This window comes from Psittacula echo, assembly GCF_963264785.1.
Source record: "Psittacula echo genome assembly, chromosome: 4".
NCBI classification, from domain to species: Eukaryota; Metazoa; Chordata; class Aves; order Psittaciformes; family Psittacidae; genus Psittacula; species Psittacula echo.
Window position 1 is genome coordinate 107,352,806 of NC_137738.1, and position 144,179 is coordinate 107,496,984.

Sequence of the window (144,179 nt, forward strand, 5' to 3'; positions counted from 1 at the left end):
GCGTGCCCTGGCCATAAGCTTAACACTTTCCTCCCTACAAAGTTTAAATCTTCCCACCTTTTGTTCATATACATTTTGTACTTAAAAGCCACTTATCTGTAGTCCCAACGTTACTTGAGCAGGAAAACAAACTGAGATACACCCGATTCTGCAGACAACCAGCGAACACGTTTACAATCTTCATTTCCTCTTCCTTCTTCTCTCCCCACCCCCCTAAAAAGGCTTTTTCTTTTTTTTTTTTTTTTTGTCTCTAACGCGAAAGAACCGGGAAAAAAAGCAGCATATACACGAGTAAGGCTTTTCCAGACCTATCACAAAGACAAAAATGCTCCCCGAATAAGTGCTCTGCAAACATACCAAGAGTCTAAACTAAGCTCAACTGAAAAAAAAAAAAACAAACCACCAGACCAAACAGAGGTTGAGGAACTCGGCTCGCTCTCCCTCGCATGTGTGTGTATTCTGCACCTAAAACCATTCGCCCGTTTTTTGTTTTAACCCCGACCCAGAGCAGAACAGTCCAGGGGCATTCCCCGCCGCTTCCTCCAGCCGGTCCGGCGGTCAGACACACTGTTCTTCCGAAAAAATATCCCAGGCGCGGCTACAAACGAATTTAATCCCCTCCCCATCTCTTCCCAACAAGTACAAAATAAACAAGCGTATGACACCCCACCCAAGCTCTCCCCGCACAATTTAGGAATGACTGCCCTCCTGGTCCTCCTCCTTCCCCACCCGTTCTCACGTTAAACTCTCCGACCTTCGGGTTCACGCGTTTACCCTCCCCAGAAACCCCCTCTCAAAGCCCCAGGAGCTGCAACAGATCTCGCCCTCTTCGTCGCGCCCCAGCCCTGGGAACAGAGGGTTTGGGAACAGCCGGCCCCGGTTTTCCTCACACCCATAGCCACAAAGCACTTGGGCTCCCCTAGAAAGGAGTCTCCGGAGCCCTCGCACACCTCTGACAGCCCCACAGGCCCCCGGCATGGCAGAGCCCCGGTGAGGGGTCTCGATGCCGGCCGCGACTCGTACGGCGCACCGATCTCTAGCCCCGCGGGGTCGGAGCCTTCCTCGGCCTCCCCCGGGCCGGGCCAGGGCACCTCCCAGGTCCCGGAGACAGATAGCGGGCCCCGCTGCCCTCTGCAGCCGCGCTGGGGCTCGCAACAGCCCAGCCCCAAACTCAGCGGCGAACAAAACCGGACCACCACAGAAATACAAAAAGGCACCCACCCAGGCTGAGGGCACTCCGCCACCAGAAGTGCGTGCCCCCCACCGGGGAGAGGAGTGGAAGAAACAAGAACAGATAAATAAAAGGCAGGAAGAACCATGGAGGGCTCTCCTGTAAAGCCCGGAGGCGGCCCTGCCCTCCCGCAGACCCCGCGGCAGCCTCCCAGGGACACCGTCCTCCTCCTCTGCTCCGGGGCCGCTGAGAATAACCCGAGCCCCTCAGAGCTGCGGCTCCAACTCTGCTGGCGAAGCGGCTGCTGGGCTGCCCCTGCCCGCCCCCCGCCGCCCCCCGCCCAGGCTGCCCCCCTCACGCACATCCCACGTTACGAGGAAACCCGCTCTCCACCGCGGCGCGACTCCCCGCAGGCGGCCGCGGCGCCGGCTGAGGGGGGACCCCTGCCCGCCCCCCCTCCCCTCCTTCCTCCAGCCCACCCACCCGCCCGTCCCCTCCCCTCACACCGCCGCTCCCCTCTTCCAGCAACACTCACCTCTGGGTGCCGGCGGCGCCTCCACCTCACCATGTAACGGCAGGAGTGGGGGGGTCCCCCCGCCTGCCCCAGCGTGAGAGGAGATGAACGGGAGCGCAGAGGGGCGAGGACAATAGGGGGGGAGGAAATCCCTCGGCCACCTCGCCCCCCTCCCCAGCCCCCTGAGGACCAGGGACCCCTCCCCGTGCGGCCCGGCTCCTGCCGCTCCCCGCGCCTCGCCCGCTCCCTCGGGTTTGTTTGGGTTTTTTTGGCTCAATCACACCAGACTGACTGTCTTTGTCTGTCTGACAAGCGCCATGTTGATATCAACATCCAAGCTCCCACCTGCTGCCGATGCGAGACCATGGGACTTGTAGTTCCCGCCTCCCCAGGGTGACGGGGAGACCCGTCGCGCGCGGACTACAACTCCCAGCACACCTCGGCGTGGCAGCGCGCCGGCGGAGCGCGGGGCGCCGAGACGGACGGACTACAACTCCCGGCATGCCTCGGGAATGACTTCATCCTGGGTGGGGGGGCGGTGGGACTGCAAATCCCATGATTCGGTGGGGCGCGGGCAGGAAGGGAAGGGAAGGGAAGGGAGGGGGCAGGATTGTCCCGGTAAATAGAGCCGGGGGAAGCATGAAGCTGGTGAGTGCACGAGGAGGGGGTGTTGCGGGAGGCTCGGCCTGCCCCCTGCGTTGGGGCTCCCCGGATCGTCTATGGGCTGCGACAACCTCAGCCCCGGCCGGTGGGAGAGGAAGCTGAGGTTCTGCGAGGGGTGGCCTGGAGGCGCCCGTGAGGGAGGGCCCAGGGTTCCCCTGTCCTCAGCAGCGCGGCGCGCGAGCCGCCGCCGGGGCAGGCCCGCGGAGAGTCGGCGACCGTGGGCGAGGGAAGGGGCACAGGCCGCAGTGGCGTTCTTCCGGTCTTGTGCTGGTGGTGTAGGGACTGCCCGGGCTTGGGGGTTTGGGTTGGATGAGCACAAGTCTTATGAGCGACGGCTGAGGGAACTGGGGATGTTCAGTCTGGAGAAGAGAAGGTTCAGGGGGACCTTACAGGTCTCTACAATTGCCTGACAGGAGGTTTTATCGAGATGGGGTCGGTCTCTTCTCCCAAGGAGCAAGTGATAGGACAAGAGATAACGGCCTCAAGCTGTGCCAGGGGAGGTTTAAATTGAATGTTAGGAATAATTTCTTCACTTAAAGGGTAGTAAGGTATTGGAAGAAGTTTCCCAGGGAAGTGGTGGAATCACCATCCCTGTAAGTGTTCAGAAACCGTGTAGATCCGGCCATCAGTGACATGGGTTAGTGGTGGACCTGGCAGTCCTGGGGTAATGGTTGTACTTGGAGGTCTTTTCCAACCTGATTGATTCTGTGATTCTATGATAAACGTTGGTGAGATTCACAAGGAAGAGGAGTAGATGTTTCTCTGCCCTTTACACAGCACAAGCCTTACCATGGAGCAGAGCAGGAGCTAGCCCACTGCATGTGTGATTTCTACTGGGTTGCTCTAGGAATATTAATAAATACCCGTGGTTCATAATAAAATCGTTTCCATCAGCAGTATGATGTTAATACAGCTAGCTACTAATGAGAAAATCAGCCTGGAATAACTTTGTTAAGGGTGTACTATGCTTCTGACAAGTAATTTGGCTCTGATATAACAATCTTGTAAAGAGAAAGTTGTCAGAAAATACATTACCCATATTACTGGTTTTCTCTTCAAATCTCCCTTTTCAACTCCTTAAGTTCCCCAGAGACCTTTGATTCAGCCACTACCTTATTTTCTGGAAGTTTATTTCTGCTACTTTATTTCCAAGGAGCTATGGCTGCTGCATTCCTGGCAGTGTTCAAGGCCAGGTTGGACGGGGCTTGGAGCAACCTGGTCTAGTGGAAGGTGTCCCTGACCGTGGCAGGGGTTTGGAACTAAATGAGCTTTAAGGTCCCTTCCAACTCAAATCATTCTATGATTAAGAACTTCTGTTTCACCTTACGTACTACAGTTCTTTGGAGGTGACAACCAAAGCAGGCTTCAAGATACCTGAGCATAACTTTGAGTTGTATAATCTGAAGTTACACTGTTGTTAAATATAGAATAGTTAGGGTTGGAAAGGACCTTAAGATCATCAAGTTCCAACCATCCTGCCATGGGCAGGGGCACCTCACACTAAACCATGCCACCCAAGGCCTCATCCAACCTGGCCTTGAACACCGCCAAGGATGGAGCATTCACAACCTCCCTGGGCAACCCATTCCAGTGCCTCACCACCCTCTCAGTAAAGAATTTCTTCCTTATATCCAATCTAAGCTTCCTCTGTTTCAATTTTAACCCGTTACCCCTTGTCCTGTCACTACAGTCCCTGATGAATAGTCCATCCCCAGCATCCTTGTAGGCCCCCTTCAGATACTGGAAGGCTGCTCTGAGGTCTCCACGCAGCCTTCTCTTCTCCAGGCTGAACAGCCCCAACTTTCTCAGCCTGTCTTCATATGGGAGGTGCTTCAGACCCTGATCATCCTCGTGGCCCTCCTCTGGACTTGTTCTAACAGTTCCATGTCCTTTTTATGTTGAGGACACCAGAACTGCACACAATACTCCAAGTGAGGTCTCACGAGAGCAGAGTAGAGAGGCAGGATCACCTCCTTTGACCTGCTGGTCACGCTCCTTTTGATGCAGCCCAGGATACGGTTGGCTTTCTGGGCTGTGAGCACACACTGAAGCCGGCTCATGTTCATTTTCTCATCTACCAACACCCCCAAATCCTTCTCCGCAGGGCTGCTCTGAATCTCTTCTCTGCCCAACCTGTAGCTGTGCCTGGGATTGCTCCGACCCAGGTGTAGGACCTTGCACTTGGCATGGTTAAACTTCATAAGGTTGGCATCAGCCCACCTCACAAGCATGTCGAGGTCCCTCTGGATGGCATCCCTTCCCTCGAGTGTATCAAGCGAACCACACAGCTTGGTGTCATCAGCAAACTTGCTGAGGGTGCACTCAATCCCACTGTCCATGTCACCGACAAAGATGTTGAACAAGACTGGTCCCAACTCTGATCCCCGAGGGACACCACTCGTTACCGGTCTCCAGGCGGACATCGAGCCATTGACCACAACTCTTTGCGTGCGGCCATCCAGCCAGTTCTTTATCCACCGAGTGGTCCACCCATCAAACTGATGTCTCTCCAAATGATTGTGTCTGAGTTTTGAGACTAGCGGTTTGTCTTGAGGAGGCTTCATAGCAGTTAAATTTGATTCTGGATTTGTTTTGAGGCTTCCAGTAAATCACTATCTCCAGTGTAACCATGTAAAATTCATTCAGTAGACAGGTGGCTGAAGAGCTTGATCATAGAATCACAGAATGATTTGGATTGGAATGGACCTTAAACCTCATCCAGTTACAACACCTTCCATTAGACAAGGTTACTCAAAGCCCCATCCAACTGATTGTGTAATCTTACATATGCATTAAGCCTCTGTGCTTGGATACTACCAGTGGGACAAACTGCAAAGCTAAGCACTTCCGGACATGGTTGTAGAGCCTGATATAATGTGGGGTGGGGAAAGCAAACTGAGAAACATTTAAATGAAGACCATAGTGGAAATGCAGGGTTCTTTTAAAATCTGGAGTCTTGCACAGGCGTAGAGAGAGGAAAGGGGTTGGGGAGGATGGGGATGCAAGCTGCCTGAAATCTGTATTGTAATGTTTTTAGACCTGAGTATAAATTTGGAGACGGGATCATACAGATTCTTGATCTGACATTTATCTGGAGATGTGCCTGTATCTCCAGGTTGTGGTGGGAGGAGTTGGATGCTATTTCATCCTCTTTATTTTTTCCATCTATTTGGGTAGAATTTGGAAGAACAAGGGAGAGGTAACAGCCTCCTGACCTGCTTCAGAGTCCAGTGAAAATGTCAGACTCCCACAAATTCAAATGTGCTTTGGTCAAGGCAAATCTCGTTGCTAATTTCGCCTTAGATTTTAAGGTGGCATGTGATATTAACACTGGAAGAATGCACTGCAGTGTTTGTTGGAATTCAAAGCACTGTCTTTAACCTGCAAAATCTTGCATGTTTTGGAGCTGCTAGTGTGAGACATCATCTCTTTTCTGTCACATTGCCATCCATGAGATCATCAGAGACACTCCGAGCTGAGAACCTCCTGCTGTGAGGGCCTCAGTGGCTGGAATGAGCCCGCATTCTGATCTCTGTGCCCTGCTCTGTCAAACTTCCATCCAGTTTACAAAGGCTGCCAAGAAGGTTGTGAGCTGAGCGGAGCTTGGCATGTTTATATCTTCTGTATGTTTTGTGACTTTTTTTCTATTACTGCTTTTTAGTTAGGCACCTAGTGTGTTCACTGCACCAGCCTTTAGCCATAAGGGAATAAAGATGGAAGGAAACAAATCTCAGAGCAGAAAGGATGTGCATTTTAGTTCAGTCAGGAGTATTAGTGACTGGAATCCCTGGATCTGTTTTAAACAGTAGCAAATATGAACCGGGTAAAAATTATCACATTTATAGTGCATATAGAGATGTATATAGTACAAACACTCAGATTTTCAGATTACTAGTCTAAAATTCTAATAGAGGTGCAAGCCCAGAAATGTCACCTGTGCAAATAGCTCTATAAGATATGAACTGCTTTTTTAGTTCTTTTTAGTCACTTCACTTGAATCTCATAGAAAGAACCCATTGCTTCCCTGGAATCCATTTACCACAGCATGACAGCCACAGATATAGATTATTTTAGGTGCTTTTAAAGAAAAAAAAAGATTTTCCAGTTAGCTTGGAGATGTCAGGGTCATGCTCCTCTTCATGATTTTAATAAAAGCAAGAAAGTGTTTTGCTGATAAAAGTGGTAATATTTCATTGCCTTTTTTAATTACCAATACTTCAAAAGCTACAAAAGTAGTTTAGATCATATTTTTTTTTCCTTTGTTTCTTTCTACTTGCTTGGATTTATAGCATCAACTGTCAAAGGTCTGGTCTGGCAAGAACTTAATTTCACATGTGTATTTTACATCTACGAATAAACCAACTGAATTCCTTACCTGTGTACTCCCCTCTTCACCAGCCTGGCTTTTCACAGTTGTTTTGAACTTTGCTAACAGCAGGCAAAATGTAATAACCAAGGCTTTGTGAATTGAAAACAAAAGTCTTTGTGATATTTTTAATTTAATATTGGGGCCTTAGTAGCTTTTTAATATTTAAATATAATTTAAAACAGGTTTCTGATTCATGTATTTAATAGACTCCTTGGGACTTGCTAATCCAGACACTTGCAGTCCTATGTTAACATATAGTGAGCAGAGGTAGGAAGTGAGATTATTAATCTACCTTCTTTCCCCTTCGTCGAATGAAGTATAGAGAGCAAGTATAACTATAGATGACTTAGAAAATGACTGAGTCTGGTTTTAGTGCAGTGCATGGCCAACTAATTGATATTTTTCATCTTAATTGATCAAAACTTTTAATTTAAAAGCTAAAGTTTGACCACCTGAGCTGCCAGATGCCCAGACTTCCAGAGATGCAAAAACTTTTCTTCCAGATGCAAAATCTCTTTTACTTACAATCCTGGAAGGAATTAATCCTTCTCAAAGAAGAGAAACACTCACCTCGAGGCGTCCACGCTCTATTCAGGCATTTACGTTTCAAACCTCGCATTTTAAAGCTGGCATTTTTATTCACTTCTCTTCTTATTCAAAGCTTCAACTGCTCCTGTGCCTTGTTAAGTGTTTGCCACTCTCCATACAAGAGGTGACTGCATCTCAATGATGCTGAAGTGCCCTGGTACATAACCTGCTCACTGGCTCATTAAGCTTGCAAAGCAGTTGGGATTTCTCAGTACACAAACCCTTCCATTCAGGTGTGGTTGTCCATTCCCTCGTGTTTCCTGTTTGCTTTTAGCAAGACAAAAAGCAGGTGAGAGCATGCCCCAGAACTGCTTTGGTGCACACTACAGCTTCCCCTGCTGATCTGTGCCAAGCAGCCGCAGCCCCTGCTGCACCTTGTTTGGTTGTCAGGTTTCTTAAGGAAATGAAACTTGTGTTTCTGCAGGGATTCTCTCCCTCTCTTTCCACCCCAAGTAGTTTTCACATTTGCTGGCCAAGTTCAGTCGGGTTTTGCCAGTAGGACCGAGTCTTGAAGAAACTAATGTTCTGGGATTTTTGTGAGAATAGGCGATTGTTAGGGGAAAAAAAAGAGATTCTTCATGTGTCCTAAATTGGAAAAGGAGATATGCCATCCTCTGAACCCTTGTCTGAAGAAAATCCACCCCATAACACCCCATAATACCTGGGGAAATCTCAATGAACACACATAGGTGTGAGACACATTTATAGGAAATCAGGTTTTATTCTGGTGTGTATGAAACTGCATGTTTAAAAATAAGGGGAAAAAAAGGCAATTTTCGGTGGGAGGGGAGGTCACTGTTAGTAAAGGTCATGAGTAACATCCTGATCATATTCTTGCAGTACTGCCTGTCAGGACACCCAACCTTACCCTGCAATGTACTCAAGTTCAAATCCACCACCATCATGTTGGATTGTGGACTGGATATGACGTCTACCCTCAATTTCCTCCCATTGCCATTGGTTCAGAGGTATGTTCTGCGGCCTATATGCATTTCTCCTGTGTCTTCTTGGGTTGCAGTTGGAGTGCTCTGCGTGAAATGGTGTGTTGGAAGGAGGGAGGGGATGAGTACAAATGAACAGCATCATCCAATATCATAAATAGACTCTGTTCACTTAAAAATTCTCTTTATCAAAATAACGTCCTTTGGCTCAGTAGACGGAAGACATTTTATAGATTTATTGATTGGTTTTTCTAGATAATTTATTCTAAGCTTCAGTAAAGTATTGCTGCAACTGCTCAGCACAAGTGAGGTCACATATCTGTCATCTTTCTGGCTTCTTCATGCAAGATGAGATAAATGGATAACTGAGATGGAGTGAGTGGAGCCCAGCAAGTACTGTTTAACCACCATCTTCTCAGGCTTTTCTTCAGAGCACAGACTAATGCAAAGAAAAATAGCACTTAACAGTCTCGTTAATTGACTTGATGGCATAATTGTTCCCTTTTAAAAATTAAATAAACAAAAGGTCTGTACAGCTGAGCATGAGAATGGAACGGCAATGAAACAAAAGTAGGATCTAAAAGAGAATCTTGAGGTCAAGGCGCTCCCTTCTATGCCCAAACTAGAAAGTAATCTTTTCCCTGGTTTTTAGGTGAATTTGGTTATTCAGTTAGGGTGATTTATGTAATGCATAAATGGAATAAATTACGAAAATAAGTGGTTGGAAAGGTGGAAATGGGTAAACTCTTGGTGATGGGAAGCAACAGGAGTTTTCACAAAAGCCATTTAGTAATTTTGATCAACAAAGAAACAAGTGAGGAACGTTCTGGGTTCAGGGGAGGCTTGATTGAGAAAGGGAGAATATGACTGGGAAAGGGAGTTTCCTAAGTGACCTAATGAGGTTAAATCAGTTTGTCCAGCACTTCCTATGATTTGTTATTTTTTGACAGGAAAAGAATAGACAATGTATGCATTGTTCCGCAAGAACATGGAGTTCAAGATCTGCTGTAGAGTAGGCAACAGATGCCTTAAGACAGATCAGTGTGGTAGTAATTTTTTATCCCATTCCATAATTGCTAACTACAGCGTTTAGGAGCAGCAGTAGATTTGTAAGAGATCCAGAAAATTTGGGAAATGGAGAATTGCCTTGCATTTGCTTTCTCCTGAGACAAGGAGGCACAAAATCACAAAATGAAATATAAACCTTTGTAAATAAGTAGAATCAGTTTTAAGTAACGTTAAGTTTGATGCTTTGTAACAGGAGCAATGGAAAATAACTGGGGTGCATGATTCACAATAAAAAAAAAAAAAAGTAGAGCGCGGCTAGAGAACATACTGAGGATTCTTGTATAAGATAAACCGTTGTAGTTGGCGTAGTTTTAGGTCCTTATGACCTTAGTACAAAATAAGTGTAAGAAAAACAGGATAGAAAACCAGGACGTTGCAATGGGGAGTATCTGGGACTAGCAGATGTCCAGGATGGGCTGCAGCTAAACTAACTGATAAGTAGAAGGACAGGATGATTGCTATGTCTGTAGTGTTAATGAACCAATTAAGCTGGTGTAAACATCTACTTCATGCTTCAAAGGCTGCCAGAAGTGATGAAGTTTGTTGGAAGAAATAAAGGACCCTCAGAGACCACCACCACATTTTTTGTACACATGCTGGGAAACTTTCCGGAAAATTATGTAATTCATACTTAGCCTCATGAATATGCATGTATGCCCTGTGACTATACAAGGATGGCTTGTGTAGCCATACAGGGACACGCACTAGGTGAAGCTATCCCCCGTGTCTCCTGGTGCCGCAATAAAGAATACCTGCTTGTCAACTTAAACTTTGATGGCGAGTTTGTTCCTGGAGTTTTCTCCGAATCACTCCCACCTCCCAAAGAAAAAGGAAACAGAGAAGAATAAGTAGCAAATTTAGGTGATTGAACAAAGGCTTTAGAGGTTCTTTAGAACTGCAGGCATCAGCGCTCCCCTAGGATATGCCAGCTTCGTCTGCTAATAGCAAACCCTGGGAATGAACAGCCAAATTACAGGTCACAACCTGAAATTCCCCAAGTACCTCCAGAATGTCTGCACTGAAATGACTCAAACTCAATAAGAAAGGATGTCAGATGTGACCCCTGATGGCTCACTGGAATCCGGAGCAAACAGTTGGATTTAAATCCAATCAATCTTGCCGGTAAGATGATTGAACACCCCTTACAGCAAGGATTGTCCTGAGCATATGGACTTGGGCAAGTAATTGATCTCTTCGTTACTCTACAAAACAGATGTCCTGCAGGCAGTTGTGGAAATGAGTTAGAAACTTGAGGAGGAATGTGGCTGTCACTAAAAAGTCCAGATGAAGACTTGTTCATAGTGGCACCATTACCGTGATGTCTCAATACCCCTGAAATTCAAAATGTGTATTGCCAAAACAGCAGTGTGACAAAGAGCTGATATTATCATCAGTTTCCAGGTGAGGGACTACAAGAAGGACTGACTGCCCGAGCATGAGGCACGTAGTGTCACAAGAATTTGAACAGAGAGCTGTCAGATCTGAGGTTATTACCAGCTGTGTGTCCTCCCAGAACCAGATGTGCTGATATAGACCCATGTGCAATAGCTGTGCTTCTCTCTGGTGTCTTTAAACCAGAGGTCTCCGGACTATGATCCACGAACCACTTGGGTTCTGCAAGTCTCAGTATGTGGTCTGCAAAGTGCCCTGGTTTTTACCTCTGTGGAGTTTAAAGGTATGATATTACAAAGGATCTTTGCTATGCAGCTAAATCCTGTGTTGTACCTGGCATGGGGCCCTCCTTGAGCAAACATTTTGAGAGACTCTGCTTTAATCTGTGAGAGGAAAGTTCTGTAGTGTTTGTGTCATTAAAGGGACTGGACATTTTTTAGAATTCTTTGCTCTTCAAAAAAAAGCCTGAAACAGGCTGCCACAACAACCTGTTAAAAGGTATTTAGATTCTACCTTGTCCTGGATATGGCAGTCCTTGTTCTCATTAGCCCACGGAGCATGTGCACCACTTTATGCCCCATCATGTACTTTAAAGGAGGTTTGTCAACTGGAATTTTCTCCCCTGTACCAAAGTCAAATGCAAAACGGTAAAATGAACATGTGGGAAGCTCTTAACCTTTCCTGTCTAGCCATGACACGCTTGCTCACATTATTTATGGGACGGTTCTAGCTATTTTGTATTAATCAATCACTCTATTACAATGTCAAAACTATGTCAGCAGGAACTGTGTTACTTCTTGGCTCCAAGGTAGAGTCCTTTCTGTCCTGTGTTGCTTATTCCAGTTTCATCCACACACAAGACTTATCTGCTAGTTTTACCTCTCCTGACAAGACTGTATACTCTCCCGTGGATGCCAGGTTTAGTACAAGTCAATAGTACTCTTTCATCATGAATAAAGCAAAATGCATGCTAGGCTAAATTAGGGGAAGCAGGGCAAGCATATCAGGGAGAGCTTATTCTGTTCTGCTGCGTGCTGGTGAAACCGCAAATGGATCCAGGTTTGGATTTCCAGTCAAAGAGGGATGCTAAGAAACTGAAGAAGGAGTTCATGGGGGCTTCAAAATGGTCAGGGTCTGGAGCCAATGACTATGCGAAGAGGTTGAGGGAGCTGGCAGAGAGTTGAGTCTGGCAGAAAGGAGGTGAGGTGGGGAGCTAACAGTCACCTGCAGCTGACTGAAAGAAAGTTACAAAGGCAACAGAGACAGTAGCATTCAGTATAAAGGGATAATGGCCACATACTGTGTCTTGGGAGGCTCAGGTAGCAATTTCACCCATCCCCAGAAAGGCTCTAGAATCTCATGCTCCAGGGATTTGCAAGACACAGCTGAGCAAAGCTGTGTCTGACCTGATCCATTGCTGGCTTTGACACAGTGGACAAGAGACCTCTAGGTGTCCTTTCAAACCAAGGCTTCTGTCTTCTCCCTTGTCTGTCAAAGTTATTTCACGTCAGAATGGTTTATTCTTACTTTTTCCCTGGGGTTTTTTTTTTTTTTTTCATAGCTCTTTTATTCTCATTGCACCAATTCTACTCAGCCTCCTCAGTCTCCAAAATGCTGCTCTTAAGTTGTGCTATTGAATGTGGCAATGGGGAGTACGTTTACCCACCTCATCTTTCCTATAATCACACTTCTTGAGACTTACTCCTTATCATCAAAAGGGCGTTACACTTCTCTGGTACAGCTTCTCAATGACATATCCTTCTGCTCTCACCTATTACCTTCTGTCTTCAAGCCTTGAGTCTTAGGTTTGCCCCTTTTACTTCCTTGCAACTTTCTGGAGTGCCAGTTAGGATTTGTACTTTTATATTGATGTTAGTCTGAGCACAGCATTCCTCTGAGCCCTAGCATCACTTCCTATTTTCAAGTTCTTAAATTTGAAAGCCCTGATAGAATATAAGCATGCCTGTCTGTAGAGCTTGTGCACAATGCTTGACAGATTTCATTGCAAGTGAGATCTCGAGTCTCCAAATCTGAGGCTCTCACAGATCTTGGTTCCAGGTGGCTTCAATTCCTTTGTGTCCTCAGCTTTTTCATTTTTGGATTTCTGTAGATATGCTTCAACACAGTGAGTTTAGAGCTAAGTTATAGGCTCATACAAAAATCAGATGTCAATGTGAGGTATGAATAAGTCAGTTGTAGTAGCAAGAAATGCTGTAGCAATTACTACTGTAAACTCAGGATTGCAACATCCGCCTTGAAATTTCTTTATTAATATTTAAAACCATTAAAAAAGGGGCCCTGCCATTGCTGGCTGGTACCAGACCTGCCAGCTTAAAACATGCAGTTTATAGCAAAACCTCCTTCCTCATTTGTCCTTCCAACACAGGTAAATGCACTGTACAGCTGTTGATGTGGGTCTTTGGGGTGTGACTGCAGCATGAAACAATGGTTTGTGTGGATATAAAATCACAACCTTTGTGTCTCTAAATGACCTAGTCCAGAGCATCCGTCTTTCCCTGCCATTGCTAATGGGAAAATTTTCCCAGAGAATTTTTAAGGTGTTTTTGTATTGTTTCAGGCATAGGGTTTGTTGCTACCCTAACTTCTGTTTCTGCACCCAGCTTCACCACCGGGCAGTATAAGCAGTGCTGGGCCTTTTTGAAACTTTCACTGTAAATTACCAAAATCAAACTCCCTGCATATGTCCTCTTTTTACTCTTTTTACTTGTGTCATAATCATGATTTGTAAAAGTCATTTTAGTGAACATTTAAACACAGTGAAACTGTCTATCTGTTTTATTGAGATTGCTAGTTCCCTGAGACAGAAAGGGTGTTCTTTTCCTGTATGACACCAAATAGGAGGTCTATGCTCAGCGACTGATAATGGTATAATTAATATTGCAATAATGCTTTTTCTCTCTTTCTGCAGCCCCAGGCTGTCCAAACTTCCTGGTTGGGTTTTGAAAGATGGAAGCACATTTCTGGACAAGGTACTATAGTGATGGTTAGAATTTTCTTGCTTAAAAAAAGCTCCCTGACAGGTTAGGAGCTTGCACTGCATGAACAATACTTCCATGCTGACTCATCGCAAAGGTTTCTATGTGTACCTTTATCAGCCACGATGTCCTTGTAGAGCAGAACATTTTGAAACAAAATGCTAATAGCAACATGGAGGCTTTCAGTCTTCAGAGGTAGCCTAGATTTATAAAAAGTCCTCTTAAAATTCAGAAATCATCAGTATGAATATTTTCTTATTTCATGGACCTCCATAAATAATAGTGCTTTGCCTTCTTAAAGTGCCTTTTATTCAACAGTCTCACTTTTCTGACACTAAGGCTTCATAGTATGCTTATAAATGAGATTGGTATCATACTCTTTTTTAGGCAGGAGAACTGTGAGAAAGTGAATGGTTTTCCCCTCATGGGAGGTCTCTTGCAGAGGAAAAGCATGTCTTTGGCCTCTGAAATCAACATGTGTTCTGCTGCTGGACATAGCAGGGAGGATATTATTTCCAGCCCCCTAATTCTAAGACACAGGACTTACCCAGCTGCATGAGAGACACAGATTTTTTTTCCTTTTCCTCTCTTTTCATTACATTAGTTTTGTAGGCAGAATTTAGCTGGGGCTTCAACCGAAACTAGGCACTGCAGTGTCCAGCTTGATCTGTCATAGGGGAACAATGAACACAAAAATATGTCAGATGTTGGTAAAATAAGCCAGATACATTTCAAATGTGTGCAGCAATAGGTATCAGTAGAAAAAAATACAGTTTTAATAGACCGTTCTCTGACTACGTGAACATTAAAGGGAAACAGTAATAATAGTTGCTTTTGTAGGGGACTTTGAGGTGGACAGAACGAATTGATCTGATTTTTACAGACAAGGGGAAGATCATAGATAAAAGACCTGATTTTTCTTCTCATTGGAGACAAAAGAAACTGTACAGGCAGCATTTCTGTTAGTAAAATAGTAATAGCTCTATTCAGAGCACATGCTAACTGGCAGTCACACAGCTACAGAGGCTCAGAGAAGGAATGGAATTGCTCAGCTTGAATTCCCTGGAATTTGTTTCTCCTGAACCCCAGCCTTGGTCTCAGAGCTTTGGGCTCCTTTCTGTCCAGCAAATGGGTAGGCTGTCAGTATCTTTCTACATGTGATGTATTTACATTTCTGTGGTGCTGCTGCAGTATGTGCTTGGGAGAAATCTTCAAACTCGCTCAGCATCAGTGGAAATCGTGTTAAAAATTTAAAGGCAGCATCTCTTACCTTCACCTTGACCATTGTAACTGCTTGTAATGGTAAATTCTTTGACCCATGCTGGAAAAAGGCAAGAGAAGGAGTCAAAGGGGGATGTTTTATCATGTTGGGTGGACATTCCTGTTACAGCACTCTCTGGATGACAGTTATAAAACTTAAGTCCTGGAGAGGCATTGAAATTTGCTGCGATCTAGTTTTAATCATTTTGAACACCCTTGAGATGAGGTTAGGAGACTTCTGCCACTAGATGTAATTGCTCATTCGTTATTAGTTGGCAGGTGCACTGTAATTATTAAGAATTGGATTCAATCTTTAATTCTGTCAGTCTGAAGCTGGCTGAGACCACTCGCTTTGGGACAAGCAAAAGAAGCATCTACAAGAGAAGGCAGAGCAGGTGATAAGTAGCCTGTGAGGTGTGTTAGGACTAAAGTTGGGAATGTTTTTGTTCCATACATTATCCTGAAGAATGTGACTTTTCATGTGACAAAGATTTCTGATGTCAGCCTTGAAAAAGAACGAAGAAAATAGAGGACTAAAGATCCAGTAGAGATAAGTCTAATAAAAAGTGCCACGTGGAGCTTAGATCCATGGAAGATGTTTCATCAAATGTTCTGACACAGGGGCTAAAAACTGTATTCTGCTCCTAATAAGACAGAAAAGGTTTGATGTTATTGGGAACCAAAGCTAAATTCCAAACTTGTAAGACAGGCAGGGCAGTGTAAAGGTGCTGTGCACACCTTTACAAGAGCAGCAGTTCCAAGAAGAGTGGTCTTCATGACCCAGTTTTCAGTTCATACTTTACTTCTGGTTGACAAAGTTGGTTTGCATTGTTACACATTTCACAGCCAATACATCTGCAGTTGGAAGAGCAGGGACAATGCAGCTTCACAGGACAGCACCTCCTCCATGGCCATGGCAAAACCAGCCAGAAAGAGCCACGGTATCTTTCCTTACCTACCGGAGCGCTGTCTCTGTTCTTCCAAATGAGGATCTGATATCTTGAAGCCTGCTTACAGCAAATTTTATCTAGAAAAGGGATAAACATTATGTAGGAGTGGGCTGAAAGTTACCTGGGATAAAGAAAAGGTTTTGAAAGAGCAAAATCTGCTGCACTGGAGTAACATTACATTGTAATTTTGTGTCTTTTCTATTGATGTGCTTTTCTTACAGGAACTAAAGGAGTGCTCTGGCCATGTGTTTGTAGACTCTGTGCCAGAGTTCTGTTTACCAGAGGTGAGTTTGTTCAAAGTCATGCTGAAAAATCTGATTCCATTCTATCACGTGGGAGAAACTTGCTGAATTATTAAATTTATCAGCACTAGGTAAATAATGCTACTAAACCCTCTGTGTTGTTAAGGTGCCTTTAGTATCTATGACGCTGGGAAAAGGGTGGAAACAGGCCTTTTCAACAATGGTTTGGGGCAAACTGGAAGGTCTACTTGAGCAGATCAATATCTCACAGAAGAATAAGACTTCACTGTCTCTTTTTATGGGCCTTCCAAAGACAATATGACTGAGCTGGACTTGAGTATGACAGGATACATGTGCTGATCTAGATAAGAGCAGTGAATGAAGACAAGGAAAACTACTTGTCTCTAACCACAGATGCATGACCTGCCTAGTGGAGCTCCCCTGGGGAGCTGACTGTGTGGTTAAGCCACTGTTTGATTCTTCTGCGCTGCACTCAGATGTGCTGTTCTGCTGGCAGCAAATTGAGGTTAAAAAGTTTTGCTGCCTTCTCAGCTTTTCATCACTGCCTCTTTGAGAGAATGGCTTTACCTTCATATCCACTGACATAACTGCAAGTGGCTGCTTCCCAGGCTGGGGTTTTTTTTCCAAGAATACCTGGGTTAAAAAGAAAAAAAAAAAAACAAAAGGAAAGATAGACTATTGAAAATGTTAAATTAACTGTGATTACCTGACTGATCAATTAAGGGTGTATATAGGGGAGCTGGAGAAGTAAAAAGCTGAGCAAAGAGTGGTGGGGGTAAATGATGGGGAGTAGTCTGGGAATAGTATCCTCTTTCCTCAGCTGTGTTCAGACTGTGATAACATCAGTTCTTTCATTTCATGTTGTGATGTTTTCTCTGTCTTTCAAATACAGAGACAATTCCTTTTGGGCAGTGATTTTTTTTTTGTCCTTTCTGCCTGACCTTGATGACAGGAAGTACAAAACACTCCTGGAGGGTTGTTGTCAGCTTTGCTGGGGTGCTGGCAATAGCATTTCTGTCTTTTCGTTCCATTCAACTCACCTCTTGCTGCTTCTGATTCTTGTCATCTTGGCACTGGTTTTGGCAAGTGGTTTCAACAGATCTGTGTGTAATTGCTCGTTTTCCCCAACTGGAGTGGATATAATTGAATCACACACACAAAAAAACAACAAAAAAAAACTTAATAATTTGAGGTTCTTGTGAGCATTCTGATTACTGTCCTGTGCAAAGGAGGAGTGTAGAAAGCATCTTTATATCTGGAAATTATGGCCCACATCTTGGGAAGAACAGAGTTTATGTTCTGGATTTCCTTCAGCGGTATTACAGTCATGATAATCTGCTGGGGTTTAGGGTGCTTCAGCTAGGCTTTCTGGTTACTTTGTTGGGCTGGAAAATACCCACATGTGTAGCTTTAAATATGCCTGATGGGGAGCTGTTGCTTCCTTGTATCAGTGTTAGCACTGAATGTAACTCTCTTACAACTAGGAGATCCGAACTAGCTGCATGTCACCGTTCTGGAGACTTCACAAATGGCCTCTCAAACGCTTGTTCCCAAAGTTCCCAGGAGGTGCCAGGTCTTCTCCACAAGCCCTAGAAACAGATCTGCTAGTTGTACACAGCTCTCATCTCTAGCTTCATAGGCTCCCCTGTCTGAGGGAGGGTTCAGATGTCATGGCCAGTGGAATGCATCAGCAGAGTAGAAATGTTGCTGGTGTTTGGCAGAACAGTCTTAAGAAGGAGCTTGTGTGAAAGAGCCTCTGCCTTTTTCTTTGTCTCCTTCCATGCCACTTCTTTTGAAGGAACTTGTATGCAAAAGCAGTTAGTTTGAGAATCACAGTATCACTTCCAGGAACACCATTGCCAAAGAAAGCCAAGTTTTGAATGTAATCTAGAAGCCACAAGGTGATAAGAGGCTGTCTCAGCAGCAGAGTACACTTCCACGTGTCAGAGTGCAGGGTGCAGCCCTGTCTTTGCTTGGCAACCCCCTGCTCTTTCTGACTTCACGTTCAAGAAATGTTTTAATCCTCTTCTGTTCGTAGGCACTTTTAGTGAGATTGCCACAAGTCCCAGGGAAGATTTTACTTTGCTTTGGTTTTGACACCCTTTTCATCCTCTTAGTAAGTGCTTCTAGCATGCTGAGATGTGAGATGCTTAAGCTTGGAAAGTGGTAGTCTGTACCCTCCTGATGGCTTGCTAAGAGCTGAGTGACTCCACACTTCATAGAATCATAGAAAGGTTTAATTGGAAGAAACCTTAAAACTCATCCAGTTCCATCCCCCTGCCATGGGCAGGGACACCTTCCACTAGACCCAGGTTGCTCAAAGCCCTGTCCAACCTGGCCTTGAACACTGCCAGGGATGGGGCAGCCACCGCTTCTCTGGGCAACCTGTGACAGGGCCTCAGCACCATCACAGGGAAGAACTTCTGCCTAAGAGCTCATCTCAATCTCCCCTCTGTCAGGTTAAAGCCATTCCCCTTGTCCTGTCCTTACAGGCCCTTCAAAAAGTTTCTCTCCAGCTTTTTTGTCGGCCCCTTTAGGCACTGGAAGTTTCTCTAAGGTCTCCCTGGAGCCTTCTTTTCCTCAGGCTGAACAATCCCAGCTCTCTCAGCCTGTCTCCATAGCAGAGGTGCTCCAGCCCTCAGGGCATCTCTGTGGCCTTCTCTGGACTCGCTCCAACAGCTCTACATCCTTCTTATGTTGGTGGCCGCAGTGCTGGATGCAGGACCAGGATTGCAAGGGGGTCTCACAAGGGCAGAGCAGAGGGACAGAATCTTCTCCCTCAACCTGCTGGTCATGATGCTGGTGATGCAGCCCAAGATGCAGTTGGCTTTCTGAGGTGGGAGTGCGCACTGCTGGGCCATTTGATTATGGTCTGGATGCAACTGAAAAGCAAGGCATGAAGAGCCGCCTTCGTAGGAGCAGGCATCAGCAAACTGATACCATATAGAGAGTATTTCTACCTGACAAGCTTAGTAAAATAAAAGGGTGCCTTGTCACAAATCTGGGGATGGTGTTTCACCTACTGCACTCAGCTTGGAGATCATGCCTCCAATATTAGCTGTGATCACGGATTGAAATCATGAGTGCTTAGCTATGAGTTAAGCAGCTTGTCACCAGAGCACCATGTCAGCCCTCTGAAAAGCTGAGTGACCTACTTTCTTGCCTTTTTCATTCAAATTGCTGGACCAAGCCTTGTAATCTGATAATATGTGCTTGATGAGTGTTGAATTCCATTAGCTGCTCTATAATAACTGAGTTAGAGGTCATATATCTTGTAAATTTCTGACTTGACACCATTTGTGTTATAGCATTACCAGTAAATATTTCTAATTAAAATTCTTTTAACAATGTTTGAAATCTTTACTTCTCTGAACTACTGTCTAAGCTGTCACATCAAAACAAGTTGGACCCACCCATCTGTTTTGTTGCATCCTATGAATGAGCTTAATCTCATGTTGTAGAAAACATGAATGATAAAGATGCCAAGCATTTAGTTTGGGAAAATATGAGAATTATTTTAAGCATAAGAATAATTACAGTCTACATTCATCCCTCTCACTCTCCTGGGGTACAGTACTATGTGCCACAGAAAAAAAATACAAGACACTGTGCTAAATCACTAACTGTGGAAGTTTTGGTGTCTACCCAGTGTTCCTAAGGAAGCTCCTTAAGGAAGTGCACACAGCAGTTCTTTGATAAAAGAGCCTCTTTTAACAGCAGCCATTTCATTACATGAAAGACAGACAAACCCAGGACATGGTTTCCATTTTAAATTTTAGAAGGGAATAATTTTAGGAGGCTTTTTAAATAAATATTGTGAATTTTAAGGAAATGTTATTTCTTTGCCACAGCTGGCACATGTCCCTCCCTGTTTTCTTAAACTGATTAAAAACTGGTTGTATTTGTGCAATATAAAGTTTAAAGAAAAAAAGAACAGGGAGTTTTTCTGCCATTGCTTAAGCTGCATGAAAGGGTTACATATTGCTTATCTCTTTCCTCTGTTTTCAGACTGAGCTGCTTGACCTCTCCACGGTAGATGTAATCTTGATCTCAAACTATCACTGCATGATGGCATTGCCCTATATCACAGAATACACAGGATTCACTGGAACAGTTTATGCCACTGAGCCCACTGTTCAAATTGGCAGGTAAAAAGCCCCTTAATATTCTCTTACTCCTCTTTCATCACTGCTAAGCAAAAAGTGTAAAGGACAATATGGGTAGAGGAGTGGTGTCTAATGTTCCAAAGAGGCTCTTAGGCAGTAGCTGAACACCAGCCAAGTCCTTAGTGCTGCAAATGTGTTAACTCAGTGTTTTCCAACCTCTGGAACCATCTGTCTTCAACATTTACAGCAGCTGCTTTGTGTAGGCAGTAGATGTGGGATGGTAGATCTTGAGTGGACTGAGACACCTTGGGCAGCAATTACCATAAAGCCAACTTCAAACCTTCAAAAACCACAAATCAAAGATCTCTCCTTCTCCTCTCTGCTCCCTTAAGCAAAAGAGGAATCACCAGTCTTTTCAACAGTAAATGACTTTGATTACTGCCTTCTTGTTTTTCAGTGTTTGAAATTTATATTATCACACTTTCCTTCACACTATGGAAGGGAATTTAAGTTGGCTTCATCTCAAATGACAGTTGAGATACATAAGCTCTGAACTCCAAAGAGAAACTCCAAAGAGAGAAAACCAGCAGAAATATGAAATGAAGTAGAAAATACAAGGCCTGACAATGCATTCAAAAACTTAATACTTGGTCATCAAATTTCATAGTCTTTTTTTACAAGTTGTCTGTTGATTGGATAGGTCAGTACCAAAGCCTGCAGTGAAGTCTCACTGGAGTTGTGCTGTGTGCATCTCTCATGCAGAGCAGCTGCCATGTTCAGTAATGTTGTGGTTTAAGCCCAGCCAGCAACCCAGAACCACACAGCCGCTCGCTCACTCCCCCCTCCTTCCTCCCGCAGCTCCCAAAGGGATGGGGGGGAGAGTCAAAAGAATGTAACTCCCACAGGATGAGATACGAACAGTCCAGTAGCTAAGGTGTAACACAAACCACTGCTGCTACCACCAATAATAATAATGATAAGGGAAATAACAAGGGGAGAGAATACAACTTCTCACCGCCCGCTGACCGATACCCAGCCCGACCTGAGCAGCAATCTAGCCCTTCCGGGTAACTGCCCCCGGTTTACATCCTGGGCATGACGTGCTGTGGTAGGGAATACTTCTTTGGCTAGTTTGGGTCAAGTGTCCTGTCTCTGCTTCCTCTCGGCTTCCCCTCTTCCCTGGCAGAGCATGAGACTCACAAAGTCCTTGGTCAGAGTAAACATTACTTAGCAAAAACTAAAAACATCGGTGTTATCAGCGCTGTTCCCAGTTTGAAAGTCAAAACCACAGCACTGCACCAGCTACTAAGGAGAAAAATGACGGCTTCTGCTGAACCCAGGACAAATAATTAGAGACCAGATTAAGCCATGGTAACTGGACCTCTCTGTTAGCACTTCAGGGCAGGAATCTTTGTCTGTTAAAGGTCCTATGCAAACTTTCCATGCCAGAGTAATTCTCCCATTGTGTAAAAGCAAACAGAAACTGAAGGCCTGTGTAGGTGAACGGAATTGTATAAATATGAACTAGTAGTAGGCCTCTGGGATATAACAAGGTAACAAGCGTAGTCTTGTTGGAGAATATATTGGTATGGTTCTCCTTACCCCAAGTAGTTCCAGGTGCCATTCTTCTGCAGTTATATCTGACTTCTGCCTTCAAGGGGAAACATTTATGCAATTACAAATGCTGCTCAGTTTTGGGCAGTGAAATCTGCAATGACAATTTTTAATGCCTGACATTTTTCTGTCTTGGATGCTGTATTGTGCATTTTTAGATGAGGAGAGTTCACTCTGACAATGTTCTTGACTTCTCTAAGTGATAAACAAGCATCAGCTAATGAGTTTTCTTTGTATATTTTGTCTCATTCCATATGAGAAGCAGTCAGTAACAAAGAAATCATCTTGCACAGTAGAAGAGAGATTTGGGAGTTCCTCTTGTCTTTCGACTTTCCAAATAACCCATAACCCAGTGGGCCAGATCCACTGCTATTGCAACCAGCAGATAGAAATGAACTAGCTTGAGTTTGAAACACTCAGTGAATTAACAGGGGTAGGATGCCTCTGGGAAGAACCTCTCTTTAAAACTGCCTAATAGTGTTACAATCTTTGTGGTATTTTTGAAACATTTGGGACAAAGTTCTCTCCTGTGTGAAAGGCTGAAATACTAATTTAGTTAGGATGGATGTCTTTTCAGACTTCTCATGGAAGAACTGGTGAATTCCATTGAACGTGTGCCAAAAGCTCAGTCTGCCTCCATGTGGAAGAACAAGGAGGTACAAAGGTAAGGAGCAAGCCACCAGGAAAGGGTGACTGTCCTAAAACGCTGACCAAAGTCTAGAATTCACTGTAATGATGAATCAGCTGCCACCATTTGAGATTTGCTACCACCACTGAGCAGAAAAAAAAAAGCCTCACAGGTTTACAGCTGTGACTCCTTGGATCAGTTCTTTCTTTCATCAGCCATCGTTGGTCATTCAAACAACTATGCAAGTTTGAACCTTGGAGGAAGACTTGGTAACACAAAAGTTTTCCCTGATCTCTGCTCACATAGTTTAGCTTCATGATGGTAGACAAACCCAGCGAATTTTTGTATTAACTTGTAAGAAGTTGTTGAAATTAGCAAGCAACTTAAACCTATTTATATTGTGTTGGAGTAATTTTAATTTACAATATTTACATTAATGTTTGCTGAAATGGTAAGAAAGTCAAGCTACAGCTGTTGAAGGTCACTGGTGGCCAGCAACAGAGCAGTGCTACCTTACCTCCCAAGGCTTACAGCGTCTTCTACAGTTGAAGAGCAGAGGTGTGGGGGGTTATTTTTTGGCTTTTCAAAACTTAGAAGCAAATTGAAATCTGCATAAAAAAGGTTAGTTGCAAGCTCTCTGTCCGTTATTCCATCTAAACGTAAAAACAAGGTGCTCAAAATTGAGGTCTTCCACATCTGGAATTTTGAAAGCCTATGTAATCTGAAAATTATCCATACAGGTTACTAATTGCAGATAATGCTTTCCTTGGAAAGAAAACAGATTTAGGTGCACAACATGTTCTATGGAGGAGACAGTTTCATTTTTAGCACATTTTAAAGATAGGGACTGTTGATTAGAAAGTTATTTTTAAAAGCTGCTTTGTGCATTTTTAATTGATCTCCCAGTTTTCTACTCCTAATTCTTAACATTGCTTGATTTAAAGCTTTACTAAAAATGAATTATTTCATGCACTATAAAAGTGGTCCTGATATTTTCCAATATCACAAAGCAAAGGAATGAAAAACCCAAATTAACATATTTTTAGCTATGCATTGTACTGCCCTGCTGAGCTTGGGAGCAGTCTTAACTTAGCACTGTAACTCTTACTCTTCTGAAGAAGGCAAATGAAACACACACAGAAACTAAAACCAAAGGCAGTGAACTTGATCAGGATTTTGTGCTGGTTGATGTATACTCTGATCAGAATTTTGTTGGTTTTTAAATTTTGGATCAGCTAGACTGCCCAGAACCACTCCTGAAGCTCACAGTGTTGTGAAGAGGAAGGATTAGAGCCGTTATTCTCATCACACTACTGCATGTGTTTAGTATGCATGGTTTAAAGGAGGATCATATATCTTGGAGTTCACTTTAATGTCACTTTCCTGGTGGTCGTATTTTAGAAAAAGTGCTGTTTATCACTTTGTGTGCTGTTGACTATTCCAGGGGCGAACACAGAGAACTAATCTTTGTTCTGATTTATCTGCTAGAGAAGGCTGAAGTCTTTCTGTTGGAGCAGTATTTAAAATACTTTTCCCTGTCTCACGTTGCTTGGGAAGTACTCTAACGTCAATAATGCCTCCTTGGTACTGTTAAGTAGCTGTTGTAACAGAGTACCAGATGAGGTAGGAGGAAGGTATAAGAACCTACCCCTCTGGGGTAGACAGCATCCTGTCCCACCTACGAGGACATTGTCCACATCCCACTGCCACACATCCACACTGACAAGTCTCACTGCCATAGTATGGTATGTTGGGAACCTCGATTGGATGGCAGGTCCGTCAGCTTCCATGAAATGCACACATTGCTAAGATATGAGACAGAGGCAGAGCAATGAAATGCTGTGCTGGTGGGATAGTCAGACGTAGTACTGCAGCTCTTCAGTAACATAAGTCTGTGTATTGAAAACTCTGCCTTGAGGCTGGTACGAACCAGTGCAGTCTGTAAGCTGGAACAAGGGGATGAATCCGAACTCTTTTTCCAACTGTACCCCACCTGTGCTCTGAGTTTCCACCTTCAGCTCCCTATGCCTCTATAAAATGGAGCTCCTATCCACCGTAGAGGGTATACAGGGACTTAATTAATGTTTGCAAAGAGTTTTGAGATTCATGGTGACAAGTGCCATGCAAGCGTAAATGGAACTGATTATTATAGCATGTGAGCAAACATCTACTGATCCACAAATTAACACCTGGCTAATAGCACATGCAGGGTTGGACTGACATCCGTTATTTAAGAAAATGTGATCCTTGATGAATTTTTTTTTAATAGTTGGCAGTTGCTAGAACAGAATACATATTACTTCTGAGTCTAACTTCAATTTTCCAGGCTGATCAATCACCATTACTGCTTTACAGTTCAGCTGGTTCTACTCTAAATAGTTAGTATAAACCACAAAGTATTATCATCTTCATTAAATAAAGTATTGAAGCATTTTAAATGCAAATACTGTATAAATATAAAAGTACATTATAGTGGCTTAGATTTTTTCATTATCATATCCAGTCTGAACTAATTGCTTAGCCAGTTTTATTACCATTGGTTTTTATTTTAAATGAGCAGTCTCGTGGAAGCTCCGTAGATGCTCACCCAGAATATCTTTCACACAGATTAGGATTCAGGAGGCTAAAAAAGAAATTTGCCCTATGAAAGATGCTTTGTCAACTACCTATTTGATGGTTTCTTCTGTCTTTCTATCAAAGTGTCTGAAATAGGCTATCTCCTGAGACAGAGGACAAGAGAGCCCAGTATTCTGATCTGGTTTGGTACTGCCATCCTCGTCTTCCTTCAAACAAGAACATGTTATGTTACACACACTATGTTATTTGCCTTGAATAGGAGGGACTGTCTCTCTGCAGATGCCCTTTTAAGAATACCAGCCTCTGAGTTTCTTAAGCATAAATTTTATATACTAACCACAGGACCATGCTGCTGTGATACCTTCCTGTATGTGGCTGAAGGCTGGTTGTCCTGGCATCTGCCCGTGTACATCTGGTTGTTGTGAGGTGATCAGTAGTGGGATGTTGCCATAGTGTTAGTAGGTTGACTCCAGACTTTAAAATATCCTCTAGTAACTTCTTGTACAAGTTTTAAAATGGCGGGTGGCAGGTTTAAATGCCAGCAGGCTCACATCTGAGGAATCAGCAGTCCTCATTATCTCTGTGTGCCACCTGACAAAAAATTAAACCACTGGAGAATTGTCCCATTGGTCTCTGTTGGGGATCAGAGTATATTTACCCTGTAGCCACAGAATGAAACTTACTTCAATCACCAAGGACAATTCCCCACTCTTCTCCATTACCTGTAGATATATTCTCCTCTTCCCAGAAGAGAAGCTCCTGAAAGCGTCCAACACTAAATGCTTCTTATGGTAGGTTAAAGGCTTTTACAGGCAATTTGCTTCAGTGCAGTAGTGGACAACTATCCATGTTGTTTGGCTTTTTGTTGCTTACGACTTCCCAAAAAAGATCTTGAAGACTTTGTTTGTTTCCTTAAGCACCGTATGCTTTCAGCCTGCGTGTGCTGGAATTACAGTTCTCGCACTAGACCTGTGCATTGGTCTTGGCAATAGCTGGCCTTAATCCTTTCTTCAGTGTCTTAAATTATGGAAGAGTTCACTGACCTAGTAGATATAACAATAAATTAAATTCCTTTAAACAAATTGATCAAAGAAACTTGACCAATTTCCATAAATCTTTGGAAATTGGTTTGAATTAACCTTTGATTTAGCATTGGTTTAATATACAAAAAAAATCTCCTATTCTTCTTATGCATTTGGCAGCTGTGCTGCTTCCTGCCTCAGAACATGTTGCTAAGGAAGATTTATTTCCCAGAAGTTAGCTATTGCTCTTACAGCCTGTGACATTATGGTTCACTTCTTCCCTTGACAATGCTGCCCAGCTAACTTGCAATGTCTCTGAAGAGCAGAATGGATGGATTTTACTTTGGTGTAAAACATCTTAAATACTTCCGTGTAAGGGATTTCAAAGAGCTCTGCAGTGTCAGCTAGTATATCCTTGCCAGTATCCTGGGAAGGTATGTGGGGTATTGGAGTTGAAGTCAAGGAAGCTGAGGTGTAGAGGCACATGCTCTTCTCAGAGACTGGTGACAGAAATATGAGCAGAGCCAGCCTTTGTTCATGGTCTGGTACCTGTACTTTAATCATGAGATTGTGGCTTACTTTTGTTTTCGAATTCTTAGGAATATACATATCCTTAAGATATGCAAAATAGACCCTGATTCCAGATCCCAGTCATCTCTGTCAATTCTGGTGGTGTATTTCATGTTGACATCTCAGCTCAGCCAGCATCTTCTGTGAAAATACCACAAGAGTTGCTGTTACACCTTCATCGCAGCTACATCTGTGATGAAAGACCTGAGTGGGAACAACTACAAAGAGAGCTGGAGGAGAGCAGTCTTTGGGGTGAGGCAAAAATGGGCAGTGTGGTTGTGCTCCTCAACAGGCAGAAAGTTATGCACCTCACTTTGAAGCACATGTGTATTTAAAAAGATAAAAAGAAGAGAAAAATTGAAGATCTGGAGCCCATAAATGGATATAGAAACTGGTGGTCCATCAGGAAGTCCTGAAAATGCCCACACCCTGTTGATTTTTGCAGATTGCTGCCTGTCCCTCTGAAGGATGCAGTGGAGGTGTCTATGTGGAGAAAGTGCTACACCATGCCAGAAGTGAACGCTGCGCTCAGCAAGATCCAGCTCGTGGGGTATTCTCAGAAAATTGTGAGTACCTGTAGAGCTGTTGGCAGGTCAGCAGTAACAACTTGTTTTCCAGCTTTTCTCTGGAAATGTCCTTCCTTTTCTGGTTTTCCTCTAGATCCTGTGTAAGATCTGGTTACCCTAGCCTAGGAAAGTAAGATAAGATTATATTGAATGTCCTTCATTCTGCCTCCCAGGGAAGGTTCTTGTTGAGTGAAATCAGGGAGTATCTGTTTGTTTCTTCTCTTCCCCAAGAGGACCAATTTTAAGGCAGCGTACCTTCAGATTTGGAGTTGATGGCTGGCCCACTGAGAGCTGGGAGGATGTACCAAACAAATGTATCCTCTCTGTCTGTAAGCCACATCCCCTTCTGAGTTACCATGTATCTCACTTCTGGGAATCTTTTGAGTGCTTTAGCCTCCACTTTCTTTTATACTGCAAATTAGGGATTGTAAACAAAACCTAATGGTTCGATCTGAACTTCAGAAACTCTTTTCCTAGGGTTCCCAGCTAACATTTGTTGTCTGTAAGGCCATTGACTATAACCCAGTGAAGTTTCTAGAATGAACTGAACCAACAGTTCAGTAGGTTCCCTTATGGCTTGCAGGCAGCATGTGGGGCATGACACCTGCTATTGTGGCTCAGGACTGTAAGAAAAAGGTGGGTTAAAGTAAGTTGTGTACCCAAAGCTTTTTCTCTGCTCCCTTTTCTTAAGCAATGGGCCACTCAAGTTTGGAGACTGCTATTTATGCGTAAGACAGTTTGAAAAAGTAACCAGTGCTGTTGTGTACTAAATTTGGTGGATTTGGGTTTGTGTGGTGCTGCTGCGTTAGAGCTGCTGAAAAAAGATCCCCAGCCACCACTAACATGGCTGCTGACATAAATAACAGCTGCAGCTTTGTCTAGCAGCTGGACAGGTTGAGGGTGTTTGGATTCCTCATTATCCCTGTTGCTGTTCATTTTTTACTATCCTCACAGTGTGGATGCATCTTGCCTAATTTTAAATATATGCATCTGAGCCAATCATTCTTTTATAGTTACCGGGAAAAGAGACATATTTTATCTCTTCCCAAAACTAGCTTTTAAAGTAATCAGATTTTCATTAGCCAGTTAAACCAAAACTGGGGGACAGCATCAGGAATAGTTAGCTGTCCATTTTCAATGTCTCCATATCAGCAGAACCCTAAAGCACTCCGAAGGATGGAGACCCTGCCTTGTTTTGCAAGGCATCCAAATACATATTGAGATACCAGAAAAATTATTAGTATGGCATGAATCATGCTTGTTCTATTATTCAGTAACCAGAAAGTAGATCACATTAGTGGGGTATACATGAAGGCTTATTTTCCTTTCGCAAAACAAGTATAACACATTACTGTGTACGGATAAAGCAATCCGCTGTCTAATGACACCTGGAAGGGAGACAACTATCAGGTTGCTTATGCTTAGAGCTGAAACTGAAATTTGGATTGAGTTTGCAGGGTGTTGTTTCTAAATCACTAGTAAGTAGCATTTAAAAAGAAATAACACTTGAAAGTGAGTGATTTTGAGGTTAAGTTTATGTTTTCTACAGCAAAATCTGCAACCCAGATAGAGTTTTATATCAGAACAGAACTACGTGTTCTTCCTTCTCTCCTGCAGGCCACTATCAATAAAATTTGACTAAGGGAATATAGCATCTTCAAAGATTCTCCTACAGTCTTCTTCAATACAGCAAAGGCAGGCAGAGGACCAAGACCCCAGCTGATTCCTCCATTTAGACTTATGGTTGAGCGTGAACTCAGTTATACGCTGTAGAATTCACACAGAAGAGAGATTTTGCGAAGATACTATCTGAGGAAAAGCTTTTCTTGGAAAATTTGTCCTGTTAGACATGGGTAAATAAAACCAGCAGACATAAAGCTCAGGAAACCAGCTTCATAAGGGTTTTGACTAGCAAAACTACTTTTAAAATTCGTACCACTGATGATAAAATGACTTCTGAGATCTCTCAAGGCTCGTTCATGTTAGTGTCTCTTTCTGTGTATTTCAGGAGCTGTTTGGTGCTGTACAAGTCACCCCTCTCAGCTCAGGCTATGCTCTTGGAAGTTCCAATTGGATTATCCAGTCGCACTATGAAAAGGTTTCCTATGTTTCAGGATCTTCTCTACTTACAACACACCCTCAGGTATAGTCCCTGACTTTTGTTAGTCTTCTATAGTGGAAAGTGTCTTTGCTCAAAAATGAAAAATAGCAGGGCTTATTCTTAGCTGGGATCAGGCGTGGTGTAGAAGCTGTACTGAGATAACTGGTAGCAACTGACTAGACTTAACAGGCACTGAGAAGACATACTATCCTGATAAGTTAACAGGTATCAACAGTTACTAGGGAAAGATAACTAAAATTCTTTGCTATGGATGATTTGATGTTAACTTACTCACAAGCTATGAAATTCTCCTTCACCTTAAATAAGAGATTTTCAACAGTTAAACAATAGACCATTAGTGACTTTTTTTACAATCCATATTTCACTGAAGAGCCTTTACAGACAGTTCACAGACTGCTTCTATATCACTTCTGAAACATCCTTCCTTGGGAGAAATGATAGCTAACTGGCTGCCAACTTTTCCACCCTGCTCTGCTAAGGGCAAAGTCTTTATAGTGCTGTAGATGTAATTTCCAGTAAATTAATTCTCTCTAGATCCATAAATTCTTAGTGCAAAGAATGGCTTGAAGTTTGCAGTACTGTGTGCTTCAGAAGTTGTCAAAATAGTTAAAAGCAATATTAGCAGGAGGTATTTAAAAATAATTTAGAAAATGTGTCAGGTTCATGATCAGTAAGTAATTTCCCCCAAGGTGAGTATCTCCTAAAGAGCTTTGCTTCTGAGCATCCTTCACTTAAAAGCTTGATCTCAGGAGCTGAACAACTGCAATAGATAAACCATCCTTAATAGTATGGCTGCATGCAGCCATATGCATGCAGCGTATCAGAGACTTTAAATCCCTTTTTCTCATCAGCCTCATAGTGGCCTTGTGCTTCTTTGTCACTTCTAGTGAAGGAACAGCACCAATATTTGGCAATATATGAATGGAATATTTGTGTGAGGAGAAACTTTGCACTGTAAGAAGTAATTTGGTAACTGAGAATGTTTTCCGCTCACTGACATTCTAACATTGACTTCTGGAGAAGAGAAGGCTCCAGGAAGACATTAGAGCAGATTCCAGTGCCTAAAGGAGCCGGCAAGAAAGCTGGAGAGGAGCTTTTTGAAGGGCATGTAGTGACAGGACAAGGGGGAGTGGCTTTAAACTGACAGAGGGGAGATTTAGATGAGATCTGAGGAAGAAGTTGTTCCCTGTGAGGGTGGTGAGGCCCTGGCACAGGGTGGCCAGAGAAGCTGTGGCTGCCCCATGCCTGGCAGCATTCAAGGCCAGGATGGATGGGGCTTGGAGCAAGCTGGTCTAGTGGAAGGTATCCCTGACTGTGGCAGGGGGTTAGAGCTAGATGGTGTTTAAGGTCCTTCCAACCCAAACCAAAACCATGATTCTATAATTCTATGACATGAAATGATGGTTCAGTTTATCAGGTTAGACTGGCCATGCTTCATCATTTTCCAAAGGTGAACATTTCTCTGGAAATTCTGGTAAAATCCCTGTTTTTAAGGAAATTGCCTCCCCATGGCAGAAAATGGTCTGTGAATGAACTGCCTAGTCACAGCCCGTGAGCAGCAGATCTGCACTCACTTACTGCAACTGCAGAAGTAGTAGCAGTTAGACAAGGCAGTTTCAGCTTTAAGAACTGCAGGGAAAAGTACTGTGAGCATGCCTGAAACCCTAGGGACCTACTCTGTTGGCTAACAAGAGGTGAAACCTTGACTGTTCACTCTGCAGACAGTGTTGCTTGTCCCACGCACTCTCAGAGAGCTTCATTTTTTAGCATACAGTTCATTGCACTTTTCATCATTTTACATTAATGCATAGTTTGAAGGAATAGCTTACTGAATAGTTAAAATTACATCTGATTTGTGCTTTGCTTGCAATTTACCTGTCGTGGTTTAAGCCCAGCTGGCAACCCAGAAACATGCAGCTGCTCTGTCACTCCCCACCTTTCTTCCTCCCCTGACTCCCGAAGGGATAGGGAGGAGAATCAAAAGAATGTAACGCCGACGGGTTGAGATAAGAGCAGTCCAGTAACTAAGGTATAACACAAACCACTCCTGCTACCACCTATAATGATAATGATAAGGGAAATAACAAGGGGAGAGAATACAACTGCTCACCACCCGCTGACCAATACCCAGCCCAACCTGAGCAGTGATCTAGCCCTTCCGGGTAACTGCCTCCAGTTTATATACTGGGCATGACATGCTGTGGTATGGAATACCTCTTTGGCTAGTGTGGGTCAGGTGTCCTGTCTCTGCTTCCTCTCAGCTTCCCCTCCTCCCTTGGCAGAGCGTGAGACTCACAAAGTCCTTGGTCAGAGTAAACATTATTTAGCAAGAACTAAAAACATCGGTGTTATCAGCGCTGTTCCCAGTTTGAAAGTCAAAAACACAGCACTGCACCAGCTACTAAGGAGAAAAATGACTGCTACTGCTGAACCCAGGACAGTATCCACCCCTTATTCCATGCCATTCACGTCATGCTCAGATCCCACATTTTTCAATATACCATCAGTCTTGTCTCATGCATATATATATACATACACACACACACTCACACAAAGAGAAAGGTATCATTCCTTAGTGCATGGACCAATCCCCATAAAGCTGCTGAGTTCATCCGGTCCATGATGTCGGGCTCCATCTCTTGTAACAGTCTTTCAGAGCAGGAGAGACTTTGTGCAGTGTTGGATTATTGTCTGCTGATGACACCGCGGAACTCGTCTGGTCACTACTGAGCTCATCTGATTTCGTCAAGGTTCATTCTTTGTTGGAATGATGGTCAGAGGGAAGTCAGGACCAGTTGCTGGTGACCTGACGACATCTAATTGGTGGGCTATAAAAGTGCTACATAGCAGGCAACAGCATACAGTAGAGTTCATTGGCTGTTTTCCCCTAAAATCAAATCCCCTTGAGGTACACATTGGACTTCCCCATCTTCCCACATTACCCACCAAGTATATCCAGGTCCCTGAGCAAAAGCAATCTCATGAGTGGGTTTGTCTTTACCTGAAGCAGGAATAACCCAGACTGTCTTCCCCAGCAAATTCTTTATCCCATATTTATATATGGGATAAAGGAACTTTATCCCCTTCTACAGTATGTAAAAGTTCTGACTGGGCTGGGCCAGCCCTGTTGGCAGATCCTCTGGTGTTGACCAACCAGGTGGCTTTTGGTAAATGTGTATCCCAATGTTTGAAAGTCCCACCACCCATCGCTCTCAATGTAGTTTTTAACAGCCTATTGTACTGTTGGATTTTCCCAGAGGCTGGTGCGTGGTAGGGGATGTGATATACCCACTCAATGCCATGCTTTATGGCCCAAGTGTCTATAAGGTTGTTCCTGAAATGAGTCCCATTGTCTGCCTCAGTTCTCTCTGGGGTGCTGTGTTGCCACGAAATCTGTTTCTCAAGGCCCAGGATAATGTTCCAGGCAGTGGCGTGGGGCACAGCATATTTTTCCAGCCATCTGGTGGTTGCTTCCACCATGGTAAGCACATGGCGCTTGCCTTGGCGGGTTGGTGGGAGTGTGATATAATCAATCTGCCAGGCCTCCCCATATTTGTACTTCAGCCATTGTCCTCCGTACCAAAGAGGCTTTAACCGCTTGGCTTGCTTAATTGCAGCACACGTTTTATAGTTGCGAATAACCTGGGCAATAGTATCCATTGTTAAGTCCACTCCAGGATCACGAGCCCATCTGTATGTTGCATCTCTGCCTTGATGGCCTGAAGTGTCATGGGCCCACTGGGCCAAAAATAATTCACCCTTATGTTGCCAATCTAAGTCCATCTGAGCCACTTGAATCTTAGCAGCTTTATCCACTTGTTGGTTGTTCTGGTGTTCCTCAGTGGCCCAGCTCTTGGGTACATGGGCGTCTACATGGCGTATCTTCACCACCAGGTTCTGCACCTGGGCAGCGATATCTTGCCACAGTGCAGCAGCCCAGATGGGTTTACCTCTGCATTGTCAGTTGCTCTGCTTCCATTGCTGCAACCACCCTCACAGGGCATTTGCCACCATCCATGAGTGAGTATAGAGATAAAATACTGGCCACTTTTTCTCATTCAGCAATGTCCAAGGCAAGCTGGATGGCTTCCAGTTCAGCAAACTGACTCGATTCACCCTTTCCTTCAGCAATTTCTGCAACTTGTCATCGAGGACTCCATACAGCTGCCTTCCATCTCTAATGCTCCCAAAGCAGTGGAGGGACCCACTGGACGAGATACTCACCCATACCATCCCACACACCCTGCCACTCATGACTGTCCAGCCTCAGTGAAAATATCTTGGTGGTCCTCCTATATTGTCATCTAACCCTAGACAAGACCCAAACCCAACCCTGCTTAGCTTCCTCGATCGGACAAGATCAGGCATTCTCAGGGTGGTCACGCCATAGGCAAAACATAGAGAGCATATGCAGCAACAAGCTGGTTCCCAGCAAGAGGAGCAGGGTGCTTTCAAGGGCATTGGAAGGATATTCAGGATCTTTAACTCTTCCAGAATCTACTCCCAGTGTAAATAGCCTGGTGGGGGAGCAGAAGGTGTGAGGGAGTATCTTATCCATAGGTTGAGCCCACAAGGAAAGGAAAAACAAAGACATATAATTGCTAAATACTTCCATTATATTCCTCCTAAAGTATAGAGGTGATGACCACACTGGGAACACAAGCCAGATCAGTTTCATAATCAATGAGTCTATTGTATTACAAGTCATTACCATAAAGTACAGCGAAACAAGAAACTTAGCCCAAGGCCCCCAGCCGATAAGCACTAAAACAGCAAATACTGGCTGTAACTAAGGTGCGACATGCTGAAACTCTGAGATCAAGAGCAACAACTTTGAAAGCCAATAAATCAGCATTGTGATGAGTGGGTATTAATCTGAAACAATGAATGCTTATCACAAATACGATTTGATACACGCTGGTCAGATCTGTTGTTATCTCAACCCTTCATGCCCCACGCTGAGCACCACAAAGAACTGTCGTGGTTTAAGCCCAGCCAGTAACTCAGAACCACGCAGCTGCTCACTCACTCCCCACTTCTCTTTCTCCCCCGACTCCCGGAGGGATAGGGAGGAGAATCAAAAGAATGTAACGCTGACGGGTTGAGATAAGAACGGTCCAGTAACTAAGGTATAACACAAACCACCACTGCTACCACCAATAATGATAATGATAAGGGAAATAACAAGGGGAGAGAATACAACTGCTCACCACCCGCTGACCAATACCCAGCCCAACTGAGCAGTGATCTAGCCCTTTCGGGTAACTGCCCCCAGTTTATATACTGGGCATGACATGCTGTGGTATGGAATACCTCTTTGGCTAGTGTGGGTCAGGTGTCCTGTCTCTGCTTCCTCTCGGGTTCCCCTCCTCCCTGGCAGAGCACAAGACTCAGAAAAGTCCTTGGTCAGACTAAACATTACTTATCACCAACTAAAAGCATCAGTGTTACCAGCGCTGTTCCCAGTTTGAAAGTCAAAACCACAGCACTGCACCAGCTACTAAGAAAGAGAAATATAACTGCTACGGCTGAACCCAGGACAACCACACCAAATATGTAACTAGATATCCTTTGCATATCAAATATCATCACCATCTTGTATTTGCTCCCAGATAGTTTTTAAGGCAATGGATAGTTTTTGTCCTAGTGTTAATCTCTGTCAACATCAGTACAAGCTCCTACAATATAGCTATTCTGTAATGAGTAGTGGTTTTCGTGAGCTGCCAGCCAACTCTTCATGTGCTTGATGTTTGACAGACAATATGTAATGATAGCAATATCTTGAGTGGCACAGAGTCAAAATTGTGTTCAACAAATGAGCATTTTTTCTTCAGGGACTGAAAAATTGTGTCTGACCTGTTTCTCAATAGAACCATGGTGAACAGTCATCAGGAAATTCCTGTCTTTTAAAAGTGCATGAAAACAGTCACTGCATTTTGTTTTAAAAAGAACATCCAGTTAATCAGTATATGTTTATGTAAAACCATATCCAGAGTATAATAGTAAAACATCAGCACTTTTCCAGTCTTCTGGAATTCCCTCCATAGTTATTACAAGCAAACTTCAATTGACCAGGCTCTCATCAGCCATTTGTTTAGGGTCATAAGACACAGATTATTTGTCAGTACAAGCGAAGAAATGCTTTGCCCTCTTACTTCTTGTCTACTATACAGACAAGCCTGGAAAGCATTTCCTTCTCTCAGGGTGCAAACAGGATAAGATTCATCTCACCTGACCGAAACTGGGCCTCCACCCAATTCTTTCCTCCTTTTCCTTTCTGCCAGTGCTGGGATTTAAGAGCTGACATTGTGGAGATGCCAGCACGGGTAGGAATTAGGAGTCACAGGAAGAGAGTGGAATTGCTTCTTTGGCATAAATTACAGCCTAAAGCTCTCTTGACATTTTATGTTACATCTAGGTTACATCTAAAAAACAGCAGTTTACATCTGCAATCAGTCCATCTCTATTAACAGCTGGTAGAAAGTGAAGCAGTTAGCTTAGCTTAGACATGGCCCAGGATGTGCTGATTAGCTGAAGCTGGGTGCAGTGAATGCTGGCCGTTGGGTTGATACTGGATGCAACAGCAGGAATATCTTGCAAAATCCTCAGCTGGTCTGTAGGAAGAGCAGGTGAAGGGTTCAGTAAGATTGTATTCATAGCTGCTGAAAGTAACTGAACAGCTTGAAAAGGTTTCCTTGAGAGTTCTGGCACTATTAATTGTTCCCTTTACTTCTGTCTTCTGGCAAATGGTTTCTATTGAAAAGTTTGCCTCCCCCTTCACTGAGGCTAGAATTGACACCAGTTGCCACTGAAGTGGAGAACAAGAGTTGACAGCACAGGTTCAGACATGTCACTAAAAGCCTTTTAAGACATATTCTTTACATTAACCCACAAAAATCAATGCAAGCCCTCTCAGTGCAATAGCATCTGAAATTATGCGTATCTAATACGGGATAATCATTATGTACATTATCACAGGCAGATTCGATATTATTTTTTATTGCATTATTGGCATTTCATTTTTGCAGACACACTATGGAGAGTCAAAGATTGCAATAAATCTCACCTAAGAGGTCAGGTCCAACAAGGTGATGCACAGTGTAAACTTCTGTCAAAGTTGATATGAAATTCCCCTGCATGTTTTAACAGAGCAAGGTCTTTCTCAGCTACTTAAGAATGGCACTGAGGAGCTATAAGCAAGGGAATGAATGGTACAGTGGTCTTGTAGAGAAAATCTCTTTGACAGTCTCTTCTGGTTGAAATCTTTCCTGGTTAGTGAGACTACAGTCTATTAAGAATAAATAACCATAAAGTACCACACATCTGGCTGCAGTTACCCACCTTTGCTTGAATAGTAGCTGTGGGAAGTGCATCCTAGCGCAGAGCGAGCCTGAAAGTTCACTTTTCACCATAGGTGTACTGCATCTGCAGAGAGAGAAGTAGATTTTGCCTTTTCAAGACTGGATTATGCTGGTTTGAGTATAATGAATATATATTTAATATCAGGTCAAACTTACGTATTATTTCTGGATATCAATTCTATGTTTGCTAATGGAGAGAAGCGGGTATGCGTCTTCGTTCTGCTTTAATAAGATGCCAATATAAAACACGTTAAATGATTGACCTCACTGAAACAAATCTTTAAGCACAGTTGAGGCAGATGGAACGTTCGCTTTAACATTAGGCTGCCGGCCAGTGGCCAAGGTGCCACACTGTTTCCTTGGACTGTTTAATCATCAGTCCCTCTGCGGCATCTGTGAGTCACAGAATAGATGTGCAGATGGAAACTCTTTTGTCCCTCAGGAAGCAGAAATGGCATGGATAGATGTTTGTGATAGCTACCTCCAGCACTTCAATTGCAAAATCTAGGATTGCGCCTAGGACCAGAGGTCATCAGTAGATTCACTGTAGATACAGCAGATTTGAGATCATAGCACTGTGAAGACATCTATTCCACTTTGACATAGCTTAGCCTGTAGTACAGTCTTCAAAGAAAGGTATTGGAGGAGGGAATAGTGCTAATCTGATTCACTAGGGAGACTGGTAAGCCAAGTTATATTTTCTCTATCGTTTTAGGTCTGGTGTTGCAGATACCAGTTGAAGCTGTGGTTTTTCACCTGTTTTCGGCTACTGACACGGAAATACTTGTCTGTTTGGTCTGATTTTACAGATGTATTAAAAAAAAAAAGAAAGTGTGTGTATTTCTTAGATAAACTTTCCCAATATTGAATTTAAACTGGTTTTTCTACCAGCAGTAGCCATTTAACCATTTCACAAAGACAGACTTCTGAAGAGCCTTGCACAAACAATCTTAGATGATTATTTGAAAGTCATACTTATAACACTGTGGGCAGATGAGCAGACTCCAGTCAAGGGCAGGCCTTGTGCAGCATTCAGATTCATGCACAAAATTGAGAGCTTCTTCCGAAGAGAATCCACTGATTCTCCTTTGAAGAGGTTGAGGAAAATGGTATTGCCTCCTGTAGACAGTGAGCCCTGGAAATCAAAGCTGGCACCGTAGTTTGCAAAAGGAAGTGAGTTGGAATCTAGTGCAGCCAGAGAAGAATTCAAGTGTCAAATCGTTCCTGACCATACTGCCACATTCTCAGCAAGTTATTGCCTTTGCAATGTTCAGCTCCTGAGGCCATGAAATGATTAGTCTATGGAGACCACTTTGAGATGGGTCTGGTTACAGTTCCATTGTTTGTTTTGGGCTGTAGTGTGCAGGTAAACAGTTGTATGTGTTTTTATTAACTCCAGTTGGGTTTCCACAGATGGAGGGCCATGTGTTCTCCTTCTTGGCCACTGTCTATTACACATTGCAGTCTTCTTCGTAGAGAGCAGAGAAACCTGTGTTATGACTCTCATGTTACTCATTTTATTTCACTGTGCTCTGTTTCAGCCCATGGACCAGGCTTCTCTTAAAAACAGTGATGTTCTCATCTTGACGGGTCTTACGCAAATCCCGACTGCCAACCCAGATGGCATGGTAGGAGAATTCTGCAGCAACTTGGGTAGGTCGTTGAAATAAGTTTTCTGCCTATTTTATCATCTTATTCATTGCTCTTGTTGGGAAATATTTCTGAGATTCCTGGAATTGAATAAGTTGTCCAGCTATAGCTTCTGGCATAAAACTAGCTGTTTAGATTTTACGATGTGCTCCTGATGTCATTAATACAGTAAGTGCTTGGAGAGACACAAGTTGTACCTAAAATGTTTTGGAATGGAACAGGTATAATGAGTTTTAATCATCTGCTGCTCTTGGTTTGCTAAGTAAGTCGCTTAGCTGCCAGCAGACTACGTGTTGCCTAGGTTTTGGATATTGTTTCCAGCTGAAATATTACTATTTCCTTCCTGTATATCAGCCAGTGCAAAATCTTTACATGCCTTTTTATGACTTTCAGTTTTGAAAACAAGTACATCTGCTTCCCTCCTTACACCTGATTTTAAATATATCAAAAGCAAACAGCACAATCTCTGTTTAAAAAAAAGTACCAAGATATATTTATAGACCCCAGAAATATAAAACCTAATCAGACGCTTTCACAGCTGGAAAAGCTGATAATTGCAAAGCTGTGGTATCAGTGTGAATGGCAGTATTTTCCAGCCTGTTTGGAAAGTCACATCCAGTGCTGTTCTCCCCTTTTCTCCCCTTCCCCCATCTCAGTTCCTCTGTGCTCTCACCCTTCTTTCATCAAACCACTTCCTTATGTCTGTCCTGCTGTATATTTTCTGTTCTTTTATCAGATATCTTCACTTTATTTTAAACCAAATACTTTGTAAAAAGAAGACTAAAAAGCTTGTGATAGGAGAATTGTTACAAAGGTTACCAAAAGACATTAGAAGTTCTTACTGTAAGAAAGTGTTGTGGTTCCCATCACACACCTGGGAGAAATCTGAGCTGTAGCATTTAGGTGGCTTACCCAAGACTGCAGAATAAGGTTAAGAATAGGACTGAAGTGCAAATTCTTAGTCTTACTTTTTACATATGAATGCACCCTTGGAGAAGTAAGAAAAACCTGCAATACTTTGTTTTTTTCCCCATTTTAAAATCCTTGTGCATATTCACAGATGCTGAATGTCTGTGTACTGTCTTTCAAGCCCAATGTGAGATTACTTTGATAGTGGAAGGCAGATACTTCAAGGAGTGTGATAGACTCCTCCATCACCCACCAACTTTAAATCAGAATCAGATATCCCTACTTAGGACACATCACAGTTCAAACAGGAGTCATAGGTCCTGTTGTGGGATGTACAAAGTAAAATGATGTGGGGTTTGCTTGCATGAAAAGATGAGTTACAGGGCAAGGATGATTCCTTGTCATGTAAATAGCTATTATTAGTGTGTTTTGGCATTTTGTAAGAATGGTAATCATCGGTTATGCCAAAGACCCTCTCTGCCAACGTCCTGGCTCCAACAGGAGTTGTCAGCAGATGCCTAGAGAAGAGCAGAACAGAATGAGGTTATAGGATACTTTCCCCTCTTCATCTCATAGCCTTCAAGTACTTTTCTTTCAGGAATTTCCTGAATCAGACATGGCTTTTGTGTGGTTAGTAATGTTCAGTGGATTTCTCTTCCAGGAACTCGTTTGACCTCCCCTTGGAGCTGTATTCTTAACACCTGTGACTTCCTTTCCTAAGTGATACGTGTGTTTATGTGTGTGTGTGTATTATGGTCTGGGTTTTCATTGTTTTTAAGAATTGTTAATTTTATTACCCTACGAGCTGTCACAGATAAGCTTTGGTGACCTTGTACTAAATCCAGATGTGCTGCCCTTCTCTGTCCATTATGGATCTTTGTGGGGGTTACAGTCCCTTTAACAAATGGTAGCATGGTCTCATCCGATCGTCTTACCATAAACCACCACAGAAGCAAATCTGAGCTGAAATGTTACACTTTGTCCTGGAGAGGCTGAGGAGTGCTAGGTCTTGCTCTGCTGCCAACTCTGTTGCAAATCATAGAGTCACGGAATTATTTGAGTTGGAAGGGCCCTAAAGTTCATCCAGTTCCAACCCCCTGCCATGGGCAGGGACACCTTCCACTTGACCAGGTTGCTCCAAGCTCCATCCAACCTGGCCTTGAACACTGCCAGGGATGGGGCAGTCACAGCTTCTCTGGGCAACCTGTGCCTGTGCTTCACCACCCTCACAGGGAAGAACTTCTGCCTAATATAGCATCTGAATCTCCCCTCTGTCAGTTTAAAACCATTCCCCCTTGTCCTGTACCTACAGGCCCTTGTCAAAAGCCCCTCTCCAGCTTTCTTTTTTGCCCCCTTTAGGCACTGGAAGCTGCTCTAAGGTCTCCCTCTAAGGCCTTCTCTTCTCCAGGCTGAACAAGCCCAGCTGTCTCAGCCTGTCTGCATAGCAGAGGTGCTCCATCCCTTGGAGCGTCTTAGTGGCCTCCTCTGGACTCGCTCCATCAGATCCAAATGTTCTCCAGCAAGTATCTTGGTGGTCAGTCGTGTCTTGAACTGCAACAGCTGTATGCTGAGTAAACAAGAATGAAACTGTTGTTAATTAAAATGCTTTTAAAAATTAAACAAAGAGATGTAGCTTGGGTTAAAGCAAAATCCAAAAGATGAATGCATATAAATAAATATGTTACATATGTAGGTACAGGTGGATGTTCATCTGCACAAGTTGCTCTGGTTTACAGAAACATTCTGAACTATTTTGAGGGTTTTGCAGATGGTCTTCAAGCCAGCTTTTATCTTGAAGGAGACATACTCAAAGAAATTAGAAGATTATTAAAGACTCAAGGAAGATACATGCTTAAAATAATGCCATTGTAAGAATCTGGGATTTGAGTGGTATTTCACAAAACAGCAACCTGAAGAAATTAAATAATTTTACGAATAATGCAGTCATAGGGTTGTCTTTTACATGACACCAGCAGTACTTAGACATATACCCAACATTAGGAGAAGAAAATAGTGAATCAGTTTTCTTTCAAATGTGTAAAAAAGTCCAAAAAGCAATAGGTTACTGGGAAAAGCAAGCTGAGCACAATCATTTTCACGTATTTTTCCCATTTCCAAAATGCTCAGGGCACTTCACAAGAAGCTAAGCATGCACTAGGTGAAAACTCTAAAGCAGACGCTGGGAATTTACCAAAAATGTGTATCATGAGGTACTGGCATGTTTGTGAATAAGTGTCATGGAGCACAGAAATGGAAGTGTGAAAATTTCACCTTGATCTCTGTTTTCATCCCAGCATGTAGAGTTGTAGATGCCAATTCTCATTATTACCAAGTCACACGCATGATTTTGTCAGCATTGTGTGTGCAGCACTGAAGCCATGCTTTGTCACATCTCTGAGTTCCTCTCAGTTTAGCCCAAACCCTGGTTTTCCATGCTAAGCACTGCAGCACCAGCACTCCTGCAGCAATTGTATTTTTACATTGCCTTGGGCATCATCAGCAAATTTGCCAGACTGTCTGTAGGGACAGTTTGTGATATTTTGTGTGCGTGTGCGATCGTGCCTCTGTGTATGTGTGCATGTGTTTATATAAAGCAGAAAAGAGCACAGTTTGCTTTTTAGGTGCCAACTTGACCTTGTGGTGGCAGCTGTTCGAAAAGCAAGTATCTCATTGTGAGCTGTAAATTGAAAAACTTGTTATGGAGCTACTGAAGGAGACTAAATTTGAAATGCCAAGATTATTATGCAACTTTTATCAAGAGAGTGCATCCATCAGTCACAGGGATAAATTGGGCTTAAACAGCTTTCAAATATACGTGTTTTCTTACTGACAGCTACAGAAAGTTGCTGTAGTGGTGCAGAGAGCCAGATTGGACCTACTGTTTGCATGGGAAGCAATATGCTTGTAGAGGTTTTCATCCCTGTTTGGCAGAAGCTCTTATCCCTTTATGGAACCACTTAATAGCACCCTCAAGAAGCAGTGCCCAGCTGTGCTGACCCCAGCATATATGTATAAACTTGTACCAAGGAGCTGAATAGTGTATTCTAAACCAAAAAGTTGTCACACAGAACCTTGTCAGAGGTGGGATAGCCATGCTGCTGTCCTTTCCTGCCCTAGGGAAAAGTATGCACCAGGCCAGTTTCAAAGGTGTCTCATTGTTCCACCAACAACATGAGATTTTCTCCATGACCCCAGGAATCTTGAACTTCTGGGTTTTTTCCCATAGTGAACCAATGGCTGCAGGGAAGGGAGAGCTGTGAATTCAAAGTGTATTGGGATTGCCTGGCGAGGTTTTGGTATTCAGAGGGCTACAGAGGTGGCTTCTGTGAGAAGCTGCCAGGAGCTTCCTCTGTGTGACAACAAAACTAGCAACTTCAGCCAGAGAGAAGAGTGAGAAAATGTGAGAGGAACAGCCCTGCAGACCCCAATGTCAGTGAAAAAGGAGGGGAGGACGTGCTTCAGGTGCCGAAGCAGAGATTTTCCTGCAGCCCATGGTGAGCCAGGCTGTGCCCCTGCAGCCCATGGAGGGCCCCACACTGGAGTAGGGGATGCCTGAAAGAGGCTGTGACCCTGTGGAAAGCCCATGTTAGAGCAGTTTATGCAGTCTGTGGGAAAGACTTCTGGAGCAGTTCATGAAGGACTGTCTCCTGTGGGAGCGACCACATGCTGGAGCAGGGGAAGAGTGTGAGGAGTCCTCCCCTGAGGAGGAAGGAGCGGCAGAGACAACGTATGATGAACTGACCATAACCCCCATTCCCCAGTGCTGCTGGGGGGGAGGAAGCAGAGAGTTTGGTAGTGAAGTTAAGCCTAGGAGAAAGGGAGGGGTGCGGGGAAGGTGTTTTTCAAGGTTTGGTTTCATTTCTCATTATCCTGCTCTGATTTGATTGGTAGTAAATTAAACTAATTTCCTTTCCCTAAGTCGAGTCTGTTTTGCCCATGATGGTAATTGGAAAGTGATCTCTCCCTGTCCTTATCTCAACCCATGAGCCTTGCATTATATTTTCTCCCCCCTTGTCCAGGGGGGGCATGTCTCCTTCATAGGTTGACCACCCGAGGAGGAAAAAAAAGATGTGTAATTGCTAAAAAATTCCATTATATGCCTCCCAAAGTATAGAGGACGATGCTGAGAATGCATGCCAGACTAGTTTCATGATTGATGAGTCTATTGTATTGAAAGTCATTACCATGAAGTACAGAGAAACAATAGGCTTAGCCCAGGCCCCCCCAGCTGATAAACACTAAAACAGCAAATACTGGCTGCAAGTAAGGTACAACATGCTGAAACTCTGTGACTAAGCGCAACAACTCTGAGAGCATATAAATAAACATTGTGACAAGTGACTATTAATCCAAAAATAATAAATGCTTATCACAAATGCGATTAGACACATTCTGGTCAGATCTGTTGTTATCTCAACCCTTCGTGCCCCACGGTTGGGCGCCACAAAGAACTGTCATGGTTTAAGCCCAGCCAGTAACTCAGAACCATGCAGCCACTCAGTCACTCCCACCTTTCTTCCTCCACCAGCTCCTGGAGGGATGGGGAGGAGAATCAAAAGAATGTAACTCCCACAGGTTGAGATAAGAACAGTCCAGTAACTAAGGTATAACACAAACCACTACTGCTACCACCAATAATAATAATGATAAGGGAAATAACAAGGGAAGAGAATATTAAACGAAAAGGGAAAAAAGAAAAGAAAACAATAAACACAAGTGATGCACAATATAATTGCTCACCATTCATTGGCTGATACCCAGCCCAACCCAAGCAGCAATCTGGGCCTTCCAGGTAACTCCCCCCAGTTTATATACTGGGCATGACATGCTGTGGTATGGAATACCCCTTTGGCTAGTTTGGGTCAGGTGTCCTGTCTCTGCTTCCTCCAGCTTCTTGTGCCCCTTCTCACCAGCAGAGCATGAGACTGAAAAAGGAGGGGAGTGATGAAGGGGCTTAGGTGGGGCACCTAGCCTCCAGATAGGGTCTACACACCACAAAGTCTTAGGAATGAAACTCACATTTTTCATGTCCTGGACAAAGTCTTTCACCAGCCCATCATTAGATGAAAGCTGTTCCTCCAGGATCTTCAAAGGGAAGGGTAAGCCATTTGTCTTAACCAGGTGAAGCTAGTTGGTGCCTGAGGAAAGAAGAGGGCACCCATTTCTTGGAGACACACACCTTGGTGTTTCAGCCTGTATCTGTTCAGCGTAGATACAGAGCTGCAGACATAACTCTTGTCATGTTCCACTGACCACTAATGCACCCTGCACTCTGCATCCTGTCTCTGGCCCATGCAGCATTCCTGCTGCTATGGATCTAGGTACTCCTCTTCCCTCTTCTCAGAATTTTTGGATGCATAATAAAGCAATGCAAAGTCTGGTCCTGGAGCCAGAGACTTAACTTTCATCCCCCAGATGGCTTTGAAAGTACTGTTCTTAATCTCATCCCTCTCTTCACATCCTGTTTACAGATGGGACAGTTTAAACTTACTCATGTAAGAGGGATAATGTAACACATTGCTGGGATGTTTGTAACATCTCGGGTTCTAGACAAATTTATAATAGTGCTATTCATATTCACAGATATTTTGGTGATACAGTTTGCATGTGCCCTGGATAAAACCTAGGCAATAATTCACTATAGTGCACTTCTAATATAACTGTGATGCAGAAGGTGTCTTGGACCACCAGTTGTTGTTGAGAACAGCATATAGTAGACACTGACTGCTAAAAGGACTTAAGCACCTAAATGCATGCAAAAAATCCTACGAGAGTCTCTGCATTTCCCCAGACTCTGTAAAACCTTTGAACATTCAGCCATAAAAGTCCTCCTTCAGCATGCAGGTGGGGCAAAAAGACCCTTAATGTGCTAAATCCATACCCCATCATAGCTTGTCAATAAATTGAAGTCAAGGAAGTGATTATGGAGGGTTGTGATATATGCCTTTTCAGGCTCTTTCACAGCTTTTTGTGTAATGCCTTGATGCATAATGTTACTGCTGCTGCACTTCAATTAACATCAGTAGATGGTTTTACCCCAAGACCACAGATGAAATCCTAGTGAGGCAGCAATTGCTCACAGAGCTGGACAAAGGATTTCCAGTTTCCCATAAGGTACAGCATTTTGTCATTTAATCTGCCAAAAGAACAAAATATTTTGCTGTTTGACTCAAATCTGTCTCAATTACAGAGTAAACCTATTTTTCCTTTTCCACATTTTTCTCTAGTCCCATGCTGTCTGCAATTCATAGAGATTTTAAATTGTTCTTGTTATATTGAAATGACAGAAATATTTAGATATTTAAAAAGTAGAAACACTCCACCACCCACTTCTAGCTTCAAGGGCTGTTTGAAATAACCTTATCTTAAGCGTTTCATCTGGACTACTGAAAAACAAGTACAAAACAGTTTACCATGTGTAGAGCTTTCAACTGAGACCTGTGAACTGTTGTCCTTCCCCTCTGGTCCACAGCTAATATAGATGGATCAGGGTTTATTTTGATGATGAGGTGTTTTGTGTCATTCGTTTATCCTCATGTGCCAGTGCAAGACCGCCCTCTCGTGTCAAGAGTTTAGCTTGTGCTCAGTCTGTTGTGTGCCCCCCAGCTAATGGAGTATAATCGTTTTCTCCAGTCTTGCTTCCTGGAGAAGGCAGTAAATAAATGTATTTAATGATCATAAGTGTTCCTCCCAATTCATATGCATAATGTCTTCTGCTAACTCATGTGATAGCTTTTTATGCCTTATGTGATATTTGGATTAAAGTAGTTCTGTGATTCTGTGTGAATTTATTAAAAAGTTTAAATATGAACCCTGTTAATTGATTTTTCTCATTCTCTCTCTCTCTTAGCTATGACTGTCCGGAATGGAGGAAATGTGTTGGTTCCCTGTTATCCCTCTGGGGTAATATATGATCTGCTAGAGTGCCTGTATCAGTATATTGACTCTGCTGGACTCTCCAATGTCCCTTTTTATTTCATCTCACCTGTTGCCAACAGCTCCCTTGAGTTCTCCCAGATCTTTGCTGAATGGTAGGTGTTAAAGGACTGCTTCATCAGCCTTAATTCACATACTCAGTTATGGTAAATAGATGTATACAGGTTATCTTCACTTCACACACTCTAATATATACTTGATTGGAATTGTGAACGTGTTTCTTGAGTCACAAGGGCATGTGTACATGTTGTGGATGTTCTATATTAGGGAAACATCATTTCCTATAGAACAGACAAACTTAGTAGTCTGTGCTTTTTGGTACTTGCACTGATGATTAATTTGTGTATCTGACATGAGTGAATTTTAGCTGTGCCTGTTTGCACACCTTATGCACTGCCCCCAAAACTATACCATAGTATCACTGTATAAGGAAAATAGGTTTTCAGGCTTAATTTTGCTGAGCCAGCAATGTAATGTGTGAGCCAGCATGGCGAAAAAAGGCCGGCAGTATCGTGGGCTGCATTAGGCACAGCACTGCCAGCAGGTCAGGGAAGGGGATGGTTGCACTCAAAGAGTTGTAGTCAACGGCTCAATTTCCTGGTGGACACACCTCTTGTATGGCTTGAGCACCAAACTAGAGCACCTTCTTTATGGAGACAGGCTGAGAGAGCTGGGTTTGTTCAGCCTGGAGAAGAGAAGGCTCTGAGGAGACCTTAGAGCAGCTCCCAGTGCCTAAAGGGGGCAACAAGAAAGCTGGAGAGGGGCTTTTGACAAAGGCCTGTAGGGACATGACAAAGGGGAATGGCTTTAACCTGGCAGAGGGGGAAGTTGTTCCCTGTGAGGGTGGTGAGGCCCTGGCACAGGTTGCCCAGAGAAGCTGCTCTGCCCCATCCCTGGCAGTGTTGAAGGCCAGGTTGGATGGCGCTTGGAGCAACCTGGTATAGTGAAAGGTGTCCCTTTCTATGGCAGGGGCATGGAACTACATGAGCTTTAAGATCCCTTCCAACTCAAACCAATCTATGATTCTAGATTCTGTGATTATCAGGGTGTAGAAATACCTGATGGGAAGAAATGAGGATGAGGAGGCCAGACTCTTCTCGGTAGAGCCTACTGACAGAACAAGAGGCACAAATTAAAACACATGAAAACAAATTCTGTCTGAACAGAAGAAACACACTTTTTTACCGTGAGGGAGTTCAAACCCTGGAGCATGTTGTGCTGCGAGTTTATGGAGTCGCTGTCTTTGGAGGCTCCAAAGCCCAACTGGACACAGTCCTGGGTAACTTGCTGTTGTGCTTGAGCAGGGGCTTGGAGTGGATGATCTCAGGAGGACCCTTCCAACCTCAACAGTTCTGTGATTCAAAGACATCAAAGGGAAAACCCAACCACTTGTAACTGTTTCTGAATTCTTACAAATTGAGACATTCTCTAGATTATTAGAGTAACTTAGCTTTGCCTTCCTTTATTCCTCTCCAGACATTTTAAGTCTGGAGTTCAGGAAAGAAAAGATACATTCTGGAAATCTTAAGTGAATTGATCCCACAGGAGAATTGTAAAGAAGATTAAAATCCAGTGAATTTAATTATGTTGCTTTCAGCAGAAGTAGGAAAATCAAGCCTTGGTGTTGGGGCCAAACTTTGTGTACTCACCAGGTTGCATTGACTCTTGGCAGTTTATGGTTAAACAGTTGTTTGTTTTGTACTTCATTGGTGATTTCATTTCAGTAGCAGGTGAAGTGGTGGTTACTTAGTGTATAGTTCTTCTTGCAATAATGCTGTCAAAGTAGCAGCAGTGTTACCTATGCCACTTAGGTCATTCTGCTTGCTGCATCTAGCTGGCGCAACTCAGGCACCCAAGTGGTCAGACACCCTTTTCTTTTGAGATCTACTTTGCTGCAGTGACTTATATTCAAAAGTCAAACCCAACCGAACATTTATGTGTAAGGTGAACATTTTACTTACATGGAAGTGCAGGCAGAGGTTGATCATCTGCAAACTAGAGGGTTGGAACTGGAGTTGAAATTCAGGACTCCAGCCTTCCAATTCTGCTGCTTAGTCAGCCAAAATAAGTGTCCTGCTCTTGGTATCTCTTAGACTTTATCAAATTTAGTTTGACCTAGGCTTATTGCTGTGTAATAAAGTGAATAAAGTATGAGACAGGTAGTGTTTCCCAGAAAGAGCCACCGGGACAATGTCACTACAGATAACTGCAACATCACACAGACCTCTGACAAGTATCTTTTTTCAACTTCTGTAATAGGATGAGTCTGGCTAGAGCTGATCAACAACCTTCAATATTTATGTTTTAAAAATAAATGATTGATGTAGAATCTCAGGTAACAGTGAGCACTATGCCATGGTGAGAAGCAGTTAAACCAACCTTGTAGCTGCAATACTAAAATGCATAGGGGAATTAGATTATAATAAACAAAAGGACCAAGTCACTGCTGAGAAGTGGGATGAGGTAAGTAGAATTTTTCTGTTGATGAGTGATTTGGCTTTGCAAATGCTGCTGAGCTCTGCACTATGAAATGATGTGGATGTTGAGTTACAAATTTGTATTCAACAGCAAAGGAGTTCTGCTACATTGTGTGTAAAATATTACCCTCAGCTGTCTTGCACCTTCTCTGTTCTGTCTCGCTAAGACTGAATTGTTATGTTCTGTAGGTGTTGGTCCCCTAAACAGAACAACAAAACAAATTGGTGATTTTGCACCTGATGCCACAGGTGTGGAATGGCTTTCTCCTAAAACGTTTAACAGTAGATGGCAGCAGATACTGTGGGATGTGCTTCACCTCTCTAGCCCGGCTGATTTTCCTTTTCTTTTAAAGGTTGTGTCATAATAAACAAACAAAGGTGTATCTTCCAGAACCTCCCTTTCCCCATGCTGAGGTAAGTAAACCAGGGTCTTGCTGTTCGCTAAGATCATAGTGTGACTGGGTTTTTGGAACACAGATTTTTGTGGCTGTTGCTTTTCTGATGAAGACTTCTACAGCTATATAAGTTTTGTGAAATTATCCGTGCAAGTTTGGGTTTTTTTTCCTTTGCTTTCCGTGATTAATTTGGGAGCATGGGGGAGGAATGAATGATGGTGTTCCCTCCGCTCAAAAAGTACCATGATGTTTATTTCAGCATATAACTTACATATGCTTGCCTGCTTTACTTCTTCCCCCGCAGAAGGCTATCTGGTGTACACATGGTTGAATCTCTGCTCTTATCAGACTGCAACCATGAATATTCGCTTTGTCCGAGCAGTTTATTTCAAAGTGTAAAACTAGGAGCTTGTTAACAGAGACAGCTTAGTCATCCCAGCATCTTCCTAGCTGAAATAGGCACCATGTTGTCCACTGCAGGAGAAATGGTATCTTGAAGGAGAGGTCTGATGTAAAAAAGCTTGCAGCACTGAGTGCTGTCTTTGACAATTTTAAATGAAATTACTTGAGCTAGCATCTTAGTGAAGCAAAGAAGAATAAGATTCCTGTCTTTGGGGGGGATCTCCCTGCAACCCATGTTGAGGGGATCTTCTCTGCAACAAAATAATAACTTGAGGGGAAGTTTTAGCCAACTAGGCATTAGATAAATGTGGTATAACTCATGCCTTCGGAGTTATCTCACATATCAAGAAATGTCTCTTAGTTTCCCCCTGTGAACCGGTAGCAGTAAATGAGAGACTGGCTGGGAAAGGAAGAAACAGGACTGAGGAATTTAGCTAAATCTACTCCTGTGAGACACCACTTGGGGCATGCAGTCTCAGAAAACTGCCTCTTTTAGAACTGTTAGATGAGATGCGCAGAGTGGCAATTACAGGTTTAAGAGTCCAAAGATTAAATGCTTTTTCAGGCATTGTTTGGGGTTTGTTTTTTGTTTTTTTTTCTCTGAGATATCTAATCAAGGGACTTGTTTTTGGAAATTGCCATTGTCCATCACATGTATCACCTGTAGGTGCTTCAGAGGCAATGTTGGAAGTAGATCTGACCAGAAGTCCTGACTCTTTCTAGATGGACAGGGGGATAGAGCATTTCCTGTTTGAAGATAGGCTAAGAAAGTTGGGGCTGTTCAGCCTGGAGAAGAGAAGGCTGTGTGGAGACCTTATAGCAGCCTTCCAGTATCTGAAAGATGCCAAAGAGGGACTCTGCATCAGGGACTGTAGAAATAGACGAGAATACAAGTCTCTGTAGCCATGCTGCTGGTTGTGCTTTCTAATTCCCCCTGAATCTCTGCTTTCTGGGATGTCCTCGTTGATCCACAGTGTCATTGGTTTCAGTGACAGCCTATATTCTACCAAAGACATTGCTTCAAATTTTAGTTCACAGTATGCTTTGGAACTGGCAGGTTTAAGTGAAAGCCCTTCCAAAAATAAGCCAAACATGCAGCTATCAAAGACTGGATTAATTGACCCATCTTATATGATGGGTCTTTGTGTTTTTAGAGTGATAACTCTGTCCTCTAATTTTTAGGACATATTATGTTCTCCAGAGGCATTTTGATAATGAGATTTTGCCAAATTATTGTTTAGCTATTGAGACATTCCTCTGTGCTTCATGTTCAGATCAAGGTAATTATCTAGGAAATGACTCACAGCAGTGGATAACAGATCAGTGGATAACAAAATGCAATGCACAGAGGGAGTAACATGCCTGTTACAGGTACAGCCTTTGGTTGACAGGGCCAAATCATGCAGATCATGACCTGCAAAGCCTGGGACATACTATTGTGAGGTGCACAAACAGCTTTATCCAGACCCATGGATATCATTGACAGGAAGACATTCTTAGGCTTCTTACATTTTTTGCCTAAATATTGCCTTAAATGGGCCGAATGACACAACATACTGTGAATGCACATCCTTGTGGCTCCCGAACTATGAAATGCCTCTAGCCTTTAGGCGTTTCACCACTGAGTTGCCATCTGAGGTAAGTATTATACATGTCCCCTCAATTCAACTAAAATTGTGTATTTGAGTGTTCACTTATGCATGCTGCTGTATAAACACTGGGAAGTGGAGTAAACACTGGAAAGTGGGAGTAACTTGTGCTACCCCCATTCCCTGATGAACAAAACGGGTCTCTTCATTGCTAATTCCTGATACATGTTGGCTGTTTCGCAAAACCAGTTTGTATGGTGGGAGGTGGCAGCCCTAGGCATACAGCAAAGCTCTTTCAAAAGCCTGGCTTAGTAGCAAAACCAAAACAAAGTAATACCCAGGCAAAGAAAGTCTGAGGCTGCTATTCCATTTAGTGCTTTTCCTAAGGTCATAAATCACTGAAGTTTAGACGTGTGTGAGAACACCAGATCAGATTGCTCCTTTTTTCTTCTGTAAGAGGCATGGGTTGGTTTAGTTTAGTTTCAAGCAAAGCATACTGAGATTTATATAGATGACTGACATGTGAGACATGATCTCCAGCACAGTGCTAAGACATCCATGTCAGGTACCCTGCATTATATTCCTTGCTGCTGTCCTCTGAGGGACAGCTACTGTCATTCTTTTACTCCTGTAATGCTCAGTCACCTCGGGCTGCATTCCAGTTATAGTGGTACCTACAGCTGGTTGCAGTTTAATGCTGTCATACTGTTTCTAAGGCATAGGAGAGGGGCTGGGTTTCTTTTTCTTCTATGAAATACAGAGTTGGAAAAAACAGTGTAAAAAGAAGAAGGGCAAAACCTTGCAGCCAACACTGTATATGTACCTTATATGTGAAACATCTTACATAACCTCTTTTCAGTACAATCTTTAACAAATGTGGTATTTATTCCCGGGCAGAAATCTTGTGATGCCTGTGCACAGAGTGTCCATGGTAGGCTCAGCTGCCATGATGTTTTGGTGTAATTTCACCAAGCAAAATGGTCTTAATACAGACCTGGCCTGAATAACCTGCTCATGGCCATACCCTCAGTCTAGGAAGGACTTGGACTCAAGGCTTCCAGTTGCTCATTTAGAGCTTTTGTCAGCAGCTAGCCTTTTTGTCTTAGGTGAACACAGTCTTTCTAAATCTGTGAATCCACAACCTCACAATCAGGAGCTCTGCTTACTAGCACTTAAGGGAGTTTTTAATGAGTATCAGAAGCAGACATCAAATGATCATTTCTCATGGCCAGGTTGTTAGCGGAGAATTGCCTTACTTTTTTCAAAGTAATGGTAGGCTTTTGCAATGTAACCTAGATGGAAATTGCCCACCGTGAAAAGATGTGCTTAGCTGCTCTCTTGTTGGAAGAAAATAGGGAATTACTCAGACATGCCTCTTAGTTATGAGCAAGCATTAATAACACCTGGCATGATCCATCAGAAGGGGACAGACTAGGAAATAAGCTTCTAATTATCTACAGAATAAGTCCAGCCCAGCATGCTGTCTGGTCCTGAAACTTGAGGTTCCTGTTTGTTGTATAAATAGCAAGATTTAAAAACAAACAAGGAAAAATAATCCCCCAAATTGTTGAAGTAGTCTCTTGCAACAATGAGTTCCAGTGGTGCCTGATGTGTAGTATAAAAGAGCATTTACTTCCCTTATGATTGCATTTCACTTAATGATCCCTTTGCTATTGTTACAAGAGGATAAATAAAACTATCTTCATCTTCCTTACAATTATTTTTATTTTTATTGTTTTTCTCTGTGCTAAGTTGTTTGAAGCTTTTTCAGTCTCTTTGCATGGAAATTTTCCAGGTTTATTATTTGTTACCTGTTCTGAGCTCATTTCTTGTTCTGCTGCGCTGAATAAAACCAGACTCGCTGTTCATCTCTGCAGAGAACCCAAAACACTTCTACTCCCTCCTTATTACTTCCATTTTAATGTTGTAGTAGGTGTTCATCATTATTTCCTCCTGCATGGTAACTGTGTACAATTTTGTGGGGTGGCATTTTATTTCCTAGCATCTAGTCCAAGTGAGCAGCGAATATATTTCCTCTCTGTTACGAGCAAGGAATGCAGGCTAAAGTGCTTTAGGCTTGTAAGAATGGATTTGGACATCAGTTCCTACTACTGTTAATATGGATGGAGTGTCCGGATTCTTACATAAGCTTTTGAAGTCTTATCTGCAGCCTTTTAGCAGTGCACAAGTTAAAAAAGCTGCTTCTAAAAGGCATTTCTCTCCAATAACTGACGTGAGAGTTGCTGTGACTCTGTTGGAGGGAGTTAGGATCTGGAGCAGGACTGCTGTACATTCCAACCAGTGACTTCCCAGGAGGAAAACTGTGAAAGTGGAGAAGCAGGCAGTTAGGGAAGGGATGGATCACTCTGTGGATGGCTCTCCCCTCAATTTTTCAGCAGCAGTTTCTGTGATGGGAAAGAGAGAAGGAGCTCAATCAATCTGCAGTAACACTGGAAGCTTCTTCAGACTTAAGAACTAGAGTTCCCAACTGGCTGAGGGAGGTGGTGGCTTTCACTTCCAAGGCACTATATCAGTTATACTCTAGGATCAGCTGTCTAAACAGGCTTAGGTTTAAGCTCCACAATGCCTAGCTGAAATGCTGTGAAGCATGAATCAGTAATTTGTTTTGTTTAGAAATGTTATTCTGGTATCCCAGAACCAACTTGTAGTGTTTTACCAAATCCCTTGAGCACATGGAAATGTCCCATCCTAACACAGCCCCAGCTGAGGAATCGGCCATCTCCCCAAGCTTTTTAAAAGGAACCATGGATTGTACACTCTGCACCATCCCTTTTGGGGAGGTAGAGACTTTATAAATGAATAGCTGGAATTGTTCTATCAAGGTGAAATGAGAAGCTTTCTGTCCTTTTACTTTCTGCTCAATCTTTAAATAGATGATTTCAGGCTGTAAGATAAGAGAATCCAGACTCCTCTAAATGTCAGCAACAGAAAAATTTGAGAGGTAATTTATATTGATCATTGTTTGCTAGTGGAGGAAGAATTTGGATTTACTGTCCTCTTGTTAAGGATTCTGTTAACAACATCTAAGAGAAATGGCTCTGAAAAGCCTCTTTTTCTGACTCAAAAAATAGCCAGGGAGGGAACAATATTGATTCTGTAGTGTTAAATATAGCATTTGTTGTCTTTGTCTTTGATTCCCTTCTCCATATACCGGTTTGTGCATAACACATTCAAAGCAATAAATACCTGGAACCATATGATTGTGTAGTATTATGTTTTGTCTTGTAGTATTATATAGAATTAGGCCCCTGTTGGTATTGGTCTTACAAAGGGAGATGAAGTAATAAATGCATCACTCATTCACTGATGAGAAACATATCTGTTCAAAATTCTGGATCCAGAACACACACACCCAAAAACACACACAGAGTAAATAGCAGTGCATTTTGGCTCACTTCAATAAAGCATACACAAAGGCTCTGGAGATTTATCCTGCTTATAGCAACAGTTGCTGACCCTTTAAATCAAGTCTACTCCTTTAAAGGGAATCATAACCATTCGGGATTTAGGAAAAGCGCAGCTCTCCTCAGTCTCGGTTCAGTACTTTACCAACCTCTGTCTTTTAAGCTTTCAGTCAGTAATGGTCATTTCTGCAGAAAGATGCTCTGAATGTTGCTTCTGGTTTCCAGGAATCAGTCCCATTGTGAAAATACTGGTTAGCTAAATGCCAGGCATTGGTTTTAGCCCCATCATAGTACAGATTGAAGATCTGAACATGACACAGTAACAACTGTTGTGTTTATACAACCTGTCTTACATGTAGATGTAAAAGACCTCTACAAATCACTGCAAATTTAGCCTCCTTAATGATTTGTGAAATTTTGTTGGACCTGGTTTGCAAATTCAGCTCCATATATTTTTGATTGGGTAATTAGGAAACATTTTGCCCTAGACACTAAAATCTACTAGCTGCTTTATCACTGGAGTGAGCAGAATGCCTTTAAACTTGTTTCTGTAGCCTTTCACTCCTGCCAAGTCCAGTAGTGAGAGTGAGAGATTGTTAGTATGGAGCTTCAGTAGACTTACAAGAAACAATCTCACAAGATAAGAAGAAAACATGGAAAAAACCCAAACACCAAATTCAGGACATGGTGCTGAGGATTCAGTATGTGTCCCTTTTCCCTCCTGCATTAGCACCCCAGTTAGAAGCACTGCGGCACAGTGATGGGCTAGATGGCTTGTTGCTGGAAATAATAAATTATTTAAAGAAAAATAAAAAGAATGACACAGAGAAAAAACAAGGTCCTGAAAACTGGATTAGAGATCCTTTGTCTCTCTACAAAGTAATAGGAAGGGATTTGAAGCTTCCATAATGCTCTGAAGAGAATACAGCTTTTATGTTTATAAACAATGAACATTTGTATAGCTATAACAGTGAAATAGGCTGTTGAGAGAATGCTTTTGCACAGTGTTGCTGTCACACCTTAGCAAAGGTTTAAATGCTGTGATTATATGCAGATATGTATATAATCCTAAGGAACCTGTGAAACAGGACACTGGAATAACAGTTTGTGATTTTCAGAAGTGTGCTTCATAGAATTATAGGATGGTTTGGGTCAAAAGAGACCTTAAAGCTCATCCAGTTCCAACCCCCTGCCATGGGCAGGGACACCTTCCTCTAGAGCAGGTTGCTCCAAGCCCCGTCCAGCCTGGCCTTGAACACTGCCAGGAATGGGGCAGCCACAGCTTCTCTGGGCAACCTGTGCCAGGGCCTCAGCACCCTCACAGGGAAGAACTTCTGCCTAAGATCTAATCCAAATCTCCCCTCTGTCAGTTTAAAGCCATTCCCCCTTGTCCTGTCCCTACAGGCCCTTGTCAAAACTCCCTCTCCAGCTTCTCTGTAGGCCCACTTAAGGTATTTGAAGGTTGCTATAACGCTGTAAAAATGTATTTCATATATCTATCTGGTGGTCCCTGACAAAGTTTAGCCCTGGAATGTCACATATCTCATTTACTATATGAGGCAGAAATTATCCACTTCTTCCCGTTTACCCAATTGAAACTTCATTTGCAACTTCAGTTTTGAGGCTTTTGGCTTCATGGGACCATTTCCTTCCCATACTTTTAAATGCCAGTATTTTATGGAATCAGATTTGTTTTGCCCGTTGTCTGCTTAACTGCAGTTTTTATTACTGAAGCTAAGTTTAGATTCTAAATATTGCACTCCAGATGTGTTAATCAGAAATCTTTGCCAGTCTTAATTGCAGAAATGTTTTCAAGATTCAGTGCATATTAACTGCCAGAACGGTTACCGGATGTTTTTTCCAAATTTCCCTTTACAGACTAAATAGGATTTTGGTATTACTAGTAAGCTGCAAAAAGTTTGGTCCCGTAGATAATTCCTCCATGATCCAAGGATCCATGTGGAAATAACAGGCTGTGTCCACTTGCAAACCCCAGAAGGAATCACATAGTCCCATGTAGGAAGGGACCTCAAGGATCATCTGGTCCAACCTTTCTAGGCAAAGCATGACCTAGACTAGATGGTACAGCATCCTGTCTAGCTGAATCTTAACAGTGTCCATCACTGGGGATCCCACCACTGGAAAGATACCAATCCAGTTCCATTCTAGCCATTTAGGTGTGGGACAGCAGTTACAAACAGGACGTGTCAGAAGTCAGATGCAGAATTGCAGCAAAATACTTGCTGTTAGGAACTTGAAGGAGACCGAACTCCAGGAAACAAAGGAGAGTGCAGCCAACTTTCTGTTGTTGAAAGGGCATTGATGATAAGTTTGTACATTGTCTGTTCTAGCACCAAAGTGTATTTTTAGGTGATGGCAGCTAGAAGTTGAGTAGGTTTGATGCTTTTGCTCAGTGATGCTAAATTCAATTAAGAACCTAATTGTGTGATAACCTCAAGTTCTGAAGTGCTTTGTGATGCGTAAGTTGCTAAAAGGCTTAAAAGAAGCATTAGACTTCTCAGCTTTCTGTTCATTTCCATGTAGGCACACTATCTTGAGTTAGATCTACCATGGTAAAATGTAACAAATAAAAGAGAATCTAAAAAGATGAATTATAGCTTTGAGAGACTAGAGGAGCTGCTTATCACAATGTTCTTTCTTAGTTCCTCTTTTGAAAATCAAATATGTTACAGTGGAGAGCAATGTCCTGAGTGGCAGGTTTTTCTGCTTGAAAGGCGTGATTCACTCGTCAAGTTACGACACGTAGTGAAGAGCATTCTGTTTGCTAATTAGTCCTGTCATCTGGGGTTCCATGGCACAACAGCCCCAGAAACGTGTTGCTGAGGCCTGCATATGGGAGTTCTATATTCTGAGCCATGTTGCAACTCCTGGCAGGAGACAGCAAAGTATGGTGAGATCTTTGATGAACAGTCCCACCTCCTTTAAAAACCATCTGACGAATTACTGTTCCTCTGTTTCACACCCTTTTACCACTCTTCATGTTTTTAGTTATTCAGTGTGTGATTTCATTATGTTACATTGCATACTCTTTAAGAAAACTTTATTTACTGTTATTTTCAGGCTGGGGAAGTATACATACCTGCCAAGAAAATACTTGCAAAATATTGCATGAGAGTGCTTGGCAGACTAGTCTATTAAACTGTTTTTTAAGTTGAACCTTGCTTTGCAGAGTAGAAAACAGTGGCAGGGGGAATAAAGCAAAATTCTTCCTCAAAAGCACCTTGATAAATAAACTTCACAACCTTAGTAAAGAAATCTGTTCCACCTGCATGGTTGATTACACTGTTTGCCAGCTCTAGTCGCAAGTACTTCTTATTGCTTGGCTCATCGTTAGCAGTAGTTTCAGCAATAGTTAAGGAAAAGCAAGTCAGTCTGTTCTTTCATATGGTTTTTCAGAAGACTTGACTCTGTGTGAACCTGTTACACCAATCAAACTCACAGCAACATACTGCTGAAGGTGAAATTGCCTTGGTGCTACTGTGATGCAAGAAACTCAGGCTAAATATCAGTGCCCAGAGCTCTTTGTAGACATGGCAAATAGGAAAAAGTAGCTTATTTTGAATTTGGCAGCTGAGCATTCTATTCACTCCAGGAAAGTCTAAGCAGGGAGTGTTTGCAGTTCTCTGTAGCTGTACTGCTGTACCAAAGAAGTGAGAGCAAGGACTTGGAGGCACCTGGCCCCGTACTCTCACTTCCTTTTCATAACATATGGGGATAGTCATGACTAAATTTGTTGGAAAATCTGGGGGATATGCAGGAAGGGACTCAGTAATGAGTTAAAAATAAACTGTAGAATATAATCTAATGAAAATAAACACACTGAACTACAAAGCAGAGGCGTGAAAAGTTTGTGACGTCTGAATTTTTGTTTTTCTTCCAGCTCATTCAGACAAACAAATTGAAACATTATCCCAGCATCCATGGAGACTTCAGCAATGACTTCAAGCAGCCATGTGTTGTTTTCACTGGACATCCCTCTCTTAGATTTGGGGATGTGGTTCATTTCATGGAGTTATGGGGGAAATCTAGCTTGAACACTGTTATATTCACAGGTAAGTAAAATGCAGGTATCATTATCGAATTAACAAGAGGTTGTGCACTCCAGTTCAGTGTGGCCACATCCTAAGGGATTTGTTCTGGGGCAGAAGTTTATGAGTTCAGTAGGAGCTCATCTAAATTAAGACCCCAGGATTGACTGTAGGGGGAAACGTTATTGTGCCATTTAATTCATTTTAGCCCTGCAGAGCCAACCTTTGCCATGCAGAGCCCATTCCCGCCATTTCTAAGTAAAATCTCTGTTATGCACAGCAGTAAAATGCCTACAGGAAATTAATTTTTGTACTAAAAGTGGCTGGCTGCAAGTCAAACCCAGGCAAGACCTAATTGGTACTGGTCAGAAAGGAGGAACACTTCTCTATGTTTCATTGGAATCACAAACCTTTCCTCATCCCTCCTCGTGCCCTTTCACTAAAACCTCAGGCAATCAGACAATTTGTTTTATAGCTGTTACCCATCACTCCTGACCTTCAAGGCAGTTTCAAGAGATATGCCCTAATTAAAGTAACTGGTAACATTGCAATATAGATATGCATTGTCTTGGATATAGGGAATTCTGCTCCAGAATGGAGTCCAGCTGGGACTTCAATTAAAACCAGGGTGCACACACCCTTTGCTGGGTTGTATATTTCAGGAATCCCTAGGAAATAGGTGGCATTAATCATCAGTGAGGGTGTCAGAAACTGGCCCCTAGTGGCAAGAACTCTTATTTTGTGCCTTCTTGTAGGGAGAGGTAATTGACCTTTCCTTCTGTGAATTAAGGAAATAGAGGAGGGTTCTATTAAAACGTGGTCCTGGAAAGTTGTTGAGGCATCTGAATGGCCATCGTAACGGATACATTAGGTCATGGTCTTTTGAGATTCATTCTACTTTACACTTCAAATGAAACTGTAGGTGAGATCTGCTTGGTCGTGATGACCTTGGAGTACACAGTGATTCCAGGTGCTTGTGATGGTTTTGTTTCCTAAATTCATCTATCCATGGCTTTTGGACTCTGTGTGTAGGCATACCCACTCAGTGATATGTTCCTAATTCCTTATGACTGTCTCAACTGAAACAAAGGCACATGGTTTAGCAGTGTACTTGGCAGTGTTTGGTGTACGGTGGGACTTGATGATCTTAAGGGTCTTTTCCAATCTAAATGATTGTGATTAATGTCTACAGAAATTCCTAACAGACCAAATTCTTCTGTTCTCAGTAACTCCAGTGGAAATCTGAAGCACCTCCATCAGTGCCCAGGATTTATTTTATTTGATTATGTAGCTTCGTCTGTTTAAAGATAAAATCTCTTGTAATTATGAAAGAATTGTGGTCCATTGAAGCACTGTGTGATAGCAGATGATGTTCTAGCTTTTCCTGTGAAAGACTCCTAGCTTCTAGTAATCAGGATCTTTAAATTACAGGCCATCCAGTGTTGTTAATGATGACACTGCTTGTTCAGTCTGCAGGAGATAGGTAGTCTCCACCTTTCCAATTTGTAATGTAAAAAGCAACTATGAGAGAATATAGACTAAAACAGCAGCTGCAGCAAATAGGACACCAGCTGTGAGCAAGCCATAGTGCTGCTCTGCTTGCTTGTGTTATCTGCAAATGTTACTGCTGGAGCAGTATTAAATAGATTATTGATTAAAAATATTAAATGCCACTAAGCCACAAAGAAATTCTAGAAGAAAACACAGTAGAAGGAAGTCTGCTTCTTCCTGTCTCTCCAGTTACAACAGTGCTGTAAAAACTAACTCTCTAGGAGATCTTAAAAACAGCTCATGCATGCCACATCAGTGCAGTACAGTGGAAGATTTTATAACACGGTAGTAAATCGGATGTCTTGGTGGGTGGGGAAGCTAAATACCTGTAATTCTGTCAGAAAAAGTCAGTATGTGTCCTTGACAAGCTCTGTCATCAAACAGGTGAGTTTTGTTTTCTTGATAGTTTCGGATCAGCTATTCCTTGTATGTCGCATGAGCTCATTGTGAGACTAGCTCAGGTTATGTATTTAGTAAGTTCTAAATCTTCAAAATCCTGGGTTAGAATTTCTTCACTAGAATTTCTCACTTTTCCAAGGCTTTTACATTCCTAATAGTTGTTCAGAGAGACTACAGACTGGATACCGTTTTGTATTTTTAGGTCAAAAAATCCAGTCTGTACATTATCTGAGCCTAAAAATTCAAAAATACTTAGTCTGAATAGACTAAGTGGCATTATCAGATACAAGCAGTCAAATCCCTACAACATCAGTTGACATCACAACACCATCCATAACATCACATCACCACAACACCAGAGAGGTTGGAAAACCTCTCTTCTGATGACTTTTTAAACTTCCTATTTGTAATTTCATTGTATATCTCTAGCAGAGGACCTGCCATGTCTGACTTAAGTTTTCTGGTTTTCCCCAATAAGTTTTAAAGTATCATCTGATTTAACCCTAATTGACCACTGATCATTCTTCAGTGAACACCTTCTCAGTATTCTTATTTTTAAGCTTCTATTCATTGCAATTAAACTATACTGCCATTAGCTCCCATTTTCTACGTCGATATTTTTAGGCTTTGTTTCACTGCCACTAACACATCTGCTTTTAACTAGCGTGGCTTTTTGCCCAGTATAATTTTTGTTTCATGTTTGTGGATTCATGGCTTTTTGGGCATCTAGTAAGATGTTCTTGTACAACTATCATTTCTTGTTAATATTTCTCACTTTGATGTTCCCAGGCAGTTATTCTGACAGTTGCTTTAAACTTGGGAAAATTATCCCTTTGACAGTTCCAAACCTATGTATCATTGCCTGATGCTATATTCTGTTCTCACAGGGTAAATATAACCACATCGTGATCACTGGGACTTAGCCAGCAGCAGATTTTTAGGCTAGCAATTAACTTGTCTTTATCAGTAGAATGAGGCCCAATATTGAATGTTGGATGCCGTCCTGAGTGCTGAACTTCCTGTGGTAAAGTTTTAAAGGCACTTTTTCTTGCTGTCTACATGAGAAATCCAGCCAGTGCTCTCATCAGGGTGATATAAAACTACAGAAGATGGCTGTCTAAATCTAGACTGAAGTCTCTGTATTTAAATGTCCTTTTTCTTCATCCTTTTGCACAGCCTGAGCAGATACCAGAGAAATGCCTCATACTGTTTTCTAGCAAGGCTTGGTGCTTTGCAACTGTGCTTTGCTCTGTGGGTTGCTGTTTGAGACCCTGGGGTATGGAATAGTCTAGTAGATAAGTCTTTCATGTATCTAGTAGATAAGTCTTTCTCATTCTGTACTATCCAGGCTAATTCCAGTCTTTCTTTCTCTAGCATTCCCTTTATGGGATCTATCCCACAATTACCAGGTAAATAGTGATGGCGTAAGTTTTTCCACACTATTAGTGGCCCCCAGAATCAAGTGGCTACATGTATCTTACACTGCATCACCTATGAGACCTACATTTTCCTTCACCAAAAAAAAAAAATAGTATTTCTCTGTAGTATTCTCAATGTTGTTGTATTCTCTGTGTAAGTAAAAGCCCATTCAGTGCATGACTTTTCCCTGGCAAACCTCTAATCTGATTTTTAAAAGTCAATAACAAAAGGACAAACAGAAGTTGAGACTTGCTAGGTCTAATAAAGATAACAACTAATAAAAGCCTTATCTCTTTCCGAATAGCCCCTACCAAAGGCAACCTTCACTTCATACTGGCCTGAACTAGAACTGCTCTGCTGGCATGATTGTAAAAAACTCAGTTGTCTGCCCTTCGACGGGGGGGCTCCCTGCAGATTCTCTAGGGTTATATTGACATTTGGACCTTTGGACCCTTGTTTTTCCATCTGTTTAAACCTGGCACTTTGTTCAAAAATAAATAAAAAAATACGTATATATGGTGTAAGGGAAAAGAGGAGTTGAAAGGCAATGTGCCTGCAGCAGAGAACATCGGTATACCTTCATCAAGATATATCTTTACACTCCTTTTTTGTCACTGTGAAAAACAAGCTGACGTTTGTGTTACCTTATGATACCCAAAATGTCTATATCTTGCCTTCTTCTACAGGATCTGATTAAAAATAAGAGGTGATGTTTTTGTCTTCATTAAATTTGTTATAAAAATCATGCAATAATGTGTTCAAATGAAATAGTATTGCTCTGTTGCTTGATTAAGGTAAGACTAATTGTGGGCATAATTTTCATCAAATTAACTGAAAATAACGGGTGGGGGAAGGAAGAAGGGAAGAGAAATCTGAAACAGAATTAACATTGCGGAACAACAGTTTGTCTAGACTAGAATGTGGAATCAGAGAGGAATTAGGCTATCTTTGTTTTTAATAGGTGTTCAGTGTTTTCAACATTTCTCTTTTCAGAACCTGATTTCTCTTACCTGGATGCCCTGGCTCCTTACCAACCTTTGGCGATGAAATGTGTTTACTGTCCCATTGACACAAGACTGAATTTTATTCAGGTGTCTAAATTACTCAAAGAAGTTCAGGTAATTAATTTTCTGTTGCCTTTTCTTATGTTTCTTCACACAAATAGGTCAGTTGTGAACAACTCTCACATTAAATGACAACAAAATTCAGACAACAGCCAGATTCTTTTTTCCATGACAGAGCACATGGCTTTGAGCTCTCCTTTATCATCCTGCTCCAAAATGAGCATGACATGACTGCCAATCTGCACAGAGTGGCTAGAAGATCCCTAAAAGCTTAAAGTGCAGAACAGATGGTGTGTAGATGCCTTTCTTCCTTTTTAGGTATATGTAGTCTTAATAACCTTTTCCCCTTGATTCTTTTTCTTGTTTGTTGAATAGGCCTGGCTGTGTCTAATATAAAGGATACCAAGTGCTGAGTATTCTCAACACCCTCAGCTTTAACCGTCTCCTCTGCTCTTTATTCTGCAGTTGCTACTTGCTTTGGTCCTGGCATTGCTGCTCTGGAGTTTCACTCTCACGTTTCTTCCAAATCCACTACTTCCAAATCCTTACTCCATTGGCAAAATCCAGACTTCTATCTAGGAAGAAGACCAGAGCATTCATGTAGTCTGTGCTCTCCCCCTTTGACTCTTTTTTTTGTGGCTTCTCCTTGACCATGCCGTTTGTTTCTACTGAAATACGCTTTCTGACTCATGACATAATACCCATTTTCTTTCCTGGCTGAGCTTTTCCCTTCATTCTATCTTCAACTTGTTGAACACAAAAATACATATTCTTCCAAACTGTTTAACAATGTCTGGATTGCTGTATCTTACTGTTCTGTGACCTGGCTTGTCATCACACAGCTGATAGCAATTGCCACTGCCTGCTTTTTGGACAAGCATCTCCTTCCATGTTACTACTGAAGTATAATGCTGTTTCCAAAACAGTTTGCCGAAACACTGTCTTGTCTTTTGGCTTCCTTATATCCTGCAGCAATTCTTGTGGCAACCAGCCTATTTGTGCTTTGTTAATATACTGCTGACAGGTCATGAAAACTCAAGAGTTTATTGTGCTGACTTTTTTGCAGCCTTGCATGTTGATACATCTGCCTCACTTCATGCTATTGTATGATGGTCTTCACCTCTACTGTCATTTTCTCCCAGTATAGATGACAAGAGTTTGGAAGAAAAAGCTATTGAATATTCTTTCTTTTCTCCCTATGGCAGTTAACAAGACTGCTGATACAGAAGTGGTGATTAAAGATACAAATGTAGGCCTTGTTACCCTGGACACTGTTGTATACAAAGCAAAGACTGCCTGCCCCTTAACTGCTATATTCCAATACTGACTGGATCTTCCAGGTTGCATCTTTTGGATGTTTTTTTCATATAGATAAACTAGCTTGCTGTCCTGGGTTCAGCAGTAGCAATCATTTTTCTCCTTAGTAGCTGGTTCAGTGCTGTGTTTATGGTTTTCGGCCTGGGAACAGTGCTGATAACACCGATGTTTTTAGTTGGTGCTCAGTAATGTTTAGTCTGACCAAGGACTTTTCTGAGTCTCATGCTCTGCTAGGGAGGAGGGGAAGCCGGGAGGAAGCAGAGACAGGACACCTGACCCAAACTAGCCAAAGAGGTATTCCATGCCACAGCATGTCATGCCCAGTATATAAAGTGGGGGCAGTTACCCAGAAGGGCTAGATCACTGCTCAGGTCAGACTGGGTATCAGTCGGCAGGTGGTAAGCAGTTGTATTCTCTTCCCTTGTTATTTCCCCTTATCATTATTATTATAGGTGGTAGCAGTAGTGGTTTGTGTTATACCTTAGTTACTGGACTGCTCTTATCTCAACCTGTGGGAGTTACATTCTTTTCATTCTCCCCCCATCCCTCTGGGAGCAGGGGGGAGAAAGGGTGAGGAGTGAACTAATGGCTGCATGGTTCTGGATTGCTGGCTAGTTTTAAACCACAACACTTGCTAACAACCTGCAAACCTCCTTATGTAGTAATTACTGCTGTAGGGCAGCACGCAGAACCAGTCAAACATTTTTGTAAGTCACCACATTCTTTTGCAGCCTCTCCATGTCGTTTGTCCAGAGCAGTACACTCAGCCACCACCCACCCAGTCTCATCGCACAGATCTGATGATAGACTGTCAGCCTCCACCAATGTCCTACCGCAGAGCAGAGGTGCTGACCCTTCCATACAAGCGGCGCTATGAGAAAATTGAAATCATGCCAGAAGTAAGTAGCAAAAGTGGGGAAAAAGATGGTGGTTTCTTGCTCATACAACCAAATTCAAGCTGTTGCTTCAGTAGCCCCTTTGACTGATATCTTGGGGCTGCAATTTACTGTTGATTTGCTAGGGGAAATCCCATGGGCAAGGCTGCTTGAAGGTAAAGGGGCCCAAGATAGTTGGTTGGCATTCAAGGATTGCTTATTCCAAGCTCAAGAGCTGAGCATCCCGACATGTAGGAAGTCAAGGAAGAGGGCCAGGAGACCTGCGTGGCTGAATAAGGAACTGCTGGGTATGCTCAAGTGGAAGAGCAGAGTTTATAGGTCATGGAAGGAGGGGCTGGCCACTCGGGAGGAATATAAGGCTGCTGCTAGAGGATGTAGGAAGGCAGCTAGGATGGCTAAGGCCTCCTTAGAATTAAATCTGGCCAGAGGGGTCAAGGACAACAGAAAGAGCTTTTTCAAATACATAGCTGATAAAACTAACACCAGAGGCAAGGTTGGCCCACTGGTGAATGGGATGGGTGCCCTGGTGACAGAAGATACTGAGATGGCAGAGTTATTGAATGCCGCCTTTGTCTCAGTCTACTCTGCCGGAGGCAGTCCTGAAGAGCACTGTACTCCTGAGACCTCAGATGAAGTCAGGTCACTGGAGCAGTTTGCCTTAGTCCATGAGGAATGGGTTAGGGACCAGTTGAGCAATCTGGACATCCATAAATCCATGGGTCCAGATGGGATGCACCCGCGGGTGCTGAGGGAACTGGCGGAAGTCATTGCTAGACCACTCTCCATCATCTTTACCAAGTCTTGGGAAACGGGAGAGGTGCCTGAGGACTGGAGGAAAGCAAATGTCACTCCAGTCTTCAAAAAGGGCAAGAAGGAGGACCCGGGTAACTATAGACCGGTCAGCCTCACCTCCATCCCTGGGAAAGTGATGGAACACCTTATCCTTGATGCCATCTTAAGGCATGTCAAGGATAAGAGGGTTATGAGGGGCAGTCAACATGGCTTTACCAAGGGGAAGTCATGCTTGGCCAACCTCCTAGCCTTTTATGAGGAAATAACATTGTGGATGGATGATGGCAGAGCGGTGGATGTGGTCTACCTTGACTTCTGCAAAGCATTTGACACAGTCTCCCACAGCATCCTCATAGCTAAATTGAGGAAGTGTGGCCTGGATGATCAGGTAGTGAGGTGGACTGCAAACTGGCTGAAGGACAGAAGCCAGAGAGTTGTAGTCTATGGGGCCGAGTCCAGTTGGAGGCCTGTATCTAGTGGAGTGCCTCAAGGGTCAGTACTGGGACCAGTATTATTTAATATATTCATCAATGATTTAGATGAGGGAATTGAGTGTACTGTCAGCAAGTTTGCTGATGACACTAAGCTGGGAGGAGTGGCTGACACGCCAGAAGGCTGTGCTGCCATCCAGCGGGACCTGGACAGGCTGGAGAGTTGGGCAGGGAGAAACTTGATGAAATATAACAAGGGAAAGTGCAGAGTCCTGCATCTGGGCAGGAACAACCCCAGGTTCCAGTATAGGTTGGGGAACGACCTGTTAGAGAGCAGTGTAGGGGAGAGGGACCTGGGGGTCCTAGTGGATGGCAGGATGACCATGAGCCAACACTGTGCCCTTGTGGCCAAGAAGGCCAATGGCATCCTGGGGTGTATTAGAAGGGGGGTGGTCAGTAGGTCGAGAGAGGTCCTCCTTCCCCTCTACTCTGCCCTGGTGAGACCGCATCTGGAATATTGTGTCCAGTTGTGGGCCCCTCAGTTCAAGAAGGACAGGGAACTGCTGGAGAGAGTCCAGCGCAGGGCGACAAAGATGATTAAGGGAGTGGAGCATCTCCCTTATGAGGAAAGGCTGAGGGAGCTGGGTCTCTATAGTTTGGAGAAGAGGAGACTGCGGGGGGACCTTATTAGTGTATATAAATATATAAAGGGGGAGTGTCATGAGGATGGAGCCAGGCTCTTCTCAATGGCTAACAATGATAAGACAAGGGGTAATGGGTATAAACTGGAACACAAGAGGTTCCACTTAAACTTGAGAAGAAACTTCTTCTCAGTGAGGGTGACAGAACACTGGAACAGGCTGCCCAGGGAGGTTGTGGAGTCTCCTTCTCTGGAGACATTCAAAACCCGCCTGGACACATTCCTGTGTAACCTTATCTAGGTGTTCCTGCTCTGGCAGGGGGATTGGACTAGATGATCTTTTGAGGTCCCTTCCAATCTCTAACATACTGTGATACTGTGTGATACTGTGATTATGATCACATAAAGCACTTCCTATCAAATGGATGCCTAAGAAAGAAGCATTTCTGAGGGAGAATTTCACTGTATAAACTAAAGGAGAACTGTGGGCAAGCAAAAATATGTTCAGGTTAATTGTCCTGTGCAAGGAGATACTGCATCTCTCCTATAGAGACAGGCTGAGAGAGCTGGGCTTGTTCAGCCTGGAGAAGAGAAGGCTCCGAAGAGACCTTAGAGCAGATTCCAGTGCCTAAAGGGGCCAACAAGAAAGCTGGAGAGGGGTTTTTGACAGGGCCTGTAGGGATAGGACAAGGGGAAATGGCTTTAAACTGACAGAGGGGAGATTTAGATGAGATCTTAGGCAAGAGTTCTTCCCTGTGAGGGTGGTGAGGCCCTTGCACAGGTTGGCCAGAGAAGCTGTGGCTGCCCCATCCCTGGCAGTGTTGAAGGCCAGGCTGGATGGGGAATTGAGCAACCTGGTCTAGTGGAAGGTGTCCCTGCCCGGGGCAGGGGGTTGGAACTAAGTGGTCTTCTGACCCAAACTATTCAGTGATTCTTTGGTACAAAACAAAGGACAATCTCTGCTAGCCATCTGTGAGGCAAGCCAGTCATCTCCAGTTTAAATTGAGGCATTGCAATTTGAATTAGTGGCCCAGGGCCATGGAAGGGATCCCAAGAATCTGAGAGTTTGTAGCCAGGAGTTGGCTTTCTCTTTCCCTAGCTGTACCTACCATGAAAAATACCTTTTCCCCTGAGGAGCAGTATTCGGTCATATGTTAAAGGCGGTAGTGAGATGACTCATTTGTATTACAGCAGTTTTAATAAACGGTTAATTCCTACAGTCTGCTGAAGTCCAGCAGGTTAATTGGTTGCTTGTAGCCCTCTGTACTGTGGACTGCTTATTCCTGCAACATTTATTAATAATTTATTAACCCCATAAATCAAATATGAATGTGTCCATAATACAAAGGGTAACCCATATTCTAATAGACATGATCTTAAAATATTTTTTTGACAATCCAATCAGCACAAATGCATCCTTGGATTGAAGGTCACAATGGCATTTTACAAACAGGCATTACTGCCATTTGGAAGCTGTTGAATATGTAAGTCTACTTTTCATCAGAGAGTAGAGGAAGTGCCCTTAGTTAAGCCGAACATTGATACAGAACTGGTACTCCCCTAATGACATCCCTCAGCCAGTCTGCAACACCCATTCCTACCATTTCACGTGTTTCTTTTTTGTACATCACTTCTATAAGGAGCCTTCCCAGCCCACTAGTTAGAGGACTGCCAGAGACAAGGAGGGATTATTTAATTAGAAAATATACTTGGATGCAGCTCCATCATGGCATGTATATTTAATTGTTTTGGAAATTTGCATTTTTATTGGATCCTATTAAACCTAAGAGTATCAAAACATGGCTTCCATTCACCAGTGTGACCAAAGCAAATCTTGCATTCTGAGTGCAGAGAGCCAGCACATGGCTTACCTATTATTTAGATTCCACTGAAGCTTTGGGTTGTCCCCTTAACTGTGAGGGTGAGTGAACTTTTGTATGTGATCCTATCCGTGGTGTCAGCCCTATGAAGAGGGTGAGTACCAGCTTTCCCTGCAAACAGAATGCAGATTAGCACAGATGCTACAGGTGAATATTCACCAACCCTCAGACATTTTGAAGTTCCTATCAAGGGGGAGGGTTGTCTAAAAGCATAGCTGGTCTGTGGGAATGGCAGGTTCAGTTTCTTGCTCTGTCAGTCTTCCTGTATGATCAGCACAAAGTCTAAACGACAAAATGCAGCTCACATTGGAAAGGACACCAAAGACTGCATGGTTCCTTGGCAAAGCTTATTAAATCCAAAGGCTCATGTGGCTAGACTGCATCAGAAAACAAGTCAGTGTTTCTCTTGTTGGCTTTGCTGTTGGCAGCAAGATTCCTTACACTTGAGGCTCAAGAGGCCACATGGATTCAGTCTCATTGGCAGCTATTAATGTGAAAATGCTTTCAATTTCTCAAGCCCAATCTCCAGTAGTTTTTAGGTGCTGTCTGTCATCAAAATGAATGGATTCCTCCTAAAGGTAAAAGCAGTGCACAGAAATAAGAGCACTTCCCAAAACTGCTGGGATGTTGGAGAGAGAGTGCACTGTAAACAATGTTATATTCACCAACCTGGGAATTGGCAGCAAAGAAGCACACAGAAGATGAGAGCTGGTTTCTATTGGCATTCGCTCTTTAACTTGGAGAGTTCGAGCAGAAAGCTGCAGAGAGGAAAGTTGACAGAAATGTCCCTTTTTCCCCTCTAACAAAGAACAGCAAATTCTATTCGCCCAGGAGTCCTAATTTCACAGCTATCTGTGCTCAGGGCGTAGAAACATGAAGTGATTTTCCACATCCAGGTATTCTTCCTGGTTCCAAAGCTGAACTTACCAACTTTTTACAAAAAGCTACTTGGTACGTAGTGACACTACTGAAAAGATTTTTTAATATTATACAAAAAATTAGGTATACTAGATAATCTTTGAGACTTTCAGGAAAGCTTTTGTCCTTCCCCGCTGGTGTTAGGTATATAGTGTTTACTTGCCTCCGGGAGTTCTTTGAGAGTTAGACCTTGCTAGAGGTTAGGAGCTTGCTGGAGGAATAACAATGCCAACTTTGTAGTGATCACAGACTGTGTCTCCAGGACAATCTCTATTTCAGCGTGTCTTCATCACATCACTGTGGGAGGCCAGTTTTTGCTTCCAGCTTGACCTGCAGAGCAGTGATAAAGCATGGGAGGGTTGGTACGTTGTCTCCCACTCTCTGTGACTTTGGTTGTTGAGTCTTAGCAGCATAGTGTCACTATGCCATCTCTCCTACTTTATGTAACCAGTTACAACAGTCAATCCCAAAGGATCATTGTTTGGTTTTGAAATAAATGGGAGCTGATGCTTATATTTCCTTTGATGCTAAACCCCCTTAAATAAGCACCTTACCTCCTGTCATGATCTAATAGTTTTTATGTGCCATCTGCATGGATCATTCCCTTCTCCAGCAGAAGAGCGCTGTCTGTCCTGTTGCGCAGAGAGGTAATTAGGACATTGGTTTTTTGAGGCTGATGGAAATGGTTGGTTTCAGGCAGGGCTTTCACAGTGGTGGCAAAAAATGGTTGTAACTTTCCTTTCTGCTGGGTCTGTTGTGCAGTACAGGATTGCAGATATGATTGATGAGGCTCACTGGTGGGGAATATTTGCTGCCTAATGTCTTCTTTTCAGTAGTCTCATCCAATACCTAAATATATAGGAATTTCTGTACTGCAAGGAAAGGGCATTTGTTTCACATGGACTACCACTAGCTCTGGAGTTCTGTGAAGGCTCAAGTGGCAATTGGAAAGGGTGTTTCATAGCTCCTAGCAAACCTTGCAAAGGCTTCTTATTTGTCAAAACCATGTTAGCCAAAAATGCAATGATGAAATTTACCCTGGGAAAAAAGTAATTGCTACATGAGCTGCAGGGCTAGGACTTGTTCTGAAGTACAGCTAAAACTCTCATAAACAAATGTCTGCTTCAATGAAGCCCTGATCAGGGCCCTATCCTAACACCCACAGCCCTTTCTTAGACATGGACGTGCTCAAACGGCTGTCTGGATTCTTACAGCTTTTGAAAATCAAACAATTGTCTCAGCGTGGTTTCAGTCAATACAGGCTGATGGTATGATAGTGTGAAAGTTCCTTTCCAAAACTGTTATAGTGGTTCAGATTCTGGCCTGTCAGACTATGGTAAATTTATATTGCTGGAGCTTGTCTACATTTCAATCACTTCACCGAAGAGCAAAGTCAGGTCAAGCAGGACTGTTGTATGTTAATGAGATTTACACTTGGAGCAGCTTTTGTTTAGAGAGAGGTTTTAACAGTCCCGAGGCACCAGGCTGGAATGGCTCTCAGAGGGATTGTGGAAACGTTTACACTTTAACTAATTTGTTCTTCTTGGCATCTGCTTTTCACTTTAAAAAATAATAAAGAAAAAGACTGCTTCCTGGAAATTGGCTAGGCATTGTCTATTCACAGGAGAATGATGGGAAAATGGAAAACACCTTCTGGAGCAAACAGATAAATTAAACAGTAGTGTTTGAGCAAATAATGTGCCTCCAGTTTAATTACAGCTGAACAATGGTGTGGATCACTTGATTTCAGCAGCAGACTGACTTCAGTGAGGGCTTTGTGGTTTAAAATACTCTGTTTGCAAGTTCTTTAGAACACAGGCCAGTATAGGAGAGTGTGAATGTGCAATGCACAGCCTGTCATGATGTGAAATTATAAAGAGCTATTGCAGAGAAGAATTGGCAGGCTGTTATAATGATGTAGCTTTCACGCCACCCTACCTTTCTCCTGTCCTGACTTATCTTTCTACATTGGATCTTGCCAGTTCCTTTTCTGAGAGAGAGGAAGAAAGGCAAAATGCAGCTTTCATCTTACCCCTCCAACTTCCTTCATGTTTCAGGGACTGAAGACTTTTAATTTTTGTCTTTCTTCTAACGCTCAACTTATTTTGGTGACCCCACATTATCCAGTCTCCTGATCTCTCTGTTCCTTTTCCTCTGACTATTCCCCCTTGTATAAAGATTACATAGTCTTACTATAAAGTAAATGAAATGTAACCCACCTGCTTGCTTCTGCTACTATTATTCCTCCCTTCAGCTCCCAGCTCACTGAATCCACTGACTGTAAAATTGCCTAGAGTCCCTAACTCATTCTTGAGTTTGACTTCACCTTTTGACATTCTACCAAAACTACTCTTGTCCCAGCTTTTACCAGCCATTTCTTAGACACAGCAATAGCAACTGAAGTCTGTTGTGTTGTGATTTATGTCATTGGTGTTCAACGCAGTCAGCTGTTCTGTTCTTACAAATGTCTCCCACCTCACTCCCATGTCTCTTCTGCCTGGTCATTCAGCCTCCCATGCTTCTGCAGAGAATTCTCCTCCTTCCTCCCCTCTTTTGTTTGCTTTGAATGTGCTACCCTTCATTTCCTTTACTTTTTTTTCCATTTTGCTGTTGTTGTTTCTTCCGTACCTTTTCTCTGGTTGGTCTTAACTCACATGTTGCCCTATTTAGATTGATGAAACTGAAGTCTGCTTTTCTGCTCCCAGCCTGCCTTTGTCTGCCCATATAAATATCTAGGTTTGTTTCTCCCTTATTTTTGATGGCTGACTGTAAGATAACCCTCTTTTCCAGCCACACACCTCTCCCCAATCAGCTTCAACAATATCACATTCTGACTTGACATTCTGGCCCATAAACTGGTTACTATTTTTTTTTTTAATATTTTGGTTGATGCCCTTTTCATATCTTTCATATTACTCATCTTTTGCATCTAAAAGCTGCTTGCCTTTACTTTGAAGATGTTTATGTCCTTGTTTCCCCTACCTGGCATTCAAGTTTGGGGCTTATTTCTGCTTCAGCTGGTTCTGGCTTCCACCATCCTCTTGTACATTCCTCAAACAACTGTTTCCTGCCTGCTCCCAGGCTATGCAGCACACTGGGGAAGAGCTTCATTAAACAGCCATAAATCTACTTCATTACACTTCTTAAATACCTTCGTAAAACTGTCTCTTGACGTGGATTTGGCAAAAAGCCATTTTTTAGCTTTAGTACTGAGACTACTGCTTATGTTCCCACCCAGGATTATTTCTTGTTGATTGGTCAGTGTGTATATTTTTGCTTGGATTTCCAGGCTTCAGCACGTTGATCAGGAGCCCTGGGCCACTAGTTGAACATGGAACATGTACATGGAAAAGTAGAGGTTTATTTTGTTGCTCAAAACTGCAGAACTGCCCCTTCAGCTCATTTTATTTCTCCACTGGATATTGGCTCTATGGAAGAGTAAAGCTAAGATGTAGGCATTTGCAAGCAATAGTAGCAAAACTTCAGATATTTATGGCATGATTCTTCATCCACTGAAGTTAATGAGACTGTAAAATCTGCTCCAGAGAGAATTGTAGCAGACCCACAGAGACTGAAAGATCTATTAAGTTAGGGTTAGTTTAGCAACTTAATCATCCCATTTGAAACACTTGGATTCTGTAAAATCTGAGGCTGGAGCTCCAACAAGACATGACTCGGATCACCCACTAATGATTATATAGATGCCCTTAGTTCTCAGATGTTTAGTCTTCTCTGTTGGAAATGCCCTTGTTCCTTTAAGTCTCATTACAAAAATTCCTCAATTTCATTGTACTGCACAGTACAAGTTTGCCTGCAGCATACTTGTGCCTTGTTTAATGTGCTTGCTGGTCATGAATGCTTACTCCACAGGCATATTTAAATCTTTAGACTTTTCACCTTCAGTGCATGTGTTTGACTACATATCTATTTGTTTCCTCTGCAGAATCTGATACTTGCAGACTTTCTGCACTCAGGCTCTGCCTGATTTAGCAGATGGTATAAAGCCAAGGCTGAATCTGTTTGAGAGTTCTGCCCACACCATAACCTCTTGTGCATTTCTGTGTGTGGTTTCAAGTGACAACATAGCTCCTGATACTTAAATAGTGAAGGGATAAAAAGAGGCAAGGAGGTAGGAGGTGAGGTAAATTGCTTTCCTTTCCTAACATTGCTATCCAAATATAGTGACAGGATGAAGAGCATGTATTTTCTTCTGTTTATAAGACTGACTATGCAGGTCAACCCTGCTTGTGAAAGGGCTATTTCACAGCTTTTAAGCATGTGGAATATTTGGTCACTCTTTTCCTATTAAAGGTAAACTGGGAAGATGCTTTTCTGCATTCAGAAACTGGATTTGATGTGTGTGAGGAGCAAGGTGAGTGGAGAGATGGAGGATGAGGCAGGTTGTTCTCTGTTCAGATTCTGCTGAGGACTACTTACTGTAAAATCCTCTGTGAAACTGTTCCCTGGGCCCTGGTGGACTCCCTCTGAAGGCAGGCAGATCTCAAAATCTTTGGGCTTTTTCTCTAATAAATGGGAGAGAATATTTTTCTGTGGCATACAAATTGCATCTTTTTTTAAGGGCTAGGATATGGCTGAGAGTCTCTTCATACCTGGCAAGCTCCAGGGCTGTAAGCAATCATTTCACCCAGAAATGGAAGTGCCCTCATGAGTTACCCGTCCAGAACACAGCTGCAGTTAGTAATAGTGTTTATAATGTGCCTCAAAAAATGTTAGGCACCAGCTTCAAATTTTGAAGACTTTCTGCCCCTGCTGTTCCCATTAGAATGCTGTTCAAACCCCCACTGTCTCTGATGGCTAAAAACATCCTGATTTCCTGCTTACGCTTATTCATGGCTGTTCTGCACATACTTATCTTAACATCATGTTTTAGCATAAATAGATTTTCCCTTTTGTTGGTATTTTCCCTGTGGTGTTTATGTAATCAAATTCTACTTTTTGCTTTCTTTTTGCCAGGCTAAACAAGCAAAGATATTTAGTTTCCCCTTACAAGACAGCTTTTCCTGCCCTAATCTACCCTTCAGAATATCTTACTTGAACTTAAATTACCCACAATTTACCAGTAGTTCAGATGAGATCTTGCTGGGCTTCATATAATAGCAGTAGCTTGTCTCTGCTAGAATTACCTGGTATTTTCTGAAGCTGCATTTAGCTTTTTCATGGCCATGTCACATTTGTGACTTTCAGTACTCATGGGATGAACTAATACCCCTGGACTCTTCACCGCCGTCATTTCCAGGAGCTGCCAGCTCACAGCAGAAATTCTCAGTATTAACCCAGTCCCTGGCCTTGTATTTCACGCTACTGAATTTCATCTTAGCTTTCTCACTCCAGTTCTTGAGGTCATCTAGTTCTTCCTCTATGATAGTCTGATCTTTCTTTCTTTCTATTGAGGGTGCCTCTACAAACTTCAGTGAGGCCTTCTGAACACTCTCTTCATTCTGTACTGAGTCATTTATTAAAACTGTATGGGAGTAGGCTCAAGTCTGACTCTTTAGGGGTCAGTCTGCAAATATCTTTGCTTTAGCCAGTGCTTTCCCCCCCTCAGGGCTGCTGTGGAAATCCAGTTTGTACTTTCCCATGTGGTACCTTGGTAGTGCTTCATGAAGCACATACTGGGGCTGCCCCAGTTCCCTCAGTAGTTGTCTTAGCAGAGGAAGCTCTTGTGTTAGTCGCATGTGATCAACTATTGATGATATTTAAAATTTTTTCTTCATTTACTTTATTGTACTTGTATGCACTTATACAGTACAGTAGCATTAGCAATGGACCCCTCTAGTATAATTTCTGAGTTCTACGTATTGCACAAGCACTGAACAGAGCTGGTTCCTGCTACAAGGAATGAATTACAACTCTATTCTTTATTTTCTCTAAGGATTTGCAATGTATTGAGTTCATAATGGGTCTGTTCTGCCCAGTGGTTTCACATCTCTGTTTCATGTCTTTGATTTCTCTGGTTTGATCCAGAATTGCAACTCTGACTTCTACCTCTAATGCAGAGTTCATACATTTATGCACAGTGTGCAGATATGGAAAATACACATTTAATGTTGATGTAAAAACCCAGCTGTGTCCATTTCTAAATACACATGCTATAATCAAGTGTATACATCAGTGAATTTCAGATCTTAAGCGTTATGGAGATTTTAATTACTGCTAAGCTTTGCTGTGCTACTGCCTGTTCCCCTTTGCTCCATTCCTAGAGGGTGAAGGTCCAGTTCACCTCACTCAACTCAGGCTTTGCCTCTCCTTTCTGGGTCAGCCTTCCTACCATAATGCTATTGCAGTTATAAAACTTGGAGGTGAAGAAGGAAAAGGGAGAAGTTTTGGAGAGGTGTCCCAGAAATCTAGGGGTAAGTCACTGGTAGTCACCACTGCAGCTTGGATGTTAAAATACCGACTGGTGCATGTCTGTCCCTGGGAAAATCATCCACAAGACCAAGACCATGTGTGGTAAAATTCTGGTCCTCTCCTGATTTTATTCACTGATTATTCAGCTTCAGGGTTTGGTTTTTTTTCCCTCTTAAGAGTTTCAGATTCTATCCTCAGTTATTGTTCATCCTGTTCTCCCCAACAAGAGGATTTTGGGATGGTGACTGAAGACAGCATGTGACCTTAAGCCTAGGGAGAGTTGTCCCTAGTGAAGCCTCAGTAGAGACTTCAGAGAAACCTAACACTTGTACTTTGTTCTTCTTTATAAATAACTATAGTTTGGCCAACAGAAGTGTTTGGGCTCACATAGTGTGTGTCAGATCTCATTTTGTTGTGTAAAATGCAATCCTAGACAAAAGATTCAACTGCAGTTTACGTTAAAAATGGCTTTGCTTTGTAAGAGCGTAGATGAGCAGCTCTGATCACAGGAGCAGCACATCCCAAGCTGAGTTTTCTCTCTCTCAGCCGTTACAAGGTTCACATCAACACTTGCAGTTTCAGACTACTGAGAGTCAATGACTTAGGTTTTGGTTGGTCTCTGTTTTAAACTTCCCGCAACAAGAGGGATTGAAAAAATGAAATAGAGAGTACACATACACAGACAAGTTTGTCTTAAGGCAGTCCAAGGGCCCATCCCCAAGCAGAGGACTGATGAATGTGATGTTAGTTCTCAGTGCTGTGTGTCTCTGCTTTCGTGACTTTCCTCATGCCAGCATGTGGCATTAGACTTGTGATAATGACTGGAAGGAAGACACATTTATTCTTGCATAGTGGGGGGCTTTTCAATCTCACAGACAAAGGCATAACAAGATCCAGAAACTGAAAGTTGGACAAATTCAACCTTGAAATAAGACACAGTTTCCTAGCTGTAGGGAAAATTGAAGTTGGAACAGCTTGTGACAGGAAATGGTGGAGTTGCCATTGCTTGGAGTATAGACAAGATTTGCTGTCTTTCTGAAAAGGGTTTCTTTAATCCAGCATTTTGGAAGAGTTCTGTGATCTGTGTTTGTAGGAGGTCAGTTGAAGGGAGTATATCACTGCTGTCTGGTCTTGGTGGGTGAATTACTGGATATGATTATATGACCTTTCTGGTTTGGGTCAGTGAACTTCTATAATAAGAGGATTGGCCGCAACATGGAGAGGGCTGTGAGAGAAAGCAATATCTTAGAGAAAATAAAGATTAACATCTGCTTTACTGTCTGTTTGACTTTTAATAATTAAAGTGTCGCTGTTCACCAGCTGTGCGGTTAAAAGCTATATAAATGTTAATAACAAAAGTATTTCAGTATCAGAAGAGGACTTGGATTTGAAGCAGAGCTCTGTTTTTTAAGGATCTTTCTCTTTTCAGTGTTTGGCATTGTGCCATGTATTCTTCATTAGAGCCCACTTCGTATCGATCCTCCTCTAGAAGATGGTGGGAATGGAAAGTGCCTTCAACCACTGCAAAGTGCAGCATAACACAGTGCTGCAAGTGTTACTATTTTTAGGTCCCAGGGGAAATCTGAAGCAATGATTATCATTATATATTCATTCTCTTAGCCTTCAACAACAACTTGTAAAGGCTGTATTCAAACTGCTGGCTTTAAAGATCCTGAAGAGACTTCTAGAGAGACAGCAATGTGAATTACTTCATAAAATTTTGATTTTTAAGATCCACCAAGTCTGAATATGTGTAAAATTTAGGGAATTTGAATGCAGCCTTAAAATGTCTCTGTGTTTCCAACACAATCATCTATCCAACTGTTTTATTTCAAGGAGGTGCTCTCGGAATGTTTCTGCAGCTTTAATAGTGGTAGGTAAGATTTTTCAGATGTCATTAGAATTTGCTGAACTTTGCTGCCATTGAAGCCAACAAACAGGAAAACCTTCTCAGTGCTTCAATGGCAAAAGGATTAGGCCTGTAGTGAGTGCTTTTTGAAGTCAAGTTCGGTTGCTTCTATATTCACAAGGATTAGAGCTTTGCAGTAATACAGTGATCACCTACATAATCATAATTTACAACAGACCTGAGTACTCAGCAGTAGAGTACTGGTATCTGAAGTCTTTTGAAAAGTGGCAGAGTTCAGTTGTTCTGCTCCATCCCTCTCCTGGTTTGGATCCTGTTGAGAATTCACTAGATGGTCTTTGGTAAGGAATATAATCTTTCTTTGCCTCAGGTGCACTGTCTACAAAATGGGAATTTACATGCTTTTCAAAAATCCATTCAATTTCTCTCCTGCTTTTCGTACATGGGAGCGTCTGGCAAGGTAAAGATGAGAATGACTCACAGAATGGTTTGGGTTGCAAGAGACCTGAAAGCTCATCCAGTTCCAACCCCTCTTGCCACAGGCAGGGACAACTTTCACTAGACCAGGTTGCTGAAAACCTGCTGGTGTTGCCTTGCTGGAAGGGCAATGGTGATAGCTGTTTCTCGAGAGCTTTGCTCTGTAGAAGTGCTGCAGTAGCTGGCTGAAGTTTCAAAAGAACTCCTTTACCAGGAGGTTAAGCTCTTCTTAATGTATGGCTCCGACTGGAGGTACCATGTGTTTGGAAATGAAAAGGAACCATGAAGGTTGTCTTGTAGAGGATCTTTTTACATGAGATGGGTTGATGCTCTGGGTAGGTTGATAGTACAACTATTAAGATGAAGAGCCAAGTGGATTCTGTCGCTTTAGGTTTTACTTCTCAGATCTAAAAAGTCTTCCCAGCCAGAGGTATAATGCATGAGCAGTCTCACCCATTTTTGTTCTGTGAGTCTGCAGGGTTTCCCCGCAGGCACAGAGCACACTTAGTGCATCCTGGCCTTCAGGTCCACAGTGAATAACAGGGAAGGATACTCAGAAACAGCTCGAACTGCTGGCCCATGCAGTGTGAAGGTACCTCTTTATCTAGGACTAGGACCTGGCTGCAGTCATGGACAGAACTCCAAGGCACCTAGTGCCTAGATGACAATATATGTCATCTAAAACTCCTTCAGAGGGAAAAAGAGAATAATTTCCTGTGTCCATGAGCACTGTTTTCTGCAGCATTCCTTTGGAAACATGGCTGGGAGAGGTGCTTCCCAGTTGGCCAACCTCCACAAGTCTCAGCAGGTGCAGTACTGCCCACTTCACATTCACTGCCAGCACCCCCTGTGCAGAGGGGCTTGGGAGGTTGCCATTGAATTCAAGGATGGAGCCAAGGCTAAATTTTATTTCTTTCAGAGAGGAATTCTAGAAAAGGCAGTGGCAGGGTTTCTGTACAGTGTTGTAAGGAAAAATTTCAGGCCAGTCAACAGAGCCACTGGGTTTTAAAGGACAAACTCCTTTCTTCCAGCTATTCTGCAGTCAGAATGCCGCAGCAGTAAGGAACTGAAAAGAAACTGGCTTGGATTTTTCATTGTCCGTCAACATAACAAACATAATAAGCAATGCCAAATTAGATTATGAGTTTTACTAATCAAAATTATTAATGGATTAATTGATGTCTTTTTAAACAAGGATTCCTTTTAATTGCTTTTTGAGACTTGCCTTGGTTATTGAAAACCTTGTGCTGCTCTGATAACGATATGAAAGTCAGTAGCTTTAAGAGCTGGGAGGAGGGCAGAGCAGGTAAGAGGAGCGCTTTGTCATTGTATCAGTGGTTTTGTGTTTACAGTTCATTAGTCTATGTTTAAAAATACCATGCTGCCAATTTAAATCACAGCTGGATTCATACGAAGTTTGAAATTATCACTTGCTGAACAAAATCCTTCTTTGCTTTAGCTTGCAGATTCGCTTGTGCCCTTGGAGATTAAGCCTGGTATTTCCTTAGCAACAGTTTCTGCCGTGTTGCATACTAAAGACAACAAGCATGTGCTGCAGGTACAGTATAATGGGAAAAGGAGAAAAATATCCTTACACTGGGTTTCCTGCCATCTGGGACCCCAGCTGTTCTCATGAGACAACCCCTCCAACAACTCTTTTCCTATTGGAGCACAGTCAGATGCTTTGTCCTGGCATGTGTGAGTGAGGAATTACACTTAGAGTAGAAAGTGGGATGCAAATAAATCTCTACCCTCTTTTTATTGGCCACGTGCCTGGTGAAGATAAAAGGGGAAATGAGATTATTCCTGAAGAGAGGCTACAAATCATTCTGTTCTCCTCTATAACCCATACACCAGGATCAGTATTATCCTCTCACGGACTTAGAACTGAGGGTGGGAGGAGAGAGATGACCTAAAACATCAGATGTGTGAAGGGACTGTCTTCCTTAAATTGCCCTGTTCCCCAAGAAGCAGATTGCACATCCTTGTGCAGAGTGTACACTGTCTTTCTACCACCTCCCTTAGTCTGACACCACAATTCCTGGCACTAGTGCTCCGCGGAAGGAGATGTCTGGTGCACCTGCTTAGTGGTGGATGCCCTGCTGCCCTTTCTCCTTTGATGCATAAGCATGCAGGCAACTTGGTGAAGCCACACTGCATGATGCTGCCTTTCCCACTGGGCAGCAGAGCAGAGCTGCACTTGGGAAGAGATGCCAGTGTGGCAATGTCTTTAACGCTGGGACATAAAGATCAGTGAAGGATTTATATCAGTGCACAGCAGACAGTCTTACTTTTTTTCTAAGTCAGTTCCCTAGAAACACTAGGTAACACTGAAAAAAATAGAGTATTGCAATCCAGTTGATCTGAGACCACTTTTTCCTTTGTGTTGTTCATTTAACCTCTACTCTACTGATCCCTGATGCCAAATAAATGTAGACCTAGCCTTAAAATGCAGAGCCCCTGTAAGTGGATGAGGTAAGCCAGCACAGCAGCATCTGTCAGTACTGGCTGAGCCTGGGATCTCTGGGAGTTACAAAAGTTGTGTGTAGACAAGCCCCAAAAACTCAGTCTACAAACACAGAGCCATGTGAATGATTCATGCATAAATAACATCATGCATGCACGTAGGCACACCAGCTAAAGGGAAGATGGTGGGGTTTGTGAAGTGAGTCAAGTGCATCCCTGCTTGTGGAATTGGAGCCTCTCCTAAAGATGAAAAACACCCTTCCCTGGCTGTTGAAAGAAACATGGGGACATCACCAGAGCAGTTTCAGACATAATGCTACATGATGGGAAAGATCCAGAGTTGAAAGGAGACCAGGCTGTCACCTGGAGAGTACTGGGTGCTTTACAGCACTGGAGTTGCTTCAGGCAACTTCCTCATGGGTCATGCAGATGCATTCCCTATCAAATAGTCTTTCCAAAATTTTGGGAGAAATTTTCCAAGCACCTTTTTCGCAGGGACTGAGTTGCTAGTTCACTGGGAAAGACCAGTGCTGACACTTCCCTAACCTAACTATCCTGGCGCAGGGCACATAAACTTAGAATCATAGAATAGTTAGGGGGTTGGAAAGGACCTTAAGATCATCTAGTTCCAACCCCCCTGCCATGGGCAGGGACACCTCACACTAAACCATGCCACCCAAGGCCTCATCCATCCTGGCCTTGAACACCACCAGGGATGGAGCATTCACAACTACCCTGGGCAACCCATTCCAGTGCCTCACCAACCTTACAGTAAAGAACTTCTTCCTTATATCCAATCTAAACTTCCCCTGTTTAAGTTTTAACCTGTTACCCCTTGTCCTGTCACTACAGTCCCTGATGAATAGTCCCTCCCCAGCATCCTTGTAGGCCCCCTTCAGATACTTGGAAGGCTGCTATGAGGTCTCCATGCAGCCTTCTCTTCTCCAGCCTGAACAGCCCCAACTTTCTCAGCCTGTCTCCATACGGGAGGTGCTCCAGTCCCCTGATCATCCTCGTGGCCCTCCTCTGGACTTGTTCCAACAGTTCCATGTCCTTTTGATGTTGAGGACACCAGAACTGCACACAATACTCCAAGTGAGGTCTCACGAGAGCAGAGGGCAGGATCATCTCCTTTGAGGTAACTTATTTTACATGATAATTTCCCCACTGTTCTTCTTCTAGGAATCTGGTTTTCATCTCCATGAAATGATCTTTCAGAAGTGCTTAGTTAACTCCACACTGTGCCCGCACATGCAGCAAACACACAGTGCTGGATCAGCTACCGCTGCACTCTGCCTCCCTCTCTCTGCTGATGGAGAAGGGGCTCAGGGGTCAGTTAAGCTTTCTGAAGCAGCACAAAATTACACCCAGATCACACTTCAGTGATTTTTCAGGCACTGCAGCATCTCTCACGCCTCCCTGTCTGTATTCAAGTTCTTCCTAACAGCTCACTTTTCTGAGGCCAGTGAGAAATAAATTATCCGTTCTCATTCCCTGAGTGGTTTCTTGCTCTGGATTTGCCTGTTTCTCAACCTGCTGCATCTTTTTAGAGTGTGATTTTCAGGGTATTGACTTCTTGAAGGCATGATTCCTAGAAAATAGCGCAGAGTACTTGAATGCTGAAATAGAAAGCTTCGGTCTTGAGCTGAGTCAGGCAGGCCTTCTAGCATGACAGAAATTTGAACAGAACTGAATTTGATGGAAGTTTCAAGACGATGGAGATTCGAACTAAACCTGCTGATTTATTTCTATAAATGGTAGCTTCTGTGTGCAGAGCTGCAGTGGAGTCCAAGGCTGGGTCCTCTCCCCTTCAGCACAGCACTGCAATATTCCCCTGTAGTCCCAGAAAACAAAATCAGTATGCCTTTCCTATCTCATGTGCTTTTCATTCCAACTACATTATAATAAGCTGATCTGATTCAAACATTACTATGCACCTTCTCATCCATTAGCTCCCTCCAAAACCTCTGCAGCCTCCTGCCAGCAAGAAGAGAAAGCGAGTGAATGATGACGTGCCAGAGTGTAAACCTTTGAAGCCATTGCTGAGTGGCTCCATTCCTGTGGACCAGTTTGTGCAGACACTCGAGAAGGTATTAAGTCTTTAGTGGCAAGTGAGGTTCAAGCAGATTTCTACTCTAATCTCGTAAATGTACTGCTTTACTAGCAGAGAAAGGGAAAATAATTTTCGTGTAGCTTAAAATGGAGAAGAGCTTATAAGCTAACAAGTACTTCAGGAAACCTGTATCCCTACAGTGAGTATGGAGGGAACAGTTCTTCATGGAGCCATGTCCTGATACAGGGGCCTCCTGACCTGGTTTCTCATGGAAGTAGAACTTCTGGGGCCACTCTGGGTGGATGAATTTTCCTATATAACTTTTGGATTTATCAGCAATAAATTGAAACAGTGGGGAGAAGGTCTCAAAAGTATTTAAGGTAAGCGAGTGAAGAAGAGATCCTGGAAATGTCTCCACTGTTGTGAAGTTTTCTGGGGAGCTGCAGGAGGGGCTTGGTGGCTGAACTTGCAGGCAGTTGGTTACTGCTTTCTGGAGCCCTGTTCTCGCCTGTGGGACTCCTTGGAGAAAATTTGCAGGAAAAAGGGCAGGATTATCAGTGAAGAAGTTTGTTCTGGGGTTCAGTAGCTCTCCACTATCATCTTTGAGGCAGTAATGTCTGCAGATGGTCATTTCTGTAGTTAAAGGAGCCATTGTCCTCTTTGCTCTCAGGATTTTGCAATTGCAGTGGAAAATGTTGGGTTTAACCTCTCTGTTTATCCGTGTGTATAATGAGGTTCTGTGTGTGTTTCCTCTGCAAAGCCTTGAGATCTAGGATGTCTGCAGTGGCACTCTTATTTTGTGACAATTTTCCTCTCTCCATCCCCCTGTGCCCTAGTCATTTATCTCTATCTGTTTTGCTGAGCTGTAGTAACATCTCTTTCTTTTAACTCCTCCTCAACGCTACACGTAGCATGGTTTCAGTGATGTGAAGGTGGAGGACACAGCCAAGGGCCACATCGTACTCCTCCAGGAGGCAGAAACCCTCATTCAGATTGAGGAGGACTCCACACACATCATCTGTGACAACGATGAACCTTTGAGGGTGAAACTGCGTGACCTGGTTCTCAAATTCCTGCAGAAGTTTTAGCTCATGGACATAGTGCTGCTCTGCAAGGGGAGACCCCAGGGCACAAGAGCTAAGAGCTTTCCAGAGGGTGACCCCAGGGAGAGAAGGGGTTTACTGATTCAGAGAGACCAGAAACTACCTTCCCCTTCATGGAGAAGCAAGGAAGTATTTTTAATATCTATCTATTTTTTTAATTTTATTTTTAACTGGTTTTGGGGTACTTTGGAGGGGATTCTTGTTCTGTAAAATTGGGAGTTTGAATCTTACAGGAGATATGAACTGCAGAGTAAATAGAGTGTGTATTTACAAGGTCAGGGTGAAATTGTTTGCAGACACAGACATTTCTTTGTGTGACCCACTCAGCAATGTATGCCCTAGTGCTTTACCTAAGGAGACTCTGTAGGAATATTGAAACAATGGCCATGGATATGAAGAGATTTATTTTTCTCCCCACTGCTTCTTCCCGGTCACCAGATCCCATTTCTGTCCTCCATCTACATTGTGCACGTGTATTTCACTGGCACTAAGAGAAATGAGAAAACTGCGGCAAAGATTATTAAAACAAAAACAGGAAAAGGGGGCTATGCTGGATGTTTAGAGTAGCTGGGAAGGGGCAAGATACACGTGTTAGCAATGCAAGGTGTTTATTGATGCTGCAGCCTCACCTGGTGTGACCGAATTTGTCCACCCAGCTCTAGGCTCTTCACTGAGACAGACACACAGAAGACCAGTTTCTCTGGGGTTCCTCCATCATCAGTGGAGGAAATATCTCAGAAAGGTACATTCAAAAGTATGTGAAGTAGTTAAACTCCTAGCGCTCATGAAAAACCTTTGAGATTTAAGTGCCTCTTGTTTCTACCTTGCAAAACCCTATCCTTCCAGCCCCCACAATCCCAAATCCTGGCTGAAATACTGAGTCATGTACGCAAAGCCATCTGTACTGCAGACCTGGGGAGGTTTTTCACTCCCCAAATCATATATTTGGGGCCTAAACTTAGTTAATAGTATTGCTTTTAAAAGCAACCGATTTCTCAGATTTACTGCTGTTTGTTTTTTATTAGATTGCTTTGTATTTATTTGGTGTTAAAAATAAAAAGTGTAGTAAGACTGCCAAGGAGGAAGCACATTCTGTGGTTTATAAAAGCATCTGTGTGCCTCTTCCACATCTGCCTGTGTATGTCTGTGCACATTTGTAAAATATAGCTACTCCTTCAGTTTATAGCTTTGAGGAGATTAAGGCAGTGGAAGAACAGCTCTGTAATAAAAACTATTTGCTATTGCCTTTTCCACATCACATTTTGTACACATTAAGGATTCCTGTGCAATTGGGTGTACAGACTCCAGTGTCCATGCCTTTGCTTTCTGTAGATGTCACGGGCGTGAGAGAAATCATACCATTAATGTGCTAAAAAACTTGTTGCAGTAGCATTAATTCTCATAGGAGTTTACAGCATTTGCAGTAGCTCAGCCTCTTTATCATCACTTGAAAACCGAATAAAAGAATTGGACATATTTCACTTTGTAATTAAATCTCCAAGGAGATTATTTTGAACATATCTGAGGCTGGGGGAGAAGGAAGAGAGGGCCTTGTAATATATGAGTCCCCAAGAGCATCTTTACCTCTGCTTGTTACCCAGACCAGTGCTCCAGAGCCTTATCTTGTGATTATACTCATTTGCATTTATAGTTATAAGGAACTTCACTTGTTGCTTTAAGAAACCAGACCCAAGGCTGTGAGTCAGTGCTTGGTGCATCCCCCATGGCTGAGCACGGGTGTCCCAGCGGTGTGCTGGTGGGCAGAGCACTAAGGCAGTACTTTCTGCTTGGTGAAGGCTCTGCTGGAGTGGCAGCATTAGGAAATGCAAAGTCACTGTGCTTCCATGGAGGACTTGGGGAGGACCTTGCTTATTCTGGGGCAAAGAACAAGGATGCCTAGTTCCCATGGCCCAAGGAGTGAGAAGCATTAAAGCCCAGGTACAGAGAGTCAAGAAGACCTCAGCTGGGGTACAGTGAGTTGCAGCTACCTGTGGTCAAGAGGCAGAACCCAAGAGCTGAACTAGCTGGGTACTGAGAGATAGGGGGACATTTCTATCACATTTGTGTGGTTATATGACATGGAGCCCTGCAGTAACAGGGCTGCTGATTCACTGACTTAAAAGATTTAATGGAGCTCTGTGTTTCTCTGACTGCAGGTGTGTGAAGGGCAGGAAGGAGAGAGATTTGCTGCCTTTGCTGAAGTTACACCGTCCAACCAGCTTTGCATATCAGGGGAGACTAACCTCCTCAAGTACTCATCCAGCAGAGCCTCCTCATACAGAAAGTCAGGTTAGACACAGGCTTTACAGATCTCAAGGTATTAAGGAAATATTTAAATGTAAAGAGTGAGACAGACTCTATTGGCTGCAATCACTGCTCCACAGGAGTGACTAGTGTATAATTGGGCCAAATAAACCCATGGAAATCTTTCGGTGCTGCCTAACGTGACAGAACTATAGAGATGCAGTCTAGTTCTGTCTCTGATGGATGCTTTTGGATGTGATCCTGGCTCAGTGCCTCATTCTCCCCTTACATGAAATAGAAATGATACCATCCCCCTCCACAGGCTGCCTTGAGACTGAAAGCTGCTGCGGCAGATATCATATTAAAAGCACAGTGGTTTGAAGGTAATTCAGGAACTGGGAGTGGGCTGCTGTGATCATTAGCAGGGTTAGCCCTGTACTCAGTCCCAACAGTTAGCTTTTAGCCTGGGCCACTGTTGAAAGGCAACTGATTTGATTGGGCTGTTACACAAAAATCCTTATTTGAGGTGCAAAGCTTTGACTCCTACCAGTAACAGCCCTGCTGATACTTCATCAGGTCATCTGGTAGCTAATGGCTTTCCAAAGGCTTTTTACATTTTAATTCTTGTCATTTGGGGCAGGAAAACTCCTTTACTGCTCCAGTGCAGTGGCTGAAAACTGAGTCATTCCTTATAAACACTAAACTTGTGCCTGCTTGAAAAATAAACATGGGGGGAGGAGGGGACGGAAGAGGGAAAGTCTTTAATGAGAAGATCTCATTAAACCAGCAAGACCAAATGCTGGTTCATTCTGCACAGAGAAAGAAAAATAAATAGCATTTCTTCAGGCTGGGTCAGTCCTGCTGAGGTAACCATGGCAGCCCAGGAGAGCTGCGAGTGGAGGGGGATGAATGGCAAACACATTCTAACCAGACTTGCACACTTTAATGGACAAACAACAGCAAAGGTACTTGGTTTGACACTCTTTATTCCAGAAAGGAAAAATATAAAATCCCTTTGGCTACTGAGTGATGGTCACTGGGCTGTGGCCATCCCCAGTCCCTGTAACCTTATGTGATGTGGGAGCTCCCCATCCTGCCTGTGCTGTGTTTCACTGCTGACCCTCTGCAGCTCTCCTAATCAAACACAAACAGCTATGGGTGCAGCTGAGCTGCTTCCCAAGCAGCTGCTTTGCAGGGCTGCTCCTTGGCCCTTGGCAAGTGATTAATTCTCAGTGCACTTCCCAACCTGTGTGCTCCCACAGTGCAGCCAGGGCTGGGGATGATGCAGAGAAAAGGTTAAAATTGGCTTTCTTCACTTGGATGGCTTTTATGGAACAGATAGTCCTGGATGGAGTGAAGCATGCTGTGTTTTCTTTCTATTAATGTGAGCCTTAATAAAAGCAACTGGACCAAGTCATTTAATTCCAGGCTCATGCTATCCCCCATGCCCAGATGCAGTCAGCGGGACTTGGGATCACCTGACCACCTGATGAGTGCCCTGAACCACACCAGTGCCACCTCCTTGGGGACTTGGACATGATAAACAGGGGAACCTGAGGCAAGATGTTGGCCTCACCAACAGCTCAGGCTTAGGGAGGAATGGGGCAGCTCAGTGCAGAGGGTTGGGGTTTCAGCTGCACATCATGGCCTGGGTAGGCTCATGATGGAGAAGGTAAGTTGGATCAAACAGGTCCCCATTTACCCATCACATGTGACCCATCACCTGGGACTCATGGACTGTGGGCCCATCCCATGGGACCTGTCCGCTGGGACCCCTGGACTGTGAGCCTGTTCTCTGAGGAGCCATCACCTAGGACCATGATCTGTGAGAACCCATTGCTTGAGGACCCATCACCTGAGACCAATCACCTCTGACTCATCACTAAGGACTCATCACTTGAAACCCACCACCTGGGCCCCATCGTTTTGAGGATCCATCACAAAGTCTTGTGGCCCACAAGTACCAAGCCAAGTCTCTCCCTATGACCTTGGGGTAACAGCCAAGCCTCCCAGTCGTGCTCTCCACGGCACGCCATGGGGACCTGTGTTCCAAGGAGGCAGCTCTGAGGTCTAGGGGGCATTCTCACTCCTGGGGACACAGTACTTCTGCCATGAGGACACTTAGGGCCACAAGACGCTGCGCAGGAGCTCAGGTCAGCCCTGACTGGGAACCAGTAGCAGGTAATGTACCCTGCGCACAGCTTTGTTAGGGCCAGAGATCATTGGCCTCATCCTGCATCTATCCTGTGGACTGATGCAAGGGAGCAGCACCACAGCAGGCTCTGAAATCAAGAGGGATTTATTCAGCCCGAAGATGCGGTGATCTTCCCAAACTCCTCCTTCAGAAGTCACGGCATCAGTTTGCTGCACTTTTACTGGCAGGTTGAACAATTAAAGGCTCTGCCTTGGCTACAGCCAAAAATTAAAGTATTCCTCCATCTTCTGTCACTGGCTGCCCCTCAGTGTCCCCAGAACACGCTCCTCTCCTTGGCCCTGAGCACACAGAAGGATGATGTCTCCAGCTCAAAGCATAGCAAGCCTGAGCTGCTGCTGGTAATTAAAGCTGGTGAGTGAATGTCCTGAGGCAGAACATAATTCAGTACAATTAGGCCAAGCTGTGGGGTTAGCATGAGCTCCCTGCTGAGAAAACCTCTTAGCAACCAGCTAGCTCCTACTGCAGCAATAACCAAAGGTACAAACACTGCCCCCCTCCTGCTAAAACTGCATTATTATGATTTTCTTGATATGAATGGACATGTGGTAACAACAATGGTGAGGGACAGAGCAAAGCTCTGGTTCCATGAAAACCAAGGTGGAAGGATGGGCATTACCTCCCTTCTCCTTTTCAGTCTTGCAGGGAAAAGTAAAACCAAGCTGTGCTGGATTTCTGCCACAGCGCTGCTCCAGGGCTTGCTGCCTCCCCAGGCTGGTGGTCACAAGAAGGGGTGGTGCTGGACCCAGGGTTATTTCCTTTCTCTATTCCTACATTAAACGACTGGGTTAAAGTGCACAGTGACAATTACCCTTCCCTCGCAGGCACAACACTGAGCGCAGTTGAGGTCTTTTATTAATTGCCAGGCTAATAACTGCTCATTTCCCTCCGGCTGCTCTTAATATTCACTATTTTGAGCCTCTCAATTAGAGCATGGGGCTGTGGGCCACAGGGTGCCTGCAGATGCTGATGATGCCTGGTTTATCCTTCCTTATATCCTGCAGCCATTTGGTCAGATCATGGGCAAAACTCTGCTCTGCCCAGGGGTTTTAAGCCAAAACCAGGGCACCTAATGCCATTAACAACAGGCTTGAACATCTGGCCAGCCCCAGAGTGGTCAGGTAGGGATTTAGGGTGTTCCCTGTTCCCCACCAGTCCCACTCCCGACACGCCTCATGTTCCTGGATTTAAGCCTGTTTTCCTCTTTATTTGTAAACAGACAAGTGGTGCAGGCTGCCCTGCAGAAGCAATCAGTTAATGAAGCTGGGAGTGATGGACCCAATGAGACCTTGGCTCTGTGTTGCTGCTGGTGTCCAGCCTGCAGGACGCTTTCTGCATTTCCAGCCAAGGGAAAAAGACCAAACCAAACCCATGAATTTCCCTCTTCCCGCCTGTCTCAGGGTGGCCAGGCACAAGGCAGGGCTGTGGGAAGGTGTGATGCTCTCCATCTCTTGGGAGCTGGTTGGTTTTAAGGCACTGATAGGCAGAAACACAGGGAACAACGTCAGTGAAATTGCTTTTTCGTGAGGAATGTGTCATCTGCAAGGGAACATTGAGGACACTTAGTGTGGAGGAGTGGAGTGTAAAGTGTAAAGCACTTCTCCTGCCCTCCATCATGGTAGAAGGGAATGAATTATTAAGGGCATTTTTCCCTTTATCGTCTCCCGTGTTCCTCCATCCCAAGATACAAACCTTCATATAGGGAAATGAAAAAAGGCAATGTGGAAGTGAGTGGGGAAGTGGACGCTTGGGAAGGGAGAGCCACCCTGCAGGCTGAACTGGATAGCCTGGAAGAGGGGGCTATCAAGAACCTTATGGAGTTCAACATGGACAAGTGTAAGGTCTTACACCTGGGTAGCAGAATCCAGGAGTGCAGTACAGGCTGGGATCTGCCTGGCTGGGGCGCAGCTCTGTGGAAAAGGACCTGGGGATCCTATGGGACACAAGCTCAATAGGAGTGAACAGTGTGCAGCTGTGGCAAAGAAAGCCAACAGGTTGCTGGTGAACATCAATAAGAACACCAACAGAGATAAAGATGTCATTGTCCCGCTCTGCTCTGTGTTTGTCAGGCCACACTGGGAATACTGCGTCCATTTTTGATCCCTGCGGTACAAAAGATGTGGATGGGCTGGAGAGGGTCCAGAGAAGGGCCACAAAGATGATCCAAGCACTGAGCAGCCGTGTGAGGAAAGGCTGAGAGAGCTGGGCTTGTACAGTCTGGAAACAAGAAGGCTCAGGGGAGACCTTATCCCCATGTTCCAGTATTTAAAGGGTGGCTACAAAAAAGACAGAGACTCCCTTTTTACAAGGAGTTACATGGAAAAGACGAGGGGTGATGGGCACAAGTTACTAATGGGGAGATTCTGACTGGACCCAAGAAGACAATTTTTCACCATGAGAACAATCAGCCATTGGAATAATCTCCCCAAGGAAGTGGTGATTCCCCAGTGTTGGACACTTTAAGATCCGGCTGGACAGGGTGCTGGGCCTTCTAGTCTAGGTCATGCTTTGCCAAGGAAGGTTGGAAGAGATGATCCTTGAGGTCCCCTCCAACCTGGGATTGATTCTATAATTGACTGTATTTTTGGGGTGCCCCAGGAGCTCTGCTGCTGCTGCAAGCCCCATCCTGGCCCCCTTCCCTCTCCCCCAGCCCCCGTGGAGCAGACACGCAGACACTCTCAAGTTCAACTCTCCATTTATTGGATCCTGTTACAAAACCTCGACATTGTGCTCGTGTTGATGGAGTTTCTTTCCTCTCGGTTTTTGTTGGTTTCATTTCAAACCCGGTGCTCACGGAGCAGGTTCACGACCACGGCACGGGGGGGACAGGGGCTGTGCGACAGCAGCGGGGCCCCGGGGGGCCGTGTCACCACAGACGATGCTATTTACAGTGAACGTGACGAAAAACCTCGCTCCGCACCTGGCACCCGCAACTCCCAGCCCTGGGAGAAGCAGCAGAAACACGGGAAAGGGGAAAAGGCCTTTCCCTTGGGAAAGGTGCAGCTGCCAAGAGGCTTTCCTGGCTCCTCGGGGCTGGGCTGGCAGAGATCGCGTGTTCCAGAGCTGGGATGAGCCGTGCAACCTGACCTGAGCTTCAGTTATCCTGGGACCCCCTGGGAATCCCAGGAGAGCGATGGGTTGCAGAGGAGGTTCAGGACGGTGGCACACTGGGAGCGGTCTCCAGAAATGCCCTTCTCCTCCCTGACGGTGGAAGAAAGCCCAAGGACAGCTCAGGTCCTGGGGTGTCTCAGGAGCAGAGCGCTGGGGTGCGAATCACGAGTCTCTTACTCTGGAGCGATTTTAGAGGCGATTTGGGAACAAGCCACAGCAGCAGGAAGAGGGGCAGCACCAGCCCTGCACATGGGGAAGGAGATGCTCTTGCTGGCTTTATGGGACTCCATCTCCTGCAACACTGCTACTGCCCAGCATGTCCTGCCCTGTGCAGCTGCCACCAGTGACACACAGCAGCCCTTCACCTCCAAATCCTTTCCCTTTGGGGGCCTCCATCCCAGGATTCCTCCATTCCCAGGAAGCACCCATCCCATGACACGCACCATGATCCTGACACGCAGCCTCATCCCAGTCAACTGCAGTGCTCCAAGCCTGACCCCAGCTACTGCAGCACCAGGGATCCTCCAAGAACCAAACACTCTGGGCAAGGGGTGAGTGTGGGAAGAACAATCTGGATTTCCACTGCTGAGCTGTACATCTTGAACTGAAACACACCAACGGGAAGAAGAAACCCTCAACCTCGGACTTGCTGCTGGTTCCAGCTGCAGCCAAAGCAATGCGGCTCAGTGACCCCCAAGCCTCCGCGATGCAGACGGCAATGCAAATACTTCTCATGACTCCCACCTTTTCCAAGCTCCCTGTGCTACAGTCTCGCACCGGAGTAATAAGATTTCCCTCAAGACTTTTAGCAATCAGCTGCTGAGAAGTGCCTCTGTTCCTATAAAGTGCAATCCCTGCCGGCATCACTCCTGCATGGCTCCAGCTGTGCGGGCAGGGGGCTGGGAAAGGCATTGCTGCCTCCACCCTTGGCTGACACAGGGACCTGTGCTGTGTGTGAGCGACTGCATCGCTGCTACTGAACCACCCATTAATGAGGGGAGAATTAAAGCCAGTGGCAGAGCAGGGTCAGGCCCCTCAGCGATGCTGGGGCTGGTGCCGAGTGCCGTGTTTCTGCTTCAAACAGCAAACATCCTTCCAGGTGTTCTGGGGCCTTGCAGGAGCCTCCAGTCACATTTCTAAGGAGACTGAGCCTTCCCGTGCTCTGTCTTGAGCACCTGATGTTAAAACAAGAAGAGTGGAAAGGAAAAAACCCACCCAGAAAGGAAAAGACACCGTGATCCGTGTTCCGCTGCAGTCTGTAGTGCTGGTGAAGGCAGTAGCCGGTGGCTCTGCTGGGGACTGTTGCCCCTTCTCTTCCCCTTACCAAAGAGCAAGTGCTGGTGCTTCTGTGGGGCTGACATGGAAAAGTAGGTGAAAGATGGCTGGAGAGGCCACTTCACACCCCAAACCATGGGGCAGGCTGCAGGAGAGGCAGATGGACCCTCCCTGCTCCTGTTCCAGGACACACCAGCCATACAACCAGGGTAACAGCCTGCTGCTGCAGGGCGCAGGATGCTGAGCTGCATGGGGCTTGGAAAACCAGGGACACTGATGTGAATCACATTTCACCTTCCCATCAAACCAGCCAGAGCTTCTCCAGGCTGCTCTTAAGCATCTGGGATGCACCGAGGGAGAGCTTCGCACAAGAAGGGACAAGCTTTAAAGAGCCCTTGAGCACAATCCCAGCAGCATCTCCCAGCTCCCATGAAGGAAAGCTCTGGGTGGGGTTAACCTTGGGGGAGGACAGGATGGGGTTTAAGGCAGTTATGCTGAGGCCCATGGGCAAACCCAACACGGGCAAGTTTTGCTCCGGGATGTGATATGAGAGATGAGGCAGAGCAGAGACCCCAGCCCATGGTGCAGCCCAGGCCCTGGCACACGAGGCCAGGCAGGCACTTTGCTTCGGCTCTGCTTGGCTGCGCACAGATTGGGGTTAGTGTCTTCTCCTTCCTCCACCCTGCAAAATGCAAATCGTCTCAAGAGAAGGCCCCGAGACCCTGACACCCATCACACTGGCACCAAGAGCTGCATTGTGCCCACTCCCCTAGCAGGGACCAGGCACCTGAAGAGCCAGTGCTCAGCACCCATGTCCACACTTGGATGCTTTTGGGAAAGAGGTTTATTTTACCAGCAAACGCTCGTGTAGCAGATCTTGGGGTACTACTGGAGCAGCTCTCCAGGGCCAGTGAATGATGCCCTGAAGGGCAGGAGGAAAAGTCCCAAAGCTCTTGTGGAAAGCCCAGGCCAAATCCTGAGACTCTCCAACGCTGCAGTACCTGTAGAAAAACACCGGCCAAGGCAGCCCACCTAAATGCATGAGCCTGGGGCACTGCCAGCCCCCACTGTGCTGCAGAAGGATCACTCCTAAGCCCCAGGCATGCTCCCTGTCTCCAGAGCCTGTGCGCTGCATGGAGTGGAAAGGACACCGAGAACGGAGACTGCAGCAACTGAACTCCCCTGTGGCTGCAGCCTGAGGCCCAGTGTGGTGCCAGAAGCCCGGGAAGGACCCTCCAGGGCCAAACCTCTTCCCTTCTCACCCTTCTCCGAGGGCAGAGCTGAGGGTGGCAAGCAGAGCACAGCACAGAGCTTGTGACCAGCAGATGACACCTGACAGTCCTCAGTAGTAGCCACAAGGCAAGACGAGCCAGGATGGGGTGTGCGAGAGGGGAGAAGGGCTGCCCCACAGCAGAAAGGATGGAGACAACGGTGATGACCAGAGCTGCCTTGATGTTGGAATAACCTCTCTGCAGTAAAACACCTCCAACCTGGCCTTGCTATGGTCCCCCTTGAGCAGACAGACAGATCCAGAGGGGAAAAGAGAGTGGGCAGGGAGGAGACAAAGAAAAGGATTTTAAAAAACAGAAAACCCTCACGCGGGAAATCTAAACCACTTTCATTTTAAATAACAATAATTATAATTAAAAAGGATGGTTGCCCTTGGCTAGCGAAGGGGCAGAGCCACCAGCCAATGGGCCATTCCTCAGTGTACGATCCTAGGGAGTGTCTTTACAGAAGCCGTGAGATCCTGTTCCCTGCTGCTCGGTTGAGTCGCCGTGGGCAGAGTGGGAAAGGAGGGGGAAACATGCCCATCCAAATCCAGGACGTCCCTTTTGCTCCGCAGGATGGAGGCCGGAGTCAATAGCAAAAGGTGTTTTGCCCTCGCAGCCCCGTCAGAAAAGCCACCCTGTGCCCTCACCCGCCTCGGCCAGAGCTTGGAGAGCCGGGAGCGCCCGGCTGCCTTCCACTGCTAGATGAACTTGAAGCATTTTGTCTTGTCGTGGGGCAGGCGGGTCTTGAAGAGGACCGAGTCCACGCGGAACTGGGTGTACAACAGGGGCATGTACCCGTACACCTTGACAAAGAAGTTGATGCACTTGTGTCGCTCGTGGAAGTGAGAGTCATCGTGTGAAAGCGCCTGAGGGCACCCAGGGCAGCGGAAAGTCCAGCGGGAGGTCACCTGCAATGAGAGGGACAAAGATGGTCACTGACACGCTGCCTGCAGCAGCCCGGCTTGGGGGACACCCTGCCTGTGCCCAGTGCATTGCACAGTGGGGCCTGGCTAGATGTCCTGTGTGACAGGCCACACACTGTCACTGTGACAGCGCACGGATTTGGCTGTGCTCTTATGGCTGCTGGGATTGCTTCGGAGGGTGTCCAGGTGAAGATGGCCATGGTCTGTCAGAGCAGAGACATAAAGCGGGGCCGAATTACCTACTAATGCTTAGCTACCTTTTTCTGGTTTAACGTTTGAGAAGCTGTTTCAGGAAAAAAAGACTCAGAAAGGAACTCCTTCCCTTCAGGCACAATCACAGAATGGTTTGGGTGGGACCTTAAAGCTCATCCACTTCCAACCCCCTGACAAGGGCAGGGACACCTTCCACTAAATAAGGTTGCTCCTTGCTCCAAGCCCCGTCCAGCCTGGCCTTGAACACGGCCAGGGATGGGGCAGCCACAGCTTCTCTGGGCAACCTGTGCCAGGGCCTCACCACCCTCACAGGGAACAACTTTGCCAAAGATCTCATCTCAATCTCCCCTCTGTCAGGTTAAAGCCATTCCCCCTTGTCCTGTACCTACAGGCCCTTGTCGAAAGCCCCTCTCCAGCTTTCTTGTCAGCTGCTTCAGGCACTGGAAGCTGCTCTAAGGTCTCCCTGGAGCCTTCTCTTCTCCAGGCTGAACAAGCCCAGCTCTCTCAGCCTGTCTCCATAGCAGAGGTGCTCCAGCCCTTGGAGCATCTTTGTGGCCTCCTCCGGACTCACTCCAACAGCTCCACATCCGTCTTGTGTTGGGGCCCCTCACTGGATGCAGGACTGCAGGGGTGGGTCTCACCAGGTGGAGCAGAAGGGGAGAATCCCCTCCCTCGACCTGGCTACATAAGATTTAGCAATTTTTAGGCACCTAAGTAAGATCTATGGAGGGGGATCCAGTTTTCAGGAGGTGCTGAGGGACCACTCGCTTATTAAAGGGCCTACTTGTCTGTCTTGAATCAGACATCCCATTACAATGGCCTTTGGGTTTGGTCTGATTCTCCTCTCAGCTGCACTGAACTCTACAACCCCCACTTCGCTATAGCCCCAGATGTGAAAAACACCACACAAAAAACCCTATCCATCATGTTTACAGCCAAGACCCATCTCCAAGGCAGGTGGCTTGCCATGGTGAGACATATGCAGGGCTGTAATGAGCAGTTTGTCAAAACCCATTTTGGCAAAGAGCAGAATATTCTGCATCTGAAATTCACGCTCAGAACTGTGACATTTGTTAACACAGGGCAAGGCAATTTCAGCTGGGCTGCAGCGTTTGGACCAACAGCGCTCCACATGCGGGTGAGCTTAAACGTCCCTGGCAAGCTGCACAAAATCAGCAAGGAAATCATTCCTCCTTGGGCTGTGTGTTACAGAAAAAAGGCAATTTGTCTTTTTTGGATCAGCTGCACAGAAGGGCCTTTGCTGAGCCAAGAAAGCGTCTGGTCTGAGCTGCAGCATAAGTCAAACCCCAATTCATCTGCTCACCATGGTGGGGATTTGACTGCTTCTAAGGGCTGTACTGAGTTTTCACACCTTTTTGAACACACGCACACACAACATCTCCCCAAGGTGAGGAGAGGGGACACGCTGACAGCTTTGAGCACATCACTCTTGCAGCACAGTGCTTCAGAGACATGACACAGCCAGATTCCAGTAAGGGCAGCACGTGCTGCATGATACAGCTTCTGCACCAGGCTGTGCTGAGAGGAGAGGAAGGGATCCGGGTTGCACCCCCGAGCACAGCACCTAACACACTGCTTGCCTTTGAAAGCCATCAATCCAATCGCTAAATAGCACAAATTCCTGCCTGGTGCTTTACCTTTATGGGAGGTTTTCTTGTCAGGTGAGAGACCAGGAAGTTCATGGCGATGTCCTCACAGTTGATGTATTCGTCCACCATGTCGCGGATGGCCTGCGGCATCACATAGGAGTACAGGTAGGCATAGTACTGGAGAGGACACAAAGGCACAAAGTTGCTCAAGGTGGTTCCATGCAGCAAGTGCCCACCCATTGCTGGTGCCATCTGCACCAGACCTGGAGCAATCGTGGCACCACAAGTGAGTACCCAGACCACATGCTGGGATGTATCAGACTTGGAGCTCAAGGGTGCCAGCAGACAGACTGCCCATAATGGAGCTCATCCAAGGAGATCTGCTGTAGCCATAGCAGCAGCAAGTCTATCCCAGAGCCATCAGCTTCACTGAGTCCTGAAGCTCCTGTAACCTCAGAAATTGAGGAACGGTGGTTTCAGCCCCCTCAGATCTTGTTGCCTTTGCTACTGCAGAGTCAGCACAGCAGCAGGAGCTGGTGGATAACCTTCCCAGTGTGATATGACAGCTCAGGACAGTCCCCTTGGAAAACACTTCATCCTTTTCTCAAGGTCTGTTTGCCTGCTGTCACCACTCCAACAGAGGCACATGTCATAGAGCCACTTTCTTCACTGCTGCCTTCCAACATAAACCAGCCACCAACCACACCTACCAGCCAGCCCGTGCCAGCACACAGCCACAAGAACCCACAGCTTCCCTGTGAATTACCCCTTGTAACACTTGGAGTCTGTAAGATTCAAGGTGCTACAGTAAGAACACAGGGCACGCAAACCCTATGGCTTGCCTCACCCTCACCATGACCAACAGCATCATTGGAGTACGCTCGGCCCTGCACTTCATCCGCCTGCTTCAACGCTGTGGTGCTTCTCATGTGGCTCGAACATATGCTGCTTCTTGAGGAGAGTGTTTGCTGGGCCACACACCAGTTGCTGGCTGTGTCTCAGTTTGCAGGAAGCGAGGAAAAAGGAGCTGTGAGCTCCAAAATGTGTTCTTTAAAAAACCCCAGCATTCCCACAAACACACAGACTCTGGTTACTCTGAGAAGGAAGGGGAAGCTCAGGGGTTTGTGTATCTTACCTTATGGAAGAAGGCAGCACCAGTAAGCACCATAGACAGCTCACAAGAGTAGTTGGAGTTGTAGAGCCAGGACTGATGGGGGATGTCCCACGCGTGGTAGCGCCCTGGGAAGCCAACAATGCGGTCCCTTGCCTCTCTCCAGACACTGCAAACACAAAGCCTTTCAGTGAGACACACAGGGAGCCCGTCTGGAGATGAGGACGGCTCTGGAGGAGAACCACTGCACTCAGGACTATGCCCTCGACACCAACAGACTCACTTGCAAAGGGGGTTGCAAGTGATGGAGATGCCTATACATCAAAGGTTTGGCAACTGCTTCTCCAAAGAATGGCCTGTAGACATTGTAGTTTGAGCGAAAAGGAAAACATCATTTAAACCTGATGTTTAAATGGACTTCTTTAATGTCCATTTAATTATTAAAACAAAAATACAGAAAATTCCAACATGCAAAAGATGTCTTTTTACACAGGCTGCTCAATGCAAGCTCACCCACCTCCACAGACCAAAGCTCCACTGTGGGAAGGAGGGGCCGACTGGCCACTCCAGCTGCCTGAGTGACACGTGGAGAAGGGCTCACCCTAAGATAACTCCTCCTCCTATTCTAGGGCAGGAAAGGGCTGAACACAGAAATGTCAGCTTTAATAGACAGGAAGGATTTGTTGACCTTCTCCTGCTAAAAGTTAAAAACTGTAGGATGTGAACTGAAGCATCCCTCAGTTAGCTCTCCCAAACACAGACCAGTGCTGCTTAGTACAAAGCTGAGCTTCTCACCTTGGTCCTCTCCAAGAGGCACATTCAAGTTACTCATTCACAGGGAAAGTGCTTTTAGCTCATAAATTAGGGGTTTTCTAACCCATAAGTACTGTTCTGTAGCTTTAAAAGAAAACTAACAGAAAACCCCCGTGGCCCAAAATTAGTTTGAGGTTTGCACTGTCCCACCTCTCCAGCCTGTTCAGGTCCCTCTGGATGACATCCCTTCCCTCCAGCATGTCCACTGCACCACACAGCTTAGTGTTGCCAGCAAACTCACTGAGGGTGTGCTCTATCCCACTGTCCATGTTGCCTACAAAGACGTTGAACAGCATCGGTGACAACACCGACCCCTGAGGAACATCACTTGACACTGGTCTCCACTTGGACATCGAGCCATTGACAACAACTCTCTCAGTGCGACCATCCAGCCAATTTCTTATCCAATGAGTGGTCAATCTATCAAATCCATGCCTCTCCAGTTTGGAGACAAGGATACCATATGGGACAGAGTGATGTTCCTCCCACAGCCCCCCCTCACATCCCACTCAAGTTCCTCCCACATCTCCTGTTCCTGTGGCGAGCTACAGAAGTGATGGCTGCAGGGCAGCCATGGCCTGCCAAAGAGACCATGGTTCCAATGTCCCTGAGCGTTCATTACACACAGTCAGGAGCAAAGACACGTTCATTATTATATCCTCCACTCAAATAATGAAACTCTGATATAACCTGGTAACAAAAACTGAGTAACTAACACTGCCAGCAGCTTCCCTGGTGCCATCCTCCCCACAAGCACTTGTTCGCTGCAGTTTCTGTTAATACAGTGTGATCATTTTGAAAAGCTGGAGTTGAAACTACTCGTTCCCTTTCACTTCTCCCACGTCTCACTTTCCTAGGAGCGCGACACTTTCTTCTTCCCAGTTCAGCCACAAAAATAAGGATTTCTTTGGAGAATTGTTTTGGGTGTGCTCCTCTGAGAGGTTTGCTCAGGGTGCTCGCCTCTACTTTGCTCCTGAGCAGTGAAGAGAGCAAGAAGAGGCTTTTGGCCCTGAGAACTACAGCCCAAAGCAAAGTTTCAACAGAACACAGTTGTTATGGGCAGAGGTTCACTCAGTCGCCGGGACACCATCTCTTCCCTGGCTGAGTATGCTAACACAGGGAGGCTTTGTAAGACCCAGGCGTTCATAAGCAGGGCTATGAGTGGGAATAATACATGACGCTTATAATTTTCATTTGATGCTCTCCAGGGCTAATCTGTAAAGCCTCAGCCAGGGGCTGTGTGTGAGCGAAGGAAAACGGAGACCAGAGGATGAGAAAACAGCCAAGTCCAGATAAAGACCCTGAAACAGGGCATGGAAGGGAAGCCGGGAGTCCTGACGCCTACTCCCCTGCTTTAATCACTTTAACACTTCATTTCTCATCTCTCAGAGAGAGCCTGTTTTGTGCCTTTTAATCTTCCCCCCAGACATGAGCCAACATGTTTTGGTGAGAGGAGTGAGCTGGGCCCTGTCACCAGCGCCCCAGACAGCTCTAAGCAGCCGTCACAGCCCCTGCTCCTGGCTCGGTGGGCTGACGAGCTGCAGCTATATGAGCTCCAGTGCTCTCCTTGTGCCATCCTCACTGCCCAGTGCCTCTTTGGCAGTCAGTGAGGTTGAGCTGTATGAGCTGCAGGAGCAGCCTGCAGAGACCTCCCATGGCAGAGCCCACATAACTGCTTTCTCCCTTAGCCCCGTAATCAGGGAAGTATTTTGCCAGGGCAAAGTCAAAGGAAAACGTAGATGCTGGAGCAGAAAGGGGGTGGGAATAACAGCAATAAGCACCAGCCTTTTCTGTGTAAGATCTCTCTTTTCCATGCTCTGCAAAACACATGCAAAATCGCTGTCACATCCCAATGTCACACGGAGCAGAGGATGGCAGCCCACTGTGAGCACACGAGCACCATGTCTTTCAGTGGCTGCGAATGCCCTGGCCTTGCCAATGGCATGTGAAGGATGGAGTGCAACAGCCTCTTGGATTTGTTTTCCTGTTTCCTTCCACCCTAGGAAGCCAGGCACCTCCAAAGCCATTTAGGGAACATTATCAACACAGCAAAAGCCGAAGAGTTGAGGTTAAGAAGCGTGAGATTTGGGGTTGTCTGGACAGCCTGAAATCAGCCCACCTGCCTGCACTTGTTAAACAGTTCATTAGAGCATAATACTCCTCCAAGAAATTGAGTTGGAAAGCCATGGGAAGAGATGTGCTAGACCTAAATCTGGCCCTGGCTTTAGTCACGAGGCCATACTGCATTTGAGCAGATCCTAGATGTGGAAAACAGCAGGGAACATCAGTCCAAAGGCTACATGTGCAAAGGCTACTCACCGGAACCCAAACATGATCTCGTCGTGGCGAAGGTGAGCATCATCATCAATGGACAGGATGGCCTCCGTCTCAATCTCATCCCACGGCAGGAACCTGTTGTTCAGGCTGTTCTTCTCTGTGCGGACAACCTAAGAAATGAACACGCGATCATTATAGTGGCTGTATGTACCCAGAGAAGAGACGCAGGGGCTGCACGCTCCAGCTGTGTGTGCGCAGCATTTTGGCACTGCTTCATAACCTGTTTCTAAGCAAAAAGGACCAGCTCACTCTAGCGCCAGTTCCGCCTTCCAGCCAGTTCCTATCTGCAGCCTCCTGGCCATCTTGCAGGGCTGCCAAAAGCCAAGCCCACTCCATGATGCCAGGACCCAGCTACAACAGCTGTGCCTGTGGTCACCTGCCCTTGCATGCACTGCAGTAATGATGGGAGGGAAACACACATCCACAGCCAGACTCACCTGTGGCCACTGAAGAAGTGGCCCTTGCCGCATGTCTCCAGTGCTGCTCTCAACTGAATTGTTTCTGCAATTACCCATGATTTCTGCCTTGGACACAACTCATCTGCAAGGCCTCCCTCTCTCAAAACTCTTCCAACTCCTCCCAGTGCAGTTTCTCTTATCCCCAGCCATACGTTTGTAAACTCATACTGAATTTCTCCCTCTTCTTGACTGCCCCTTCCACACTGGCCCCTTTCCTGCTCTTGCTCTTACACTTTGCCTGCCCTAGCTGATCTATAGTCACTCAGTTCATCCCGGGCTTCCCATCCCATTCAATCCCTTCAGTCATATTTCTGGCTTGCTTCTGAACAATCTCTCTTGATTTAAAAATAAAGTCCAGCCTGGTGAAAAGAATAAAGCACCACGGCAATAAAACTCCATTAAATAAGATTACATTTGATCACACAAAAAAAGGCCACAGTGAAACCATTAACAGTGGAAAATATTTGTATTGGGGATCTGCATGACAGCTGCTACAATTAAATTCCCATGTAAAGCCAGCATTAGTGCTTTCATCTGTCAATAGCTGCTGGGGGGGAATGGAACATTCAACAAGAACGCATTAAAATATTTCACTGAAGATCCATCAAAAGCACGAACAGTTTACTGCAGGGAGGTGAACAAATTACGCAGCTCTAAGCCATGGTGGAGCAGGGGCAGAGCAGAGCAAGCAGCACTCCCACCCCAGGAGGGCTGCGAGGCAATTAGTGCCCACAGGAGAAGGCAAAGGCAGACAGCCAGTGCTGGTGCAGGAATTTCTCCTTTTCAAGGTGGAGAAGCATGACAAAAATCAGTGTGGCGTTTGTATTTACTTTCAGAGTTAGTGTGAGCCAGCAGATGCTCCTGAGGGTATCTTTATCTGGGAACTGCTGGATAAGAGAGGTTGCAGGAATCACAGTGGGAATGGGCAATGAGGAAGGAAGAGGGAGAGGTGGCAACTCCACACACTGATTCAGGGGAGGCAGCCGATAAGACAGGAATAAAAAATCCAGGAGGTCTGGCAACATTATGGCCCTATGGCACTGGCCCAGGAGGCCAAGGAAGACCTGGACACAAGGAGGCCAACATGGGCATTGAGAAAACCACCTCTGTTGAAGTGTCACCGAACCCAACATGCTGCAGGCATCCTCTGGAAAGGAGAGGAGCCAGAGTGGTCCCCAAATTGTTGACAGGAGAATTTAAGTCTTATTCTTCATTGTCAATCTGCACTGGAATCTGCCCTAAGGTCTCCCCAGAGCCTTCTTTTCTCCAGGTTGAACAAATCCAGCTCTCAGCCTGTCTCCATAGGAGAGGTGCTCCAGCCCCCGGAGCATCTTCATGGCCTCCTCTAGACTTGCTCTAACAGGTCCATGTCATTCTTATGTTTCCCCTGCTGAAGTCTTGTGACCACCATTTTTCTCCTCCCATTGCAGATCCCACATTCTAGGATGTTTGCAACCTTATTAAAACCAACACCAATACATAATTTAGCCTTCTGCTAAACAGCATGTGCCACACTGTGTCTGCTGTTATGATGGTATCTCCTCAGAAAGCCCGATCTCATTGAAGCCTGTGGGTGTCTAAGTCATTAGGATTAGCAGAAGCTGGATTGAGTCCATAGTAAATTGATACGCTTTCTAGGGAAGGTCCTGCTTTGACAATCGAAGATGTGTGGATGGCTAAAGGACAAAAGAAGTGCTAGCGCCAGCAGGCTGAGCAGCAGAAACCAATGTGCTGGGAAGTGAGTACCAGCTCACGCGTCCAGCAACCCAACAAAGTCAAGACGGTTTTTCACTTGAGCTTTGAGTCAGACCCGCCTTCTTGTGTTGTAAAGATCTGGACAGTCAGCAAAACTCAGCACAAGTTCTGCAATGGTCACATTTCTGGTTACTCCACAAAGTCTGAAGCTTTGCCGGTCTGGAAGTACCAGTGTTCAGCTTTTGCATTTCACAGAAAATAGGTATCCTCCTGCCTTTCATCTGGGTGTATTTAAGATTTAAGCAGCCTGTAAATTTATAGATCCCAAGAAAAAAACCCAGCAAGCTTTATTGATTTACTTGTTTTCCTATAACATGCTGAACAATAACATAACACAACTACTGTCAATTGAGAAAGTGAAGAGAATCCTGCTTGAAACATCTGAAACTGGGGACTCCAGAGGACAGATAGATCAGTGCACTGGCATTAAACTCTTCCAAAAGAGAAGGATGCTACAAAGGAGCCTGGTAATCTCCAAGCCTTGATAAGCACATTCAATTAATCACATTAGCTCCAGCAAAAGTTAGAAGCAACTTAAAGCTGTTGTCTTTGATGGCTTGTTTTCAAAGAAACTATCCTGATTTACAGCTCTTTGAGGATGCAGCTAACTGTCACCAGACAACTGTTCAGCAGCTTTTGTAAATTCCTGTGCTTTCCCCTGGGTAACTACACCAAGGAAGCATGTGGGGACCTGCAGGCAGCGAGCTGAGATGGAAGCGATGGGGCCCAGATTCAGAATCTTCCTCCCATCTCTCTGTCCCCCTGAGACAGTTCAAGCACGGTGCTTCCCCAGGCAAGGCCAGGTTTTGATCTTGACTGCACACACTGCATCCCAAGCTGTGGAAACGAGGGCATCGCATTATTAGAAAGAAAATAAAACTCTTCAGAAAGATAAAAGTAATTTTTTGGGAAACTTCTGCTTTAATACAAGCAACTCATCTTCTAAAACAGGTTAGGGAGAATGGGAAGAGTATTTGATTCAGGGACTTGAAACATGATTTCTATCTCTTCTAAAGTTTTTACATTTCAATGGGCCTCTAAAACCACCAGATTTCTCAGGCATGAAATGGACATTATAGGTACAAATGTACTCAGAAGCCTGTTAGGCCAGGTAAAAAAAGAAGAGTTATTAAAGCAGCAAAATACAAAAGAAGTCCAAGCCTCACCTTCACATGGCATGAAATGAGATTTAGCAATTTTTCATGACTTCATCACACACTTAAAATCCAGATCAAAACTACAGACAAGAGGCATGCTATGTTGCCAAATTCAGGGATTTACAAGCCAGAGGTCCTCTTGATAATTCTGTGTGATCTCCTTATATGGTGGACCAGGAGACTTGATGGAGCCACCCCTCCTATGGAAGTCTTTCATCACACAGCACCATAACAGAGCTGTGAAATGACAACTCAGACCAAATTACAAAGCCATGAGTTAAAACTTCATGGCACCGGTTGAACTCTAAATGCTTTCTGGAGAACTTCTGGCAGATGGCTGGTGGGGTTGACAGCAGTAATTTAAGCCAAAAGGGACTTTCAAGTCACCAACATTAAGTTCTGCATCATCCAGGTCACAGGGATGTGCCTCAGACCTGAGCTGTCACCGGTACAAGCAACTCTGCCGGATTTGAAGGCATCAAGGGTAAGGGAAGACATCCTCTGAGCTGTTCACTTTCAAATGTTAACAACTTGTTCCCTGTGAGTGTGCCTCCAGCTCCCAGTAGCACCAAGGAACACCTGGTGGGCTTCATTCGCCCCAGAACAGCACAGAGGTGCCATAAACAAACCCTCTTTCTGTTCTTTTTCAAACAGACCAGCTCTCACTCTCTCAGGGCTACTTCTCCTGCTCTTTCATCATCTTAAATGACTGATTTTGCCACAATCTTGTCTCTCAATGGTCTTGAGCCAAGCACTCTGTCAAAACCCAGCAAAAGATGTTCCCTCAGCAAAGCTGAAACGCTGTGCTCCAACAGAACAGAGTCAGCAGTTACCCATACCCAAGGAAATTAAAATAGCAAGGAGGACACAAAATCAGCCAAGTGAGCTACAAGAGAGACTCAAATGCATTTACCAAAAAGCCACCTTCCCTTACAGCAAATGTTAACACTGAGCAGAACATCAGTGGTAGGACCTGCACACAAACTCCAGCCCCTCCAGACTCAAAACTATACCAGTTTCTTTACTTTTGGTTGTCTTGTTTTGGTTATTTGGGGCTGTTCCTTGAATAATTCTTTTAAAACACTTTGCCATCAGGTAAATGGCCCCAGCTCAAAATCATGGCCCTCCTTAACAGCCCGCAAACTTCTGAGACAAACTTCAAGACCTAAAACGCCTCCCAAGCACTGGACACATCACATTAGAAGTTTCTGCTCCTTTCAGCAAATCAATTCAAGGCGATTCAGTTCCACAATGTGTTTGTTTTTTTTTTCAACTCAAGGAGCACAAACCCCCACAACTCTATGAAAACCCATTTGCTCCTGCTGTTGTTCATAGCCATGCTGGCCAAATGGATCTTGAAAACATTAGAGAGAACCAAACCAGAGCATAAATCCAGAGTCTGCCCAGCAATAATGCCATTAACCAATGCTTTATAGTACATTTTTATACATAAATACAGAAATGCAGTAAAATCAATATCTTCCAGCAATCTCCTTACTAGTGAGGCTTTACACTTAAGCTTTAAATTAAGTGTCACATGTAATTTGGCAGTGAAAACATGAAGAATGTCTATGCCCTTGGAGAAGTTCTGACAACTCAACTTGGTGAACTGGATTTATTTCTGGACAAAGAGCAAACTCTGCAAGAACTGGGAACCTCATTGCTCACATCAGGTCTTTTTTAGATAAAAAGCCAGAAGGATGCCCTTAGGAGAGCTGGATAATCTGGGGAGACAAAGGACAAGGTCTCAGGAAAAGAATCCATTTCCATCATTCCCAAATACATGCAAATTCAACCCAATTGGGCTGGGGAAAAATAGCACCATAGAGTAAGTGGGGATGGCGATACCATGAGCACCCTTAAACCATGCAGCTGAGAAACACAGTGCTGAAGATGCAGGAGCCAAATGCATCTGCCTCTTCCACCTGAAGAGTTGACCTTAATCTATACTTTGAAGCAAAAAGCTTGATTGCTCCTGCCAGCACAGGCCTCCAGGGAGGATGCAGATTTACAACACTGTCAATCCCTTTTTTTGGCACCAATTCGGGATGTTTTATCAATAAGATTCAGTGCAGCATGTCTCCTGCTTTGCAGGGCAGTGCTCAAGCCAGAGGCTTCGGGGCTATGTCCTTCTGCTTGACATTGTCCCAAGGAGAAAAGCCCTTGAAAAACTCAGCTTAGCATGATGGGAACAGCACTGACCTCAGGAGTGGGATCTGCCCAGCACTTCATCTGGGCAATGCTCCCAATGAGGAACCTGATGTTCTACTCCACATTGAGAAGCAGTAGGAGTTTAGACCCTCTCCATGAAGAAAATCGGTATCACATCTCCTGTATCATGAGTGACCAGTCTGACCACTCGGACTTGGCTCCAGAGGTACCACCATCATCATCTCCACCACCCATCAAGGAAGCCAAGACTGGCACACTTGGGAGCTGATGCTCTTCAACCCACCCATATCCCATATCCTTGTTTCAAGCTGAGGAGGCTGCTTCCTGTCTACCTTGATGATGGCTTTTCCTTTCTGCAGAAAGCACATGAGAAGCCAAGACTTCTCTAGCTCTCCCACAGACCTGCAGGCTTGCAGCACGTGTGTCTGCTAACGCGGAAAGGAAAACAAAGAAAACTCAGCCAAACTGGCTTACTAGAGGTTAGGAAGAGCTTTGTTGTAAGACTTTGGGAAATGGCAAACTCCAGCAAACACGCAGGTACCAAGCATCCCTGAAACTGTTCTGAAATCAGACATTTATTTTCAACTCCTAGTTTGGACAAATTTGGACATCCTCTGACTAAGAGGGTTGCCCAGATCAGACCTTAAGACCTGCAGACTACCAGATACAGCATTGTCCTCGGTTCAGCAGCAGCAGTCATTTTTCTCCTTCTTAATAGCTGGTGCAGTGCTGTGTTTTTGACTTTCAGCCTGGGAACAACGCTGATAACACCGATGTTTCTAGTTGCTGCTCAGTAACGTTTACCCTGACCAAGGACTTTCTGAGTCTCATGCTCTGCCAGGGAGGAGGGGAAGCCGGGAGGAAGCAGAGATGGGACACCTGACCCAAACTAGCCAAAGAGGTATTCCATACTACAGCATGTCATGCCCAGTATATAAGCTGGAGGCAGTTACTTGGAAGGGTTAGATCACTGCTGGGTTGGGCTGGGTATCAGTTGGCAGGTGGTGAGCAGTTGTATTCTCTCCCCTTGTTACTTCCCTTATCATCATTATTATAGGTGGTAGCAGCAGTGGTTTGTGTTATACCTTAGTTACTGGACTGTTCTTATCTCAGTCTGTGGGAGTTACATTCTTTTGATTCTCCTCCTCATCCCTCTGGGAGCGGGGGGAGGAAGGGGGGGAGTGAGCGAGCGGCTGCGTGGTTCTGGGTTGCCAGTTGGGCTTAAAGCATGACAAGCAGGGTTCCTTCCCTCCATGCATCAGCATGCAAGTGCTGAGATTATTTACTAAACGCCCTAGAACGAGTTTTGCGTGTACAGATTCAGGTATGCATAAGGAGAATAAATCACATCTCTTTTTACCATGGCTGACTCCATTCCCTGCTCCCTCTGCAACTGAGGTGTTAGATCAGATTGGCACTTGCTTCTCTGCAAATGCAACCAGAGATGCAGATGAGGAAGACAAGTCTGCCTGGTCCCACAGAAGAGCATCACTGTTGTAGCCGTGTATTTTATCAGGAGTGCGGCTGTCACAACAGGTTTGCACTGACCAGCTGGAAATGAAGTGACAAATTTGGGATGTCAGACAGGGATACTGCACACTGTAAACATCCCAGCTACAGCACGGATTCTGGCATTGGGAAAGGCTCCATATGGAAACTACACACCTGAGGTTCACTTTCTCAAAGATGACTTTGATCCTGATTTCTCCTGTACTCTCTGCTAGCTTCCTCCTGTTCAACATGTCAGCGAGCTGAGAAGACAGAAGAGGTAGGTCCCAAGGCAAAAACCACATGTGCATGTTGGCTGCATGATGAGAAGCCAAGCTTTCTGCCAAGGCTGCTGACAAGAAGAAGCCAAAGAAGCTGCTGCCAATCACTACAGATGGCACTGAAGATCTCTGCAGACCTCTACCCCCCCCCCAGTTAGGTGATGTTCATGTGAATCAAGAGTGTCTGACCAAGACCTCAGTCTTTTTTCCTCCATTTTCTCAGCATTTTATCTCTACCTGCTCCTGGGCAAGCTGAGACGCTCCACAAAGCTGGCAAAATCACCATGGCTCTCAGCCCAGACCTCCAATCTATCTGACTGCCCAAGGACAACTGGAGCAGTACTTTCTGAAGACTCAATTGCCTCCTGAAAACGCAGCATCAAACTGAGCAGCCCTGGTGTCCTGCCCTGCCCACACAGCACTGTTTCCTCCTGCCAATCTCAACTCCCACCACGAGAAAATCCTCCCCATTTGCAAAGGAGAGAAATTCAACCAATTCGTACTGGCCAGCATCCTGCTTTCCAAAGCCAAAACCACAGCAAAGAGCACAGATCCAAACCCTGAACTCAGCCAGCTATTCTTCATTTCATGAGAATGCAAAAAATCTGGCCTCGCCTTATACAACACGATGCTGCCAGGCTCCTGCAGCAGGCATAAGATGGGATGCTAGCATGGCCTTTCCACCATAACCAAGTCCCTAGGATGATGCCTTTCCTCCCTGCAACCACATTCCCACTCCCGGCTGGGACCCAAAAGCCCAAAGAAAATGAGTCCAGCATGACAGGGCGTTTCTGACAGTCCCTGATGAGCTGCAAATCCAGGGGAAATTGCAGCCCTGCACTTTGACACACACATAAACACGGTGCTAAATCTCCTTCCAGAAATGCCACCAGCACTGGCAGATCTTTGCAAGTTGGCATTTCGTAAAGAAATGGAAGCTCTTTTGATTGTGAGTGTTTATGATAATTGATGTTTTTTTCAAAAGCAAAATCACAGATGCGGAAAGCAGCTCTTTAAGATGTTTACTAAGACAATGATCCTCTGCCATTATCCTAGGGTTAACACACTCAAATACACAAGATACTGACAAACGGGCACAGATATAACCACAGCTCCTAAACAAGTCCTATTACCCCAGCCAAAGCCACCCTGGAGGGAGATCCAGGCTGCTCGGACCCACCTGCATTGAGAGGTACAGCCACAAGGAGATGTGCTCCTCTTGTGACTGATCTCTCCTCAATGAAATAGCTTTGCCATCCCCAGCTGGCTCCCAGCTCTGCTCCAAGTAATGTGGATGATGCCCAGGCCATGTGTGCTTGGGTGTGGATGGTGCCACACCACCATCTGCTGTGGCTGGGCAACGGGGAGAGCAGGCACGAGACAGCACTGGAGCTGAAGCGTGTTCCTAGACCTCTTCTACACCAGTTTTCACCTACCCTGTACTCATGTATCCTATGGAGTCTGCTCTCTTGCTTAATTTGATGGTACTTGCACCAAAAATACCAGTCATTTATTTGAACAGCCACCCAAAATCAGCTCTTTAGAAACACTTAGCGAGATGTTTCTTCACTCATCCGTTGCCTGATGAAATAATGTCCTTGGTTTTTACAGTGGCTTCCCTTGGTAATTGTTCACCTTCTTGTTTTCCCTTTAATCTTTGCTTGTAAAGATGGATTGGAAAATTACTATTATCCCTTTTCTCATGTATTAATTATTCTGCTGCTCCCTCTGAGCTTCCTCTTCACCTTGAAACAGTTACAGCCCCACTTTATGCCCTGAACCTCCAGACTTCTGTGCTTTGCTACGTCCAACGTAAGGCATTTTCAAAGCTTCAATGAAAAGGATTTATAGACTATTTTAAGACTCATCTCCAGAGGTATGAAAAGAGTTTCACTGGAAGGGTATTTAGCTACAAAGCCTTCCAAAAGCAGCATATACTGCATGTAAATTGGCAAAGCAGATGCATTTTTAAAATGCACGTAATTAAATAAAGCAACATAAAACCAAGCATAAATTATCCCCCACTGAGAACAAAACCACACAAGAAGATACTACTGGAAATCCTTTTTCTAAACTGATACTGTGTCCACACATGTAATATGTGCAAAGACTTGGTCTGTCTTTAAACTACTCTACAGCTATCAGTGGGTTGCTCATCTCTGAGATAACAGCTTGTGATACAAACAAAACTGATTATTTATTCATTCTCATACGGTGCAGCTGCTGCATCCTTCTAGAGGAACAAAAGGAAAAGAATGCTTATTTTAACATGGAAGGGATCTGGACACTCACTTATATTTATTCTCTCTGTGTGTTGCTGTTAGTAGCTGTGCAATCAAAGACGCACGTTGAGATGGTTGTGCAGTTGGATTTATTTATTTTACAATTATTTGCTCCAAAGAACGTCCCATGGATAACATGCTGTCTCCTGCAGCTGAGGCCTTCAAATACCTCATCTCCCATCACTTCATCTCCTTTCTCAACTTTCTGAAACTGCCCTGTGCTTTTATATGGCAGCTTTCATCAAAAAGCTGCTGAGTGCAAGTGTGGGACAGAAAAGCTCATGACCAAACTTCCATTAGCACCTTTGGGATCACAAGCCAGATTTACAAGTTGCTGTTTGTTGAGAAACCAGAGAAGGCAAATTGAGGAGGGAAGATTGTACACTCAGGATTCTGACACTGATAACCCCCAATTTTGGGTTTGCTGGGGTTTGGTGGTTGTTTTCTTGCAATGAAATAAGCAATATCCAAAGGCATGATGTTCCAACAGATATTACAGTTCTTCATTGATGCTCTTTCAAGTTGCAGGTAGATGAATATTGCAAGCCTGTTTTCACCTGGCAAATCCTGTCTTGGTATTCAAGGCCTGAAAATTCAGATAAAATTCTGCCCAGCCTAGAAGCAGTCTCAGAGCTCAGAGCTCAAGCACACTGGGGAGATGATGGACAACAGCAGGAGTGTCTGCAGCAAGAGCACACACAGATTGAACACAAGCAGGGATGTATGTACACAACAACTGGTCTTCTTTAAGACAAAATAAGACAAATAAACTAGAAAGATACTGTCTGCAGGGGTTTTGCTGCAATTCAGAAGTGGTGGTGTTGAACCAGCATGCAGTAAGGTATTACCAGATGCTGATTCTGCTGTAAGGTTTAGCACTTGTCCTGCTGTCCATGGCTCCTGTAAGGAGCCTTTGCAAGAGGCCATGTGGAGTATCACATCCCACTTTCTGCAGGGAGGACAATCAAGCACAAATACAGGCTGCACAGAGAATGGATTGAGAGCAGCCCTGAGGAGGACTTCGCCGATAAGAAGCTCAACATGACCCAACAGCATGACTAGCAGGTCAAAGGAGAGGATTCTCCCCTTCTACTCTGCTTTGATGAGACCTCTCCCTGCAGTCCTGCATCCAGCTCTGGGGCAACAACGTAAGAATGTGGAGCTGTTGGAGCGAGTCCAGAGGAGGCCACAAAGATGCTCCAAGGGCTGGAGAAGCTCTGCTATGGAGACAGGCTGAGAGAAATCGGCTTGCTCAGCCTGGAGAAGAGAAGGCTCCAGGGAGACCTTAGAGCAGCTCCCTGTGCCTAAAGGGGCCAACAAGAACTCTGGAGAGGGGCTTTTGACAAGGGCCTGTAGGGACAGGACAAGGGGGAATGGCTTTAAAAACTGGGAAGATTAAGATGAGATCTTAGGCAGAAGTTGTTCCCTGTGAGGGTGGTGAGGCCCTGGCACAGGTTGCTCAGAAAAGCTGTGGCTGCTCCACCCCTGGCAGTGCTCAAGGCCAGGTTGGACGAAGCTTGGAGCAACTTGGTCTAATGGAAGGTGTCCCTGCCTGTGGCAGGGGTTTGGAACTGGATGAGCTTTAACATTCCTTCTAATCCAAACCATTCTGTGATTCTCTGGTGCTGCTATTGAGACTTCTCTGGTGACAGCACCAAAACATTCACCCTAACACCACAAGTATATTCTCAGAAAAACACTTTTTTCTCAGCCTTCATTTTACCCTTTACATGTCCAAGCTCTTCTTTCTGGCAGCCCATGTCTACTCTAAACTTCATTCTCTGTGCCTCTTCTTCCTCTCCAAATACCCCTCAGCTGTTAGAGCGGTAATTTTATTGGCAAAAAGGTTGTTGGATAAAACAGCTTATTCTTCTAAAGCTTGGGGTAATGATATAAAGCACTGTTGAAACTACTGGTATGCTCCAAGCCAATGTGGCTGTATTTTAATGAACCAGTGCTGTCTATCCTTTCCTAATCCAGCAGGGCAGCTGTTAGGTTGACAAATGTTTGCCAACAAGTCAAAGATCTTTGGATGGAAATAAATTGTTAACAGGATTCTCAAAGGTCAGTCCTACACAATAGGAATATTGCTTTTACAGATTCTAAGTCATGAAAAAGACGAATTTCACCCAGCACCTGAGTGCAGCATCAATTAAGTGAAGTTGTGCAACAACAGTGTTGTATGTGTGAGACTGAGACCCAGGAGCTTGGGGCTGCAGAAGCACAGTTCTGGATCACTTAATACTGGAAAAAAAAAATTAGCAGGCCTCTGTGAATCATCCCCACCCCCCCATGTCTATCCCCAGTAAATCTTATTTGCACTATAAATTCAGTCTGAGGGGAAGCTTTTTCCCCGCTATGACCTCCCCCTCTCTACAGCATCTTTGCTACAGCTCTGTGTCTCCATCCAACACTGAACTCCCCCCAGACAAGATCCCTGGGGAGATGCCTGGGGAGAGCCAAGAGCTGGTGAAACGGGGACATCTGCCTTGCATTTTCTGCGTTAAAGCCATTTTGCTAATATTAGGTAAAACACAGAGATGCCATTTCTAACCAGCCCTTGCTGCTGCAAAAGAGAACATGCAAGGAGACAGAAAGAGGGCATGCAGTGTCTTTGAACTCTTCACAAGGTGGAGTATTATTGCCTGAAGCTCAGGGGTGGTGGATTCAAACTGCTTGTGGGTAGCAAAAGCTTTCCAGAGTTAGACTGGTAAATACCAACAGCTCAGAAACAGACGCACATACTGCCAGTGAGCCCGGGAACTGATACTCCCTTTCTGCTTCAGATTTAAGCCAACTCTAGTCCCTTGGATCCCAGCAGGAGTTTGGTCCTGGCAGCAGAGGAGCTGCAGATCCTCACAGCATCCTGGCCAGTCCCCAGGGTCAGGCACATCAGACATCAGGCTGGATGTGAACTAACTCTGTGAACTCTTCTGAACTAACTTTCATCTCCTGGATGTGTTTTGGGTACCATAGGGAAGCTGGCATTGCACCACAGAGGGCAGAGTTGCACGAGGTTGGACTGATACCTGCAGCCAGGGCTGCCACATGCTGCTTGCTTGGGCTAATTTGTTTTCAGAGCCGCTTGTAAAATTCAGAGCAGTGGAGTGAAAACAGGCCAGGAAAGAGCCCACAGCCAGGACTATTCTGGTCCTGTACTTGAACTAATCACAGAATTGCTGTGTAATCCAGCTGGTACAGATGAAAAAGAAAAACCTGAGGAGCTCACAGAGGAACCAACTGGGAAAGCCTCACCTTATTCTGGCAGAAGTATTGAGTGTCCCTACCTCGCTTTCCCAGCTGCACTATGTAGGTGGAGTGCTCATCAGAGATGTGTCAGGCCAGGTACAATCTCGTATGCTGTCCTCCTTGGAAGAGACATACAAGAACCCAAACAGCCATGCAAGAGCCTAAGAAAAATGCACAAACTGTAACTTCCTGACCTTACAGAAAAAACAAAACAAAACAAAAACCAAGCAAACCCCCAAAACTTCTCAAGAGCTGAAGCCCAGATCTCTCTCCACTCTTCACTCTTAAGACTCTACTAACTAATTCAGGCGCCTCTAATTTCATTGGGAAGGACATGTTTCTAGTCCCCTGGTCTGTGCTGAGAAGTTTGGCAGAAAATGGACTGAGAGCTCAGGGACGCATTTGAGAAGGGCTGTCACATCTCATCTGCAAGACGGAGAGCATTTAAAAGTCAGCAAGGCGGTTTAGGAGCACTCTTGAAGTATCCTCTTCTTGCCAAGCCATCAGCTGAGGTGCAATACGAGGTCATCAGCATCAATGGGAAGGAAACACAACAACATCCATCTTCAGAGATACAGGAATGCACAACAGAGAGTGAGAGCATCTCCAGTGGAAGAAGCAAGTGCTGGAAACCCAAGGGATGAAGTCCTGGGGGATTATTGGAAATATCTTCTTTCTGTTCACTAAGTGAGGCAGAGCTTATCTTTCCACACTTTGCTCTTTGGCTGATAGCCCAGCTACTTTAATTAACAGAGGCTTTCGTTAGCACAAATCCTCAGTATTGTTGTGCAATTACTTCTTCAGCAGGTTCCTTCTCTTTCTACTCAGTATCTGTCAGACAGGATTTCCACTACAGCAGTAAAACAAAACGCCTGGCAGAGCAGGTGCAATTATTTTTAAATTTGTTAAAACTGGTACATCTCACTGTTTGGAATACATTACACCCAACGACACTTGGTGATGCTGTTCAGCATTTAAAGCTGCTGCATCCCATCCTAGAAGAACTTAGGCTCAGGCATCCCTATCAGAGGGCTGAAGGCATAAAAATGAACATTACATCTCAACTAACAGAGGAAGGAATTGGGGTAAGACTATTAACTTACTGAGCAGCTATTGAAAAAACTGCGACATAAACTTGGTGTATAAGCAGAGCCAAGAGCCATCAAGTTTGCAGGTAGGTTATTTTTTTTGATGTGAAGAGGACAGAGGAATTATTAATGCTTACGTGGCTGGAAGCAGCAACCATAAAGAGCACTCAGGCACGCAAACCCACTTTTGGCTTCTGGATTTATTCCAGACTGGAAACTTTCTGGGGACCTCTGAGATGAGAAGGCTGAGTTCTCACTGGGAAAGTTCTGATAGGTCTGGATGAAACAACAGTTTTCCGCCACTCATGTCTACCCTCAAATCCGTTATCTAGAGATGAGAGTTCTTTTGTGTAATGTTAGAAGAAAAACCAGCAAACCCATCCCACGATTCCCTAATCAGCATTTTATCTCTCATTGTTCTTATTGTTCCAGAAGTACAGCACATCAAGAAAAGCCACTTCCATCAGCTCAAGTATCAGGGAATATGGTCGAGAGATTACCCTGAATGTCGACAAATAAAGGGGAAAGGCATTTTCACCAAACACACAATCTTGCCTCAGCAAGCAATAAACACCTTCTCATTCAACATGGCAGAGCCAGTTGATGTCAAACCAGGATACAAGCCCCAGATGGGTTTCTGAGGATCCTTCCTTTGCTCACAGGCTTCAATTGCTGGATCCTAATTTTTGGAACCCTTGGCTGAATCCTACTTCACCTGGTCTGTGTCTCACATTGGCCCACCATATTCCATCCAGGAGAGGAGAAGGCAACTGCAAGAGAAAGACCATCCCCACAGTCTCCAAGCCATAAGTTTTGAGGTGGGCAATGTCATGTTCTTCAATGCCTGGCTTGCCCCAAGACTTTCACTACTTAATGATCTACTTAAACTTCTCCTGCCAGTCAATTAAAAAGTTAAACAAAATCAAGAGGGAACAAATGCTTCCATCAAGACATAGTTAACACATTGCTGCAAAACACATGGTTGGGATGAATATGGACCACCCTAACCACCTCCCACAACCCACAGTATGGGTTAGGAATTAAGGAGCAGCATGTGTTAAAAATTACAGAGTTTACATAAAAGAGGCATAATTAAAAACAATTCCTTTTATAAATTTCTAAGAAAATCAACCTAATTATTACCAGTGTTTTGAAGCTAATTTGCTTAGTCACCTGCATTCAGAGCAAGAGGAAAATGAGCCTTATTGAAAAGAATTATCTAGCTGTTACATTCCCCAGAAAAGTGCTTTCCTTATTCCCTGTTAGCTCTCTTCTGTCACAGTAAAAGATGGGGCTGTTTCTGACTGTCAAGATAAGGCAGGTTCCACCAGCCGGGACTCTGGGCAGCTTGGGAGATCAAAGCTTTGATTAGCCAGCCCTTCCACATAGAAGTTGGAAACCAAACCTCCCTGCCCAAAATGCTTTAAACTTTCAGTGTTGAGAACAAAAAACATTTCCCTTCCCTAAACAAGCCTCAGAAACCCCTCAGAGTTCAATTCAGATAAGCATTCAGAAACCTGAAGACTTTGTTAAACTATTTTGATCTGAAAGTGTTATCTGGGAAGTCTTAAGAACAGCTTCAGCACATTTCCCATCCTTCTGCTGCCAGTAAATCTGGGAATAGTGAAAACAGCATTTCTGTGAGCTTATAAGGAGATGCACAACTGTGTGCTTTAGTGACCAGGCATGGCTGTTTTCTGTGCCTCAGTTTCCTTCTGGCTTATTAGCAATATCCTTATTAGTAAGGGCTAAGGTGCCCTTAGCTCCTTGTTTATGGTGATTTTGCCAATTGCAGAAGTGAAATATTCCTCACCTTTCTTCGCAGGGCTAACACAGATTTTCATTAATTAACTGAAAGATTTAAACGAATGGAAGTGACTTACAACTACTGCTTTTCCCCCTGACTTTCGTATGCTCTCTAAAATGGCATCCCCTTACTGTCATCAGGAAAAAAACCATCCATCCCTTCCAGGTACTTGCAGTTCAAGGAAAACAAGCTGCAGCCCTTGGTTCTGAACCCAGCTACTCCATCACCTTTCTGTTCATCGACCACTTTTCACACAAGATGAACCTCCTCCTCCAGAAGCACAGGATGGAGCCAGGCACTGCTTTTTGGATAGGGGAGCACTCTGTATGCACAGCATGGTAGGGAGATCCGTCATGCTTTATCACTTACCACAGCATTTGATTTCAAAAAAACTGAAGAAAAAGCATCCATCAGTTAGATAAGGAAGAGCAGAATCTGCTTCCTCGCCAGATACAGGCAGGTATCATGTGGAAAAGGGATAAGAGACTGTCCAGGAGGTGAATAATATTGTGGCTGCTGTGCCAGCCCACTGGTAAACTTGGAAATAAGTCACCATCTTCCATCTGAGAGCTGCAATATCTTTGCTGATCGATTCCATAGAGCTTAGAGAGGCATCTGTGAGCTACACCAGACACATAAGAACAAGCAGTGATTAAAATCTCTCTGTGGCTTCTCATTTCTTTCTTTAACCTTGTATCCAAGAGTTACCTTTCTCTTTATAACCTTCTCATGTCCCTTACAGTTGCCTCCTTGATGTCCCAATGTCCTGCAAGGTCCTTTCTGTTCCAGCAAACTTTAACAACACAGATTTTCTTTTGTCCTATTTATTTAATACCCACAAGCCAAAGCCAAATTCATGACCTTGGTGACTACGGCGTGCTCCTCTTCTGTGCCATTTCTTGTGGTACAGCATGAACTTATAGCTGCTCTGGGAGACAAGGCTGTCTTTGCTTCACAAACAAGGCAGCCTGTACAGAATGCACAAGCAAATGATTTCGCACTGCAAAACCACTCCACCAAGACAGTTAAAAAGCATGGGAAGAAAGGAAATGCAGATACCCAGGATCTGGGACATTGCTGGAAGAAGGGAGAAGCTCACAGTGAAGTGGATATCAACACACCATATGAACCAAGTACGAGTTGGAATAACAGTCACAGAGAACGAAAAGAAGGTGAAAACAAATCAAAAAAATAAGAGAAAATGCATCCACACATTCAGCCTCCTCCCACCCCGTTCCACTGTATGGAATAATTTGGGTTAACTTCGGGACATTAAATAGTCTGTTGTTATTTGGACAGGCACATGCAGGCCACCATGCAAACCCTAGAAATAACAGGAATCCAGCCCTGGAAAAATAACGTGGCTGCACTGACTCTGGTGCCAAGTTCTGTTATGCTGCTTTTGTCCCTGAGCTGCTGTGACAGAGTCTGCTCCAGAGTGGAGAGTGTTTTAATGATGCACAGACAGCTTTCGTGTTGATGGTTAAAGGCTTCAACACAGGGTGACTGGCCCTCGTGACACCTTCAAGCTTTCCTATGCAAGAAAAAACATCCAAATATGTATATAGTAGTGTGAGGGATGCTTCCCTCATTTTTCCTATCCAGTGCTCCACAGTAATGCCTTCCTTCTGCTCATCGACCCCATTAGCTGCATCCTAAGCCGAGGGAACCCAGAGATCTGAGGGGACAGTAACATTTTGTCTATGGAAAAACTGTTACAAACCAACATATGGCACACAAGAGACTTAAGCACTGGTTTTAGGCAGTAGCAGTGGAGTATTGCAAGGGTGTTTGAGTTAATATTCAGAGTGCAAATCCCTAAGAAACCAGCACTGCTTGTTACATTATCAGTGTACATTCACGCATCGCTGTGCCTTTGCACCGGCCCTGCAGTGACAAGCATCTGGATTTTAGCATTGCAGGTAAACTAAGCAGCAAATTTGCTCCTTCCTTTTCTGCTATACGGCAGTACAAATATATAGAGAGACAGGAAAACTCGCAGGGATTTGAGAAGTGACCTGCCTCTCCAGCAGCACCCTGCTTTGCAGGCAGCAGGTGGTGCTATGTACCCGGCAGCGGCCCACAGACATTCCCTGCAACATTGCCCTGCTGCATGAAACCACTCTCATAGAGTAATTCAACTTGTAAACCTGCGATAGATACACTGCTGGTAGAGCTGGTAACTGGATAGGATCCATTTAACCCATGGATGGTGCAAATCTCCTGCGTAAAGTGACTCGGTGCTAAGAAACAAGGTGATTTTCTCAGCTGTTTTGTCATGGAAAGCACAACCTGAATCGTCCTTTCTGGGAGCAAACCTGTAGCTCTCCAAGCCCATATGCAACCCAGTACCTGAAAGTTAAGTTGGATTCTTCCTAATTTTACACACAAGAGCTTTGGTAAGGTAGGGGAAAGCAGTAAATGCCCACTGTAAAGCTCTGATTAATCAAAGAGCTTCAGCAAGTGAGTTGGTCCAGCAAAGCACAAGTCATATCACCAACGAAGGATTAGGTATGTGCTTGGATACCTGAGCTGATATTTACGCAAAGCTCCTAGGAAGGAAAAGGATGGATTGAAATGGTGGTGTGATCAGTACAGAGTTTTATTATTTTTTTAACTCGTGGTCTCAGCGAGGACCTCACCTTGGATCATGCACACTGCTCCAGCTCAGTTCAAGTTACTGGTGACCTGAGGGAGCTATTAGTTTGCAAGGTTGGCTCTGCTCTTACCAGAAAGCCAAACTTGATGTTGAAGGACAAGCAGAGAAGCTCATGCTGCCACACTGGCATGCTATACACGTTACAGTCTGACCAGGTGCTGAACCTCCTCTTCCTAGCAAGAAGCATCATCTAGGGACCCAAACATGCTCCTTAAAGTGGAGACAGCAAAGCACCTTCAAGTATTTCTGCTACAAAGTATGTGCAAACCTGAGGTATCTGTCCTTCAGCAGCAAGCTCAGCACAGTACGGTTATACAGAAGCTGCCCAAACAGAAGGGAAAGGCATGACGGCATTTCCCCCCAGTCTGCTCCTAATTAACAAGTGGCATTTCAAGGGACACCGTGGCCAGCCAAAGAGGTCTGCAGATGCAGCAAGGCTTCCGGATTAGACATTTTCCAAAGATTATTCCTTTTTAAACAAGCAGCTAAATTGAATGAGCTTTCTCAGCCGGCCACCAAGCAAGCAGAAAAGGACATTACGCCACTGGAACTGGCTGCAGAGATCAAAGCCAGCTACTTATTCTATAACAAAGCTGAAGGAAAGGATTAGTCACTGCTGAAAGCCACAGGAGCTGGCATTGGCAGTGAACCCAGCTAAATTGCTGAGAAATGCCTACAAGCACACACCACCTAACCCCAGAGGAAGAGGGGAAAGCAAACTGCTGCAGGGCTTTTCCAGCCACGGCTCTGTCACTGAAGGACCTGCATGCACACAGAAAAGAAAGACAAATTTGGGCTGTAATTTCTTAGGGCAAGAGCACAGGTTGTTAAAATATTGCTTTGGGCTGAATAAGGTTTAGCTCCAAATGCGGGAAGCCCTTTCACAGCTCAGCTGGGTTCATAGGTGACGCTCCATGAGTGACACTGGTAGCCCACACAAAGCCCTTGGGCTTGTAAAATAAAGCAGCCAAAAGCCAGTCACTACTGCGGAAGTGGGAGAAATGTTACGCAAGCTCAAAATAAAGTGAAACCATGACACCACTGGATAGTCCTGATCTAACAAACAGAGCCCAACCAGCTCCAATCTCAGGTGAAATGCTGTTGTTTGAGAAGTTTGCAGGCGGGCTGCTGAGAAGCCAGCAAACATTCAGATGGTGCCACCAGCCCCCAGCCCACACATCCAGAATGATGGATTTGAGACCAATAAAGTCAGCAGCCACCCCGAGCTGCATGTAAAGGGCTCAGGAGAGGTAAAAACCAAGATAAGCCTTGAGAAATAAAATCACAGAATGGTCTGGGTTGGAAGGGACCTTAATGCTCGTTTAGTTCCAAACCCCTGCCACAGGCAAGGACACCTACCAAACTGGGTTGCTGCAAGCCCCACCCAAATTGGCCTTGAACACTGCCAGGGATGGGGCAGCCACAGTTTCTCTGGGCAACCTGTGCCAGGGCCTCACAGTAAAGAACTTTTTCCTAGTATTTAATCTACCCTCTTTCAGTTTAGATTTAATAAATAGATTTAGATTGAATAAATAAGAACAACGTTGTTTGGAAATCACTGTTCCAGGTTTAAACACCCCTGCACAGAGGTGAAGCACTTGTCGCCATGAAGCCATCTGTCTTCCACAAACCTTTTTCTCATGTTGCTTGGACCTCTGCAGCCTTTAGCAAACAAGAGACGGCTGCACTGGCACCACAGTACTAAGCCCTCGCGGTTTGAAAGCAGCAGTTCCTCTCTCTTTGGCTGGCAAAACTTTGACTTAGAAAGAGATGCTTTCTCCTTACTCCACTAGACAGGAAAAGAGGTGTTACAAAGGTATTTTTGTCCAGTTTAAGAGACAAACCAAACCAAATATGCTGGAAATGGATGGCAGAGGGGGCCTACAAAGGGCCAAGTATTTTTTGTAATGAAGATTATAACCAATTTTATAGTCCTCTTGAGCTCAGTCTTCCTTTGTCTGGTCTCCTGCCATCTCCAGGGCACAAACCACACGCTGAGAAGTGTGGACAGGACGGGTGGTAAGGGGAGGCTGCTGAGTGCAGAGTTTGCTTTCCTGGCTTGGACTGCAACTCCTGGGGGGCTTTAAGGAAGTTTCTGAAAGGGAAATGGATAATTTAATTGCTGCATTAGAGAATCTGTGGCTGTTTGTGAGTGCAAGCTGCTCCACAGCCTAATCACCTCACTGCTCAGGGCTTTGTGCTCTCCCCACTGAACCGAGGGTACACAGAGCACTGGCAGCCTCCTGAAATACATATTCAATATATTAAAAAAAGATCTCTTCAGGTAACTCTGGCTGTTCAAGCTCAACTCATTCTTTTAGGTTTTTAGGATTAAAACCAAAGCAGGAATAGGGAAAATTAATCCTGTCTCCCTGCCCTACTCCATGTCCTGCTCAGAGCTGTATGGAAGATGGATGGTGAATCAATTCTAGGGAATCTGAAGAGCTGCTAAAACCATGTACTGGGTTTATTAAGCACCTATGCTGCAAGTCTGCCAAGGAATTGCAAGCAAGTGCCCTACAGCAACCAGAAAGCAGCACACTGGTGCTGAGCACACTGCAAAGCCCAACAAGATCTGAATCTCTTTGGGTGCATCTTATTAGAATTTGTGTGGGTTGGGTATGTGGTTGCCTAAGTGTTTTGTTTCATTTGTTTCCCTTCACTTTTATTCATGTGGATGAAAATGCTGTCAAGGAATTGTGAAGCAAAGAGTGAGGCTTCTCTTGTCATTGCCTGTGCGCTATTTAGAAATCATGAGCATGAAAATGCTGAAAGGGGAGGCGGGAGTTCTATTCCAGGATTAATCCAGATTTTCTCCTTAATCACTCCTCCTTTATTCTGTCACCGGAAATCCTTCCAAGATTAAAGTTCACGCAAGGACAGTGCAGAAGCAACAGCCAAGTATCACCTCACTCAAACCCTAGTGCAGTCTTTTCCACCTGTTCAGAGCAGGATTTAATCCAATTTCCCTTTTTCTTCCCCTTAAGCATGGCAATAGCAGCAGTACTTGCTGGTGAGGTGCAAGCAGCACCATGGAGGAGGACTGCAGTGGCCACAGCAATGCAGTGTACGGGAGGACTCTTACCCTTGCTACAAAAGAGCAGAGCTCAACTGCTGGCAGCGACTGGCTGTCCAGGCAGCTTTTAATTCTTTAAATTGCCAGATGCTGCAGACATCTTGAAGTACTTATCCAGAAGGATGCATCAATGCTGTGTAAATCCTGCAGGGAGGTGCTCAGAAGTTAAGCAGTGGTTAACTGCTTAACTGTCGCTGGTAGTCATGCTCTCCAGGATTTTGTCTGGGAAGTTCTAATGCAGTGCTAGAGATACATACACTTGCAGAAAGCAAGTTTTTTAAGAGAGCACAAACAAGACTTCTCACTCACAACCTTTGTTTTTTGCTGCAATACTATTTAATGTGAGATAGGAACAATTTTTATAGCTCAGGTCCAGCACAAAGGCACTTTAAATTAGAGGGTAATCTACCTACATCTGTTCCAGGGGCAGCCTTGAATGACTACACACACAACTTCACATTAAATTATATTTGCACCTAGTCACTTCAGGCTCTGTACAAGGCCAGAATACTTTATCAGAGATCCCTGTGCATTTAAGGAATCTTACTGATTTTTCAGTAAATTATGTCGTCACAAGAAATCTAAGTAAGAGTTTTTATGAAATCAAATACATTCTGTAGCTCTGTTCATCTCATTATCCATGAAATAATTCAAAGATCCAATGCAGCTTTAAGCTTTGCTCTTAAATCCCAACCCACCAGGGAAAAGAAACCACATAACCTGCTTCAGAGAACCAAATCACAACTGAGCAGCACAGTCTGCAAACAAAAGTTTCAAGGAACTGATCTATGAGATAAGGTCATGCAGTAAGGCTAAAGGAGGAAGTTCAGCTCTCCTTTGGGGTATTCTGCTAGCACAAAGCCAAACAGATGAAGTGTCCCAAGTCCAACTGTGCTGCTGGAGCACTTTGGTGGGTCTCTGGACTACATTATGCTTCTAAGGGCTCTTTCAGCCCAGAAATGCTACATACATTGCTGTGTCTTATTAGGCTGCAATTTTCTTCAATAACCTTCTGGCTTCAGGTGCTTTGATCGTGGATCATGCTGGCACACATGTGCTGCTGTTCTGCTGCTCCTTGCAGTCAGACAGTGCCTAGACCCACTTCAGTTGTAAGGAGGAGCACCCAAATCCACTTCCACCCATTCTTTTCCCCCCAGATTTCCTCTCCATAGCTCTGTGCTCTGGGACTTGACTGCAGGGCAATTCCTTGCACCCCAGTGTTACTGGGAATGTATTTGTTACACAGAGATGTGGCACTGCTTCAAGATCTGAGAGAACTTTATATTTCCCATCAAAAGACACTTTTTTCCTGCAAGGAAAATCAGACTCACAGCTCTGCAGTTTCTTTTGACATCAGCAGTCATATGGGCTTGTGTTTCTTGCCAACCCCAAGTACCCACCTGCCTCTTCCCCTGGCTAGCACATCCCACGTCTCAGCCACCAAGGCTCAAACTGAACCTCACCTCCATTTCCCAAGTTCTTCCTGCCCTTTTCCACAGTGGATCTTAGGATCTGTCACTGACGGATGAAGCCCAGGTAAGTTTTTCTATCATTACCACACTAAATCATCCATATAGATGAATACTATAGACACCCAATGTGTCTTAAACACCCAGTCCAGAGAGGGACTTAGCAACGAGCATTTTGGTGGGATGGATGCCTGGAGACTGCTATGAGAGATCCCAGGAGACTTGGGTCCTTTTAAGAAATGGGATTTCGAAAAATGGGAAGGAAGCATACCTATTTATCATCTCGACAGCAGAAGCTTGCTGGGCTCCAGCCATTCCCTGGCACTTGGCATGTTACCATCCAACATTCCAAAGGACAACTTCTCTCTCTTGAACTGAACAATATTGAACATTCCCCATAGCACACAAACCCCAGCTCGTGTCTTGAAGGAGACACACAACTCAGATATAAACTTGACTCTCTTTGGTCTAGTGGAAGGTGTCCCTGCCCCTGGCAGGGGTTTGGAACTAGGTGAGCTTTAAGGCCCCTTCCAACCCAAACCATTCTGTGAATCTATAACTCTATGATTCTATGTGTGATGAAGTTCCCCAAAAAGCCAATGGGCCTCCAAGACAATAGACATGCAGATCAGAGCAGAGTAGAAAAAGCCATTAACTTCCATCAACAGAAACATATTTTTCTTTCACGAATAACATTCATTAGCAGCTCCAAGGAGAACAATCCCCACTCTTCAGCTCTGAAGGAGTACAGTTTTCCAGCAGACACAATACAAAGATTTTGCAGAATTCAGGCATTCAACAGGACTAATGTGAGAGATTATTTTGCAATTATCCAAGCAATTTTCTCTCCTCATTGTCCCTGGACCATACGGGTTTTTAAATGTGAGCAGAAGGATTTATTCATCACAATAATAATAAAATGAAATATTAAATCAATGAATCTCTTTACATGAAGCATAAAGCTCACATTGCTATTAAGCTTAGTAGCGTCCTGTCACATAAACCACACACAGTTTGTGTACTTAAGTACCATCTCCCCTTTTATTTTTCCCTTCCGCAATTTGTAAGGCATTATCTTTCCATTTGTCCTCTAAACACGACCAGATTCAGACAACACAGTGTTGGCTCTTGTTAGTGGCTCCATGCCTGTGCTCTCTTTACAACGGCATGTGAAGATTTATATTTAATATTGATTTTTAACAATGGCCAGTGCAGAAAATTACGCTGGGATGACAGAGAAGTCCTAAAATAAATACATACATACGTAAGTAATAATTTAAGGAGAATTAATTCCTTACAAGCAACGCTACCAATATGCAAGCGAGTAGCTTGGCATGAGAATGAGTGCTGGTCTTTCAAGGTTTGGCTGGGAAAAAATCAATCCTAACCTAAGCAAAAATCAATTACAACCTTTGGAGCATGGAAGCATTGGAGCAGTGGCTGCGGCTTGTATTTTCCTCTTTGCCATCCCTTGTAATATAAAGTGATAAATGTCTTTCAAGGCCTATGCACTAGGTGGGTCTCTTTTTTGTTTTTATGAAAGATTACAGGCTCTATAGAAAAGACAGGCCTGGCAGGCGGGGAGGGGGAGTTGCTATTTATGTTAGGGATAGGTTGAAGAGTATGGAACTCTGGGGATGGGTGAGCAGTTGACAGAGAGTTTGTGGGTCAGGGTTAAAGGGAGAGCAGCGATGGGGGACATCACTGTGGGGATCTGTTACAGACCGCCTGATCAAGAGAACTCTGTGGATGAAGTGCTCTATAGGCAGATAGGAACAGCCTCACGTTCGCAGGCCCTTATTCTCATAGGAGACTTCAACCACCCTGACATCTGTTGGAGTGAAGGTACGGCCCGGCACAAGCAATCCAGGAGGTTCCTCGATTGTGTGGAAGACAACTTCCTTCTGCAAGTAATAGAGGAGCCGACAAGGAGAGGTGCCATGCTTGACCTCATGCTCACCAACAGGGAAGGGCTCGTTGGAAATGTGATGCTCCAGGGCAGCCTTGGTTGCAGTGACCACGAGATGGTCAAATTCGATATCCTTGGGACAGTGAGAAGAGCGTGCAGCAAGCTCACTGCCCTGGACTTCAAGAGAGCAGACTTTGGCCTCTTCAGGAACCTGCTTAGTAAGGTTCCATGGGACACAGCCCTAGAGGGCAGGGGGGCCCAAGACTCTTGGTTGTTATTCAAGGATCACCTGCTCCAAGCTCAGGAATGTTGCATCGCAACTAGAAGGAAGTGCAGCAGGACGGCCAGGAGACCTGACTGGATGGATAAGGAGCTGCTCAGGAAAATTCAATGGAAAAAAGAGGCTTATAGAAGGTGGAAGCAGGGACAGGCGGCCTGGGAAGAATACAGGGATGCTGTCCAGGAAGCTAGGGACCAGGTGAGGAAGGCTAAGGCCCAGTTAGAATTGAACTTGGCTAGGGATGTTAAGGATAATAGGAAGGGATTCTATAGGTACATAGCGAGTAAAAGACAGACTAGGGACAATGTAGGCCCCCTTCGGAAGTTATCAGGAGAACTGGCTACCCGGGATTTGGAGAAGGCTGAGGTTCTTAATGACTTCTTTGCCTCAGTCTTCACTGGTAAAGGCTCTGACCACACCACCCAAGTCTTGGAAGGCGAACGCAGGGACTGTGAGAATGAGGACCCTAGGCCCACTGTAGGAGAGGATCTGGTTAGAGACCATCTTAAAAACCTAAACGTACACACGTCCATGGGACCTGACGGAATCCATCCGCGAGTCCTGAAGGAGCTGGCGAATGAAGTTGCTAAGCCACTGGCCATCGTATTTGAAAAATCATGGCAGTCAGGTGAAGTTCCCGATGACTGGAAAAAGGGAAACATAACCCCCATTTTCAAGAAGGGGAAAATGGATGACCCGGGGAATTACAGACCAGTCAGTCTCACCTCTGAGCCTGGCAAAATCTTGGAGCAGATTCTCCTGGAAGGCATGCTAAGGCACATGAAAAACAAGGAGGTGGTTGGTGACAGGCAGCATGGCTTCACTAAGGGGAAATCCTGCCTGACCAATTTGGTGGCCTTCTATGATGGGGCTACGAAACTGATGGACAGGGGCAGTGCAGTTGACATCATCTATCTGGACTTGTGCAAAGCCTTTGACACTGTCCCACATGACATCCTTGTCTCTAAATTGGAGAGACATCAATTTGATGGGTGGACCACTCGGTGGATAAAGAACTGGCTGGATGGCCGCACACGAAGAGTTGTGGTCAATGGCTCGATGTCCGCCTGGAGACCGGTAACGAGTGGTGTCCCTCCGGGATCAGAGTTGGGACTGGTCTTGTTCAACATCTTTGTCAGTGACATGGACAGTGGGATTGAGTGCGCCCTCAGCAAGTTTGCTGATGACACCAAGCTGTGTGGTTCAGTTGATACACTCGAGGGAAGGGATGCCATGCAGAGGGACCTCGACACGCTTGTGAGGTGGGCTGATGCCAGCCTTATGAAGTTTAACCATGCCAAGTGCAAGGTCCTACACCTGGGTCAGAGCAATCCGAGGCACAGCTACATGTTGGGCAGAGAAGAGATTCAGAGCAGCCCTGTGGAGAAGGATTTGGGGATGTTGGTTGATGAGAAAATGAGCATGAGCTGGCTTCAGTGTGTGCTCGCAGCCCAGAAAGCCAATGGTATTCTGGGCTGCATCAAAAGGAGAGTGACCAGCAGGTCAAAGGAGGTGATCTTGCCTCTCTACTCTGCTCTCATGAGACCTCACTTGGAGTATTATGTGCAGTTCTGGTGTCCTCAGCATAAAAAGGACATGGAACTGTTGGAACAAGTCCAGAGGAGGGCCACGAGGATGATCAGGGGACTGGAGCACCTCCCATATGGAGACAGGCTGAGAAATTTGGGGCTGTTCAGGCTGGAGAAGAGAAGGCTGCATGGAGACCTCATAGCAGCCTTCCAAGTATCTGAAGGGGGCCTACAAGGATGCTGGGGATGGACTATTCATCAGGGACTGTAGTGACAGGACAAGGGGTAACGGGTTCAAACTTAAACAGGGGAAGTTTAGATTGGATATAAGGAAGAAATTCTTTACTGTTAGGGTGGTGAGGCACTGGAATCGGTTGCCCAGGGAGGTTGTGAATGCTCCATCCTTGGCGGTGTTCAAGGCCAGGTTGGATGCGCCCTTGGGTGACGTGGTTTAGTGTGAGGTGTCCCTGCCCATGGCAGGGGAGTTGGAATTAGATGATCTCAAGGTCCTTTCCAACCCTAACTATTCTATGATTCTGATTCATCTGGTACAGGGCAGAAACAGTCACTGTTTAGGTATTTACAAGGTGCCAGCTATCCCCACACTGTGACACTTAAAGAGCTGAAACAAAGATTTTCAATAAACAAGAATCTCTACCTTTAAGCCTTGAGATTCATATTAGGCTCCACAGAAATAATTACTGTTTCATTAACACCTAGCAACTCTAAAGATCACGTATTCTTACAATTTTGGCTCTTCTGGGAAACAGCTCCTGTATTTTGTAATCCAAAGCCACCAAATGAATTCTCTCAGGACAGGAATTCATCTTGCCTGAGTTAACACACCCACAGAGCACAGCCATCCACCTCTGAACATCCACCTCCCTTCAAAGCTGGTGTCCTTCCTAGAGTAGGAGCCATGGCATTCTCATGCAAACACCTAAAATGAGTCAGCTGAGTCATACCTGTAATCTCCCTGTTTTTCTCCAGTGATACAGCATCAAGATCAGGTACAGATATTTACAGACATGCAAGATGAATGCTGTCCTAGATGATTTAAGCTGAGCTGACACACTACAGAACAGCTACAGTCAACTTTAATGCACAAACCCCACAAGGAAGCAAGACCATAGTAGCTACATCTTTCTTACCATGATTGGGACACCAATGTCTGGCCACAAGAGATCCTCAGAGGGAAGCTTGGGAGAGTTCCACACTACCACAACTTTATTTAAGTACGGAAGACCATTGAGCCTTTCTAGGGAGTTCATCAACACTTCCTCCCGCTCGTAAGTCAACATCACTACTGTGAACTGCTCCCGGGGGACGTTACCACCCAAGGCAGCCTGGAACTCCTTCCCAGAGCCACCTGCTCCTCCACCAATTGGTCGAAATCCAGTCCCAGACCCCAAAAATTTTGCTTCTGATGGTAAAACAGGGTCAAAGGGAGTGTAGGGGAAAAGGTGGAAAGGCCCCGGAGCAGAATTCCAATTCCTGTAGACGTCCATTGCAGTGAGGGTGAAATTGCGGAGATATTTAGGAGATGCATATGGTGGTTCTGTTTCCACAGGCCCCAAGTCCAGGTCACCATTGTCTGCCATATTGGGGTCTGTACCAGCAGCTTTGCCAGATCGGTGGGGAATCTCCACAGCAGTTTCTTCTCGGATAGGAGCAGCCGGGATTTGGATTCGAGTCCTTATGATAGCTAAGACTGTGCTGAACACGTTGTCAGAGGTGGAGAAGTAGGTCTCCCACAAGAAGCGGCCCTGCCTCCTCATGGCAAGGAGATCATTGTCAGAAATGCTTCTCAGAAGAAAGTGCACTTCTGTGATACGTGGCTTTGGTATAATTAAGGCTGCCTCGTTCCACCGGATCACATCATTATAGGGTAGCTGAACTTGCTCTCCGAGAACCACTGGGATGGCTCCAACTTCCAGAGCCTCAAACAGTCTCATGGCACACCCAGCGGAGATCACTAAATGGGTGTCCCCCGGGGTGATTATCAGTGCAAAAGTAGATAGCTTCAGTAGCTCTAGTCTGTCATCCCTTTCTCCACACAGAGCCCACTCAGTGGGCAGACTCGCCTTAGGCTGGTTCTTACATGTGAACTCCACCAAAACAAAGTCCAACTTGCTGTCCTGAACAGCCTTCAGGGTAGTAATGATACGATCGTCATAGTCAGCTGGGGCATTGCCTTCTATTTCCTCTTCGAAAGAGCGCACCTCTTGCAAGCTAGATCTGAGAGACTCAATCTTCTCCCCCTGGAAACTAAACAGGTATTTACGCTTGACTGGTACCTGGGGTGGGATTTCTAGGAAATTGGGTTCAGACATAGCGTGGACCAGAGGTGATACCACAATATCAAACCCTGGTCGATACTGGACATCGTAAAAGGTGGACTGGGCAATCATGGCGCGCCCTGTGCTGATGTTGTAAATGAAGTTCTGAGTTTCCGATTTCCTTGATAAACTGATGATGAGATGGTTATGTCCATCAGTCCTCCAATATGGCAAAGAGTGCAACTGTTGCTCTAGTTCAGTAGGTTTTGGCATTACGGGCTCTTGCATTTCCCCCACTAAAATTATATACACACAAGCAATATTTGCATTTTCAGTAACATAAACATTAGTTCTGACAGTCGCCTCAAAGGCTTGTTTAATTAAAGGGTCTAAGGAACTACCAAAAGGGTAATCGTCACTGTTGTAGACATAGACTGGAAAGCCCGATGTCAATGGGCAGCGTGAGTAGTCAAAGCAGTTGTGCAGCCTGCAGTTCCGGTTGGATTTTGGCAGGGGGAAGGTCACATCATCTTTGTCTGGCAGCAGCCGGATGGGCAACGAGAGCTTGGGCTGGTTCTGAGCCATCAGCTCTTTGTAGGAATGCTCAGTCTGGCTGATAACATTCTTCAGCTGCAGCAGGTCCTGCTTGGCATTTTCAATGCTCTTTTTGCAGGCCTCGATCTTCAAGTTGAGTTTAGCGATCTCGCTGTTGAGCTCCTGCCTCTTGGCCTCCAGCTGGAGCAGCTCCTCGCTGACCGACTCGCGAATGCGACACAGGTCTTGCACATGTTTTACCTCACACAGCTCATTGCCAGTCCGAGGGCCAAAGATGCGCTTGCCAGCATCGTCCGCGTCATCAATGGTGGTTAGGTAGTAGTGGGCAATGAGGGGAAAGAAGACGAGGATAATGAAGAGGGTGAAACTAAGCCACGTGAGCCGGATCCTACTGGACCATCTCAACACCCACGGCTGGCCTCCATTCCCCACTCCCCCATTCCGCAACATCGTATATCCAGTCATGAGTTCAAAAGTCGCTGCGCACCCAATCACGTTGGATCAGTAGCCATAACCAAAACAGTTTCTATAGCGGGTCTCTCAGAAAAAGATGTTATTGTGCCTGCTTAATGAGAAGCCAATAGAAGGGGAATTCCATCTTCTTGTCGTGCTGGCAGCTTTTCTACAGTTGTTTTGCTGCAGGCGCAACGTTTGATCCCGTTAGACTTGATCATTGACCTTCTCACCCACCCCCAGCCCACCCTTGGTCTGTGGGTAACCTTTGCTGGAAGTGTCACAGCGTTGTCATGGTGATTCAAAGTCTCAACTGGCAGAAGAAAAACACAATGGGATCAAGCCAAACTCGAACGCTGCTCTCGACATCCTGCATTACCATCCAGTGAATATGCAGAGGCACCAGCCATTGTGGAGAAGGAGCCAGAAGAGACTCGTATGAATGTCAGTCTCTCTCATCACTGCCACACAGCTGATGCTCTGCCATTCCTACAAGAGAACAATCATATATTCAGATAATGCAAACAAAACAACCCCTTAGTGACTTAAGACACTGTTAGTTATTAAAAGCTCTCTGCAGAAGAGCTACCTTTGCATATGTCTAACACCTCTGGGGTTAATACCAGTAAACCTGACAAAGTGATGGGATTCATTAGATGAGGACACATGGTTTTCTCTGGGCACTCTGCTTTTCATTAGGGTTGCATGCTTCAGTGGCCAGACAAGAAAAAATCACAGCCCTTGGATCTGGTTTCCTATTTCTGCCCCTGCCACTGTCTCGCAGTGTAATTTTACCAAAGCTGCTTAATATCTGCAAGTCCCTGTCTCCTCATGTACAAAACAGAGATATTAATGTAGACCTGCTCTCTCTTCCCACCTTTTAAATGGCATGTTGTGATCCTGGGACACAGCAGTACTGTGAATTTGTACTGCATAACTGAGTGTAATGACTATTGTTCTGGTCTAGTGACTAGAGCTGATGAGGAATTTTTAGATGAAGTGTTTTGCCTTCATTTCTCGCTGGAAAATTTTGATTCATTGCAGAAGAAAGTTTAAAGGGAACGTACTCATGTTGCTTACGATTACCTCCAGTGGCTGGCTGCACATGGGAGAGAATTTCTGGTTAAAACTAGAGAAGTCTACACTGTATATCAAAATCCAAAGTTAGGGTCCATTAGGTACCACACCACCACAGTATAAGCTTGCTTAGATTTGCATTTTCGCTTGGAAAACTCTGTGATGACACTGAATGCCTACCTAACACGGGCATAAAAAAGCAAGGATGTGGTAAATTCAGCTCTGAGTCTTTAGTCTGTACCTAGATTTAAATCTAGGCCAAGTGAAAATGCTGCCACTAGAATCTCTGCCTCCCCTTTTATTAGCATCCTCCAAGATACCCAAGTTGCTGGGATATTCTTTCATATATTGGACTTCCCACACCACTGGTGAATATAATGCAGGGCTTAGCACTGACTCTTGCAGAGCCTCAAGAGAAGCTTATTAATTTCTGCTTCACTTTTTAATTAGAGGAAAGTCATCTACACTAGTGACGGTCATTTTTCACTAAATCTATTTAATGCTCCTCTCATCTACTCATCAAGAGTTAGCAGAAAGAAGGTGAGGAAGCAAACTTCAGCTGAAACAGAGATTTGGAAACAGTCCGAAGAAAAAGAGAAGTTCATCTTAAAGGAGCAGATAGAAGTCAGGAATAATTTTCAGTATAGTACACAAGTGCATGTCAGAAAACATAAAGGGAAGATTTGATTTTAACCAGGAAAAATCATAATGAAAAGGGAAACAACTGCAGTAATAAAACACAGTTCCTAGGCCTACTTTGCTACACAGCCCCATGGCTAACTGGGGAACCCCCCAGCCTGACCCACAACTGAGTTGTACAGCAGTATGGACACTTAAATTAAGGCAGATTTTAAATTCATAATATTGTCTGGCAAGCAGCACTGGTGTAAATCTCAGAAAGCCGGGAGGATAAAAGGGCTAAAAGTCAGCAAAAGGCTAAATCAGCTTTCTTGGATCTTGGCAGCGCAGTCGCTGCAGGCAGATGGGGGAGGCTTTGGCTCCGCTGGCAGGACATTTTAATACTATTCTCTGTACACCAACTTACATTTGCCCAGGCTGGGAGGGAGGCTGGTGATGAATGCAAATCCCTAGTGCTTCTGCACAGGGCTGTCAGTCAGGCCCAGGGAGCCCTGGCAATAGCAGCACACTTGTATCATGCCTCTGGGACTGCTGCTACCCAACAGAAGGGTTTTAGCATGCATCAGCGTACAAACCCGGCAACTGAAGGCAAAAATAATCATCATTAAAAAAGCTTTTAAAGTCCATTTTTCTTTCTCCTGCTCTTCCCCCTTCCTTTCTAAGCTCTCCCCAGGAAATAAAGCTCATGCTATCAGTGCTGTGTGTGTGTACCAATTGGTCAGCCCCTGCTATTTCAACCTGGCCTCATAGGGGCTGCAAAGATCCTAGAATTGCTACCAGCTTTCTGCAAACAGCTGGCCAGATGAGAGCTGCCCTACTAATCCCTTTCTTGAGGGAAATGGCAGTGCACACACTCACATGAACATCAGTGAATCTAAAAACCAGCTTAATTTCGAGGCACATGTGGGAAAACAAGCTCTGTTGTTTTTTCATTTGGGGGTGCCATGGGGTAAGTGTGGTCTAACCCTGCAAGGTGTTGAAACAACACAGAATCAAGGGATCATAAATGTGGTTAAGACAGAATAAGGTGGCACGTGGACATGTTACTTTGGACTGGCTAGAGAAAACTGAAGCCCCAGAAGCGATAAAGTCAGTCCCAAAGGTTACCAGCTGAGACTACCTCTAAATCTTGTTCCTTTTTAGCTGCTTTGCCTGTTTATGAGCCCTAATCAGCAATGAACTGGCAAACTGGACTGCCTAAAATGGCAACTGGGGTCCTTGAAAAGCTAAATCCATCACCCCACACATGATCCTCTGCAGCTGTTCTGCCACCTAATCCTTCCCGTGGCTCCTCTGGTCCTTCCATTGAGTTGACATGGAACAAACTTTATCCTCCTGACCTAAAGATGTGGGCTGTGAATTAAAAAAATGCATATGCTCAGAAACCTGAGGCTGACAAACTGACTCTGCTACTAGCTTGGGAAAGACCACATGGAAAAGACCAGAGCAGACTGGGGAGGGATTTAAAATGCAACACGCATGGCTTGGGATCAGTTAAAAGTATTGACTGTCAGTATGAAATATGTGCTGGCAATAAAGCAAGCACTTTAGACACACTCTCAGAATCTTCTTCATTACTAAGATTTTATTCCTCATCAACTCGATAGAGCCTGAGGTTGTAACACACTGTTATTAGGACTTCGAAAAAAGAGGCAAAGTAAAAACCCATCTGTGGTTTTGCCAACAAAGTTGTATTTAAGAGTTTTCCAACAGTGTTGTATTTAAGAACAATAAGCAGCCCCGGAAAAAAAAGGCTGCTGATTTCCATAGTTCTTCAAAAGTTTAGCAGGAGAAGAAACAGGTTAGTTGCTGGACTTTCCAGCTTATTCATTGCTCTCCCTCCCAAGTACTATTTAGTCCTTTAAACTGACTGAGCCCCACACAAAGAAACTCTCGTTGACATCATAACACAATGTTGCCGCCTAACAGACCTAATTCCAAGCACACAAAAGATGTGGCATGAAGAGCTCTCAGAAAATCAGATGCTCAATAATTATCAGAGGCTCTTTCCAAATGCCAATCTGAACGACTTGCAGTCTTCAGTTCCTTCTCTCATGGCACACGGGTGTGAGGCTAAACTGCTGTTGGAGCATGCTGTCAGATCTCAGTTCAAACCTCAGGCTGCATTCCCAGCTTTCCTTAACTCTACAGTAGGCACTCCCTGTGCCAGACATGTCATGGGAATACCTGAGGTTCTCCCTAATTTTGCATTTCTAGTAGAAAGAGCCAAGGTGGTTTGATCGATGGATGCTTGTGGAGTCATTACAATGCAACTGTTGAGTCACAAAGGTCCTTACGCAAACACCTGAGCACACCTAATCCTTCCTGCTTATGCCTCCTTTTGTCCATCTCCCTATAAAATGAAGAAAACATTGTTCCTTTCTCAGCATATTTGTGAGCAGAGTCCGGAAATTTTAAACTTACAGTCCTCCAATGCTTAACACAGGAACAAACAACCATTAGGCAGACTATGGCGACACAGAACACACTGAACTTCCCAGAAGGAAAAGCCACAGGGATCCTGCATCCGCTAAATTAGAGCTCCCAAACTCTGTCCCTAGGCACTCATACTCATCCTTAGTTTCTTTTCCTCACCAAACGACAGGTTTGCTATGTTACCTCCCCAAGCTTTCTGCTGTGCTGGCCCTCCCAATGGAGAAGAAAGCACTGTACCCACCTCTGTCATGCAGGCTCCCCCCTGACAAACAGCAAGGATGTCAGGGAGTACGTGTTAGTGGCTCCTGTCCTTTATGTGTCTGGTCTTGAATAGACAATTGTTATTGCCAGGTCTCTTTTTCACCAGCCCTAAAAATGAAATCAAAGGGGGGGGGGGGAAATAACTTTTTTTTATAAAGGAGAAGCAGAAAATTCTGCTAAACAAAGAACTCCCCCCCCTTTAGAACAGGGTTTCTGGTGAGAAGCGAAACAAACACAAAACAGCCCTTCAGCAATGATAACTTTCTATTTCCTAATGCTCTCAAAGGAAAGGATTACACCCCAAATCTCCGATCACTTTGGGAACAGGAGCAATTGAACAAGGAGAATAAATCTATTAGGTTTGTGCTTTAAAGTATGTTTCAGAGCAGATCTTTAAAAGGAGCAGATGGAAAATTCACTCTGAAATGCTCCATGTCCTACAGCTGTAGGGATCATCATGAGGGATTTGTATCATCTCGAGAGCTCACAGGTACAGAGAAATTCTCCTAGGCTAAGATCAATGCTGCCACACATGCAATCAGTAAAAGGTCTTGTAATCTGTAAATTCAGGGGATAAACTGCATCCCTGGGTTTAGGAAGCTTTTATCTAAACCAAGGCACCTTCACCGCATTCACAGCTCCATGTGAAAGCCAAACCTGCTCCCCACCCATGCTCTCCATCTGCAGCTGGCAATGCACAGGGTAAAGGGGGCCTGGACACTGGCAGAATAAAAAAGCACACGGAGGTGGGGAGTGCCATCAAACTGCAGCTCTGGCCACCACCTGCTTAGCCAAAGCTGGATCTTGTGAGAAGAGGCCAAAAGATACTCAGAACTCAGCTGGACAAGACAATGCTCAGGTTCAGGGACCTCCAGAGGTCCCTTCCAACCTAAAGGATTGTATGATTCTACATCTGGGCTCTCAGGTGGCAATACTTCAGAAACGTGAGCCTTCCAGTGCCTTAAAGGGGTCTAGAAGAAACCTGGAGAGGGGCTTTTTACATGAGCCTATAGGGACAGGTCAAGGGGGAATAGCTTTAACCTGACAGAAGGGAGATTTAGATGAGATCTTAGGCACAAGTTCTTCCCTTTGAGAGTGGTGAGGCCCTGGCACAGGTTGCCCAGAGAAGCTGTGGCTGCTCCATCCCTGGCAGCGTTCAAGGTCAGGTTGGACAGGGCTTGGAGCAATTTGGTCTAGTGAAAGGTGTTCTGCCAGTAGCAAGGAGTTGGAACTGGATGAGCTTTAAGGTCCCTTCCAACCTAAACCATTCTGTTATTCTATGATTCTGTGAAATCTGAAGTCAAGATGTTCCAGGTCTCCCCTCAGCTCTAACATTGCTTTTCTCTAGCACTCACCGGAAATCACACTCCATGCTCGTTCTCCCTCTTTACAAAACAAAGATGAACTCAAACTGCTTCAAAGGCAGCCAAGTGAAGAACTGACAATCTGGCTTACAGCTTTTTCTTCCCCACTTAGGGCATGTGGACAAGTGTATGCTCCAGGAGATGCTCAGTACTGTGGCAAGCAGAAGCTACAGAAATCTCTCTCCCATGTGCTTCCAGATGCCTGCCTGCTTTGCCCTCTGCTAAAGGTAGCTGCTGAAGGTCTATCATGCTCCTCAACTGAGGTTAACCAAGTAATTCATGAACATTCAATTATTCTGATGAAATCCTGAAGACCACAGCCAACTTTCAGAGAGTGGGTAATGGGGGTGTAGAGAAACAACTTGCCCAAGGTCAGCCTAGAAGCTGTGCCAGCTTGGGATTCACTCCACATCTAATTGTCCTGTCTACAAGATCATCCATCTTCCCAGCCTGCCTTTTTCCAGCCATTTCCTTCTCCGGTGCCTTCTCACTTTTTTGCATAATGCATTGTAAAATCTACTTTACATATAGAGCTTTTAGTTCTTAAATTTATTATTTAGTGTTGTCTTCTGGTAATAAAGCAGCCACATTGTTTCATTTCTTTTCTAGGCCGCACACAAGCACTCTTCTGCACAAAGAAATACCCAGTTTACAAGCAAATCCTTTCATGTTCTGTGGTACTGAATAGCACAGCACCCTGAATGCAAACGTCACTCCCCTCCAAATCTCAGAGCAAGAGATGGCAGGGCAGAGCTTTACAAGAAGGCTGGTAAATCTATACAACCAGACAGTGGCTGGTGTCATATTGCTCACTGTGTTCCCATTTAGAAAGTGCCAAAGATTTTTTGGGATGCGGGAAGCAAACCGAGGAAGCAGGTACTTCATTCCATTGTGTGCAGTGGCACAAGCTACGCAAGGAGTAGCTAATTGGCTAATCTTTCATTCACCACTAAAAGGGATGAATTAGGAGTGGGAGGAGGGGAAGGCTCTTTCTGCTTTTACCTTGAAGAAATTAATGAACAAGAACTGTCTTGAGGTTAAACCATGGCGAAGAGCCAGGTGCTTCATATCAAAAGAGAGAAGCACACAGAGGTCAGCTCCAGACAGGAGGAGAGGGCTGGCTTTCCAAACACTGGCTTTGTAAGACAGCTGAAGTCCTTGGCATTCTTTGTGGCTTTCAGCCCTAGATAGTTCAGGCACATTATTTTCCCCAAGGCAAAAATGCAAACCTTTCTCACCTCCCTAAACCACCATCATTACCACTTCCTCAGCAGCAAATAACCATGTGGCAGAATTCAGCCTCCTGCTTTCTGACAGATGCTTCTGGTCATAATTAAGCACATATTCAAATTCTTTTTTGTCCTGAATAACTTATAAGAAAAGGAAACATTGCTCGAATGGCACAGAAACATACACAATGTTTAACAACATCTCACCTAGCAGGATGAGTCACTATGGCAAATAACCTGTCTCTGTGAATAAGGGTAGATTTAGATTAGCTTCTAAGGCAGAAGTTCTTCCCTGTGAGGCCCTGGCACAGGTTGCCCAGAGAAGCTGTGGCTCCTCCATCCTTGGCAGTGTTCAAGACCAGGCAGGACGGGGCTTGGAGCAACCTGGTCTAGAGGAAGGTGTTCAAACCATTGTTTGGAGTGAGCGAGCAGCTGCATAGTATTTAGCTGCTGGCTGGGGTTAAACCAAAACAGCTGGCCTAACAAACCAGATGTCCGGCTAATGAAAGTCTGTGTAGGACACTTGCACTGTACAGTTTAAGATGTGCAGATGTGGAAGCAGCCAAACAGGACATTTCAACATACACAGAGAGAACAAAACATGGTTCCTGAAGTCTGTGGTTGTGCGTAACAAAGTTATTAACCATCAGAAGAGTGCATTATAGAAGACAAGCACTAGCAGAATGCGTAGTAATTAAATTCTACAAAGTGAAGTTGCCACTTGGATTTGAAATGCTGGATAATTTGACACACACTGCATGCTGTTTTGGCACTGGTGCCCAGTGCTTCCCTTGCAAGATATCATAAAGAAACACAAGCGACAAACCTAGTCTCAAGCTGTGTGGCTGGAGAAGACTAACACCACCCAGTCCCTGGAAGACACAGGATGGGAGACAGCAAACTCCACTCAGCATGAGTGTCCAGTATACAGACTGCTCCTATCATAATGGTAGGTATAAAAACATACAGGAAACACTGGGAGACAGATGTAGTAATAACAGAGCAGTTAGGAGGGCAAAGCTACACTGTTCTATTTAATAAAGGCCTAAGAGAGAAGGAACTTGGCCAAAACTGAAGGACGGCCTTAACTTTTTATCTCCATGAGATAGATTCAATCACAGAACAAGATTAGATGGGTTTTGGAAAGTCACAGGTTATGAAAGTTAAGCTAAGGGTTAGATTGAGTCTGCCTAGAAACAAATTGATCGATTACATACACCCACTCACCAAATTTTTATTAACACAGTGTTATATTAGCCATCAGATACTCAAAGAAAGCCTCTCCCCTGCCCAAAGCTTGTGCCTGTGCTGAGGGCCCCAACAGGGCTGAACCCTTCCTCTCAGCTTCCCTGCTTCAGCTTGGGCAAGATGCAGCCCAAACTGATGGGCTCCCTTTTAGTGTTCCTTCATATCTGAAATATTAACAGGAGAGAACCCCACCAAAATACCAAAACTCCCTAGTGCCATAAAATTCTTGACATATAGATAATTTAGATATTATTTAATTTTATTTGGACTCTTCTAGTTCCCAGCTCACACCTGGGGCTCAGGAGGCATCAGCATCCTCCACACTCTGGGAAAGGTGAGTGGGACCCCACGCTTTCACTGACGCTTTTTTTTGCACTCCCATGTGTTACACAGCTTGTTCCTAAACAAATCACTGCTTCACACCTCTCTGATGGCTGCTTTTGTGGAATGCTTTAGGATCCTTCAAAGCAAAACCCGCCTGGACGCCTTCCTGTGTAACCTCATCTAGGTGTTCCTGCTCCGGCAAGGGGATTGGACTAGATGATCTTTTGAGGTCCCTTCCAATTCCTGATATTCTGTGATTCTGCCAACTCTCAGTGCTGGGAACTCGGGGATATCAGGAAGAGTATGGCAGAACTGTTTCAGGGCTGCAAACTTAATGAGCAAACACAGCACTTCTTTTGACCTCAAAAATTACTTTTTAGGATAAAAGAGAGGAGGTCTTAAGATAAAAAAAGCATGATGAAATGCTTCAACCAATGGCACTGCCGCACAGAGCCAGTTCCTTAGCACCCCAGAGCAGATGTGCTGCACTCAAAATGTCTTTGTCTATTAAAACTGTGTCAGCTTCAGAGACTCCAAAACTCCCTGTGGCATAAACAGAATTTCTAATGAACAGCTGCAGGATACAGGAGTAGCCACACAAAATGCAGCTGCCGAGATCTTTCTCTTTATTCCCCTCTTACCACCTTTCCTCTGCTGCCCAAATCCCATTTTCCTCCCATTTGGGTCCTTCCCAACTCCACTGCCTCACTGTGTCTTCTGCACTTTCCACAGATGAGCACTCTCAGCCCATCAGTTTAGTTCACCCATAACTTTCTTTGTGCTTCCCCGTGACCTACCTCAATCCTTCTCCTTTTGCAGCAGCAAGTCAGCTAAGGACCAGCAGTTTGAGTGCAGACACCCAGCACTGGTCTCCTCTACTGACGTTTATTCATAGAATAGTTTGGGTTGGAAGGGACCTTAAAGCTCATCCAGTTCCAACCCCCTGCAAGAGGCAGGGACACCATCCACTAAGACCAGGTTGCTCCAAGCCCCATCCAACCTGGCCTTGAACACTGCCAGGGATGGGGCAGCCACAGCTTCTCTGGGCAACCTGTGCCAGGGCCTCACCACCCTCACAGGGAACAACTTCTTCCTAATATCTAAATCTCTCCCTTTTCAGCTTGAAGCCATTACCCCTTATCCTGTCACTACATGCCCTTGTAAAAAGTCCCTCCAGCTTTCTTGTTGGACCCTTAAGTACCGAAGGGCTGCAATAAGGTCAACTCAGCTCTCTCAGCCTGTCTCCATAGAAGAGGTGATCCTATTAGTTCCAAAGCCTGCAAGCATTGCTCATCTCCTTATACCACACCTTGTGTCCACAGATTTCCTGGTCTAAGCAAAATGCACTTCCATGCGAGCCCTTGAGCGGTCTCATGCCTCTCCAGTCTCTGTGAGAGCTTTGCTGCTGCTTTGGCTGCTAGCACTGCAAAAGGGAGAAATAAAGGAGAAAAACTATCATGCCAAACCCTGTAATTCCACAGAACATGAGCAATCCTCAGGGAAGGATTCAGCCCGAGTAAATTGAAACCCACTAATAGATCTTTTAGCTTCAGCACTGCCTTCCAGGCCAAGGCACCAAAGCATGACTTCTTGTGTGAGTCAATTTATTTTTGTTTTTAAATCCTCTGCCTTTGAAACCAAAAACCTGTCAAGCATACAGCCTGGTCCAAAGGCACTTCCAACTGCTCTCCCAAACCTCATGGTGTCCTGTTAGCTAGCTGGAGAAACAGCCAGGATGATTATTAATTTAGTCAGGCACTTGTAACGGCCCCTGTGATGCTCAGCATTGCACTTCGAGAAAAATATAATCTGTTTTCTCCACATAGCCCCAGCAAGTACTTCTGGGAACAGCAGCACATATGAAGCCTGAATTCTTACTGTTTGATGCCCTTGATCTTCCATGGGGTTCTCCAGTACCCCATAAAAAGCCTTGCTTTCCTATTTTCATGACATTTATAAGGATTTAATACTTTGGTGAGCTCTATCCCTCTAATTTGAGTGAAGACAACTTATGGATTCAACAGGTATTGGAAGACTAACAGATAAGACCAGATGCCAAAGTCCCATTTGATTAGAACACTCTGGCAACATTAAAGAGCATCTAATGAACAGCAACAGTGTCTTTTTGAAGAAATCCTTATTAACTGATACTGAACATGCAGGCCAGCTATATAGATACCTTGTGGCTTTGAGACAATCTGTCTGATGTAATCAAACAATGTCCAAATGCTTTACTTATTCATCCACTGCAATAAATGGTGAGACTGGTGCTAGCAGCTTAAACCAGCCAAGTTTTTGCAAGTTAATGGCTTAACAGCTTCTAGGGATTAGCAGCAGGATGTGCAGAGCAGATATTATTCATAGCTGACAGGGCTTTGAACAGTTAACATCCCTAATGCACTGGAGGAAATATTACCAGAGAAACCACGTGACACGGATACTGTGGATACGCTCTGCTCTTTGGAGATTGCCCAAGTAATTGTCACCGTGCAAGTCCCACCTGCTAGTTCACAACAGAAAGTGACGAGAATCCAAATGTTAGCAGAAGGGGTACATTTGGGAAGGATGAAGATACTTTGGCGAGGACACACCAGGCTTAAAAATACTCCAGGCAGAAATCTCCAATGCACAATAGTTATTTTTGCTGGGTAAGTGGGGCCAAATGTCCTCAGAGCAGCTCAAAAATGGGCAGTGGGACATGCTGCCAGCACAATGCTCTCGCAGATGAAGCAATCACTTCCAACATAAGCTGCTGTCTCCCAGCCATTAACCCAATAATCAGACCATTTCCAACTCATGTCAGCTTCAGGGATCATTTGCAGAATAGATGCTGAGGTGTCCTAATGGACAAGAAAGCCACAAATGTGTCTTCTGGTTGTTTGTATCAGTTATTATGGACAGAACAGCCAGGCCTAGCATCTCTTATTCTGTGCCATCTCACTCTCATCTAAATGGCTTAAGCCATTTACAGCTCAAGCTGCCCAAAATTATTGCAAAGGACATCACAGCTATCTCCTTTTTAGGCTTAATAGTACAACAGGCTGGCTAGTGTGCGAGTTAACTATTGCTGTCCACTAGACAAAAGCTGCGTGTGTCCAGAGTAAATACCTGATGCCCAGCCAAGAAAAGGGGAGATATTTGCAGAGCCTGGGAAAGCTGCTGGTGAACACATGCTTTGAAGAGCTCAGCAACACAGCCACCAAATCCACTGCAAACGTGCCATGCAGACAGACACGAAGGCATTGGTTTGGAACAAAGTCATTAAGATAGCCACAAAATTCACAACTCAATTTGACCAGTGTATAGAAACCAATAAAAATAATAAAAAAGCACTAGGATGACTATATTAGATCAAACCAATGATCCATCCACTTCAACCCCTCACTCCTGAGTGCTCATTTCCAGCTACTTTGGTGGAAAATACTAGTAAATCATAGTCAGAGAACAGCTTATTCAGAACACTTTTCCCCTCACCACCAGCAAAGAGGAGCCCATGAAGAACAGAAGCTGTCCACCAAAAGATTTTTTTGAAGCCATCAATCACTTGCATTCCCAGCCATACAAAGTCTGAACCGTTACGGTTTTTTCTTAATGGAAAGAAAAAGGAAATCCTCATCAAGCATTTTGTCTCATAGCTTCTTGCAGCAGTGAGTTCCACAGCTGAGCTCTGTAAGTGATTTCCTTTCACTCTTCTACAGCGTTATGCACCTCTACAGTGCTGTGTACAACAGGGCTCTCGTCCAACTCACTACACACCCAGAGCAACAACAGTACTAAAGCCACCGGACCAAGAAGTGCCACTTCCCTTCTCTAAGCTGCTTGACATCCACCACACGCTCCTCTCTGAACTAGGCAGTATTAGTCTTTCCAATCTTTGCACTCATCAGTGATGGCAAAGAAGTAGAAATACATGGATCCTACTGCCAAGGGATAATTTCAGCATGAATTTGCACTTCTGCTATTGTCTCATCCTTCCTGATGGACATCTCCAGTTTACTCCTTTCATGGAGTAGCCCTCCCTCTCTTCTATGCAACGTCCTCTCTAACATCTCTGTTCTGTTTCCATTCCAGTCATTTCCCAAATTTGTGCCGAGTTTTTTTTGTTTTAATTGCTCTCAATATGTCACTCTATATTACTCAACCACAGATTTATTTAAACGTGTCAATGCTGTTGCTTAGCAGATCTGACTGTGCTTTACAATTTCAGCCTGCTTCAGAAATCACGCGTTTGCCTTCCCAGTGCTCCCCAGCATGTCTGGATCATCAGGAAGTTTAAGGACAATCAAAGTAAGTATGACTCTAGAGGCAGTCCATTGG

The 144,179-nt window shown here is 44.6% G+C and overlaps 2 protein-coding genes and 1 long non-coding RNA gene across 4 annotated transcripts in view; 1 reads left to right on the forward strand and 2 right to left on the reverse strand.

Annotated features, from left to right (window-relative positions):
* Window positions 1–2,284: 2,284 nt before the first annotated feature.
* Window positions 2,285–85,522, forward strand: INTS9 (integrator complex subunit 9). Of its 2 annotated transcripts, none has more exons than XM_080616614.1 (17): window positions 2,285–2,333; window positions 8,146–8,273; window positions 13,636–13,696; window positions 16,134–16,196; window positions 20,184–20,323; window positions 22,473–22,559; window positions 27,138–27,258; window positions 29,267–29,401; window positions 38,283–38,394; window positions 46,151–46,331; window positions 49,067–49,127; window positions 58,426–58,597; window positions 62,936–63,060; window positions 65,055–65,222; window positions 80,053–80,151; window positions 83,012–83,149; window positions 84,024–85,522. In XM_080616614.1, exons 1-17 carry the CDS (start codon window positions 2,325–2,327, stop codon window positions 84,198–84,200), a joined length of 1,977 nt encoding a protein of 658 aa, XP_080472740.1. In that variant the 5' UTR covers window positions 2,285–2,324; the 3' UTR covers window positions 84,201–85,522. The 2 variants fall into 2 exon arrangements, with proteins under 2 accessions (XP_080472740.1, XP_080472741.1); XM_080616615.1 differs by having other exon boundaries at window positions 29,270–29,401.
* Window positions 85,523–94,737: 9,215 nt separating this feature from the next.
* Window positions 94,738–131,485, reverse strand: EXTL3 (exostosin like glycosyltransferase 3). Its single transcript, XM_080616354.1, has 5 exons — window positions 129,149–131,485; window positions 101,321–101,448; window positions 98,213–98,357; window positions 97,126–97,254; window positions 94,738–95,239 (listed from the first exon to the last, which is right to left on the reverse strand). The coding sequence occupies exons 1-5, from the start codon at window positions 131,294–131,296 to the stop codon at window positions 95,030–95,032; spliced, it is 2,760 nt and encodes a 919-aa protein (XP_080472480.1). The 5' UTR covers window positions 131,297–131,485; the 3' UTR covers window positions 94,738–95,029.
* A 113-nt stretch (window positions 131,486–131,598) lies between these two features.
* LOC308220430 overlaps window positions 131,599–144,179 on the reverse strand; it is a 30,854-nt gene continuing 18,273 nt past the window's right edge. The window contains exon 3 of the long non-coding RNA XR_013956661.1: window positions 131,599–131,773. This is a non-coding gene — a long non-coding RNA (uncharacterized lncRNA). The remainder of the gene's footprint in view (window positions 131,774–144,179) is intronic.

Excerpts from the sequence above, each read along its gene's own strand:
- INTS9 (XM_080616614.1), top strand. Across the intron at positions 8,274-13,635 it reads CCATTGCCATTGGTTCAGAG|CCCCAGGCTGTCCAAACTTC; the intron begins GTATGTTCTGCG and ends CTCTTTCTGCAG. Across the intron at positions 80,152-83,011 it reads ACAACAAGCATGTGCTGCAG|CTCCCTCCAAAACCTCTGCA; the intron begins GTACAGTATAAT and ends CTCATCCATTAG.
- EXTL3 (XM_080616354.1), bottom strand. The coding sequence starts at position 131,296 with ATGACTGGATATACGATGTTGCGGAATGGGGGAGTGGGGAATGGAGGC. Across the intron at positions 101,449-129,148 it reads ACATTGGTGTCCCAATCATG|GTTGTCCGCACAGAGAAGAA; the intron begins GTAAGAAAGATG and ends TTCATTTCTTAG. Across the intron at positions 97,255-98,212 it reads GTGCTGCCTTCTTCCATAAG|TACTATGCCTACCTGTACTC; the intron begins GTAAGATACACA and ends TGTCCTCTCCAG.